This window comes from Vulpes lagopus, chromosome 7 (assembly GCF_018345385.1).
Source record: "Vulpes lagopus strain Blue_001 chromosome 7, ASM1834538v1, whole genome shotgun sequence".
Lineage (NCBI taxonomy): Eukaryota > Metazoa > Chordata > Mammalia > Carnivora > Canidae > Vulpes > Vulpes lagopus.
The window spans coordinates 105644135-105760358 of NC_054830.1; the positions used below are offsets into that span (position 1 = coordinate 105644135).

The window sequence follows — 116224 nt, forward strand, 5'->3', positions numbered from 1 at the left end:
TGGCCGGGCAGCCTGCGGTGCGCCCTCACGGCCTCGCCATCCGGATCTGTCCAGCTGTCGTTCACTCCGGTTGTCGCCGGTCATCCGGTGGCCGCTTTTGTATAGCGTGTTCCCTCCAGAGCATCGGCGCCGTCCACGAGGGAAGGGATTTGGTGGCGGTGCCCAGGGCTGAGTTCCAGGAGGCCCGCAGCCCGAGCGAGAGCGTCCGGCTGCCCCTGTGGCATCAGCGCGATCCGCTGGCCGGAGATTGGACCTCCAGCTGTGCGGGGGAGCAGCGCCCACGCTGCCCCCCCCTCGCCCCGGGAGGACCGTGAGGGGGCCGCCTGCATCAGTCAGCCAGCACCCGTCGGGGCTCCCTCCTCTGCCCACGCGGACCCACTTGGGTCGCTGAGGTGGACTTAGATGGGCTGGGTCCTCGGTCCAGGAGCCTGGACGCAGTTCGGCCAGCCCTCGGGCGGGCCTTCCGTGTCATCGGTCCCCACCCCACCCCGTGCCCCGCCTGGGTGATGGGGACCGGTCTTAGCCCAGAGGGGAATCTCGCGCACGGCGGGCCGGGCCCCATCGCAGGCACGCCTGGGGTCCCATGTGTTGGACCGAATTTTGTCACCAGGTTTTCCAAGGCCCGCGCGACGGTGGGCCCGACCCGGCGCCACACTGGCCCCGGCTGTGATTCTCTGTGAGGTCCCGCCATCGGGGGTGCCTCTGCCCGTGGGGCCCCCTGCCACCCGCGGCCCAAACCGGGGTTGGGGACCGGCATGGGGCGGTCCTGGGGGCCACGGAAGGAAGGTGCCTCCTCAGAACTTTTTCTGAGTCTCAGTTCCCAGCACACCCGGGGTTAAGGCAGACGCCTCCGGGCCAGTTGCACCTCCCGCAAATCTCCCTTGCCTTGCCCCCACACTTGCGGGCCGACCAGATGGCCCTAGGGGCTCCGGAGGTCACAGGGCTTGAGGCCAGTGCTGGGCTGCGGTCCCTGCCAGCCCGCACGGCTATTTTCTTGCCTGAAGCAAAGACTTTTGTTGTCGTTGCCACAGAGGTGCTGACGTCGTTTCCTCGACAGTTGCCTTAGAGTTGTGGGCCTCTGGGCACGTGCGGGGTTCCAGGCTTGACCCTGCTGCCAAGCCTGGCTCTGTCCTCTCTCGCTGGAGCCTGAGCCGCCCGCCTGGGCCTGTGTGCCGGCTCTTGCGCCTCCAGGTGGCCCAGGTCGTGGTGTCACCTCTGGTCGCTGGCACCCCAGGGCGGTGTGGGCAGGCGGCGTGGGTCTTTTACACCGCGCGCTCCGTGCCATGAGCACCTGGCTGTTAGCCGGGACAACCCGTGTCCCGCAAGGCTCTGCACCACGTGTCAGGCATACTCCTTGTGTCTTGGGTTGTCTGGCCGCTCTCGCCCCTGGGGTCGAGGGGTGTCGGCGAGGCTGAAGCAGGTCCCCCTGGTCGCTGTCCTCCCCGGGCTTTTTCTCCTAGGGAGCCCCTCGGGCCGCGTACGCCCTTACTCCTCCACGCGCGCTCGCTGTGGCGGTGCGTGGGGGACGCGGGGGGTGGGTGCAAACTCCGGCCAGACCCCGCCCTCCCGCCTCCTTTGCCTCAGGTCGCCGGCGGGACCAGGGTCCTCTGACTCAGCCAACGCTCTCGCTGGCCTTTCCAAAGGCCTTTGTGGCGAGCGGCCCTTCGGACGGCGGGGAGGGCCGGCCGCACGCCGCGCTGCTCACCGCCTGGGCGTGCTAAGCGTGGTGCCCCTGGAGCGCTCCAGGTCGTCACAGGTGCCTGAGGCCGAGCGGTGGCTCCTTTCCCTTTCCCAGCGACTCCCCTTGGGCCGCCGCCGTAGGTGGCGTGTCCGAGGAGCGGGTGGTGGAAGTCGGCAAGGGAGGCACACCCGCTCCCCTGGCAGGGGTGCAGGCGCCTCGTGGTCCCCTCGCCACGCAGGCGGGGGGTGGTGGGACTTGGACTTGGCGGGGCGCCTGAGCGCCCGCGGCGGGATGAGCCAGCGCCCTGGTGCGTAGGTCGTGGCAGTCTCCGTCTCTCTCCTCTGCCTCGCGGGCTCGAAGGCTCGAAGGTCCCCTCTGGGCAGTTACGCAAGCCCGCCGGGTGCGAGGGAGCTGGAGGCGGTCTCCTGGAGAGGGCCCCGGCTGCAAGCGCTCAGAATTGCCCTAGGACTGTCCCTTGCACGAGACCTATCCACGCCCCCCCCCAGCCCAGTCGTCCTGGAAACGCCGTTTCGCGGGGCCCCATTTGCGGAGACGAATGGGTAGGGGGCGATGCGCCCTCCGCGAGAAAGTCTTCTCTAGCGATCCGAAGGGGTGCCTTGGGGTACCGGGACCCCAGCCGCTGCCCCTCCTTTGCGCGTAGTGTGGCCACGAATGCGGGGTGACTACCGTTGCGTGCTGGGCAGAGCTCTCTCCCTCCGGGAGGGGTCTGCCGCCCGCGGCGGGGCCGAGCGCCGCTCTTTGCCTACCCCGACCTGTGCCTTGCCCCTTCGCCTCCCCGCTTGGAGCTGGGGGGAGGATCCGCCCGGGCTTGGCCGGCGTCGGGTGCGGGGTGTTGCCCGGACGCGTGCGAGTGCGCGCGAGGCCGCCCCTCTCTTGTGTATCGGAGGGGCTGGGCCCCCCCCACGCGCCGCGCCCTCCCGCGTGGCCCTCAGGCGGCTGCCTCCCCGCCCGCTCCTGACCGGAGTTGCCGGCAGCTGGCGGCGTGGCGGGCACAGGTTTGGCCGCTCTCGCCTGGAGGCGTTTCCCGGGTCCTGACTCCCGGATGGACCAGACGGACGCGCGGCGTTCGTTTATCAGATCGAATCCAACCCAGTCAGCCGTCCCCCCAGCTGGGGCGGGGGGGTTCGGGGGCGGTTGGCTTTGGTGACTACATAACCTCTGGCCCATCGCACTCCTCCACCACCCCCGTGGCGGCGACGACACATTCAAACGTCCTCCCTATCAACTTATGGTAGTTGCCGTGCCTACCTTGGTGACAAGGGGTGATGGGGAATCAGGGTTGGATGCTGGAGAGGGAGCCTGAAAAACGGCTACCACATCCAAGGAAGGCAGCAGGCGCGCAATTACCCACTCCTGATCTGGGGAGGTAGTGACGAAAATACCAGGATTCTTTGAGGCCGTCATTGCAATGAGTCCACTTTAAATCCTTAAAGGTGAATCAATCAATCAACCAATCAGTCCTTAAAGGTGGATCTATTGGAGGGCAAGTGTGGTGTCTGCAGCAGCTGCGGTAATTCCAGCTCCAACAGTTTATTAAAGTTGCTCCAGTTAAAAAGCTCCTTGTTGGATCTCGGGAGCGGGCAGGCGGTCCTCCGCTGGGGGAGCCACCGCCTGTCCCAGCCTTGCCTCTCGGGGGCCCTCGATGCTCTTAGCTGAGTGTCCCCCAGGGCCTGAAGCATTTACTTTGAAAAAAATAAATGTTCAAAGCAGGCCCAAGCCGACTGAATACCGCAGCTGGGAATAATGGAATAGGACCGCGCTTCTATTTTGTTAGTTTTCGGAGCTGAGGCCATGACTGAGAGGGATGACCAGGGGCATTTGTATTGTGCCGCTAGAGGTGAAATTCTTGGACTGGGCAAGACGGACCAGAGCGAAAGCATTTGCCAAGAATGTTTTCATCAATCGAGAACAAAAGTCGGAGGTTCCAAGATAATCAGATACCATCGTAGCTCCGACCATGAACGATGCCCACTGGCGATGTGGCAGCGTTATTCCCACGACCCACGGGGCAGCTTCCAGGAAACCAGAGTGTTTGGGTTCCAGGGCGAGTATGGTTGCCAAGCTGGAACTTAAAGGATTTGGCGGAAGGGCACCACCAAGAGTGGAGCCTGCGGCTTAGTTGGACTCAACACAGGAAATGTCACCCAACCCGGACACAGATTGATAGCTCTTTCTCAATTCCGTGGGTGGTGGTGCTTGGCCATTCTTAGCTGGTGGAGCAATTTGGTTAATTCCGATAACAAACGAGACTGTCATTCTAAGTAGTTACACGACTCCCAGGCGATTGGCGTCCCCCAACTTCTTAGAGGGACAAGTGGCATTCAGCCAACCGAGATTGAGCAATAAATAACAGGTCTGTGTCGCCCTTACATGTCCGGGGCTGCATGTGGCTCAGCACGTGCCTACCTTATGCCACCCGGCATTCATGATGGGTATCGGGGATGGCAAGGATTCCCTATGAACAAGGAATTCCCAGTAAGTGGGGGGTCATAAGCTTGCGTTAAGTCCGTGACCTTTGTACACACTGCCCGTCTCTATTACCGATTGGATGGTTTAGCGACGCCTTCCGGATCGCTCCCCGCACCCACCCCCACCCACCCCCACCCCCCCGCTTGGCCAACGTCCTGGCAGAGTGCTGAGAAGATGGTCCAACTTAACTAGAGGAAGTAAAAGTCCTAACAAGGTTTCCATTTGTGAACCTGCAGAAGGATCGTTAACGAGAATGCAGCAGCGGCGTGGCCTGCGGGTGCGGGCTTCAGCTTGCGGAGTTTTCACCGCTGCGGTGCGGGCGGGCCAGCGTGGGGCCACCTGCGAGCCTCAGGGACCAGAGAAGCGCGTATGCACGGGGTTGTGTGAGGCAGGTGGAAGAAGGGTCGGGTCCGCCCGACCCCGGGGGGCCTCGGAGCCTCCGCTCACGCGGGGGGCGCCCGCCCAGGAACGCTCTCCCGGCCAGCGGACTACTGCCCCGCCCCCGCCCCCCGCTTAGCGCGTCTCCGTCCTCCGCCCGCCGCCCCAGCCCTGGGTCATCCTGCCGCCTTCTCCGTCCCCACCTCCGCCGGCCCTACTCGCGCGCCCTGCCCGCTCGCGCCTCGCTTCCCGCTGCAGCAGCCCCGCACTCTGGCGAGAGAGCCCGGGTCGCGGATGTGGGGGGCGCCGGGGCGGGGGGCGGTATTCTAGGGTGCTGGGGCTGGGGCTGCTTCGGCAGCAAGGTCAAGCCAGGCCCGCCCCCGTGGCTTTAGGGGCGGGGAGGGACCCGGGAGAGAGGATAGCACCGGGCGGTGGCGGGGCCTGCGTCCCGGGCGGGCGGCGTCAGCGGCTCGTGCCGCTTGCTGAGTGTTGGCCGCGCCCGGTCCCCGCGCCGTCGTGGCGGCCGCCTGTGCCCCGGTTCCCCCATGAGGCCTCGCCGTCCCGCACCCCCGTCCAGGTACAGCGCGCGTCCCGGTCCCGGGGTTTGAGGACCCCGCGGGGTCGGTGGCCGGTCGCCCCGCCGTCCCACCCTTCAGAAATTCTTGGAGTGTGGTGTCCTGGGGTTTTTCCGGGCCTGCGGGAGGCTCCCTCGGGAGGTGCCGAACCAGGGGCGGGGCTTGCCCTCCGCTCCACCCTCGTGGGACCCAGCGGAGGGTCGCTCGGCTCCGGCGGTGGTGAAGCGCGCAGCCAGCTGCGGGAACGACCGTGCACGCAGGACACACTGATGGGGAAACCTCAGACCGCTTACGGCCCCGGTTCCTCTGGGGCTACGGCCTGGCTGAGCGTCGCCGGGCGAGCACCGCCCGGGGGGGGCGGGGGGGTTCCCTCGCAAGGTCCGTTGTGCGGACGCTCCGGGCCCCGAAGGGCAGACTCGGAGGCCGCCCCGCCCCGCCCCGCCCCGCCCCGCCCCGCCGGGGGCGTGCGGGGACGGTGGGCGGTGCCTGGGGTCGAGAACCGGGCGGGCGTCGGGGCGGGGCCGCCTCCGAGAAAGGGGCAGAGGCGAGAGCTCGCGACCGGGGCGGTGGCTGCTGTGGTTCCACCCGCGGCCTTGGCGGTCACCCGGGGTGTGCTGGGGGGGCTGTGGTCCCGCGCCGCCGGCGGGTCGTGGCCAGCCGAGGTGGGCGGCGGCCGCGGTCATCCCCGCCGTGTTCCCGTCCCCCCACCCTGGCCCGCGCCCCGCTCGCCTCCCAGCTGGCGATCCCGGCCTGCCCCCGGTCGGCGTGTCTCGCGCCGAGGCCGAGTCGCGCGCGGGGCGGAGGCTCCGGGACACGAGAGCCCGGGTGGCGGCCTACGGGACGGCTTGCGGCCGCGGGTGCTCGGGGTCGACGGGGAAATAGGGGTGTCGGGGGGAAGGCGCCGCCAGTCCGGCGCCCGGCGAGGAGCCTGCGACAGAGTGAGCCGGGGGCACGTCGCGGGCGAGGAAGGAGGAAAGGGTGTCCTGCGGGTGGCGCGGCGGCGGCGGTCCAGGGTGACCGCGGTGCCTCGACGCCCCCTGCCCCCTGGTGCCCTGGTGCCCGCGCCTCCCCTCGCGGCGCCCACACCCTCGCTCCCCTCCTTTCCCCCTCATTCGTCCTCTCCCGGTCCTCCAAGCCCGGCAGGGCCCGCGGCCTGCACCGCCGCCCGTGCCTGCATGCCCCCCGCCTGCACCGCCGCCCGTGCCTGCATGCCCCCCGCCTGCACCGCCGCCCGTGCCTGCATGGCCCCCGCCTGCACCGCCGCCCGTGCCTGCATGCCCCCCGCCTGCACCGCCGCCCGTGCCTGCATGGCCCCCGCCTGCACCGCCGCCCGTGCCTGCATGCCCCCCGCCTGCACCGCCGCCCGTGCCTGCATGGCCCCCGCCTGCACCGCCGCCCGTGCCTGCATGCCCCCCGCCTGCACCGCCGCCCGTGCCTGCATGGCCCCCGCCTGCACCGCCGCCCGTGCCTGCATGCCCCCCGCCTGCACCGCCGCCCGTGCCTGCATGGCCCCCGCCTGCACCGCCGCCCGTGCCTGCATGCCCCCCGCCTGCACCGCCGCCCGTGCCTGCATGGCCCCCGCCTGCACCGCCGCCCGTGCCTGCATGCCCCCCGCCTGCACCGCCGCCCGTGCCTGCATGCCCCCCGCCTGCACCGCCGCCCGTGCCTGCATGGCCCCCGCCTGCACCGCCGCCCGTGCCTGCATGCCCCCCGCCTGCACCGCCGCCCGTGCCTGCATGGCCCCCGCCTGCACCGCCGCCCGTGCCTGCATGCCCCCCGCCTGCACCGCCGCCCGTGCCTGCATGCCCCCCGCCTGCACCGCCGCCCGTGCCTGCATGCCCCCCGCCTGCACCGCCGCCCGTGCCTGCATGCCCCCCGCCTGCACCGCCGCCCGTGCCTGCATGCCCCCCGCCTGCACCGCCGCCCGTGCCTGCATGCCCCCCGCCTGCACCGCCGCCCGTGCCTGCATGCCCCCCGCCTGCACCGCCGCCCGTGCCTGCATGGCCCCCGCCTGCACCGCCGCCCGTGCCTGCATGGCCCCCGCCTGCACCGCCGCCCGTGCCTGCATGCCCCCCGCCTGCACCGCCGCCCGTGCCTGCATGCCCCCCGCCTGCACCGCCGCCCGTGCCTGCATGCCCCCCGCCTGCACCGCCGCCCGTGCCTGCATGCCCCCCGCCTGCACCGCCGCCCGTGCCTGCATGGCCCCCGCCTGCACCGCCGCCCGTGCCTGCATGCCCCCCGCCTGCACCGCCGCCCCGTGCCTGCATGCCCCCCGCCTGCACCGCCGCCCGTGCCTGCATGCCCCCCGCCTGCACCGCCGCCCGTGCCTGCATGCCCCCCGCCTGCACCGCCGCCCGTGCCTGCATGGCCCCCGCCTGCACCGCCGCCCGTGCCTGCATGGCCCCCGCCGGCACCGCCGCCCGTGCCTGCATGGCCCCCGCCTGCACCGCCGCCCGTGCCTGCATGGCCCCCGCCGGCACCGCCGCCCGTGCCTGCATGGCCCCCGCCGGCACCGCCGCCCGTGCCTGCATGGCCCCCGCCGGCACCGCCGCCCGTGCCTGCATGGCCCCCGCCGGCACCGCCGCCCGTGCCTGCATGGCCCCCGCCGGCACCGCCGCCCGTGCCTGCATGGCCCCCGCCGGCACCGCCGCCCGTGCCTGCATGCCCCCCGCCGGCACCGCCGCCCGTGCCTGCATGGCCCCCGCCGGCACCGCCGCCCGTGCCTGCATGCCCCCCGCCTGCACCGCCGCCCGTGCCTGCATGCCCCCCGCCGGCACCGCCGCCCGTGCCTGCATGCCCCCCGCCTGCACCGCCGCCCCGTGCCTGCATGCCCCCCGCCGGCACCGCCGCCCGTGCCTGCATGCCCTCCGCCTGCACCGCCGCCCGTGCCTGCATGGCCCCCGCCTGCACCGCCGCCCGTGCCTGCATGCCCCCCGCCTGCACCGCCGCCCGTGCCTGCATGGCCCCCGCCTGCACCGCCGCCCGTGCCTGCATGCCCCCCGCCTGCACCGCCGCCACGTGCTTGCATGCCGGGGTCCTCCATGGGGCCGGTTGCATCTCCCTCCCCTCTTCTCCCGGCCTCACGGCCCCTCGCGTCCTGCCCTGGGCGTGCCCTCTGAGATGGAGGCTCAGATCAGACGTTGGCGACCCACTGAATTTAAGCATATTAGCAGAGAAAAAGAAACCAGGATTCCTTCAGTAAGGACGAGTGAACAAGGAAGAGCCCAGCGCCGAATCCCCGCCACTCGGTGGGGCTCAGGAAATGCGGGTATGGAAGACCCACTCCCCGGCGCCACTGGTGGGGGGCCCAGGTCTTCTGATCCAGGCCCAGCCCGTGCAGGTGTGAGGCGTTTAGAGGACCCGGCGCACTGGGCCCTGGTCTCCCCGGAGTGGGGTTGCTTGGGAATGCAGCCCAAAGCGGTGTAAACTCCATCTAGTGCTATAAGTACCGGCACAAGACCAATCAATAGTCAACAGGTACTGTAAGGGAAGATTGAGAAGAGCTTTGAAGTGAATTCAAGAGGGCGATTAAGAGGTAAATGGGTGGGGTCCACGCAGTCAGCCCGGAAGATGCAAAGCCCACGTGGGTGGCCCTGCTAGTGCTAGTGCCCTGGTGGATCTTTCCCGCCCCCAGTTCCTCCCCACCGCTCCCCTGTGGTCCCTCCTCCCCTGAGGGGGGCTCCAGCGGGTGCAGGGTGGGGGGCGGAGCTGAGAGTGGGGTCAGCTGTGGACCGCCCGTCCCCCCTCCCCCCGCCGGAGACTGCTACGAGGTGGCACATTTCCACCTTGGCGGTGCCCCCGGATCCGCCCCGGGAGGGCTGGGAAGGCCATTGGGTATGGTGGCTTGGGGCCCACCCACCTGGTGTTACAGCCCCCTGGCAGCAGTGCTCGAGGAATCCCCAGCGGGCCCAGCTTACCGTGGAGGCGCTCTCCCCCCTCCCGGCACCCACCTCCGCGGTGGGGGCGGGGGTGCTGGAGGAGAGGATTGGAGGAATGGGGTACCTGGGTGATGGGCATTTAGGAGGGCATGTGATGTAATTAGCACTTGTTGTATGGAACTAATGAATCACTGAACTCTGCCTCTGAAACTAATAATATACTATATGTTAATTGAATTTAAATAAAATATCTTAAATTTTTAAGATTATTAAAGGGCTTTAAGGTATTGTAGTGGTAGCGTGTAAGGACTAGTAGGCGGCCTTGTAGTCCAGATTGTTTTTTTAAAAGATAGGATATGGGACTCCTGGGTGGTTCAGCGGTGAGCATCTACCTTCGGCTCAGGGTGCCATCCCAGAGGCCGGGATCGAGTCCCCCCAGCAGGCTCCTTGCAAGGGAGCCTGCTTCTCCCTCTGCCTGTCTCTGCCTTTCTTTGTGTGTCTCTCATGAATAAAATAATAAATAAAATCTTAAAAAAATAAAAAGGATAGTTTATAATTGATCCAAGATACTTAAAACATTTTACCACTCATTTATTTTTTTTTAAGAGCAGCTTTTCTTTCTTTTTTTTTTTAATTTTTATTTATTTATGATAGTCACACAGAGAGAGAGAGGCAGAGACATAGGCAGAGGGAGAAGCAGGCTCCATGCACCGGGAGCCCGACGTGGGATTCGATCCCGGGTCTCCAGGATCACGCCCTGGGACAAAGGCAGGTGCTCAACCGCTGCACCACCCAGGGATCCCTTTACCACTCATTTAAAAGTTATTAAACTTGGGGCACTCGACTGGCTCAGTCAGTGGGGCATGCAACTCTGAATCTTGGGGTTGTGGGTCCGAGCCCCAGGTTGGGTGTAGAGATTACTTAAAAATAAGTAAATAAAAATTGTTAAACTTGAAGAATTTTCCTATTTGAGACACATAAGCTTGATCAGATAATTGAGTAGATTTTAAGACATTTTTCTTCGAACAGTTGTCACAGATAAGCATATAAGGTGAATACAAATATAAAAATACATAGAGCATAAAGAATAGTAAAACAAAACAGCATGGTGTGCTGATTATCTACATTAAGGATTAGAGCACTAAAATGCCCTTTGAAGCCCCTTATGTTAAATGGGTCTTATACAATGCTAACTGAAATAAGTCAGAGAAAGACAAATACCATAGGATTGCATTCATTAATTTTATGAAACAAAACAAACTAGCAAAGGGGGGGGAGTAATGAGAGAAGCAAACCAAGAAACACACTCTTAATCATAGAGAATAAACTAATGAATACCAGAGGAAGGGGAGGGGAGGATGGGGATGACGGAGGGCACCTGTGATAAGTACCAAGCATTGTATCCAAGTGATGTTGTACACCTGGAACTATATTATACTATGTTAACAAACAGGAATTCAAGTAAAACTTTAAAATAACAACTGTTAGTATTGATGAAACAGATGCACACAAGAATAAAAACAGAAAGTAAATTGAATATCTGTATAAAAGGTATTTAGAGCCACAAATCCTTTCCTTATCTCAGCTCAAGAGACAGAAACTCTAACTCTACAGAGACAATAATGCTAACCCTAACCTAACCCTAAACTTAATCCTAACTTTAACCTACCAATAACACTAAACCTATTACTAACAGAAAACCAAACACCCACCACAAGCCCCTAACACATACAACTGAACACTAATGACCACCGTAATCCAAACCCTAATCCCTAAACCCAAACCCTAACCCTAACTGTAAACCCGAACCTGAACCCAAACCTATACCCACACCCGGATCCTAACCCTAACTGTAACCTGAACCTGAACCCTAACCTTAACTCTAACCCTAACCCCTTATCTGAACCCTAACACCTTACCCTAAACCCTAACCCTAACTATATTGCTGTCCCTATGCCTACCCCTGAGCATCACCCTACCCTACCCCTACCCTAACCCTATTCTTACCCTTTACCCTACACCTACTCCTAACCCTACTTGAACCCCAAATCTAGCCCTGACTCTACACCCACCTCTAAACTTATGCGTACCCTTACCCCAATTCTCACCAAATCCTATCCTTACCCTAACCTAAACCACGTCCCCTCCCCCTAAATCTAACCTTACCCCAAACACTACTCCTACCCCTAACCCTAGTGCTATGCCTAATTCAGCTCCTACTCCTATCCCTACCTCTACCACTACACCTAATCTACCCTCACCCCAAACCTTACCTACACTTTAATCCTACTGTTGAGAGAGGTTGTAACTCATTCCAGTGGTAGGCTACTTGAAAGTTGCAGGCCAGGACAGGAAAGATGCTTTCTCAGTGAAAACTACCTGGCCTCTGCCCTTGCCTATCCACTACCGAGGGTGGAGCTAGCTGGCTAACCTCCCTCAGATGTGAGAGCTGGCACATTAAAAGGTTCCTTCCAGAAGGGTCTGGTTCTCACACTGAAGCCCACAGGCTTGCCAAACTGCCCAGGCTCCTCTGTCTGCTGGGCTGAGAGGTTTGACTTTCCTCATGGAAGGGGCCAGTGGAGAGCTGCACTCAGGAACTGTGGTGTCCCAGAGGCCTTCCAGTGCTTGGGACATCCTCTCCACACCTTGTGGGGAGACAGGTTTTAACTCCCTTCATAGAAAAGCTAGCCTTGGAACGCCTGAGTGGCTCAGAGGTTGGGCGCCTGCCTTTGGCTCAGGTCATGATCCCCGGATTGGGGATCGAGTCCTGAATCGGGCTCCCAGTGAGGAGCCTGCTTCTCCCTCTGCCTGTGTCTCAGCCTCTCCTCTCAATCTGTGTCTCTCATGAATAAATAAAATTTTTAAAAAAGATTTTATTTACTCAGAGACAGAGAGAGGCAGAGAGAGAAGCAGGCTCCATGCAGGAAGCCCGACGTGGGACTCGATCCCGAGACTCCAGGACCACGCCCTGGGCTGAAAGCAGGAACCAAACCGCTGAGCCATCCAGGGATCCCAATAAATAAATCTTTAAAAAAAAGAAAAGAAAAGCTAGCCTTCTAGGAAGGCCTGAGCCTCAGAACTCAGGCCAGCTCATTTCCCCTACGCCCCATACAACTGCTGGGGAGGCGGAGTCTCCCAGGCCTCTGGGAGAGGGAGGCCTGCCTAGTGGTGAGAAAAGTCAAGGGGAGCTTTATCCTCAGAGGAAAGTAGCCTACTTTCCCTTGGCGCCGCCACCACTGCTGAGACACCTGCTTCCACTCCCTGAGGTGAGAAGTGAGCTGCCAGAGGACACTCCAGGGAGGCCTGTGTCCCCTAAAGCTGGACAGCACATTCTAGGGCCCCTGGGAACCTCCTGAGCAGCTGGCTTCTCAAGCCCTTCCCGGAGATGGCAGTGGAAAGCTGCCCTCACGGGACCCTTGGGCCCAGGGTTCAGGATAATGAGTTCCATTAGGTCTCCAGCCTCAGGTGGAGCCAGGGCCACTTCCACCTGGGAGGGACTAGTGGAAAGTTTCCTTCAAGGGAAAGGAAGGCTAGTTCCTCAGCATTCAGGAGGTTGCATGGTATCTCTAGGTTTCAAAGCTTAGAATAAACAATAGTTCAGATTTTATTTTATTAATTTTTATTTATTTATTTATGATAGTCACAGAGAGAGAGAGAGAGGCAGAGACACAGGCAGAGGGAGAAGCAGGCTCCATGCCCCGGGAGCCCGACATGGGACTCGATCCCGGGTCTCCAGGATCGCGCCCTGGGCCAAAGGCAGGTGCCAAACCGCTGCACCACCCAGGGATCCCCAATAGTTCAGATTTTAAAGGATTTCCTGTCTTCTGTATAGTTTTTATGGTCTGAATTGTCAATTCCATTTATCTCAGGAAAAAAACCCACACTTGGAATAAAACTCACCTTATGTTCCTATAGCAGTTTAAGATTTTATTCATGAGAGACAGAGAGATGACAAAGATACAAGCAGAGTTCAAAGAAGCAGGCTCCATGCAGGAAGTCCGATGTGGGTCTCGATCCCTGGACTCCAGGATCATGCTCTGGGCTGAACACAGGTGCCAAACCACTGAGTGACCCAGGGATCCCCCCTTTAGCAGTTTAGTAATGGCCTTGTCCCTATGCTCTCTTGTATCATAGGGAAGCTGGGAATAGCATGTATCCCAGCATTACTGAATCTTTAGTAAGGGCCTAGCACTGTGGGGGTAAGCTACGGTTCCTGATCTTAATATTTGCAATCCAGGTGAGGATACAAAAGCAATATGCAATAAATTTTGAATGCCTACTACGTGCTAGCACAGTCCTAGACACACAAGGCAGTAAGTGGCATGATCTTTTCCTAGAAAAGTTGATACCACCTCATCACATCCGTTAAGATAGCTACTATCAAGTAAAAAATAGTAAGTGTTGGCAAGAATGTAGAGACTGGAACCCTTATGCATTTGGAAATGTAATATGGTACAGCTGCTGTGGAAAACAGTATGGAAGCTCCTCAAAAATTTAAAAATAACATTACCACATGATGATCCAGCAATACTGCTTCAAGGCATATACCCAAAAGAACTGAAAACAGGGTCTCAGACATATTCATACACCCACATTCGTAACAGCATTGACAAAAGGTAAAATGTGGAGGCAGCCCAAGTCTATCAACAGATGAATGAATGAGCAAAACATGGAATATATATACAATGAGGTATTACTCAGCCTCTGAGGAGGAAATTCTGCAATATACTACATCATGGATGAAACTTATGTATCCTAAGTGAAAAAAGATGAAAAGACAGATACTGTAGGATTCCACTTCTATGAGACAGTCAAAATCACAAAAACAAATTGTAATGATGGTTGTGAGGCACCAGGAGTGGATGGAGAGCTATTGCTTAATAGTTTCAGTTTTACAAGATGAAGTTATGGGGATGGATGATGGTTGAAGAACAAAGTGAATGTAATACCACTATACTATGTGCTGAAGAATGGTTAAGATGAGGGCAGCCCAGGTGGCTCATCGGTTTAGCGCTGCCTTTGGGCAGGGGCCTGATCCTGGAGACCTGGGATCGAGTCCCACATCAGGCTCCCTGCATGGAGCCTGCTTCTCCCTGTGTCTCTGCCTCTGTCTCTCATGAATAAAATCTTTTTAAAAAATGGTTAAGATGATAAATTGTATTTTACAAAAAAATTCCAAAAAGAAACCAAAAAACATTGAGTTAAAAAGAGGATCAAGGGGATCCCTGGGTGGCTCAGGGGTTTGCGCCTGCCTTCGGCCTAGGGTGAGATCCTGGGGTACTGGGATTGAGTTCCACGTCGGGCTCCTTGCATGGGGCCTGCTTCTCCCTCCCCATGAATAAATAAAAATCTTTTAAAAAAAATAATAAAGAGGATCAAATTTGTATAGGTTAATTAAGCCGGATGAACAGGGCTTACAAACTAAAGTGTAGCTGTGGCGCAGGTAAAGGCTTTTAAAGAAGGGTGGTATGTGCCTACATACTGCAGGATACTGAGGGGCAGAGACAGTTCCTCTAGGTTGGGCCAAGCCCTTCCCAGCTGATAAGAGGGGCCTGTGGGCACCTGGGTGGCTCAGGTCATGATTTCAGGGTCCTGTGATGGAGCCCCTCGTGGGACTCGGAGCTCAGTGGGGAGTGTGCTTCTCTCGCTCCTCGCTCTCTGCCCCTCCCACTTGTGTGCTCTAAAATCTTAAAAAAAAGTCAGACACACACCTAGCACTTGTGAGAAGTAGCCACAATCAGGAAAATGAATTAGAGGGACCACTTCAGCTTTACCATCCACCACACTAATAACACCTCCCCACAGGCTCTCATGACACCATAAAATAGACTACAGAACTCATACACAAGAGAGCATAAACTTGGGATTACCTATACAAGTGGAGTAATAAGAAAAAGGAAGTCCATATAGACTTGCGGTTGCCAAGAAAGTAGCTGGAATCCAATTACTAATGCCTTTTGATGTTCAAAGCCAACTTCTTTTAAGATTTTCAAATAATCTCTACGCCCAACATAAGGCTTGAATTTATAGCCCCAAGATAAAGAGATGCATGCTCTACCACCCAAACAAGCCGGGAACCCCTAGAGCCAACTCTAAAAGTGAAGGAAAAGGGATGCCTGGGTGATTTAGAAGTTGAGCGTCTGCCTTTGGCTCAGGTTGTGATCCCAGGGTCCTGGGATCAAGTCCTACAGCAGGGTCCCCTAAAAGAGCCTGCTTCTTCCTCTGCCTGTGTCTCTGGCTCTCATGAATAAATAAAATCTTAAGAAAAAAAAAAAAAGGTGAAGGAAAAAAGGTCATTTAAATCTGGAGTCAAATAGCAGACAAGAAACCACTACTTCTGACATAACCACCCTGGCAAAGTTAGGCACATAAATGGTCCTGCCTTACAAAAATAGACAAGCGCAATAATTGAAACTTGAGTACTGTCCTAATCAAAGGTAAGACACATTCCTGCTGCTCTTCACTTATTCCATTTGCACCAGGCCTTTAGAACCAGTATTTCAGGGGATCCTTGGGTGGCTCAGCGGTTTAGCACCTGCCTTTGGCCCAGCGCATGATCCTGGAGTCCCGGCATGGAGCCTGCTTCTCCCTCCTCCTGTGTCTCTGTCTCTCTCTCTGTGTCTATCATGAATAAATAAATAAAAAGAACCAGTATTTCATCGTTACCATGCATGAAGCACAGGGACATCACCGATCAGGTCATTAAAGCTGTACTTAATGCCACTCTCACTCCAAGTTTACACATGCTATTGGGGTACACATTAATGTCCATTTTCTGTCTACTAGATCCAATAAATAATAAGACCTCACGTACCTTTCCTTTTCCTTTTCACTTAGTTTTCATTTTCCCTACTGTACATCTAGCTTTAGAGTTTTTTTTTTTTTAAGGTTTTATTTATTCATGAAAAACAGACACACACAGAGAGGCAGGCTCCATGCAGGGAGCCCGACGCAGGACTCAATCCCAGGACGCCAGTATCATGCCCTGCCTGGGCTGTAGGCAGGCGCAAAACCACTGAGCCACCCAGGGATTCCCTTTAGAGAGTTCTTAAATAATGTGTAGAAATTATAAAACTTTCTAAGGCTAGAACTTTTAAATTCACAGAAAAGCCAGGCCTAAAAATTTTAACAAATTTAACATACTTTAAAGTATGTTAACATAGTTTTAAAAGCTAATCATATATTATCTTTCAACAATTCTCACTGTATTTTTTCAATCTAATCTCTGTAATTTAATTTTTATCTTCAGACTTCTACCTAGTAATTAGTACTGTAGTTGAGCTCCGCCCTGTATCAACTCGTTAATCAGCAAGTTAGATGTACTTGAGTGATGAGGTAGTCGTTTCCATTTTGCCACTCACTTGAAACTTCAACAAACTAGTTATCACCAAGTTTTCATGAGTTACTATGTTAAGCAACACAGTGGAAAAATAAAAAAAGGAAAAACATTTAGCCAGGCAAAATAGTTATTCCCAAGACTTCAGTAATTTTATTACTGCTCCAGTAATTTTCCTTGAAATGTCGATTGTACCAAGTCCCCCAGAAAATTACAAGACTTTAAGGTTCTGAGCAAGATAAGACACAAATAGGAAAGCAGTATGTAAGGTTCCAAAATAGGGTCTCTTCCACTGGTGGTTTTATTTTAAAAAAAATTTTAGAGGAGTAAGTGGGGGGAGGGGCAGAGATAGGGAGACTCCTTCAGGGCCCGAAGATCATGACCTGAGCTGAAACCAGAAGTTGGTCACTCAACTATCTTAACCACCCAGGCCCCCTGCGTTGGTGATTATTTTCTAGCATTTCCCCAGTTCTAGGTTTGGAAAGGGAACAAAAACAGTACTTCAAGCAAGAGTACCTGAAGCACGTGTGATTACAACTGCCTAGCCCATACGTCTTTAGCTACAGGTAAAACTATCAAAGTGTGGCCTTTTCGCTTGACATGACCATCACCTGTTAACTTGTTAAAATACAAATATGAAGATCACCCCAAACAAGGAGGAACACAAATTGAAATTTCTAGTGGAGCACACCCGTATTTTAACAAAGCCTCCATGTAATTCTGCTGCATAACATCAGAATCACTAAAGGAAAATCATTTTGTTTGTATTCTAGTGCTTACTTTAACCATCTTGGCCTCACCCGTACCCATCACAGGACTTGCATAGAAGTGAAAGGGTTTATTTTATTTCACTTTTTTAGATTTTTGAGGCACCTGGGTGGCTCAAGTGAGGTTAAGCATCCACTCTTGATTTGGGCTCAGGTCATTATCACAGGGTTGTGAGATGAAGCCCTGTTCTGGGCTCTCTATCTACCCTTCCTCTACCAGGTAATGCTCTTAAAAAATTATCTATACACCCAACATGGAGCTAGAGCTTATAACCTTGAGATCGAGTCACATGCTCTACCCACTGAGTCAACCAGGTACCCTGGAAGGGCATTTAAAACCCCAGCTCAACAAATAGATTAGTTACCAGGGAATACCCAATCCTAAACGCCTGACTGCTCAATATTTGAACTTTCAGTTACACTAAGCCATATTCTATAATGGAAACAATAGAAGAGCACACAGCCGCTGCTAGCCCTAGTACAAATGATCTTAAATAACCCACATAGACCGGACCACTTTACTATTCTGATTCGGTTTCGAAGATTTTTTTGGGGGGGCGGGGGGGGAATCTGTAGATTCCACCACCCAATGTGGGGCTCAAACTCACAATCCCAAGATCAAGTCTGCATGCCCCACTAAGCCAGGCAAGAACCCCATTGTTCTATTTAAAAAATGTTCTGTAGCATTCCTGCAGACTTGTACTACACGCCACCAGCCTCATTAACTTTAAAATTTGAGGGATCCTTGGATGGCTCAGTGGTCTAGTGCCTGCCTTCGGCCCAGGGCATGATCCTGGGGAACCCTGGTTCCATGTCAGGCTTCGAGTCCCACGTCAGGCTTCTGGCAGGGAGCCTGCTTCTCCCTCTGCCTGTGTCTGTGGCTCTCTGTCTCGTGAATAAATAAATAAAATCTTAAAAAAAAAAAAAAAAAAAAAAAAGACCGTGTACTCTGGTGAGAAATTCACCTTCTTCATTAATAAAATTTTAAATCAAATTTTTAGGAGACCTAAATCAATATAGCTGGCCAACTCCAGTCTTTAGTAAATTCACAATCAAATCCAAATTTACCAAAGTAGGCTTAAAAAAAAAAAAATCAATACAAACTCAAGGAATTTCCTTCACAGAGGATTAACATTAAGATTAAACTAAAGGCTAAAATTAAAATGATGGTGGAAAAAATGTTCTTAAATTTTCTACCAGGTTTAAGTGAAAACATTCCTATGAAAAAAGGTTTGCCATAATCTGGGAATTACTAATAGCATATTTCTGAGAATTTTTGCTTTCCAAATATTAGCAAATGAAGATACTGAACTTTCTCTTCTATAGCTTGATACAGCCAACAAAGTATGAACTATGAAAAAAAAGGCTATCACTGACAGGAAACAAGTAGGGATTCTGAAACACACATAATGCTTTGTTTTGCTTGCTGTTAGTTAACAGTTACAATCAAACAGAAGTGTTGGTAATTAGTAAAGGCCAAAATTAAACTGCAGAAATAAACTGGCAAGGATTTTTTGTGCATGTCACATTAAAAAAACTTTAACTGCCTTTCAGAGATACACCATGAAATCTTGATTATGTCCTTTAAATACATTAAAACCTAGTCTCAAAGAGAATTCCTAATAAGTTCTTGTATTTTTTAAATTAAAAATTTGCTTTTTGACAATAGGTAAATCCCTTACACAGCAAGAACCCCAAAAGATTTTGAAAAGCTGGTAGAACTAATTCTTGATATTCCACGTTAATTCCAACTTTGATACTTAGGTCTAAACATGAGCTTTTGCCATTTCTTCACCCTCAGTATTTTAACCTCCAGAGGTTTTTAAAGATAATGAATAGCCTCATTTTTATGTAACAGGAACAAGAAATCCACCAGCACCAAAAACTTTAAAACTCAGATCTTTAGTAGCAGTCTTTAGAACACTCTAGATTAAAAATGTAATAATTTGTTAAAGCATGCAAAAAAGTGTAACAGTGAATAAAAACCACAACTGACAAAAATATTGGTTAACATTCCAAACATGTATAACCAATGAACATGGCCTAGGTTTTTTTTTTTTATTGGTATTCACTTCAGAAACTTGAATCCACAGATATAAGCAGTATATTACCAGAAAGTTACAAGTAAACACAGATTATACATGCAAATTTCTGTTCACAAAGGTCACATGTGCAGGTATATGAATTAGAAGCGTGCGTCTAGATTATGGCCAAACTGTTTTTAAAATGCAGAAATGTAAAATTACATCTTGAAATATGAAGAGATGGTCTACACACTTCAAAAATCAAATGTTGCTTATACCAGATGTATGACAGCTACAGGATTCAAGTGACAAGCAATAAGATCTCAAGAAATTAATACTGCTCAAAGAGAACGGGAATATTTTTACATTTCACTGAAAATACATTGACTACTAGAATACGAAATCTAGCAGGAACTTATGGGAAAAAATTACAAAAATCTAAAGCCAATTACTTAGTATTTCTTATTACCTAACAACAGCATGACATTAAAAGAAAACTGCACCTGCTTTTTAATTGCCAATCTCATATTAGTGAAGATCTCCAAATAAAAAGCAACCAAAAAAGCTTCAAACTCCAAATGAAAAGTCTGCAAGGCTCAGATTAAAATGTGGAATGTTTCAGATGAAAGTAATAAAAATACAATTGGTTTTGTTCTTTATTGAATGGAATCAAAAGTTTTGACATTTCTTTGAAGCTTGGAACTAAATTTCATTTCTCTGAATGATTCTACATCTTTTTTCTTGGTGCAAGTTGTCTTAAGTAGCTTACGAGTCAGTCTCTACAAAGTACTTCGGTCTGTTACCATTCTGATAAAACAAAAAATTCTTCATTAACTTAACCGTATATGTATTTTTGCTATAACACGTAACACATGAACAGACATCTATTATTTTTCCACTAAAACAAAAGAGTACAATAGTTTTCTTCTAACTATCAGTATTGTATTTAAAAAAGGTTAACATTAAAAACAAAGAACCATTATTTTCTTTGAAATCATTAAGCTTCTTGCACATCTTAGGCTTCCTTCTTCTGCCTGCGTTCTTCTGCCAATTTATTCAGAAATTTCTGAAAAGAAAAAGTAATTAGAGTGATTAAGTCACCTAAGAAAACCTAAATGGATAACTTCCAAAATATTCTATCCAGATTTATGAATTTGAGCATAATTTAACATAACTATCACTATTTTAAAGATTCAGTTATTCTTGTTAAGTAAGTGTACAATACTAAACTAGATCAGAGTATATACCACAGTAGGACATGTGAAAAAAAACAGTAAAATGTAAAGATTATTTAAGTTTACAATTAACATTAAATTGCAGAGATAAGAAAACAAAGACCACACTCGCATAGGTGAACTGACACTGCTCCAAGAACACAGTAGTTAAAATAACATGGGTTTATTCAACTAGTGAGCTTTCATTAAAGTGGGGAAACATTTTCTTAGAAAGGCAGTAAATATGTCTGTGGGCTGTTCTTTGGTTCAACTACTCAATTCTGCTGTTGTGGGAATAAAATCAGCCATAAATAATAATAAAATGAATGACTGTGGCTATGTTCCAAAAAACCCCTCATTTACAAAAGCAGTGACCCCTGTACTGCACCTGTAATTTCTAGAGTTCTTGGACATATTAAGACATGAATAAGTAATGTTCTTCCCCCCAAAATCTAAATCACTCAATTTCTTTAATTCTGGGTAGAATTTCTCAAGTCTATAGTTACTACCAATTGATGAGAGGGTTAAAAGCCATTATAATATCCTCAAAAAAAAAAAAAAAAAAAAAAAAAAACCACTCAAGAAGTTATCAACTCATTTCGCATTAGCAAAATACTATACTGCATAATAAATTTTAATGAAGTTGACAAAGTTTCCTTAAAATAGAAATAATAAAGAGCCACAATAGAACAAATGAAAATCAGAATATCTAGAAAATATTAGAAAGCATATCATCTATAAAGTATCAAACACCAATACAATTTTTGTACTTGAATACTCTTCTATGTAATACATAATTTCTACTACTAATGGAATTAAGCCACCACTCTTTTTTCATATGCTAAATGTTAAGACACATCTAGGTAGCAAAGAACACTTACATTTCAAATTAGTGACACAGCCAAGGACTGGCATGATTTCCTAAATTAAAGGCTATCATTCCCCCACCCCCACCAAATTTATGGTTATCTTCATCCATCTACATCAACATACAGAATACGTTTGATGACGGAATACTTTAGTAGCTCTCTACTATAATTAAAAAGTGTAAAAAAAAACAGGATTTTTGTAATTAATGAGTTACCTCCTTTCATGTTTTTCCCCATTATCTGTTTTAACACTTCGTCTTTCAAGAAGTCAACTAAAATACCAAATTTCAAAAGATCCAAATAGAAATGTGTTATGCTTCATTACATTTTATTATTTATTTATCCTTATATCTCATCATAAAAGTCACAGAATATCATTATTAATAAATAATTTAATGTCAACTGTAAAAATCATTAAGTATGAAGTGACATGGCACCTCATAAAATTGAAACAGCTTTTTATTGATTCCACTCCAGATTCTTCCAAATTAGAGAAATTAGTCAAACATTCACTTGAAAATACTGAGATAACTCTGATTATATCAGAATTTATAACACGGCTAGAATATCATTCAATTTTTAATTAGAATGTACTATAAAAAAAGGCTCAATAAATGTTTCTAGAAATGCATTAAACTGCTTAAGGCCCATCAACAAAGAAGTAAGTGTCACTTCCAGGAGAAGGCACTGCAATGGGTCTACAGAAAGCACCATACACACTTTACTTTGCATAAATTTACATGACTTAATAAAAAAACTCTCTTGTATATTCAGCCTTACCTTTAATTTCTGATAATGAGGAAGGCTGCTGCAATGAGTATTCTTTGCAACTTCTTCATTTGTATAAAAGAGTGAACACAGCTTACAGTAAAACCCTGTTTTAGGTATCACATAGTCTATACCTAGAACACAAACATACATTCTTAAAAATTTAGTAAATCGAAATTTTTCATTAGCGTTCCCAAATCTTTTTTTCCATCAATATTATTTGAATGAGAGAATATTTGTGAGAAGTCCAATATAGCCTAAGTTAAAACAAAACAAAAACCATGACATCATTAGTTAATTTTACTTAACTGATGTTTAAGGTCCCATACCTAACTTGTATTCTTGAAAAGACAGTAATATAAAAGATAAAAAGCAATACGAAATACTCAGAAACCTTTACGTGGGGAATTACGCGGGGAAAGAACATATTGTGAAATGATAACAAAAGATAATACAAAATGAGAGTTGGTTAACTGGAAAACAATATATTAATTAAAATTTACAAATTATTCTGCAGAGAAGTAAATTTTAAATGGTATCAGAGTTTACTTAAGACCAATTTAAAAATCTTATTTACTAATAACTTGGGAAGGGTGAGAGGGGAAGAAGAAAGCCTTAAATCTCACCAACAGGAACATTGGGCTGATATGGTCCAATTCTATACTCATCTGGAATTGTATAGTCCTCCTTGTTTTCATCACTTTGGCCATCTGCATTTTCACTTGTATCTTTGCTGGGATCATCAGCACTCTCAGCAGATTCAGCGCCTGGTTCTGTATTTTCCTCATTTTTAATTCCATTTTCCAACGCTGCTTCGTTTTCTTGATCAAGTTCCTCGATCTTGTCCACCTTAATTTCAACCAAACCATCATCATTTTTGTCACCAGATTTAAATGCCATGCCCGATTTACGAAGTTTCTGAAGTTCCGAATCTTCCTCATCACCAACCTCATCTAGAGTGACAAAACCTTCCATACTCCCTGGGAAACGACGCTGTTAAGAAAGACAAATTTACTCTGCAACAATTATCCTGCAGCATCCCTTCCATTTGTTTTACTTGAAGGGAAAGGGATAGCGTCTTTGTCTTTATTCTCTCAAAATGCTGACTTTTTCCTTTCTCCCCCAAAATCACGGATTTGTTTTAACAAATTTGTTGGTTTTAAAACTAAATAATTAAAGGCTTGCCTCAACATGAAGAGCAGAAAATAAATCGGAGAGGACATTATAGTCTACACTTCTTAAAACTATTATGCTGCAGGGGACTATATCAAAGATGTGATTTGATAAAAAATAGTTCCATGGTATCCTTTGGAAGACAGTATCTTATGATACAACTGTTATTTAGAGAACACTCAGAATAAAATAGTGGTTTAAAAAGGGGGAAAAAAGGGATCCCTGGGTGGCGCAGTGGTTTGGCGCCTGCCTTTGGCTCAGGGCGCGATCCTGGAGACCCGGGATCGAATCCCACGTCAGGCTCCCGGTGCATGGAGCCTGCTTCTCCCTCTGCCTATGTCTCTGCCTCTCTCTCTCTGTATGACTACATAAATTAAAAAAAAAAAAAAAAGGGGGGGGGGGGGGAAATCAAGCTCTGGAGAGCATGACTGCCTATGTTTAAATTTTGACTCTGCCACTTACAAGCAATATGACCAAGGACAATTTACGGAATTTCTCTATGCCTGAATTTTCTCATTTATAAAATTGGGTTAACAAAGGTAGCTAGTGCTTACTGTTACAAGGAGGATTAAGTTCATTAGCATAAATAAAGCTTAGAAAAATTTATATCATGTAATAAATATCTGCTCTTAAGGGTGCAAGTGTATTACACAACAATCATTCACTTCAGCCAAAAAATAACTTTAAGGCTAAGTTATGTGACCAAGCCATCAAAATCTGGAGGTAAAAATTAGTCTTCCAATAGCTGAACATTGCTTATAAGGAACCAATGGATCTCACTGTATGAGACCCATTTAACATAAGGGGCTTCAAAGGGCATTTTAGTGCTCTAATCCTTAATGTAGATAATCAGCACACCATGCTGTTTTGTTTTACTATTCTTTATGCTCTATGTATTTTTATATTTGTATTCACCTTATATGCTTATCTGTGACAACTGTTCGAAGAAAAATGTCTTAAAAGCTACTCAATTATCTGATCAAGCTTATGTGTCTCAAATAGGAAAATTCTTCAAGTTTAACAATTTTTATTTACTTATTTTTAAGTAATCTCTACACCCAACCTGGGGCTCGGACCCACAACCCCAAGATTCAGAGTTGCATGCCCCACTGACTGAGCCAGTCGAGTGCCCCAAGTTTAATAACTTTTAAATGAGTGGTAAAATGTTTTAAGTATCTTGGATCAATTATAAGCTCCTATTCTTTTTATTTTTTTAAGATTTTATTTATTATTTTATTCATGAGAGACATGCAGAGAAAGGTAGAGACACAGGCAGAGGGAGAAGCAGGCTCCCTGCAAGGAGCCTGCTGGGGGGACTCGATCCCGGCCTCTGGGATGGCGCCCTGAGCTGAAGGCAGATGCTCACCGCTGAACCACCCAGGAGTCCCATATCCTATCTTTAAAAAAAAAAGCTGACTACAAGGCCGCCTACTAGTCCTTACATGCTACCACTACAATACCCAAATATATATAGATGTAAGTCTTCCTCCTTCCTTACTAAAAATTTCCTTCTGTGAAGTTGGCACTTTTTAACAACTATTATAAAAAGTCTCATTTAACCTATTTATTGCAGAGTTTACTTTTAAATATTTATTATTATGGTTCATAACTGATTTTTCTAATATAAATGAATAATTCTCTAATCTGACTCTGCCAGTATAAATAATATGAAATATTTATCTAACCTAGTTCTCTATCAAAACAGGTCCATATATACAATCTTCCTTTACCTTTTTTAGCTTTTTCTTTGCAGCTGCCGAAGCACTGGCATTTCCATCTTTTTTGACAGCTTTGTCTGAAGGTTCCTTTTTCCCATCAGAAGCCACGTCACCTAAATTAGCAAGATCTGTCTCATCTCCCACTGAACTGCCACTTTCTAGCAGTGCTGCTGCTTCTTCTTCATCTACGAGTAGCTCATCTTCAGATTCAAGCAGCATATTAGGTTCTTGCTCAGCTTGGTCATCCTTTACATCTTTTTCACCATCTTCACCTGACTTCTCTTCTTGTTCTTTACCTTCAGTCGTACTTTCAGTCTTCTGGGAACCATCAATCTTGGATTTCTTATCGCTTGGAGATTCTTTGCCATCTGGAGAATAAGATCTCTTCCTAGAATCAAAAGGATATCCCCTCAATTAATTCTCCTGAGTTGGAAAACAGAAGTTGAATATACCAGTGTATACACACACACAAAATGAAATTACCGAGATTTATCTTTTTTCAGTAAGTCAATGCCTCTGTTGGGAATCTACAAGACAAAATTTTGTATCAGTTAAATAAATGCATTAGAGTATGTTCATGTACAGGTTATATAATTATCCAATTAACAAATGGTTGAGGAACAACCTTTATATCATCAACTAAGCTTATTCAATCCCATTAACCATACCTAAGAATGTAAGCTGACCACAGTAAGCAGTTCATTACAATCAACATTTCAACAGAGCAGTAGAGCAATGGATAATAAACATTTTGGTAGAACTCTGTTCAAATAAAATCTTAAATAAGATAGATAAAAGTAGGAGTTTTTGTACGTAACACCATTAACAAACAAGCCAAAAACTTGTACTGAAGAATACTGGGGGAAAAAAGGTTGCTATCTTTAAATAACCAAATCCTATATTCTTAGCAAATAAAAATGTTTATAAAAATGTGGTGGCTTGAAATATGTGAAATAAGCTTTATAAGGATGATAAATCCACTACTACATACCCTCAGTACCAACTTTTTATATTTTTCAGACAAGTCAACTTTCACACATCTCCCCTGAAACCAAAGGGCCTTTTTCAAACAGTGGTCGACCATTGCCATTGCATCCTCTCTGGTCTCCATCTCAATAAAGGCCTTAAAAAAAAAAAAAAGAAAAAGAAACAGGGACATTAGTTTTCAAAGACCTGCATATAACTCTGGTGCTTATTATTTTTTCCAGTCTGTTACGAAAATTTAGTCTTTTTTTTTTTATTTTTTTTTCTTTTATTTATTTATGATAGTCACACACACACACACACAGAGAGAGAGGGGGGCAGAGACACAGGCAGAGGGAGAAGCAGGCTCCATGCACCGGGAGCCCGATGTGGGATTCGATCCTGGATCTCCAGGATCGCGCCCTGGGCCAAAGGCAGGCGCCAAACCGCTGCGCCACCCAGGGATCCCGAAAATTTAGTCTTTAACACAGAGATCCCCTAAAAGTTAAAAGTCACCCAATTAAAAAAAAAATATTTTATCAGAGATTTACACAAAGTAGCAACAAACATTAAAACATCTATATGGAGGCCTAAAACACACACACACATAAAATAATTAAAGCAATCAGCTTAGAAGGTATTACTCAAAATAAGGCAAGAAAGAAATTAGCTTAAAAAGCCTAGAAAGAGGGATCCCTGGGTGGCGCAGCGGTTTGGCGCCTGCCTTTGGCCCAGGGCGCGATCCTGGAGACCCGGGATCGAGTCCCACGTCGGGCTCCTGGTGCATGGAGCCTGCTTCTCCCTCTGCCTGTGTCTCTGCCTCTCTCTCTCTCTGTGTGACTATCATAAATAAATAAAAATTTAAAAAAAAAAAAATTTAAAAAAAAAAAAAAAAAGCCTAGAAAGATACAAACTCAGAATGGCGTTACAAAAGCATTAACGACAACAAAATAAAGATGCTCTTTACTCTGAAATTTTAAGACGAAAACCACAAGTGAATGACGTAATCCAACCCATTCAATTCACTTAAACTTGTAAAGGCTAAAATACCCAGTGTTAGCAAAGCACTCTTGGACAATGCTGGTGTGATTATAAACTGGTATTTTTTGCAGACCAATTTGGCAATATCAAAGTAAAGAAAGTATCAGAATACAACATTCCAATTCTGAAATTCTATCCTTCAATTATGATACAAATATATAAACATTTACAAGCTGCCAAGTCCATAGCACCAAAGGTACAGTCCAAAAAACTCTAAATATCCATCCACTCAGGAAATTAGTTTTACTCAATGGAATCACATATAAAGTAGAAAGCAACAGTATAATATCACTTGAGCCAAGAAAGAAACAATATACCTACATACATACAGAAAAGATTTTTTTGGATGCAAACCTTGGAAACAAACAGTGATACCATCTTTACTTTCCACTTTACAGTTTTTCAGTGTTTTACACACTGAGAATCTACTGTAGTTTTTTTTTTTTAATGACCATTTAGCAGTTTGGCAAAGAAAGTTTATGAGAAGGTAAATTTAATTATTCTCCCTTTCGGGAACCCTGGGTGGCGCAGCAGTTTAGCGCCTGCCTTTGGCCCAGGGTGCAATCCTGGAGACCCGGGATTGAATCCCACGTTGGGCTCCTGGTGCATGGAGCCTGCTTCTCCCTCTGCCTATGTCTCTGCCTCTCTCTCTCTCTCTATCATAAATAAATAAAAATTAAAAGAAAATTATTCTCCCTTTATTAAAAATGAAGATACAAAAAAACCTTAAAGCCCTCTAATAACCTTAAAAATTTAAGATATTTTATTTAAATTAACATATAGTATATTATTAGTTTCAGAGGCAGAATTCAGTGATTCATTAGTTCCATACAACAACCAGTACTAATTACAACACATGCCCTCCTAAATGCCCATCACCCAGGTACTCCATTCCTCCAATCATCTCCCCTCCAGCAATACTCATTTTGTTTCCTGTAGTTAACTGTTTCATTGTTTGTCTCCCTCTCTGATTTTTCCCTCTCTTCCCTTATCATCTTCCTTAAAGACGTCTGTATGTGGTATTACCTGACTTTTCATCCTCATCAGTATATAATTTTTAATTTTTCCATAAGGCTCAGCAAGCTTGAGAACTGCACTGTCCGAATAGCCAGAATGAGGTAAATTGCTAAGATGTATCACACGTCCAAGCTCTTGCTTTTGATCAAACTTCTGGTCTGGCTTCCCTTCAGGTTTCTAAAAAACAAGCAAACAAACAAACAAAAAATTAAGTCAAATGGTGGTAGGTATGCTATAATTAGTTGTAAAAATTTAAGTAGTTCTAGTTATTAGCAACAACTTAAAGTAGCGAAAGTGGTACAAATCTGGAGAAAACTGTAATTACCTTTATTCTTTTATACTTCTGGGATAAATGAACTCTCACTGGCTTGCCAAATACTAATGCTGGTGTGGTTGTATAATAATCCACTGCAGCTTGAGCATCCTCTGTAGTTGCCATTTCAATAAACGCCTAAAATTGGACAAAATTATTTCCAAAACAAAAGAACAACAACAAAAAAAACAGGTCCAAGTCTTTCTAGACATATTTAATCATTAATATGATATACAAATGTATAAATATTAATACATTTTTAAAAGTCTAAAAGCAGAACATTGCTATTTTTTAAAAAAAATTTTTTTAAATATTTTATTTATTCATGAGAGAGAGAGAGAGAGAGAGAGGGAGAGGGAGAGAGAGAGAGAGGGAGGGAGAGATGCAGAGACACAGGCAGAGGGAGAAGCAGGCTCCATGCCGGGAGCCTGATGTAGGCCACGATCCAGGGTCTCCAGGATCCCGCCCTGGGCCGAAGGCAGCGCTAAACTGCTGAGCCACCCGGGCTGCCCAGCTAATTTATTTTATTAAAGGTCATTTCAGATTTTACTACCTTCATGCTACTCAATTGTCATTTATTATATCTACTTTAATTTGGCATCCATTTTGGTAAAAGTTTGGAATGGCTTCCCAAAGAATCATCATCCTTTTATAGTCGTTATAGTAATCAGTGACAATTTTACTGCTTAAGGATAACAATTAATAGGGGATCCCTGGGTGGTTCAGTGGTTTGGCGCCTGCCTTTGGCCCAGGACGCGATCCTGGAGTCCCAGGATCGTGTCCCACATCAGGCTCCCGGCATGGAGCCTGCTTCTCCCTCTGACATGGAGCCTGCTTCTCCCTCTACCTGTGACACTCTGCCCCTCTCTCTCTCTCTATCATGAATAAATAAATAAATCTTTAAAAAAAAAGGGGGGGGGATAACAATTAATAGATTTACTAAATAATCCATTAGGCCTAGAAATTAACATAATTTTTAAAAGATTACTTATTTATTCATGAGACACCACTGGAGTGGGGTGGCAGGCAGCGGTGGGCACAGAGACACAGGCAGAGGGAGAAGCAGGCTCCTTGCAGGGAGCCCAATGTGGGACTCAATCCTGGACATGGGATCATGACCTGAGCCAAAGGCAGGTGCTCAACTGCTCAGCCACCCCAGGTGTTCCCTAGAAATTAACATTATTGACAATAGTTCAATGATTTTTTTTCTCTATTACATTCCATGTTAATGACTTAGTATTACACTGAGTTCTTCTTCTAATATAAAATCATATAATTCCTTTAGGAAATATATTAGTAATGAATAAATACTACATGTATTTCTATTCATACCTCATTAATTTTGTTTAGAATCAGATGATTTGAAATGACTCCAAATGGTTCCACCAGCTGTAATAGTTGATATCTCAAGTTTTTCCCTCGCTGAAAATCCATGATGTGAACAACTCGGCTTGTCTCCTATCCATTAAGAAAAAAATCAAGTCAAGAGGTCTCTTTAGAATCAGGATGAAACAAGTTATATATTAGAATTTTCAAAGTTTAATGCTAACAGATTAAGTATTTAAAACAACTCTTAATATTCTAGAGAATTTTAAGACTACATAGGAAATAAGATGCACTGGGGTTCAGAAAGCCTCTGCAGTTATTTTTAAATGGAATACTATGCACATAGACAGCAAAATTTGTTACACTCAAGGTAATATCTCTATACTCTGGGGTATATGAAAATTAAACTTACAACTATTATTAAAGTCATGTAAAAGCCTTATTTTTAAAAAATAATAGCAGTCTTCCTATCGTACAGGACTACAATGCAAATTCAATTTACAGGGATTTCGAAATTAAATCACATTTCCCAAAATAACAAGTAAAAGAAAGAGCTGTATTACTGACCACTCTGCCTTTTTGCATGTGTCTTGGTCCTTGCAGGTTCCCATTTCCAGCACCTTTATGAGAAAAAATTATTTTTTCAGTCTTATACTTATTGTAAGTGAAAAATGGGATATCTTCCTTCTTTTTTCTCCCCTTAAGATTTTAGAGAGAGATCGAACATAAGACCAGGGTTGGAGGGGGGGGAGGAGTGAGAGAGCAGCAGACTCTCTGCTGAGTGCAGAGCCTTACAAGGGGCTCTATCTCATGACTTTGAGGCTCATGAAATGAGCAGAAAGCAAGAGTTGGGATGTTTAACCTACTCCAGCCCACCCAAGCATTCCTTATTTTGTGTTTTTTTTTTTTTTTTAAAGTAGGCTCCACATGCAGCGTGGAGTCCAATGCAGGGTTGGAACTCATGACCCTGAGATCAAGACCTGAGCTGAGATCAAGAGTCAAGATCCTTGGGATCCCTGGGTGGCGCAGTGGTTTGGCGCTTGCCTTTGGCCCAGGGCGCGATCCTGGAGACCCGGGATCGAATCCCACATCAGGCTCCCGGTGCACGGAGCCTGCTTCTCCCTCTGCCTATGTCTCTGCCTCTCTCTCTCTCTCTCTGTGACTATCATAAATAAATAAAAATTAAAAAAAAAAAAAAAAAAAGTCAAGATCCTTAACCAGTGAGCCACCCAGGGTGCCTCAAAAAACAGGACATCTTTGAAACACAAATTAGAGGTTACCATTAGTATTTTAAGAACCAGGTCTTTTCATATGATACTATTTTTGAGTAATTTTTCGACAAGCTCATATTTTACTTTTTACTTCTAATCACCGTATTTAATTTTTATGATAAAAGCACTTAGGGAAAGTTAACAAGTTTCATAATCACCCAGATTTCCTCTTGGTCCAACTGCTGGTCCCCCAAGATGAAATGAGGGAGGTGGAGGTCCCAGAATTCCTGGTGCTGGGTTTGTAGACTGCTGCAACATGAATGGATCACCCCTAGTAACATGAGACATAAAATATAATGAACGACAAAGAGATCCATCAGAAATAATTAAGATCTATTGTTAAAACACCCCTTTAATGATTATAATTCCAATCTTGGCAAGTATTTGCATCAAGTTAACTACAGAAAAGCTATAACAGCAATAAAATAAAAATTACTACAATCAGAATTCTAAAGATTTTTTTTTTACCCACTGACTTAAACCAAACCCTCATATTCAATACTCAAAAAATGTTTTGTTTATAAATTTTGAAAGTTTAACCTGAATTCCTTACAATGATCTCCTTTATAAACAAGAGCTTAAAAATTTTAACTTACATTGTATGTCCTGTATCATTGTCAGGATTCCATTCTGGGTAGCTTTAAAGAGACCAGAAAATTAACTTTAAAATAAAACTGTCCTTTTCACAAAAATAGCCTTGTTTGGCCTTTAAAACAGAGTTTATTAGTAAAGTTATAAGAGAATTTAAGTGTTAGAAATATTACAGTTTAAAACAAAGACTTCCAAAAAAACCTCCAGAAGTTTAAATTAATCCAAATGAACAAGATAAGCTTGTTCTGTACTGAAAATGTAGGTAATATATGTTGAAGTTTAATTTTTAAATTTATTTGTTAAGTCATAAGAAGGAAAAGGTACTGCATGGGGAATTGGAAATGCGGGTATATAGGGAAATAAGGACCAACCACAGATTTTCCTTCTACAATATTAAATACCAATACCAAAAACAGAGTTGAATTGTGACACAAGAAAAGAAAGCCCCAAGAGAGCTAGGTATATGTGAAAACTGGCACTCCAGTGAACAAAGGGTATGTGTGTTTAGGCAGAGAAATTCCTTAGGAATTCTATTCCAGCAGCTAAATCAGAACCACAGGTGTCTCAAAAACAAAAAATACATCTTGATGGATTTTGTTTGACAACTTGTAATTTCTAATGACTTTTTCCCTTTTCTCTATCTTCTATATTTTTAGAGCATTACTGTTATTGAAAACGCTTGAATCTACTGTACATATCAAAAGCCATCTTTAAGTATTCTTGCAATTTACAGAAAAAGAGCCAATGTTTATTTGCCCTACAAATAATATTAAACAACAAAATAGCACTACCACTGAATATCTAATATTCTGAAATCAGTTTCCATCTAAACATTTGTTTGTAACTGGTAATGCCCGGTCACTATTAACTATATGCAGTGATAACAATGTGGATATTACAAGTAAATGATGAACTCCCCAAAACCAATCAATGGCTGTTTCTGATTCACGTTACAGATGCTTTAAAGGTATTTCAAACTCCTACATTTCAAGAAGAAGCTGGCATCGACGACTGTGACTTGCTCCATTGATATGTTGACTCCACTCCTGTAGCAAAGTAAATTAGTAGAATTAACAAAAATAAAGCTAAAATATTTGAACCATTCAAACTCTAGGAAGTTAATCTATATGCAGTATCACAGACTGTAGAAACACTTGACCATTCACTAGTCACAATGATTTAATTTAAAACATTTCTCTGAATCCTTGTAGCTTGATCCTGCCCTCAAATACGCCATGCACATTCTTGGAAAAACTGGGTAACTTGATTAACATACTAAAAGACCTGACAGGGAAAAGACAGAGTTAATAAAGATCAAGAATAACTGACCTTGAGATCAGCTAGACATACTAATCTCTGCTGTGGACCAAACTGGATTATATATATTGTATCATTAAAACTGCTTTTATAAAACTCTATGATAAAATATCCACGCTTCTAAACTACTTTTCTAGAAATGTTATAAATGTGAACAATTAGTTTAAAATAGAATTATTTCATTTTATCCAGCTTTGAGGCATGTTCCAAGTGTACTACAGCCATGAAAAACTAAGATTCAACAGGAATGGCTTTTCTAGAGAATGCTCCCCATTTATCAAAAAACTAAGCTCACATTATTTCCCAAAAGTAAAGAATCAAATTTCAGGAATATGTTTCCAAATTTTAGGGAGGGAAACATTCTATTCATCAATATTTGTGCTCCTTTGTGGTTATTTTAAATGTAAGGGATTAACTTCTTTCTTTTTATGCAAATAAGCTTTCCTTTCACTAGTTAAAAATCCGCATACAAACAATCAATGTTTTAAACAACATCAGAAAGAGAAGTTAGGAAAAGTAGGCTCTGCTGTCAGACTGCCTAGGTTCTACTCCAAGGTGCCACTTAGTCGACATGAATCCTTGGTACACAAATTGAAATTTAGTATGACTCCATATTCTAGGATATTGTGAAAAGTGAATGACTAAGGTAATCTGCTTATCAGAACATTGCCAGGCACAGAAGTAGTGCTCAAAAAAGAAAAAAGTGAACTGTCATTACATTGCTTATAAAGCTATCATTTTACAATTCCTGCTTTACAAGTATCATGGCTTCACAAATTCCCACAAAATAAGGCAACTTTTGTCACATCCACACTACCTAATACATTATATTTGGAATATAAAACACGGTCAGGCAATGTTTTTAAAAGGGGGTCTCACTTAGAGCTGAACTAAAATAAACCCAATTACAAGATACCTTCTTAAAAAGCTTCAGAATGGTATTTTATAAACCTAATCTTTAAAAATAGATTTATACTACAATAATTTACATACTTCCCCTCTGCTCTAAAAGAACTAACTAAAATCCCATGAAAGTACTATGGAAGCTAGATCTCAAAGCTAGGTTGTCTTTTAAAAATAATGGCTAATCACTAAGGAACTTGAAGAATCTCTCCACAGCTGGCTCCACAACCAGTTATTTGGGATATAAAAAGTTTGTACTTGCAAAGCAACAGACCACTGACTTACTGGAGGATACTTTTAAAATGGCTGTAAGAAGAAGCGCCATAGGTAAAGTTCACAAAATTAGTCAGAGGGATTAAACAAATACTTTTAACTTAGGATTTTCTGGACTAAAAATATTTAGATTTTATTTAAAATGTCCTTGAGAAGCCGTGTGTTGGGAGAGGAGTAAAAGTTACCCTATTAGGCACATTTCTAATTCACAGGAGATGGAAAGGGTATCTAGTTGAGCAGAAAACTATTTATATCCAATCCTCTATGCTCTTTAAAGGTTCAAACTTATGGTAAAAGTGTAGCTAGTCTTTCAAAGTACTAGAAGGAAGGCCAAGATCAAAGAATCATTATGTACCTCCCAAGACCACCCATTCCTAACCTGCACTACCACACCAGATCTTTGGTTTTAAAATGAGGATTAAGAGTCAAAAGGGTTTTTTAAAAAACCTCTATCCTTGATTCTACATTGAGTTAACTTTCACATCAGATTAATAAAGGAAAAAGGATTCACTTTTTGAATGCAGAAGTTCTGTAGAAAAATTTCCTTCACCTTGATGTCTTTGAGATATCTAAGTTATATAAAGAAAGAATAATTTGGAGAAGCACTTCTGGAATGGCAGAATAAAGATAATTTAAGGGCTTCTAGAATAATACTAAAAGGAAAACTATGAACTCAAGTGACAAGACAGTGAAAAGGCTGTAGTGGGCACTTTTCTTTAAGTGAAAAGAATTTGAGGGAAGTTTAAGGTTGTGGAGAAAAGCAATTTGACATTCTAAAATGACCTAGAAAGAAATAAAAGCAACACCATCACTGAAAGTCACTTAAAATATCAAATAATGATGACAAATTAGATCACTTTTTCAACTTAAAGTTCCTTCTTTCATAGTAAGATGAAGTTTTGATCATGTAAGCTTTTTAACACACTACCACTAAGTGACTAGAACAGATTTTCCAAGTTATGCAGCAATACCGGAGAGCAGGATTAAATGTTTAAAAATTTTCATTATCTACTTTCACCACAGGAATTTTCTCAAGTCATTGTTTCTATATCAGCTATAAAATGAGAAAGGACCAAAACTAAAGGTAAATAATTACTTTTTCAATAACGCAGATACCCAGAAAACATGAGCTATGTTAAGGAAACTGGAATACATTAAGAGAACCCAAGTGCTTAAACTTCTTAAAAATGGTCCAATTTACAAATATAACTTTTGTAAATCAATCAATCAATCAATCAATGGGCCTCAAGCAATTCTTAAATGTTCCCAATACTGTGATATAATACCAAAACTAGCTAGGGCCTAAGCATTGTTACAGGTTTAAAATACCTCCTGCAATAGGCAGGGTATCTTACTCTTGAATCCAAAGTTTCATCAGATAATTAAAAACTGTTCTTTTGTTAATTTAGATCCATTTAACTATAATTACTTATTAATATTATTGTTAAGGAACTAATAGGCAGCAAAATTTGGAGAGAAAGATTAATCACATATAATAACAAACTTTTCTCTGATTAAAGCCCTCTTGTGGTTTCCTTTTGTGTTCCTTTACTGTTTTTCTATGTGCAAGCAACAAGGGTAAATTACTGCCCAAAGTCAGAATAAGATTTCTAGCACCAGCTCTTGATGTATGAGGACTCCATTAGCAAAGATTTTAAGTCCCTTAGAATCACTTTCATTTGAGTCACTGTAACTAGCTATTTCCCTTGGAATTTAGAGATCCTGAGGACACTGATCATATTGCCAGTTCTGCAAAAGGCAAGAAGTAACAGAAAAACTGAGTCACCAAAGTTTTGTGGATCTTTTCTTTAAATCAACTCCTATCACAGCTAAAACTTTATGCAACATATTTGAAAAAAGACAACACTAAAGACACCTAGCAAATAAAATTCTCTAACTTTTGAGTTTGGGGTTATGTCTTCAATAAAAATTAATCTAAAAATTTAAATTTAGCATTCAATGTTAGTTCATTTTATTTGGATTAAAGATTAAAATATTCTTTGTGCTGTACTTAAACAATACATTAACTCAAAAGATTAATTCAAAAGATATATTCAAAGTATTCCGTGAATTCAAATACAAAAGAAGTCTCCTAATTATCTGAGGCAAAAATACTGAGAAACAAATAGAAAAAGAGTGTGACTGGTAATACTTTAAAAACATCATTCAGATCTAGGATTTAATTTACTCAAAAAAAAATCAACAGTCACTAAAAAATGCATTTTAAAGGGATAGATATGAAAATGATCCTTCCAAATGTTACTGTAAAGAAAAAACCCTGTAATAGTAATCATCATCAATTTCATGGCAGCAACATGTTAAGTAGAGTAACTGTACAGCACATCAGGAAATATGGACGGTCAGAGATCATAGATCAAGTAGTGGAGTGCTATTATGTTGACTCTTAAGCCAACTGCACTGCGTATTGGAAAAAAAAATCAGTGAGAATGAGTAACACTGAAAACGTTGGAAGAGAAAGGACAAAGTATTTAAAAGGGCATTTTGAAAAAGCTCCCATTTTGCTAGATGTGATAATTAAAGCAAAGGAGAATTAGATATATACATATATATTTTGCTCAAATGACTATACCAGAAGTCTAAACCTAAGTCAGAAAAAGAATATGCTTATGAGGAACATAGAGCAGGATACTGCAATAGTTGATTTTTCCAAGTTTCTAAAGGGACAGATGCAATATGGGATAATAAAAAGTGAGTTTTGAAGTATGTTTAAGAAAGTTGTGGAAAAGGAGAAAAAAAATGATGAAAAATTTCAGTCATAGTATGAGAGTTTGTGTTAAAGGGAAATTAAAAAAGAAGAATGAACTAATCTAAAATATGAAACATACTGAAACAAACACCAGGGCTCTACATTAACTCTTTCCCTGTAGCCACAGATAAGGAAAAAAAGAGAATTGTTCAAGAATACATCTTTACTACATACAAATCAGCAATCAAGACAGATGGAGAGCTAAAATCTAGCATCCTGAATGGCAGAGCACATTGACTGCAAAAAAAATAAAAATAAAAAAATAAAAAAATACTTAAAACAATTCAACAAAGCAGACAAAAAAACCTGCTTAAATATATGATTAAGAAGAACATATTGATGCCAAAAACCAACAAGATAATCTCAGTGGATGACAGCTTTGTGGCCAGAAGTAATCTAGGTAGATTGTATTAATGTAAAGCCCTGGTTTAACGCTCAAAAACAATTACCTTCCAAATAAAGTGTTCTCAAAAGCATAAAAATTCTCGATCAACTCAGTGTCACCAGACTACAGAATTAGAGTAAAAGATATAGGTAAATACAGAATAGGCACTACAATGTAAAAGAAATTAGAAGTATCTGTTGCATTAACTCACCTTATTAGAATGAACTGGCAAATCACATATAGAGCACAGATGGGGATAACCCTTCGGTAAGAGTCCATGGAAGTCTTCAATATTGCTACTTGGAGGAGCGCCCCTCTTTTTCTCAAAGAGAGATCTCTCTTGTAAGGGGCCAGGACCACGTCCCATTCTCTCATACTCACTGTCAAATTTATGATAGTTATGCGAGGTCTCACCAAAAAAAGAATCATCCCTACACCTTTCTCCATCTCTTAATCTGTCATCTTCATAATCCATTCTGTCATAATAACCAGATTCTTGAGAACGACTTCCATGGTCATAATCAAGCACTGGGTTGAGACTAGGACCACGATCATCAAAACTATCTCTTCTAAAGTGCCTTTTTTCTTCCCAATCATCCCTAGGTACTCTGTATGGTGGTTCCCGTGTAGCAGATCTGCCATCTCTACCATAACTCAATGTAGGGCCTTCTTCAGTTCTCCTCCTTTTAAGCTGTAGAAGGATTTGGGGCAAATTCTCAGGAGTAATCTTGTCCTCTGGATAACGACTCAGTTCATCTAAGTCTCTAGCAGACAGACCAAAGCTGGCCAAAATGTTACTGGCCTGGTCTGCATCTCCACGGTGTTGAGAAGACAAAGGGAGTGGACCTCTACTTCCAATGTTAAATATAGACTGCAAATTATGGGAAGAAGTACTAGCAGAAGACAGTGCACTATGAGCTCCTTGTTGATTCAATGAAGAACTCATTCCAAGATTCATTAAACTAGCAAGGCGTGCAGTACCCTGGTTCATCCTTCCAAGAGATGCTGGCATACTTAAAGACTGGGTAGCAGCAGCAAGAAGGCCTATTCCTGCTGCAGACAGGTCACGCCCATGACCCTGCGAGTCCCTACCGAGAGATGACTGCTGGAATGACTTGGACATTGTAGAACTATCTCTTGTCTAGTTTATAGACTTAAAAAAAATTTTTTTTAAAAGAAGGCCAAAAAGAAAGCTCGAACTAGCAAACTAGGTTAACTTTGCTTCAAAAAATGGTAACGCCAAGAAAAAAGGATCAATAAGGACTGTAGAATCTTCTTCAAGCTGAGAACCAGCAGACAACTCTGTAGAAAAATAAGCAATTTTAGTCATAAATCCCTTTAAGTAGATGCTGTTTTTTTTAGAAAAAAAACTTATGCATCATGTTGATTAAAAAAAAAAAACATTTAAGATCTCAAACTTACAAGGAATTTATTACATATCTTAAACAGATTCCAGAAGTATGCAGAGCCTGCATATAGATATTTAAAAAGTCTTTCATGCTAAAGTTTATTAAAGGGAATTTCATACTGAATTTAAAAACATTTTCAATTGAAGGATTAGATGTCTGAGTACATCAAAATTTCAGTAAAAATATAGATGGGTCTCTTCTTTTGAAAGAATAAAAATACACCCTATAATATGATGTTTAAGTTCCAGGAGAAGACTAAAAACAAACAAAAAAAATCAAGGTCAGCAAGTCAAAGATGAATCAGTTGTATTCTGCTTTAGAAAATGAGATCTATTTATTACTATCAGAAAGAACCAAGCAAAATCACAAGTAAATGAAGCTTAGGAGTCAAGTACCTAGTCTAAGATCTAAGACCAAACACAATAGTTGAGACCTTTATGCAGCAAAATCAATTTAAGGTAAAGATAGATGTGAAGAAAAAAATAAGTGACTTCCTAGTTTAAGGATTTCTGCACAAATTTAAGCCATATAACTAACTGCCTTCTTATTGTCCATCCTCAATCAGGCAGTGCTTATTTCATTTCTAATTTTAAAAAGTAAGGAGAACTAAGTATGGTCAATATAGAAATAGGAGAACTTCCAAGAAAAAACCCAGGTATAGGAAGTACAGGTGATTTAAAGAAGTGAAACTCCCCTCTAAGTTAACATTCATCAAAGCTCATTTGATACTCAGAGCGACAGAACCTCTAGAGCTCAATACAGGTAAAAATGAAAATGATATTGTGCTTACATAGATTTCCATAAACTTTTCACGAGAATAACCCAATCACCTGGAAATTTTAAATTCTGAACACAATCAATCCCCCAAGAAATGTTTCTGGATGAACTTACTTTCATTACCTTCCTTAAACCGTATTTCATCTCAACTTGTTACAGAGGAATATGCAAGGCATTTTCATATGACTCTCATAAAATATCAAATGACATACATAACAAATGCTCTTGATGAAATAATTTTTTATTATCACAACTATATATTGAGGTCTAAAGTTGTTTGCTATGTAATTCAATTAAGAAGCATTGCTGTCTTAAGTATCATACATATGATCATTCATATACCTAAACACTGGTAGTTTAATACTATTAAACTTTATTACATTAAAAATTGGGCAATATTCAATAGTTACAAGTCTATTATGGGACCAATTCCACCAATGATCGAATAAAGCAAGGAGGAAACACTGGACATAACAGTGGTAGAGGAAATATAAAAAAAAGTTGCAGGCAAGACTTAGTTAGATTTTACAAAAAGATGTAACAAAGTTAAAAAGACACGAAATGCTATCAGAGGTGGTTGGAATTACAGAAGATGTTTTTGCACACCAAGAGAGATGAAATTGAGAAAAGATACTAAAGAAACTAGTTCTAGATGAGATCTACTATATAAACTATTTACACCAGACCACTTAAAGAATAATTAAGACAAGAGTAAGTGAACATTTTCAGATGACAGTTTCCTTGGTCTATCTTACAAAAAATGCCATAGAGAATGGCATTTGAAATACTGTGCAAACATTAGTAGGACCCTCTAAATTTTCATTTATTTATTTTAAAAGATAAAAATCTTTATAGAGGGCTTTTCAAAACCAGCATTTTGAAGTAGCAATATTACTATTAATGGCAGTTTTGCCCTTCATGTTACAAAGCTGTTTCGTACAGAAAAACCAGTTTTCTTTTTTTTTTTTTAAGGACTATTCCTTTCCCTCAGGAAAATTATACAATAGTATCGTGACTATGTAAAAAATTTTAATTGATCATACTTTAAAGAAATGATTGCTGGATTAGAGATCTCAATTATTTTTTGTAGCACATATAAAAAGGGTGGATCTGTAAAAAGGAAAGGTTAAGAGAAGTAAAGATAAAAGATAACCTTAAGACAAAACAGAAAATGGATGTCAGAAAAACTCAGAAAAAGAGCAAGACAAACAATGTAAATCCCATGACAACTTGTAATCTCTTAAGACTAACCTTAATATTTTTGAGACTCAGAGTTTCAACTTAAATGCAGCCCCACACAAGGACATGAGAACATTATTTTTGAAAAGTGACTTAAGTCAGACTTTTGACTGAAACACAAATAACTGAAGTCTTAAATTTTTTTCATTAAAACAAAGAAATTGAGAGAAATCAGACATGAAAGCACTGTTTAAAGAGCACTTATGAAAATAGTTCCTTTAGTATCTTTGGTCAGTGATAATAAAATGACAAGCCATTTTAAAAGGCTCATATAAGCAAGACCTACTGCCTATTAAGGTTAGCACAACACTGAGATGTTTAAGATTATACTGTTCTTCCCCGTATCATAAAATTGCCTTCCCATAGTATGCTATACTAGAGGTTAAGAAAGTTCAAAAGTAGTTCCTTTGTGATTCCTAATCTAGAATATAATGTCAAAATCTAATTTATCCATTTAAAATCTTAATCCCCATCAATGCAAAAAAAAAACCCTCTCACTCCCAAAAAAAGCAACACACCCTAAAAGCAGGAAACATTAGACAATTCTAAATAATTAACCGTAAATTAAGCTAGTTCATGACAAGTGTAAATGCCACTAAAAATGTTAACTTCACATTCAACATCCGAATAACTATATGTACGGTTAAGAAATGTTTCATTTATTTTTTTTTAAGATTTTATTCATGAGAGACACAGAGAGAGAGAGAGGCAGAGACACAGGCAGGAGAAGCAGGCTCCATGCAGGGGCCTGACGTGGGACTCGATCCCGGGTCTCCAGGATCACACATTGGGCTGTGGGTGGCTCTAAACCGGTAAGCCAACAGGGTTCCCCCCAAAAGTTTCATTTATAGTTAACATTCAATTTTCCCCATTCCATCAATAGTTTGGTTGGATTAACTTTCTTCAATTAAAAGTGGAATACTAAAATATTACAGAAAACGATTATAGCTTAACACACCCTCAAAGTTCATGGTGAAGAGAAGCAAATGGTTGTTCCACATCTACATTTCTTATGTAAAATAACAATTTCTTAAAACTATGTTCTCAAATATGTGAAATAAATGTGCCCTAAAAAAATCATATTTAATTCATGTATAATCATAAAAGCTAGTAAAGATACTTATAAAAAAAATATACTGACATTATTTTAACCCTTTAATCTTACAAAAACTCAAAAAGCAACAGCTAGAACACTGTAGCTTATTTTTCCCCTTCTGAATTAAAAACACACAAGTGTGTTAAGAAATTTTCAGGTTTTCCCAAAAGTTCTAGGAAAGCCAAACACTCTTGTGATATGTTAAATTCTTCATGTGAAAATATGCCAAATATGTTTAAGGTATCAACCAACAATACAAATACAGCAAAAAAAATTCTAATCTTGTCACCAACAGACGGCAGGGAAAGTTCACTACCAGTAATTTCAAAGAAGCATCATTTCTGAAGGTAGCTGCTTGACTTTTCTCATCAATCGCACAAAAGCATGGATTCTTGTGGTCAGAATTTTTAAACCAAGCTCCTAACTCATTTCCCATTATACTATAGAGTTAATTATTCCTTATATTTTAAAGCTTCTCACTCATTAATTTTATAATGATCTTAAAATTCACCAATATAGTTTCTATCTTACAGTCAGTAAATTTTCATTTTAATGTTAGTTCACATCTCTATCTTTCCTTAGAGATTTTCTAACTTGTATCTCGTTTTAAGGGTTTGGTTTTTATGGATGCCTGGGTGGCTCAGTGGTTGAGCATCTGCTTTTGGCTCAGGTCATGGTCCTGTGGTCTTGGGATCGAGTCCCGCACCACGCTCCGTGTGGGGACCCTGCTTCTCCCTCTGCCTGTGTCTCTGCCTCTCTCTCTCATGAAAAAATAAAATAAATAAAATAAAATAAAATAAAATAAAATAAAATAAAATAAATAAAATAAAATAATAAAATAAATAAAATAAAATAAAATAAAATAAAATAAAATAAAATATAAAAAGGTTTGGTCTTTAAAAATGGATCTTAGTATCTTGAGGAATTATTCAATCTTTTATATAGAGCTTAAACCACTTTAGGGGCAGCCCGGATAGCACAGTGGTTTAGCACCGCCTGCAGCCCAGGGCCTGATCCTGGAGACCGGGATCCAGTCCCACTTCAGGCTCCCTGCATGGAGCCTGCTTCTGTCTCTGCCTCTCTCTCTCTGAATAAATAAATTAAAAATCTAAAAAAAACAAAAAAACAAAAAAAAACACAAACAAAAAAAACACTTTAAAACCTTATACTTTAATCTGCAGTTCTTCGGTGCTATAATCTCATTTTAGTATGGTATACCTTTGAGTGAATTAAAAGGTTCCCCCCCACCCAGAATAAAATGAACTACTAATAGTAAGCCTCTTAGGAAATATAGTTCCAGCTCAATTCATTTAAGTTTTGTGTAAGGCCATATGTGCCTCATTACACAATAGGAGAAACAAAAACACTGTAAAATGTAGCACTGAGAAGGCTAAATAAAATTCCAGTATTTTTTAAAAGTCCTTTACAATTATCATTTTTAATCCATTTTACAGACCTGGATTCAACTTCTAGCCCACTTCTTGGTCCTTAGGCATCTAATGATAAAAGAGTGTTTGTTGCAAAGTGCCTTCAGCTGCTAAAACAGAAAACATGTTAATCAGAAGGGACTTCTATTGAGGCTTGCAGTATTTTTCTTTTTCCTACACTTAAAACATTTTTCTTAGCGATTTTTCAATTAGACATTAAGTATTTTTAGATTAAAGCAATACAGGATATAAAGTTACTCCATTTACCTGACATTTGTGACTCAATTTGATTTTGATACTAGCTTGGCTTACTTTTTTCTCTACTTATATTTAGTGGTTTTCCTCAAGGTGCCATTCTGCACCCTCAAGACTTTTCCTTCCACTTTATGTTCAACTCCTGATTTCCACAAATATTTGTACAACTCTTTAATTTGGTATATATGGAGATTTTTACCAAATACCTTCACGTGAATGCTACTTCTACTACAAAATTGCTTGACTTTGCGCTAATCAACGTTTGTTTTTTCATTTGTAAAATGGGAATGAAAATAATACCTATTTCATAAGGCTATAAACATTTAATAAATTAGCTCACACAAAACACTTAGAATGGTTTCTGGTACATGGTCAATATCATAATAATCATCTACTTCTATGAATTCTATATAGATGATCCAAACAACAACCAACGAGAAAAACTTTAGATGCAAAAGGAATGAGCCAGGGATGCCTGGGTGGCTCGGCGGTTGAGCTTTCGGCTCAGGGCGTGATCCTGGGATGGACTCCCACATCAGGCTCCCTGCTTGGAGCCTGCTTCTCCCTCTGCCTGTCTCTGCCTCTCCCTCTCTTGCTCTGTCTCATAATAAATAAATAAAATCTTTAAAAAAAGGAAAAAAAAAAGGAATGACCCAGAAATATACCAATAAAGAGCTTATAAACCTTCCCCTTGCACTGTATTCCCTATTTCCTATGTCAACTTTAGCATCTCATTCATTTATATTCAAAGTCAGAATTCATATTTGAATTTTGCTACTGAACTGCAAGTAAGCTTTATTTATTTTTTTTTTATTTTTTATTTTTTTGCAAGTAAGCTTTAAAAAGCACTGGTAGTGGGCAGCCCCGGTGGCTCAGCGGTTTAGCGCCACCTTCAGCCCAGGGCATGATCCTGGAGACCTGGGATCAAGTCCCACACCGGACGCCCTGCCTGGAGCCTGCTTCTCCCTCTGCCTGTGTCTCTGCCTCTCTCTGTGTCTCTCATGAATAAATAAATAAAATCTTTTAAAAAATTAAAAAAATAAACACTGGTAGTGAGGCACCTAGGTAGCTCAGTGGTTAAGCATCTGCCTTCGGCTCTGGTCATAATCCCTGGTCCTGTGATCGAGTCCTGCATCACGGTCCCCACAGGGAGCCTGTTTCTCCCTCTACGTCTCTGCCTCTTCTCTCTCTCTCTCTCTCACTCTCTCTCTCTCTCTCTCGTGAATAAATAAATAATATCTTTAAATGAATGAATGAGGGCAGCCCTGGTGGCGCAGCGGTTTGGCGCTGCCTGCAGCCTGGGGTGTGATCCTGGGGACCCGGGATCGAGTCCCATATCAGGCTCCCTGCTTGGAGCCTGCTTCTCCCTCTGCCTGTGTCTCTGCCTCTCTCTCTGTATGTCTATGAATAAATAAATAAAAATCTTTAAAAAAAAAAAAAAAGAATGAATGAATGACACTGGTATTAACCTAGATCATGCTAAAGAAAAAGCAGGATAGGCTTAGGGGAATTGGACAGATTAAATCTCTTCCTTTATTTTCTATTACCAATCTACCTTTAAATTATCTTCTCATCCGGGACACCTGGGTGGCTCAGCAGTTGAGTGTCTGCCTTTGGCTCAGAGCCTGATCCTGGAGTTCCAGGACAGAGTCCCGCATTGGGCTCTTTGCAGGGAGCCTGCTTCTCCCTCTGCCCTCTCTCTCTGCCTCTCAAGAATAATAAAATCTTTAAAAACAAACAAGAAAACAAAGGCCTTATCTCTCTGCCATAACCTTACTGGAGATCACTAGTCCTCTTGCCTTTCATTGATCCCTCTTTGCATCAATGTTTACAGATTTCAATAAAAAACCCCTAAAACTATTTTATATACTCCCCTGCTAAAACAAAACAAAACAAAAAGCAAACAAAACACCCCACACTGCCCCCTACTACTTACCACATCAAATATACACCATGATTTTCAGTACCTTTCAGCTATTAGTTGCATTCATTCTACTTCTCTCAATCTATTTTCCACCATAGCCAACACCTTGCGCCAAAAATTTTATAAACAGTTACAGGGACTGCTCACTACTTGTGTAAATGTATTTGCTGGACTCTCCTTCTCTTCACTTAGTACTAGTAATTCTCTTAAGACTCAGCACTGCCCCCCTTTATATCATGCATTGTACAAACCAGGGTATAAAAATACTCAAGTTTAGAAAAGGAATGTTAACAACATCTTAGATACCTTCTACCTATCAATTTCCAGTGCATTGCTCTTCCCTTTCTGCAATCCCTTGTTTTTAAGTTTTATTTAATATATACATCATTTTTTTAAAAAGTGTTAACTTTGCATTTCTGCATTTCATACAAACTGACTTTATATGTACTTTTCTTACCTACTTCTAAAAAACTCATTTATACATGAAATAAACCTACATTTCACAGCAATATACACACCACATGGCACATATGCTCACTTATTCCGCAGATGATGAACATTTAGGCTGTTTCCAGTTTCCTGCCATTACCAAGAATGTTGGTATAAATATTTATTGGTGTCTCCTGAAGCTTCAAGTTTTAAACTCCCTCCCTCTGTGGTACTCTTCCAGAATACTACAGCCCACACAAGGATACTCAGGCATTAAAAGCCCACTGTCACATTTTCTTACTTTAAGAATTTTTAAGTACAAATGTTTGTACTTCTTTGATACTATTTTTCTTTTTCCAATAGAGGCTGAAACACTTTAAATTTTTACATATGGATTAGGTTCTTCTATAAATTACCATACCAGAGGAAGATATTTAATATCCTAGTAATTACCACAAAGGAGAAAAAAAAAACAACCATACAAATCACCTTGAAAGATCCGAAGGCTATTTATCCTCATTAGCAATCAGTATACTACAAATCAAAGATCCAATTCAGACCTAGTATCAACTGATTATTTTCCATACTCACTGCGTTTATTGCTGCCCAGTATGACATCCACCATAGGTATCACCCTTTGCTTTTATCCAGCAGCAATAGCTGGGATGAATTACCCCACCCTCCCCCTCTTCATTCATCTTTTTTTGTTTTCCTACTAAATTGGTTTGTATTTGAAGATAAGCATCAACCACCACAAACTACTGGAACTCTAAGTCAAAGAGAAATGTCAGAGATCTGCCATTTAAAACACTTTCCAGAAAAAAGCAGGTTCTTTATATCAATTAGCCTTTAAACTCTGGAAAAACTTACAGTGAAAACAAAATTTTTAACTAAATTTTTAAAAATTTGGGACATCTGGGTGGCACAGCGATTGAGTGTCTGCCTTTTGCCCAGGGCATGATCCTGGGATCAGGGATAGAGTCCCACATCCGGCTCCTTGCAGGAAGCCTGCTTCTCCCTCTGCTTGTGTCTGCCTCTCTCCCTCTCATGTCTCTCATGAATAAGTTTTTTTTTAATCTTTAAATAAAAAAATAAATTAAAAAAATTTAGTATTTTTCTTCTTGGGATCCCTGGGTGGCGCAGCGGTTTGGCGCCTGCCTTTGGCCCAGGGCACGATCCTGGAGACCCGGGATCGAATCCCACATCAGGCTCCCGGTGCATGGAGCCTGCTTCTCCCTCCGCATGTGTCTCTGCATCTCTCTCTCTCTCTCTCTCTCTCTGTGACTATCATAAATAAATAAAAACTTAAAAGAAAAAAAAATTTAAACCTAAGATTTCATTGCTCTTTCCTGTAAATTGTTTAATTTCAAAGTTTTGAGCCTTATATACGCAGAGAACATTAAAGTTTGATAAACAGTTGGAAATCATATGGAAGCTGCATCATATCAAAGGCACTCCATCTACTCAGACCTGTCACAGTAATTTTGTCAGGCAAGATAACACAGCACTTTATCATGTAACTCCTATTGTATTACAAGTTTATATTTAAGCTTAAGATAAACAGGCAGCAATAAATAAAAAGCTAAAGTAGCAAACTTTAAAAACCATTTACAAGTATCTTTTGAAGGCTACATACATACAATTCTCTCAAACCACTGGCTTTTCTCTCTGCTCTAGTTTTATCTGATAAAATTTTCTACATGTGAACTTTTTCTCTAAATCAAGATTTTCAGAGCTCTCAATCTTAATGATCCAACAAGAAGGCCCGATACATAGCCAAGAATTATAAATTACAGAGCTTTATTTCCTTGGATAGTGTTACCCCATATACATGGAATAACCATTATATAAAAAATATTGTGAAACTACACTGTCAACAACCCTTCCATCCCACCCTCAAAGAACACAGTATTGTTCACCCCAAAGTCAAGTCCACTCAGAACCTGTTGGCACAAATGTGGGACAGCTTTAGTGAAACTCTAAGTAAAAGAAGACTATATTTAAAAAACAAAGTAGGGCAGCCCCGGTGGCACAGCAGTTTGGCGCCGCCTGCAGCCTGGGGTGTGATCCTGGAGACCCGGGATCGAGTCCCACATCAGGCTCCCTGCACAGAGCCTGCTTCTCCCTCTCCCTCTGCCTGTGTCTCTGCCTCTCTCTGTGTCTATGAATAAATAAATGGAATCTTAAAAAAAAAAAAAAAAAAAAAAACAGAATTAAAAATAAATAAATAAAAAAGTATGTTTTTTTTTTTTTTTAAGAAGTACCTTTAACCAGGGTATCCCTGGGTGGCTCAGCGGTTTAACGTCTGCCTACAGCCCAGGGCAGGATCCTAGAGTCCCGGGATCAAGTCCCACATCGGGCTCCATGCATGGAGCCTGCTCCTCCCTCTGCCTGTGTCTCTCTCTCTCTCTGTATCTCTCATGAATAAATAAATAAGATCTCTTTAAAAAAATAAATAAAAGTACCTTTAACTAAAAGATGTGCTTCGAAGAACAATTTAACAAACTATTATTCCCCATTATTATTCCCCATTGATTTGATCATTCTCAAAATAGTTTATAATGACTTCATTTCACACTGTAACCTCATCACCATCAGTCCCCATACTGGTTAATTAAATATTCTTACATAAGGATGCCTTCGGATTCCTCCATTGTCTACAGGTAATAACCAAAGTATCATATAATAATACTTTTTGTCATTTTTGAATACTCTGCATTTCAGACTTCAACAAATTGGTTCACTTTTATCTCAATTCCCCTTAAAAATAATTGAGGTCCTAAAGAAACAAAACAACATGAGATACTGGTCTTTTAAGCAGTATAGCATGTAGGGCAGCCCCGGTGGCGCAGCGGTTTAGCGCCGCCTGCAGCCTGGGGTGTGATCCTGGAGACCCAGAATCGAGTCCCACGTCGGGCTCCCGGTAGGGAGCCTGTTTCTCTCTCTGCCTGTGTCTCTGCCTCTCTTTCGCTCTCTCTGAATAAATAAATAAATCTTAAAAAAAAAAAAAAAAAAGCAGTATAGCATGTATAAAAATGTTTCACCACTCCCCCCCCATAAATAACTAATTTGTTGTGGAAATGTCAGAAAAACACAAGGAAAGAAATATAAATCACCCATAATGCCAACACCAAATCCAGAGCTAACATGTTTTGGCACATCTCTATTTTTATGCTTATTCACAAGTTCCTTTAAAAAGAACAACAACAAAAAGGCATCAAATTTGGGATCAACAGTTTTACTATGTTCTTTTCAAATACTATATTCTATTATTTTCTTATCATCACCCTCCTCTTAAAAAATGGTTTAAAAAAACTATATAGGGACGCCTGGGTGGCTCTGCGGTTGAGCACCTGCCTTCAGCTGAAGGCGTGATCCTGGAGTCCTGGAATGAGTCCCTTATCAAGCTCCCTGCACGGAGCCTGCTTCTCTGCCTGTGTCTCTGTCCCTCTCTCCCCCTGTCTCTCATGAATGAATAAATAAAATCTTAAAAAAAAAGAAAAAGCTATATAGATTTACATCCAATGACCACACTGTAAAATTAGCACATCTCTAAGTGTTAAATCTTTTATATTTGTAGTAAACTTGGTAACTTATATCAACATTATGTACACAAATCTTTTGTATACTCTTCCTCTAGGATAAATTCCTTTAAGTATAGTCCTTCCATTTTTAAGGCTATGCATTATAACAGGAGTCTGAATCAAGTACCCCCCAAAATTTCAAGTGTTCTAGAACACACCCGCAGCACTGCCCCTGTTTATATTGCCATCACCTTCTTGAGTTTAATCTTTTCTATAAAATTAGGAATCTAAATCACATTTCTGAAGTCACCTAAGACAATTTTCTTGCTTTCCTCATGTTACCCTTTGTTTACATATCATTAACTCACTTGTACTATTATTTAGCGATTGCATATCCTAAAAGCATTAACGAATTTTGTATGTTTAAAAACTTCTTTAACGTAATCATCAGATCAAAAGTGGCTAAGTCCTCTCAAATTACTTCAAAATGCTTTGTAAAGGCAACTTCACTTACACACAGCTGAGAAGGGAGTTGAGTGAAATGCCAAAGTGAAAACGTCCTCTCTGAGTAAAATACACGTTAATGATTTAGCCATATAAATATAAACGTTAACTGCAAGGGAAGAATTTTAAATTTAAAGCACTTCACCACAAACATATTCCAGCTAAAGATCTCTTCTCCCAATCTTACATAACAAACCAGAACAATTCTTTCGTACTTTTGTGTTCAATTTTGAGTTTGCAAAAACATTCTGTTTAAGTGCAAAAGGCAAACAGCGTATTTGCAACAAAAATCTTTCTCCACCTTCCATTTCTAAAACATTACTGTTGAAAAATTATGACGACAGACTGCGCAGATGACTGAGCTATTGACTTTTCAAAAGGAAATTTTATTTTCAACCTTTATGAAAACAGCCTAAAATAGAATTTTTGCCAGCGGAGTACAACTGTTTAAATTTATCCACTACTTAAAAATCTTAAACCAAAGTCTATTCCACAGAACGCAGCATCAAGACAAAAATCTTATGACTAAGACCTGGGAAATCAACGACTCTCACATATTCCAGTGCGCTTGAAAAACTAGAAATTTCGGAATCGCCATAAGCGTTCTAGAAATATCTGTCTGGAAAACGGTAACTGATCCAATAGGAATATTCCACAGTATAGGGCACACAGGAAGAAAAACATCTAGGAGAATTCTTCCACGGCAAACGGGAAAAGTCCCTGTAAAACCCCGAACACGGCACAAGGCTAGCAATGAAAAGAACAACGATGCGCCGAATACACCACGGTACTCCAAACCCTTTGTCTGGAAACCGGAAGGTCCCACAACACACGATCTTCTTTAGGGGAACGCAGACTGATAATACCTTAATAAAAAGAAAAGGAATAGGAGGGGATTCTTTAAACAAGTCTATTGGCTCGCAGCTACAGCAGAAGGCTTTCTCCACGACGCAATACGAAAAACAAGCGTTAACGTTTCATTTTTCGGCCATTTTTACGCGATGGGGGTGGGGAGGAATTGTTTCTGAGGTCCGACTAAAATCCCGCGCGCATGTGCGTGGGCGGGGGACAGGGGAGTCTTAGGGGGCGCTATGAAGCTATGGGCCAAAAGCAGAGCGAAGGCCGTGACACCAAGAGAAGAAAGAAACGCTACTCAAATGGCAGCTTTTGAATCTGCGAAATCCTCCATTTTGCGGCACATTTTAAAGGGGCAAAGAGAAAAAAAAAAAAACAACAAACACACACCTATCTGGGGCTGGCGCTATCCCAAGACTTCGCTGCTTTAACTATTCTCCCCAAACGGCAGGCCCCCTATGGACAGTCAGTCCCTCAGGCCTCGAGCGCGCTCCTCCCTTCGCCTCAGAGCACCAGCCCGCGTGTAACGGGCTCTTCGTCCCGCCCCCGCCCACAGCAAGCCCAGGACGCGGTAAGCTCGGCCGATCGGCTGCCCTCGGCGCCCCCTGACTCTTCCTCCGCACCCCGGGCCCTTGGCTGGCCGCAGGTCTCCCTCCGGGACCGCTCACCTCCGCCGCCCGAGGAGGCTGGTTGCGCCGCCACTGCGCTCCTAACATGGCGGCCGCCGATCAGGCGGCTCACATACGCAGCGAGGAGGGAGGCAGAGCGGGCGAGCGGGAGCGAGCAAGAAAGGCGCGCCGCCGGCTCCCCGCGGCCCCTGTCGCCGTCGCTGCCTCCTCCCGGCGGACGCGGAGAGCCCCCGGCCACCCCACCCCGATTCTTACCCGCTTCACGCCTACCTTAAGGAAAGGGAGAGGGAAAAGGAGAGGTACCTCTCTCCCAGCGAGCGGGACGCGGAGGCTCCCACAATCCCCCGCAGCAACGGCGCTGGTAAGAGGTGGCAGCGGCGGCTGCAGCCCAAGAACAAACCCGCTCTCGCGAGAGAGTCCACCCCCCCGCCCCCCGCTCCCAGGTCCTGTCTCGGCGCGCGCCGGCCCCTCCCCCCTACTCTCGGCGCGCACACCACCGTGCCTTCCACCGCGGTCGTTGTTCCCTAATCCTGCAGCCCGCCTGTGGCGGGAAATGGATAGAGAGCCGCAATTTACGGGTTCGAGTCCCAGTCCTCAAAGCTTTTTCCCAACCCTTAAACTTCATGGTGCGAAATTTAAATAAGGGTATGTGTTAGAAGCGAGTCGCAGGTCACTAGCTTAGACCCGATTTCTATTCTGATTATTCTCTCAGTATTTGCCGAGGAATAGTAGCGAGCGCCAGACGGAAAGATAGCCCAGTCCACCCAAAACACCGCCGCCACTTTGAATTTGATTGAATGTAGAACACTCTTGAGTCTAATGGAGGTTCCCGAATTGCACATGTGAAAATCCTGAGGTAGACTTTGAGAAACTACAGTAAGGCTGGTGGAAAGGGCCATTTCCCGGGGATTTCAAATTTAAAAGCAGAGGGGGGCAGCCCCGGTGGGGCAGCGGTTTAGCGCCGCCTGCAGCCCAGGGTGTGATCCTGGAGACCTGGGATCTACTCCCGTCGGGCTCCCTGCATGGAGCCTGTTTCTCCCTCTGCCTCTCTTTCTCTGTGTCTCTCATGAATAAATAAAATGCCCCCCAAAAAATAAATTAAAAAAAAAATAGGGATCCCTGGGTGGCGCAGCGGTTTGGCGCCTGCCTTTGGCCCAGGGCGCGATCCTGGAGACCCGGGATCGAATCCCACATGGGGCTCCCGGTACATGGAGCCTGCTTCTCCCTCTGCCTGTCTCTGCCTCTCTCTCTCTGTGTGTGTGACTATCATAAATAAATTTAAAAAATAAAAAATAAAAGCAGAGGGCCCCGCAGTCCCCTGGAACCGAGGTAAATTAGTGAATACAAATACTAATAGCACTCAAATTTTTAAGATCTTGACTGTGCTGAATCAAATTCACATCTTTGAAAAATCAGAGTCCTCTGAGAAGATAGTGGAGACCAGGAGAAAATTGAAGAGCTCCTCTAGGACTAGATATGGAAGATGAGGAAGATAAGTGTTCTGGATGAATGACAGCTCAATGGTTAGCAGTGCTGTTAACTGGCACTTGCAGAGTACCAGGAGGAGAGACCATAAGGTAAGATGTTTGGCTTTTATTTATTTGGCATCAATTTTAAAGGAGTGGATTTATGGGTCCTGAGCGCAGGGGGAAAAGATGTGGGTTAGTGGCACATCTGAGTTAAGGACATAAGTGAAGCAATGGGATTTGAAAGAAGCTGGAGACAATACAGTGAAAATAGAGGACTTAGTACCTTGAGAAGCTTATCAGGCAGAGTTGAATGGCAAAGGAGACCAAATTGAGCACACAGAGGGTGGGAACAAAAAGTTTTGGGAAGAGCAGGGAGGCACAGAAATTGTACCGCCTTGACAGCTAAAATAGAGGTCGAGTCCTCTAAGCGAAGGGGAGTGAAATTTGAGAGCTATTAGTATTTGTATTCACTAATTTACTTCAGGTTCCAGGTAACTGCAGGGCCCTCTGCTTTTAAATTTGAAAACCCAGGGAGATGGCCCTTTCCACCAGCCTTACTGTAGTTTCTCAAAGTCTACCTCAGGATTTTCACATGTGCAATTCAGGAACCTCCATCAGACTCAAGAATGTTTTACATTCAATCAAATTCAAAGTGGTGGTGTTTTGGATGGACTGGGCTTTCAATCTTCGCTTTCTACTTGGTGAGCCTTTGATTCCAAGTAATCGTGGCTAAGACTTCCCTTTATGTTGTTTCCAGCTCTTCAATGAAACAAGAACAGGGAAAACTAGGACTAAAAACATCTACAAAAGATTTAGCCAGTGTGGACATCATCTTTAATGTTACGGACTTGTTTCCAGTAAAGTGGGAGAGGAAGTCAGACTGGAGGTGCAAAGTGTATTGAAATGGAAGCTGCAAACTACCCACTGCAGGAAAGGTTTGGCTATGAAGGGACTAGAGAAAGCAAGGTTGAGTTTTTCATTTTACTATGCCAATTTTATGTGTGTGTGTTTAAAAGATTTTGACATATTAAGAGAGCACAAGCACGGGATGCAGCAAGCAGAGAGCAGGAGAAGCAGGCTTCCCACTGAGCAGGGAACCTGACATGAGGCTCAATCCCAGGACCCTGGGATCATGACCTGAGCCTAAGGCAGATGCCTGACTGAGCCACCCAGGCACCCCAGTTTTGTGGCTTTTTTAGAAAAAGATTTACTTTAGAGAAAGCACAAGTGGAAGAGGGGAGAATCTCAAGGGGGCATTGGAGCCTATGATCATGACCTGAGCTGAAACTAAGTCAGATGTTCAACCGACTGTGCCATCCAGGCACCACTTACTATGGGAATTTTGAGCACAATTAAAATGTTGGCAGGAAAGGCTTGGCTGAAAAAACAAGTTAGGGCAGCCTGGGTGGCTCAGGGGTTTAGCACTGCCTTCAGCCCAGGGCCTGATCCTGGAGACCCTGGATAGTCCCACGTTGGGCTCCCTGCATGGAGCCTGCTCCTCCCTCTGCCTGTGTCTCTGCCTTTCTCTGTGTGTCACTCATAAAAAAAAAAAAATAAAAAAAAAAAAAGTTAAAGAAGGGACAATTTGTAATGGACACTCAAAGAAAAGGATCCAGAGAAAGCAGACATGTACTTGGAGGCATGGAGAGGATGGTGTGGAGTTAATAGATTTGGTTGAAGACTTGGGAATTATAGTTAGGTGCCTTCAATTTTGTGACTAAGTTTTCTGTGAGGGACAATTTTTAAATAGCCATGGTGAAGAGTAGAATTGCAATCCCGTATTTTCCATGTATGTTGTATAACCATGAAGAACTGATGCTCCTCTGAACAAGTGATGTTTAAGTCTACTAGTTAGTTATGGAATCAAATTTTGGGAGATCCTAATTCTTCAGTGAATCTTGCATCTTCCATTGAAAATCTTACCTGCTTCCTACTTGGTGAGCCTTTGATTCCAAGTAATCTTGGCTAAGACTTCCCTTTATGTTGTTTCCAGCTCTTAGATGAAACAAGCAGCTCTGTTCCTCATGAAGAAACAGGAATGCATCTTAGAACTAAGATAATGTACTTACCCATGTTTTTGTAGAAGGCTGTAATGCCATCTGGTGATCATACAAAGAAAGTCGAACTATCATGAGTATTTACTGAGGATCTGTTTAGTGGCTCATCAGCAAAAAGACACATTGGAAACCAAACTTGATACAAGATTTCACTCATCAAATGCCTATTTCACGAAGGACACAGTACAAAGGGTGGGGATTCAATGACCAGTTACCTGGTCTTGAGGATCATGTATAGTCTGATGGTGAATGAACAAGAAATCTGGTTTCAAGGTGGGCCTGGCTCTGAGTAGAGATGAATTAAGAGCTCTATACTGGTTTGGGTTACTTGGGAGTAGAAGTGTGTACCATGATGGTAAAGAATGAGGCTACAAAGCAAGAATTTCTGCTGAGACTCTGAAAGGTCAAGCGACAAGCTTGGTACACCTATGTTATATAAGACTTTAAACACCAGGAGAGTCTGGATTTGAGCTGATAATGAAGACCTTTTACAGTTTTGCACAGGAGACATATTGAGGACATGTATTTTGATACCACAATCACTAAGCAGCTGATGCTTTCTAATTGTTACCATAATTTTAAGGGTAAAGTATCATTATTCCTGTTTTATGTAAGAGATTAAGAAGCTTGCAGGTGATGCAGCTGACAAGTCAGAATTTGAACCCAGTTCTATATAAATCCAAACCCAGAGCTTTTCAGCATTACATGATACTGCTTTCACCAGAGCTGTAGCCTCAGAATCTCTTGACAACCCACCATCTACTTATTTTGACAGATTTAATGCCCTGAAACCAGGTCATTCTTGTACTTTAAGCTTTTTAAAAATAGACAACTGTTAACCAATGGCTCTTTTAGCAGTGGCATGGGGTAGGTGCAGACAAGAGGGAGTTTTGTTTTTTAAGATTTTTATTTACTTATTCATGAGAAACACACAGAGGCAGAGACACAGGCAGAGGGAGAAGCAGGCTCCCTCTGGGGAGGCTGATATGGGACTCAATCCTGAGACTCTGGGATCATGCCCTGAGCTGAAGGGAGATGCTCAACCTCAAGCCCCACAAGGTATCCCAAGAGGGAATTTAAGAAGGAATTTTTGAATAGGTAATAAATATAAGATTCAAAGAACACAATAGTTTTCCCCAACTTGTGTTCCCCTACATAAACCCATTTATCACTTTGTGTACATACATGTACATTCTAAACATGCCCAAATTCTTTGCCACTCCTCATAGTCGAATCAATCTCCATTCTACCTGCATCTGGAAGGGCCCTATAAATGGCTGACCATCAGAATGCAGAAGTGACTTTTTTAGACCTTTAAAATCTTCTCATCCAGTTGGAACCCAGTTGCCATGTGAGAATCCCAAACACTATGAAGAAGCCACATCAAAAGAACCAAAGCACTTCAGTCTATAGCTCCAGCCAAGTGAAGCCTCCAAATGGCTAGAGTTCCATGGGAGAACATTACCACCCAGCTGAGCCCTATCAACCTAAAGAATTTTTAATACTTGTTTGAACCACTAAGTTTTAAGGTGGTTTGTTATATAGTGGTATACTTAAAGATTTGGTTTTTAAATACTTTAAATCTAGAGTTGCATGCTCTACTAATAGAGCCAGCCAGGTGCCCCTTCATACAGAATTTTTAAAAAATCTAGTCACATCATTCATTACTTTTAAGTACTGGTTTTGTTTTGTTTTTTAACTTAGAATGCAAAGGTACTAACTACATGATTATATAAAGGAAAATCATGCTTTCTTACTGTACTTTTAAATTTTAATTTGGAGTCTATTTCTGGACTTCATTTTATCTGTTCTTTTCATGGAGTGAGCTATTCAGGTGCCAGTATCAACATTTTACTCCTTTTCTAACATTTTAACACCTGTCAGGTGTAGTTATCCTTTATGATTCTAATTTTTCACAACATTAAGGTTATTCTTATTTTTCTATATGAATGTTACAATCAACTTGTGGAGCAACAAAAATAATCCTGTTATTTGTTTTTAAGATTTTATTTATTAATGAGAGACACAAGGAGAGAGAGAGAGCAGAGACACAGGCAGAGGGAGAAGCAGACTCCATGCAGGGAGCCAGATGTGGGACTGGATCCCAGGTCTACAGGATCACATCCTGGGCCGAAGGTGGCACTAAACCAGTGAGCCACCCGAGCTGCCCAATAATCCTGTTATTTTATTGGAATTTTTATTAACTTCATTTTCTTTAGGAGATTTATTTTTATGTTCATATTCCTTGGACATGGTATGATTTGCTATTTAAGGTCTCATTTGTGTCTGTCAGTACTTTAATGTTTTCTTCATTGTACATAACTTCTGTATGTGTGATTATTCCTATCTTTATTTTCCTTCCAACTTATCTTCAAACCTATCACTTGTTACTTCAATGAACCCCTTTCAGCTGACACCCATAGACATATTTCCAAGTAAACTTACCATGTATGAGTGATTTTTACTTCTCCCCCCCTTTTTAATTTTTTGCTAATTATCTTTGATAGCAACTTTGAACAAAGCTCTTTTTTTAGTAGGATCACTTCTAGGGTTTCCTCATTAAGCATCACACAGCCTTTTGGAGTAAGACACTTTTAATAGGTTAGGAATGTTGACCCTTAGCAATTTTAGGAAATGCTGTTTTAGCATATAGGGAGAGGATTCTTGATATATTGTTGAAATAATCTCAGAATGACTTTTCTTGTGTTGTACCATTATGTAAGTTTGTTTATAATATGTATCTATAAAGTCTTTATGCCCCTACTTTAGCAGGTGTAGTACTAAAAAATAAAAAGGGAACTCTATCCTTTAAAAAAGAATCTTAGTCAGTTGAGTGTCCGACTGTTGATTTTCAGCTCAGGTCATGATCTCATGGTCGTGAGACTGAGCCCAGTATTGGGCTTCACACTGGGCTTGGAGCCTGCTTAAGATACTTTCTCCCTCTCCTCCTGCATTCTTTTTCTAAAAGAAACAAAACAAGGGCAGCCCAGGTGGCTCAACGGTTTAGTGCCACCTTCAGCCCAGGGCGTGATCCTGGAGACCCGAGCCCCACGTTGGGCTCCCGCATGGAGCCTGCTTCCCCCTCTACCTGTGTCTCTGCCTCTCTCTGTGTGTCTCTCATGAATAAATAAAATCTTAAAAAAAAAAAAAAAAAAAAAAACAAGACAAAAAAGTATATCTGATCAATTTTTTAATGTCTTGAAATTCTTATTCTGAACCTCACTGAACTCATAGTTTAGTAGGGCTAGCACTAAATAATTTTAATAAAATATGACACACATTATTTATCATAGGGCAAGCCTGAGTGTGGAAATGTGTGACCCACTGAGACCTTCCTTAAAAAATCTAAGAAATTCATAGGTGATATGATAGGAAGAATGAAGTGGATGGGTGCTAAAGGCAAGGCTCACAGGTTTGTCTGTATATATTCTTTGTATGTTAAGAGCAAAAAGAAGCCTCCTCAAGCTTCAGCAACAGTGGCCAAGATGCTGATAGCCTGAAAGAAGGTATTTGGCATTTGGAATAGTTTTAAGAAACTACAAAAAAACATAATTTCAGTAATCCCTGAAAGATGTTAATCCTTAGTCTAAATGAGTTTGATGATTGAAGAAAGCAAGCAATTATTTATTAGAATTAGTTGGAAAGACTTGGGGGCACCATACTTAAAAGTTCCAAGTCAAACTCTAGATTTGGAGCCAGATTAACTGAACACAACAGTAGTTCCTGGGCCCACTGTGTGACCTTGGACAAATAACAGCAGTATCTCTTAGGCCTGTTGAGAAGATTAAGATATGTAGAATGAGTTTACCAATTCTGGCACATGATCAACATGCAGTGAATGTTGTCAATGTTGTAGAACGCCACATGTCCTGCAGTATACTTACAGGAATATCCTAAAATGACAAAACCATAGATTCAAAGGTTATTTATTTTTATAAAGCCCCAGAGTAAACATACTAAAATTATCCTTTTAAGTCTGCTTATAACCTAAGTTTTAATCTGGCACCTATTTGTCAGCACAATGACCACTAGTTAAGAGGTTTTTCCAGTTATAATTTACACACAAAGCTGTTTCACAAACTTTAACTATAAAGACATAGGTTACCAAAAAAAGTAACAAAAGGCCACATGTATATTTTAGTTAACCCATGTCTTAAATTGATACAACAAATCTTCTACAAATCCATTATTTTCATTCAATACATACTGAAGCTAAACTTAATTTAAAAAAAATTTTTTTTTAAGATTTTATTTATTTATTCATAGAGACAGAAAGAGAGAGAGAGAAGGAGGGAGAGAGGGAAAGAGAGGCAGAGAGAGGCAGAGACACCAGCAGAGGGAGAAGCAGGCTCCATGAAGGGAGCCTGATGTGGGACTCGATCCTGGGTCTCCAGATCACGCCCTGGACTGAAGGCAGCGCTAAACTGCTGAGCCACCCAGACTGCCCTTAAACTTAATTTTAAATAGCTGTGCACTAGGTTACATCTTTAGAGTCCAACAGCAAATGGAAATCAGACACCTTTGTTTTCATGATTGTGTTTCAAACTGTTAAAGAACAAGACCAGCACTGTTGATACCCTCAATTACTGAGGTAATCTTGAAAAGCCATATGCCAATGGCATTACTCTATTTTGGATACATTTTGACACAAAGATTAATATTTATCAGCTGAAGGTCTTTAGTCAGCTGTCCTTAGAAGTCAGACAGCTTGGCTGTATGGGAAATAAGTAAACCTTGAGAAGGGAAGGTGGCTTCTGTGCAGAAGGGCTGCCTGAGCTAAGATCTCAAAGTAAAGTAGACAAAGTAGAGAAGGAAGATGAAACCAGAAAGGGAAATAGCATGTGCCTAATAGCAAAAGGCTTACTTAAGACTGAAAGAGGGGCACCTGGGTAGCTCAGTGGTTGAGTATCTGCCTTTGGCTCAGGTCATGACCCCAAGGTCCTGCTTGGATTCCCACATCAGGTTCCCCATAAGGAGTGTGCTCCTCCCTCTGCCTGTGTCTCTGCCTCTCTGTCTCTCATGAATAAAATAAAATAAAATTTAAAAAAAATCCCTGAAAGAAACCAGTGTGGCCAGAAGGAAATCTGAGGGTGTTAAAGATGAGAGGGGTAAGAGACTGTGTAAGGCCTGACAGGATATATTATGGCAAGCAAGGACTATGTCTTATCCACCACTCATCCCCAATGTCTAGCAGAGTTCAGCTAATAAAGGCTGTAAACCCATAAAAAGGAGGAGTCAAATGACAATCTTCTGATAAGATGTGTAATTAGCCCAGATCATTGTCTTCCTGTAACTCAGCCCTGGAGATTATACATACAAGAAGTAAAATTAGAGATCTGAGAAACTGGGGATCCCTGGGTGGCTCAGCAGTTTAGCGCCTGCCTTCGACCCAGGGTGTGATCCTGGAGACCTGAGATCGAGTCCCATGTCAGGCTCCATGCATGGAGCCTGCTTCTCTCACTGCCTGTGTCTCTGCCTCTCTTTCTGTTTCTCATGAATAAATAAAATCTTTAAAAGAAAGAGAGATCTGAGAAATTAAATATGAAGAGTCCTTTGGAAGAACGGATCATGATTGAGTCCTAGCCTATATAGAGGGGCAAGAAATTGAAGCCTAGTGTAGAAAAAGGCAGAGTGCCATGAGAGTAGGGGTAGTAGAGGCCGGGACAGAGCTTTTCTGTTCTGCCTTCCCCCCCTACTCATCGCTTCATATACAAACTTTCACTGGCAGCATGGCCAGCATATTGCAACCTTAGCTCCTGGAGTTCTCCTCTAGAATATTATAATTGAGGAGAGGGAGTTCTACTAGCTGCCACTCCGGTAAAGCCCAGATTCTAGGTAAAGCCCAGATTCTAACTCGAAGGCTTTATGCCTTGAGGGCACCTCCTCCCTCCAACCCATTCTGAGGACAGAGCCTGAGCGTGGCTCCTCCCCTTCAGCAGCAGTTAAAAAGTCCCATCCTATACTGTGAGCTCATAGGGTAAAAATAATCAGTCATCTAGAAACTAAACCATCCACTGTAAAAGAAAAGAAGGTCAACCATTATTCTAAATGAGAATATACGTCTATAGAATAAAAGACGTTCGGGATCCCTGGGTGGCGCAGCGGTTTGGCGCCTGCCTTTGGCCCAGGGCGCGATCTTGGAGACCCAGGATCGAATCCCACATCGGGCTCCCGGTGCATGGAGCCTGCTTCTCCCTCCGCCTGTGTTTCTGCCTCTCTCTCTCTCTGTGACTATCATAAATAAATAAAAAAAAAAAAAAAAAAAAAAAAAAAAGTTAAAAAAAAAAAAAATTAAAAATGGAATGTCTATAAAATATAGGGGACTATAAACTAAGGATCCTGGTTATATAGTTCATTGTTCTACCAGTGGACAGGGCCTAGAAGCAACACCAGTTGATTATCAAGAGTCTATCTAGTGCCCAGGTCTTTGTTCCTTAATGCCATTCACCAGTAATGGGCTTGCTAGAAAAATGTTTGACAACTGGGACAGAAAAGATACAAGATGAGCATGGATCATCTTAATAGAGCCTTAAATTGAGAAGTGCTTAAAAACAAAAACCCCACAATGATGGGGGCATATTGAAGAGATACAGTAGGGGATGCCTGGGTGGCTCAAGGCCTGAGCGTCTGCCTTTGGCTCAGGTCATGATCCTGGGGTCCCAGGATCAAGTTCCACAGTGGGATCCCCTTGAGCCTGCTTCTCCCTCTGCCTATGTCTCTGCCTCTCTGCCTCTCATGAATAAATAAATAAAAATTTTTAAAAAGGAGAGATAGGGCAGCCCGGGTGGCTCAGCGGTTTGGTGTTGCCTTGGGCCCAGGGCCTGATCCTGGAGACCGGGATCGAGTCTTTCATTCTTACTACAGAAGATGGGGACCTTCTCCTAAAAGCTAACCGTTGCTTAAAAATAGATAATATGCTCTACCGTTTGTTATAAACAAGATCTTAGAGAGGCTTATATAGACAGAGCCCTTAGGAAAATCTTTAAGGAAACCAAAGAAATTTTAGTACTTCGCAGGAGGCCTATTAGTCACTAATTTTATCCTCAAAATATTAAAGGAAGTTGCTGTGACACTGTTCAAATGTTGCATAAAGGTTAATTCTAGAACAAATAAAAAAAAATAGAACAACCGGCTCCAGCCATTTCTTTCTACCTCTGCTGAAGAGCTTGGCGGGTAAGCTCCTTCAGCCTCTCTTTGTCTGTCCTTTCTTCAATGTCCTCAATGCTTTTCAGCAACTCCTCCTTCTGGTCTTGGAATGCTTTCTTCAGTACTGCTAGGGCATCTGCTTCGCTCTGCTTTATTCCCAGAAGGTTCTGGATTCTCTCTAATTCAGAACAGAGGTGATCAGCTGTCCGACACGTCGGACTCCTTGCATGGAGCCTGCTTCTCCCTCTGCCTGTGTCTCTGCCTCTCTCTCTCTCTCCTCTCTGTGTATTCTCACGAATAAATAAAAATCTTAAAAAAAAAAAAAAAAAAGAAGAGATACTCTCTGGTCCCGGCAGTAAGATGGCGGCTGCCGCGGAGTGCGATGTGGTAATGGCGGCGACCGAGCCAGAGCTGCTCGAGGACGAGGAAGCAAAGAGTGAAGCAGGGTCTTTCAAGGAACAAGGAAATGCATACTATGCCAAGAAAGATTACAATGAAGCTTATAACTATTATACAAAAGCTATAGATATGTGTCCTAAAAATGCTAGCTGCTATGGGAATCGAGCAGCCACTTTGATGATGCTTGGAAAATTCCGGGCAGCTCTTGGAGATGCACAGCAGTCAGGTCGGATGACAGTTTTGTCCGGGGACATCTACGACAGGGCAAATGCCACCTATCTCTAGGGAATGCCATGGCAGCATGTCGGAGTTTCCAGAGAGCCCTAGAACTGGATCACAAAAATGCTCAGGCACAACAGGAGTTCAAGAATGCTAATGCAGTCATAGAATATGAGAAAATAGCAGAAACGGATTTCGAGGAGTGAGATTTTCGGAAGGTGGTTTTCTGCACGGACCGTGCCCTAGAATTTGCCCCTGCCTGCCATCGCTTCAAAATCCTCAAAGCAGGTTTAGCAATGCTAGGTCGTTAACTGGAAGCACAGTCTGTGGCCAGTGACATTTTACGAATGGATTCTACCAATGCGGATGCTCTGTATGTACGAGGTCTTTGCCTTTATTATGAAGATTGTATTGAGAAGGCGGTTCGGTTTTTTGTACAGGCTCTCAGAATGGCTCCTGACCATGAGATGTATGTACGAGGTCTTTGCCTTTATTATGAAGATTGTATTGAGAAGGCGGTTCGGTTTTTTGTACAGGCTCTCAGAATGGCTCCTGACCATGAGAAGGCCTGCACTGCTTGCAGAAATGCTAAAGCACTTAAAGCGAAGAAAGATGGGAATAAAGCATTTAAAGAAGGAAATCACAAGCTAGCCTATGAACTGTACACAGAAGCCCTGAGGATAGACCCTAACAATATAAAAACAAATGCTAACTCTACTATAATCGGGGCAAGGTTAACTCCAAGCTTAGGAAACTAGATGATGCAATAGAAGACTGCACGAGTGCAGTGAAGCTCGATGCCACTTATATAAAAGCCTACTTGAGAAGAGCTCAGTGTTACATGGACACAGAACACTATGAAGAAGCAGTGCGGGACTATGAAAAAGTATATCAGACGGAGAAAACAAAAGAACACAAACAGCTCCTAAAAAATGCACAGCTGGAACTGAAGAAGAGTAAGAGGAAAGATTACTACAAAATTCTGGGAGTGGACAAGAATGCCTCTGAGGATGAAATCAAGAAAGCTTACCGAAAACGGGCCTTGATGCACCATCCAGATTGGCACAATGGAGCCAGTGCCGAAGTTCAGAAGGAAGAGGAGAAATAGTTCAAGGAAGTTGGAGAAGCTTTTACCATCCTCTGATCCCAAGAAAAAGACTCGCTATGACAGTGGACAGGACCTAGATGAGGAAGGCATGAATATGGGCAATTTTGACGCAAACAATATCTTCAAGGCATTCCTTGGCGGTCCTGGGGGCTTCAGCTTTAAGCATCTGGTCCAGGGAATTTCTTTTTTCAATTTGGCTAATGAAAGGAAACCATCCGGAACCCAGAAGGTACAGACTTGCTCAATGTAACCTTGAACGTGGGCACAGCTCACTTCCTCCCTTCATCTCATCTCCCCGTCCTTAGAGCAGTTGCGTTTTCTTAGTTGGATACCCCTATGTCTGTGTTGAGTGGGGGGTGGACAGGGAGGCAGATTGTGAATTTTTGTTTTACTGTTTAACTTTATTAAAAAAGAAAAAAAATTAAGAGAATAAAAATAAAAAAATAAAAAAGGAGAGATATAGTAGCCAACCAATGAGCTCCTAAAGGCCAAAGCTGGAACACTGAATAAAGTATTATTGGACTGTTATCCCCAAAATAGAACAAATATCCATGGATTCATAATGGTATAAATACATTGAATGAGAAGAGATCAATTTATTTCTTAAGGGCAGCCCCGGTAACTCAGTGGTTTAGCGCTGCCTTCAGCCCAGAACATGATCCTGGAAACCTGGGATTGAGTCTCAGGTCAGGCTCCCTGCATGGAGCCTGATTCTTCCTCTCCCTCTGCCTGTGTCTGTGCCACCCTCTCTCTGTGTGTCTCTCATGAATAAGTATGTAACATTTAATATTCCACCCTCAAAGAAAGCACAATTCTCATCTTTTTAAGTATGTGTTGCACATAGTAACTTCATTCCAAAGCACACAGAATTGGGCCAGGGGGAGTAACTTTACAGTGGAGAAATTTGGCAAGACAAACCTCAGCCAGGTGATCAAGGTTAACAGCAACACTAAGTCAGGCTGATAGGATGAGAATGGTCTATGGTCTTCCTCTCAAAATCACTTAAACTCAGCTTAATCATGAGAAAAACTCAATCCTAACTGAGGGACTTTCTACAAAATACCTGTCTCAAATTCTAGGCCATCAATAAATAACAAGGAAGTCTAAGAAGCTGTCATAGCTAAAAGGAACCTAAGAAGGGGCTCTTGGCCAGCTTAGCTGGTAAAGAATGCAACACTTGATCTCAGGGTTGTAAGTTGGAGCCCCATGCTAGGTGCAGGTCACTAAGAATAAAATCTCAAAAGAATAAAAAATTTTAAAATTTTTTTTAAAGAATAAAATCTTAAATAAATAAATAAAATTTTAAAAAGGAGCCTAAGGAGATATAATAACTGAATGTAATATCTTCAATGAGATCCTGGAACAGACAAAGGACATTAAGTAAAAACGAAGGAAATCTGAATAAAGTCCAGCCTTTTTTTAAATTGTGTTTATTTGGGCAGCTCTGGTGGCGCAGCGGTTTAGCGCTGCCTGCAGCCCAGGGCGTGATCCTGGAGACCTGGGATCAAGTCCCAGGTCGGGCTCCCTGCATGGAGCCTGCTTCTCCCTCTGCCTGTGTCTCTGCCTCTCTCTCTCTCTCTCTCTCTGTGGGTCTCTATAAATAAATAAATAAATAATCTTAAAAAAATAAAAAATAAATTGTGTTTATTTGAGAAAGCGAAAGAGAGCCCAAAAGAGGGTCAGGGTGGGGGTGCAGAAGCAGATTCTGCTGAGGAGGGAACAGGACACAGGGCTGAATCCCAGGACCCAAGGATCATGAGGGATCAAGAACAGACACTTACTTAACTGACTGAGCCATACAGGTGTCGCCAGAATTTAGAAAAGTCTTGAATGCCAACCTAAGAGTCTGATCAGTTCAGCAAGGAGATAGCAGTAATTTTCTCACATGAACAGGAGTACTGGGCAGCCCGGGTGGCTCAGCAGTTTAGCGCCGCCTTTGGCCCAGGGCGTGATTCTGGAGACTCTGGATCAAGTCCTACATCAGGCTCCCCTGTATGGAGCCTGCTTCTCCCTCTGCCTGTGTCTCTGCCTCTTTCTCTTTCTCCTCTCTGTGTATTCTCATGAATAAATAAATAAAATCTTAAAAAAAAAAAAAAAAAAGAACATGAGTACTGCTTAGGTGTTAAAGACTGAAAGGTAGAGGCGAAGATAGGAAAACGTTCAACTAACTCTGGCAAACACTAGTTGAGCAACCATAATGTTCCCAAATCTCAGATTAAAAAACTGCAGGTGGAAAAAAAAAAACAAAACTGCAGGTGGTGAGGGTAAAGGACAAAAAGGGTGGATGTTTAAACGACTAATCCGGGATCCCTGGGTGGCGCAGCGGTTTGGCGCCTGCCTTTGGCCCAGGGTGCGATCCTGGAGACCCGGGATCGAATCCCACGTCGGGCTCCCGGTGCATGGAGCCTGCTTCTCCCTCTGCCTGTGTCTCTGCCTCTCTCTCTCTCTGTGACTATCAAAAAAATAAAAAAATAAAAAAAATAAACGACTAATCCACCCAGCACCCTATACAGACTTTAGTTAATAACGTATCCATATTAGCCCATTGTGACAAATGTACTACCCTAATGTAAAATGGTATTAGAGGAAACGGTGTAGGGTACATGGGCCTTCTTTGTACTGTCTTTGCAACTTTTCTGTAATTATACAACTATTCTAAAATAAAATAAATTTCAAGGTCTATTTTATCAGCCTTTTCTGAGACCCAGCAAGCTGGCTTATTATTTCTAAATAGCAGTAAAGAAAAAGAATTGCTAGGCAGACATTCTAAGCATTAGAGTTGATTTGTTAATTTAGTGAAATTGTTTTCCAAGAGAATATTGACAGGTCCATTAACTGGAGCTGTTCATAAAAAGCCCTAATTAAGCAACAAGATTCAAGGAGCCATTGTCACTCTTTTAAGTACTTAATTAGTTGCTCTTACAAGATTGTATTCTTTTGTGTGAATTCCCAGGCAGGGATCCACCTTTTTGTGTCCCTTTGGGGCCTGCACAATTTTTTTCCTGGGGCTTTATTTTCCTGATTACAATTTGAGACCTGATCCACAATTTTAATGCAAAAGTCCACTGACAGGTTTCAACAATGAAGGAAGTAAAATTACTGATAGGCACCAGGGATGGTCTCCTTAATACTTGCATCTCCCTTACCCACCCTGCTTTAGTTTTTCCGCTTAGTATGGTATAGGACTGAGGCTTGAAACTTGAGCAGAGAAATGAAAAGGGTCACTGCCTCTACCAATTGCTACCTGAGACAGGAGGTGGCAGCTTGGGGTTAAATAGTTACTTTGAAATGTTTTACTTCATCTTCTTTGGTTCCTCACCAGGTAATTAATTAAAAAAAAAAAAAAATCAAGTCAACTGGGAGTAGTAGGTGACTAATTAACTTCACTTATCAACTAGGAAATCCCATTAGATTATTTTAATGGGCATGATTAAGCCACTGGGGTTAATCTCCGGGGGTTATCAAATACATGCACAGAAGTCAACAAAGTATCATTCTTTAAATAGCGACAAAGAGGCCCCTCCCTGCACCTGGGTAGCCTTAAAGGTCAGGAATGCCTCTGTATGCTCACAGGAGCTTACCGTCCCAGATTTTTATTTTATTTTTTTTAAGATTTTATTTATTTATCTCACACAGAGAGAGAGGCACAGACACAGGCAGAGGGAGAAACAGACTCCATCCAGGGAGCCTGACAAGGGACTTGATCCCGGGTCTCCAGGATCACACCCTGGGCCGAAAGCGGTGCTAAACCGCTGAGCCACCGGGCAGCCCTCATCCCAGATTTTAAACCCCCGACTTCATGACAAAGTTTTTCTCCTTCCTTAGGGACCATTTTTATTGCACTACCTAGGACTGAAAGTTATGATCAGGCTCTACTGGAAATGAAGATTGCTCTTCTTTCTTAGGACCTCTCCTTCCAGTAAACATCAAAAATAAAGAGAACCATTATGACAGAAGTAAGCTGTGCAAAAAGTGTACACAACGAACTCCAAACACAAGAAATGAGGACTATTCTAGTACTGGATAATTTACTAAAGTCATCTTAGTCCTCTAAAAGAGGTAGAGTTTAAGGCTATATGGTAAAGGCTTGCTATAAGGCAAAAGTACTGATAACATGGAACTTTTCTGAGACATGTTGGTACTGCCCCTGAACATGTCACTAATGAGCTGTCAATTCTCAAGGCCTGAATTTCATTTTCTACAACAGTGGCTTGCAAAAACTTTAGCTAACAGGCCAATTTTGGCATGCCAATTGGTTTTTGAAAATCCGTCAAGCTTAGAATGATTCAGGGAATTTTTTTTAGTTATAATATTGAAAACTTTACAAAATTCTAATTTTGGTGTCTATTAATAAAGTTTTATCTGAACATCTGTTGACACACTGTCTATGTCTATGGCTGCTCTCATACTGCAAGTGCAGAACTGAGTAGTTACAAGAGACACTATGGTACACAAGCCTAAAATATTATCTGGCCTTTTACAGCAAGTTTGCCTACCCTTGCTCTAGAACAGCAGTGTATAATAAAACTTTCCACATTGGTGGAAATGTTTTCTGAGCTGTCCAATATGGTAGTCACTAAATACTGAGATCTGGAAAACCAGATTTAATTTTTGTCAGATGAAATATCTTCATGAATTGTATAGCACAGCTCTAGAACATGAGATCCTAGTTTAAGCCTTGGACTTTAGATCAAGTATCCTCTAATATTCTCATACTCTCCATAATATTTTAGAACTCTGAACTTTTTCCACGTGTAAAGAAACTTCACTTTTTAAAAAAACTTTCTTTTAAAGTAAGCTTTGTACCCAACGTGGGGCTTGAACTCAGGACCCTGAGATCAAGAGTTGCATGCTCTACCTACTGAATAGCCAGCTAGTCGCCCCAAGAAAACCTCACTTTCTATTTCTTTTAAAGATTTTATTTATTTATTCATGAGAGACAGAGACGGAGAGAGAGAGAGAAAGAGAGAGGCAGAGACACAGCCAGAGGGAGAAGCAGGCTCCATGCAGGGAGCCCAACATGGGACTCGATCCTGGATCTCCAGGATCATGCCCTGGGCTGAAGGTGGTGCTAAACCGCTGAGCCCTGGGTTGCTCCTCTATTTTTCTTTACTCTCACACTATGGCCACTCTCAATATTTATGACACCAGATGTGGGTTTTCCCCCGACACCAAGCAAATCTGTGCCACCAGCTGGGTGTCCACAGTTCTGACACTCTGTATACCTAAAGTATCATCAGAGCCACAGGTTAAGGGCACAGTCCAACAAGACTGCTTCTCCCTCACTTCAGATGCCAATCACAAGTCCAGGTTGTTACCTGTGCTTCTGACCAGTATCAGATACAAATCACAGGTTCCCACAAACCCCTACTCGTTGCTATAGTAATCTCAGAACTCAGAAAAATTTTCCTTACTGTTTACCAGTTTATTTAAAGGACATGATAAAGGATATAGAGAAACATCCAGAGGGGAAATGCACAGGGCAAGTCTAGGTAAAAAGTGGCATCGAGCTTCCATGCCCTCTCTGGGTGCATTATTCTCCCACACAGCGCCTGTGTTCACCAACCTAAAAGTTCTCTAAACCCCACACTATTGGGATTTTTAAGGAGGCTTTATCATGTGGGAATGATCAATTATTAACTCCATTTCCAGCCCCTTTCCCCTTTTGAAGAATCGTGATAGGGCTGAAAATTCCAAGCTTCTAATCACTGCTTGGCCTTTCTGGTGATCAACCTCATTAGAACAAGACATGCTTATCACCCAGGAATCAGAGTTAAAGACCAAATAGCAGAACAAAAGATGCTCCTAATGTACTTCTTGCTTAGGGAATCTTAAGAGTTTTAGGAACTTTGTGCCAAGAATGGGAGCAGAGGCCAATATATAATTTTCTATTACTTCACACCACCCATCTGAGCTGAAACAAGTTAATTAGAACCTACATGACAAAAGGATTATATACATTACCTATCCCGGTGTCACATAGGGCTGTCAGAGACATCTGAGGTCTGAATGGAGGCAGATTTCTCCCTCAGGTAAAGGCATCTAGGATTCAAAGAGGAAAGGAATGACAAAGAAGGATCCTAAGGGTCCTCAGACAGGGTCCTTTTCTCAAAGGAAAAAAGAAAAAAAACTGTTTGCACCCAGACTAGGACCAACTCCACCGGAGGAGTTCTTCCACTCTCAGAGGTGCAAAACGCTGCCCAAGAGTACTTAGCCACAACACCAAAACAGTGCTCGGAGCCAGACCTCAAAAAAGGCAGTGTTTGCTCTTCCAACAGTGTAACACCATCCAAGGCAACATACTAGCCTGGATAGCTGACAACCGCTGGGTGATTCCTGGAACAGCTTTGTTTCAGATACGCAGGCACCCCAAGTAGAAGATATGGATACACATATCCCCATGAATTCACATGGGATGCCAACCAGAAGCCTGGAAGCACTGATGGCAGACTTTGGTGCCAAACTATTTGAACAAATAGGCAACAGGAACTTCTTTCCCATCCCTTTGGTCCAATATTCAGGGAATTCCTATTATATGTGCCAGGCACTAGGATTGAGATTTAGCAGTGACCACACAAGATACACCATCCTTTCTATCCTGGACTTTTATAATCTTGTTCTGAATTCCTCAGATGGGGGCAGCCTGGGTGGCTCAGGGGTTTAGCACCGCCTTCAGCCCAGGGCGTGATCCTGGGGTCCCAGGATTGAGTCCTGCATCAGGCTCCCTGTGTGGAGCCTGCTTGTCCCTCCGCCTGTGTCTCTGCCTCCCTCTGCCTCTCATGAATAAATAAAATCTTAAAAAAAAAAAAAAAGTCCTCAGATGGAATGATACAGATAATCTCAAAGATCCTACGGGCCTTAGACCATAGCTACCAAAATCACACTTAGCTTTTCACTGCTCAGAGGCCAAATTTGTTGGGGGGCAGATTGTGCCACCCAATGGTTTCCTGATGGATACCAACAAGCAAACAGGCCTGCCACACAGGAAGTAGTCCCTGTTGGATGAAAAGAGACATTACCTGAGAATGCCATACAGACTATTCACCAACCACTAATTTTCTCTCTTCAGGAGGGCCAAACATGCCCTACTTTCAAGTCATCCTAAAAAAGAAAAAGATTTCACTGCTCAACACCCTAGACTAAAACAGTTCCTAAAGCTGCTTTTCTGTAGAAATGCAAACAATACTGTCGGCCATTTATGATTTACCCCATTTTCAATGTCCTCCAAATTTTATTTCCCATTGTCTTTTTCTTGCCTATAATTACCACTAAAGCTAACCATGCCCCCAAACCGTCTAGTTATCACTAGTTTTAAGACCCCATCTGTAAAAGGTTATTCACAATGAACATCTGAGGTATTTACACCAAGCACTCAACATTTAGCTAAGTGAATCCTTTTTAGGGAAAGTCAATTGATAGCTTTTATAAATAACTATTTATATTTTATAAATAACTCCCTTGCCTCCCAACATCCTCACCGGTTCCTCCTATGGAAACCAGGATGTCACTTATCACAGAAGCACCAACTAAGTCAGCCTTATGGGACACGTGTTTGCCTAGAACTGAAAAGCATCTCTTCTCAGAAAATTAGCAATCCAAAGCAAAATCACTACAAAGAGACCCAGTATATACTGCTCCAAAGGGGCAACAACTCTGTTCACTCCTGAAAATCAGTAAGAAACCAAGACAAATATACTGTCAGCCTAAAACAGAAATTAGTATGGTTGTAGGTAGTCTGTCAACTGGGATTTTCATATTTTGTTAAAGAGCTAAAGAATGCCTATAATTTTAAAGCAAATTCATACCATTTCCCTAATAAGGCATTCCTGTAGGTAACTGCAGCTATGAAACCCCATAGGAGGGAGCAGCATGACAAGCTTTCTGTGGTGCAGAAGTAAGGCCCAGGTATTTGGATTTCAGTGAAAACTGCAAAAAATCGCATGGTCTTTTTTCACTGTACAAACCCCCTTTGGAGCACTTGGTAGTCACTCTAAAAACAAAAAGGTGACTTTCTTCCTCTACTTCTGCATTCCTCCAAGGATTCATTACCTTTCTTTTGTTTCCAAGGTAGGATTAAAGTAACTTCATACTAGCCAAACCTGTTGAGCCAGAAACACTTAAAAAGCTTTGGATTTTTAGGTTTCTCCCCATAACATCATGCCCTTACCGATTTAACCTTAATAGATAAACAATTATGCTGGCATCCTGGTATAGTTAACAACAGAGGTGGCATGAACCAGGCCCAGAATGCCAACCAGCTATCCGCTGCTGTTCTCCCAGCAGTGTAACACGTGCCTAGGTACACAGCAACCTAGGCAGCTGCCTACAGCTGGGGCCAAAGGCAGGCTAATGAAATTGCACTCACCTGGGGCTGCATCTCTCCAAAGCCCTCGGCTGTTCCCTCTGTAATCAAAGCACTTCTGGTTAGAGTCAGCCAACAGTAGTGAACACTTATGTGAAGTTCAAGACCTCTACCCACAAAACTCCAGAACTTATTTCTGAGTCACAGAAATAGACAATAAAACAAAGCTTTTCCTTGGTTAGATTTATTTTCTCATGTTATTTGTTACCTATGTACCACAGCAACTCAACAGGAGCAATCCTTTAAAAAACATTTTACTGGGCAGCCCGGGTGGCTCAGCGGTTTAGGGCCGCCTTCAGTCCAGGGCGTGATCCCAGAGTCCCGGGATCGAGTCCCACATTGGGCTCCCTGCGTGGAGCCTGCTTCTCCCTCTGCCTGTGTCTCTGCCTCTCTCTCTGTCATGAATAAATAAATAAATAATCTTTTTTAAAAAATAAATAAAAAACAGGGATCCCTGGGTGGCGCAGCGGTTTGGCGCCTGCCTTTGGCCCAGGGCACGATCCTGGAGACCCGGGATCGAATCCCATGTCGGGCTCCCGGTGCATGGAGCCTGCTTCTCCTCCCTCTGCCTGTGTCTCTGCCTCTCTCTCTCTCTCTGTGACTATCATAAATAAAATAAAATTAAAAATAAATAAATAAATAAATAAAAAACATTTTACTTTTAAGTAATTTACACCCGACATGGGGCTCGCACTTATGAACCATGAGAGCAAGAGTTGCATGCTCTTGTGACTGAGCCAGCCAGGCACCCCTCAACGACAGTAAACTAATGGTCTAGTTAACAGGTAGAAGGAAGTGTGGCTCTATCCCTCAACAGCTAAGTTACAATGAACACGTGACTTAACCTCTCTGTACCTCTCAGTATAATTTGTAAAGTAGGAATGTGGGACACCTGGGTGGTTCAGCTGTTTGGTGCCTGCCTTTGGCCCAGGGCTTGATCCTGGAGTCCTGGGATAGAGTCCCACAACGGGCTCCCTGCATGGAGCTTGCTTCTCCCTCTGCCTGTGTCTCTGCCTCTCTCTTTCCATCTCTCATGAATAAATAAAAAATCTTAAAATAAAATAGGAATGTTATCAATAGCACTCTGTACACAAGGTGGCTGTTAGATCTAAAAAGAATACAAATTAAGCCCAAGAATATCTGGTATAAAGTATGTGGTCAGTAAACACTTGTTATTAAGAGCTACATTCCAGCCAAGGAGACGAATAGGGGAGAGTAGGGAGGAAAAAGTTACCAGTGGGCAGTGAATATAGAAAGTATAGTTAAGGGCAGCCCCGGTGGCACAGCGGTTTAGCGCCGCCTGCAGGCCAGGGTGTGATCCTGGAGACCAGGGATTGAGTTCCACCTCGGACTTCCTGCGTGGAGCCTGCTTCTCCCTCTGCCTGTCTCTGCCTCTCTCTGTCGCTCATGAATAAATAAATAAAAATCTTAAAAAAGAAAAAAAGATAGTTAAAAAACTAGATTGGAGAGGACGTCAATTATGAGACTTTTTGAGGTACAATAAAAGCAGTACTTGGGGATCCCTGGGTGGCACAGCGGTTTAGCGCCTGCCTTCAGCCCAGGGTGTGATCCTGGAGACCCAGGATCGAGTCCCGCGTCGGACTCCCGGCATGGAGCCTGCTTCTCCCTCCTCCTGTGTCTCTGCCTCTCTCTATCATAAATGAATAAATAAATCTTAAAAAAAAAAAAAAAGGCAATACTTTAGAAAAAAACAACAGAATGTGATAATGGGTATGAAAGGAACTGGAGACAGGCTGCCATTCCTGCCAATGACCTTAACTATTGGTTGAAAGCAGTAACCAAAATGTTGGCAAGAATGTTAACAAATATCCCTATCCATTTACCATTATAATTTACCTTATTTATTTATCTAGGGTGTCCAAAACTGTATCTTTCTCCAGCCATCCTCTAATTTCACTTTTTTTAAAAAAAGATTTTATTTATTTACTTATTCATGAGACACAGAGAGGCAGAGACACAGGCAGAGGGAGAAGCAGGCTCCATGCAGGGAGCCCGATGCGGACTCCATCCCAAGACCCCAGGATCACGACCTGGGCCGAAGGGAGACGCTCAACCGCTGAGCCACCCAGGTGTCCCTCTAATTTCACTCTGAACCAACTCCAAACAATGGAGAGAAAAAGTAAAATAGAGGGGACTCATTGTTCAGATCCAAAAACGAACCTTAAAAGTGCCTGCCCCTTTCAGGAGCTCGGGTTTAAGGACCTGACGGAGCTCTGCCCCGACACGTGTTCGTCACAAATCTTCCCCAGCCCCCGGGCCCTGGCGCCAGACGCCTGGGAAGTGAGGCTCGCGGAGACCAGACCTAGGTGAGTCTCAGGGACAAGAGGGAAAGGAGCAAAACAGGGGGCGACCCCTCAAGATGCCCTCCAGACCCGGGGTCATGATGGAACGAACCCATTTTGTCCCGTGCCTCGGAAGAAGCCTCCCCACAAGCTGCGGCTCGCCCCGAGCCAGCAGACCTCCGAGGCTCCCCCCGACCTGGCCCCTACTCACCCGCACGTGTCTGGAGCGCGGCCGCGGCACTCCAGCCCGGGCACAGGCCGCAGCGGAAAGGCCGGCGGGCCGCCGAGCGAAGCCCCGCCCCGGGGCGGGGACCGAGGGGCCGGGGGGCGGGCCCGGAAGCCCCGCCCAGGAAGGTCCGGGTCGGAGAGGGGCGGGAGCCGCGGCGGCCCGGAAGCTGGAGCCTCCGGAAACGGGGGGTGGGAGTCTGGACGAGGGCTACGTTTCTTTGTTACTCACAGATGGAAGGGGGCGTTGGTGTGGAGGTGCTGAGGACGAAGCCCGGTGTGTCCCCGCGCGGGGGGCGCGCTTCCCGCCTGCCCCAGCAGCCGCTGCGCCTGTGGGCCTCTGGGTTCCAGCAGGCGCAGCCCGCCCGCCCTTCCACCTCCCACTGACGTCTCTCAGGCTTTCTCCCGTAGTTGTTCCTCGGCTGATGACTTGCCTACCCACACAGATCACCTTAGTTTTCAGGGTCTCGCCCGAAGATCGGGGGGAGGGGTTATGCCTGGCACTCTACAGCCTAACCCTGCGGGCAGCATCGCTGGTGCCCTGCAGTGGGATCCTTAGCCGAGTTGCAGTCGCTAAAGAATACCGGTTTTCTCTGCCAGAATTGCCTTGTACCGTGGCACAATCAGCCAAAGAGGCTACATCTTTAGACAGATTGCCCACCAGGTTATCAGCATTTTTTTTTTTTTAAGATTTTACTTATTTATTCATGAGAGACACACAGAGAGAGACAGAGACACACGGAGGGAGAAGCAGTCTCTCCACGGGGAGCCTGATGCAGGACTCCATCCCAGGACCCCGGATCACAACACCAGCAGGAGGCAGAGGCTCAACCAGTGAGCCACCCAGGCGTCCCTATCAGCATGTCTTTTGAACACTAAAATTTCCTTCTTGCATTACCCGGAGCCAGGTCGATTCTGTCCTGGTGAACAGTTGGTAAAGCTGAAGCCCCTCTCTTTCCTAGCCCCCACAGCAGCCTATCGGGTCTGCTCATCTGTTGTACCTGGCACCTTTGCCAGGCAAGCCCCTAGGAATCAGCCACTGCCCTTGGCACCTGCCAAGATGTTTTATTATCTTCCCTCAGCTATCATTATGAAAAAAAAAAAAATGTGCTTCCTTTGCACCCCAGTCCTCAAAAGACCTCTGTTGAGAAAGGCCAGAGTGCTATATTGATTCCAGGTATAGAAAAACACTAGGCTCTAAGGCCAGAGAGAGAGCTAGAAGTGGTAAGCACAAATCCTCCAGTTCTGATGGACTTGGACACAAGCTCTAGTTGGAAAAAGGCTTACATAAATACAGTAATTAAAAAACTCACTGAGCAGTGCTGAGCTGGTAGGCAGGAGCTCCACTTTGCAGTTAAATAGGAATGTGGCTGAAGACTGCTGCCATAATCAATGCCTGCATCCGGCTGTCACAGTATGTTCATAAAGGAAGGTTATGAGAGCTATAAAATCCTGCAGATTGGGTGGTAATTGTCCTGTGGAGCTCTGCTAAAGGAGAAATTGCATTGGCATCTAATATATTTTGCTTTCTTTTCTTCCAAATACACAAAATGGAGGAGAGCTACCCTGAGGATTCATGAAAAGTAAAGATGAGGTTTGTGTGAATATGTACATGTGTGCTTCCAGAGAAGAGACAGGAAGTAATTGAAGCTAGAGAGATATAGGGCCTTTGGGGAGAGAAGGGCCAATGACCCGGTGACTACTGGATTTACAGATTAGTCAGGAGGGAGGCAGGATTTCTGTGGAAGGAAGGCCAGCCATTACGAGTAAGGCTGAATGCTGGGACATCTTGTCATGTCATTGAAACTGTAGTCATATTTTTTAGGTTATAGGGCATTCAGTGTCCTAAGGAGGAAAACCTAGATAGATTATGATTTCTGGGGATGCCTGGATGGCTCAGCGGTTGAGCATCTGCCTTCGGCTCAGGGTGTGATCCTGGAGTCCCGGGATGGAGTCCCACATTGGGTTCCCTGCATGGAGCCTGCTTCTCCCTCTGCCTATGTCTCTGTCTCTCTCTTTCTGTGTCTCTCATGAATAAATAAATAAAATCTTAAAAAAAAAAAAAAAAAGATTATGGGCAGCCCGGGTGGCCCAGCAGTTTAGCACTGCCTTCAGCCCAGGGTATGATCCTGGAGACCTGGGATAGAGTCCCACGTCGGGCTTCCTGCATGGAGCCTGCTTCTCCCTCTGCCTGTGTCTCTGCCTCTCTCTGTGTGTATCTCATGAATAAATAAAATCTTAAAAAAAAAAAAAAGATTATGATTTCTGCATGTCCTAGTTAAAAAATTCTTCTTAGTCAACCTTCTTAACCTCTAACCTTTAAATTCTGAATTCATTTTGGTGAGTTGATTGATGTGGTCTTTATTTTTTTATTTTATTTTTTTAAAGATTTTATTCATTTATTCATGAGAGACACAGAGAGAAAGAGAGAGAGAGAGAGAGAGAGAGAGAGGCAGGGACACAGGCAGAGGGAGAAGCAGGCCCCATGCAAGGAGCCCAATGTGGGACTCTATCCCAGGACCTCAGGATCACGCCCTGGGCCAAAGGCAGGCGCCAAACCGCTAAGCCACCCAGGGATCCCCTGATGTGGTCTTTAACCTGTAAAAGCAACTACTTTTCTACTGTGTTTCTTAATCTTTTTTTTCTTCCACACTTTATTTTTTTAAAAAGATTTTATTTATTTTTTCATGTGAGAGAGAGAGAGAGAGAGAGAGAGAGAGAGGCAAAGACACAGGCAGAGGGAGAAGCAGGCTCCATCCCGGGTCTCCAGGATCACGTCCTGGGCTGAAGTCAGCGCTAAACTGCTGAGCCAACCGGGCTGCCCTTTTGTTATTATTCCTAACATTTTTTTTCTTTGCAAGAATAAGAAACATTAAATTAAAATGTGGAAGAATGGGCAGCCCGTGTGGCTCTGTGGTTTAGCATCGACTTCAGCCCAGGACGTGATCCTGGAGACCCGGGATGGAGTCCCACCCACATCGGGCTCCCTACATGGAGCCTGCTTCTTCCTCTGCCTGTGTCTCTGCCTCTCTCTCTCTCTCTCTCTCTCTCAAATAAATAAATAAAATCCTTAAAAAAAAAAAAAGGAATAATAACAAAAAAGAAAAGGGAAAAATTCTAGAAAAAAAAAATGCAGCCAGATAAAAGGCAAAGGATTAGGGTAGGTCCATTAGCTCTGAGTCTGACCTCATAATCAGAAGCCTGGGCCTAAGGGATGCTAGGTCCCCAAACTTCTTGCGTGCCTTTCCCTTTCTCCTCCATCTTTACTCTCTTTGCTTCCCTTCTTGAAGACTTTTGCCCCTGAGATTGATCCTTTTCCTTTCCTCCCTGGACAGGAACCATCAGTAGATAAATGTTCAATCATTTATTCAGTCATTCAGTCAACCAGCATTTACTGAGCATCTACCATTTGCCAGACCCTACAGATAAAGTCAGAGCTGTAGATAAGTCAGAGCCATAGAGAGCTCTGCTTACCTAAAGCTTACAATCTACTGGGGGGAAAAAGACAAATAGTATAGGTATCCTTGAGCAGATGTCAGAGGACAGTTAACCTAGCTGGGGTAGTCAGGGAGAGTACAGAGAGGGCAGCATTCCCTCTGGATGATCCTAAGAGCTTAGAGCTGAAAAGGGATCCCTCCTTCATCCCTGTACTCTACTCCTCCCGCTTCTTCTTTGTAATAGCTATCCAGATTTGAGTGAGTGCCTGCAATTGTCCTTGTTATTTCTCAAAAGCATAGTTGAGGGACGCCTGGGTGGCTCAGCAGTTGAGCATCTGCCTTTGGCTCAGGGCATGATCCTGGAGTTCCGGGATCGAGTGCCGCATTGGGCTCCTTGCATGGAGCCTGCTTCTCCTCTGCCTATGTGTCTGCCTTTCTTTCTCTGTGTCTCTCATAAATAAATAAATAAAATCTGGGTAGCCCCAGTGGCTCAGCGGTTTAGCACTGCCTTCAGCCCAGGGCATGATACTGGGGACCCGGGATCGAGTCCCACATCAGGCTCCCTGCATGGAGCCTGCTTGTGTCTCTGCCTCTGTGTGTGTGTGTGTGTGTCTCATGAATAAATAAATAAAATCTTTAAAAATAAATAAATAAAATATTTTTTAAAAAGCATAATTGGATTGTCAAGGATATAGAGAAATTGGAATCCTCATACACTTCCCGTGGAAACGTAAAGTGGTGCAACTGCTTTGAAAAACAGTCTTTAAATGATTAAACATACGGGCAGCCCGGGTGGCTCAGCAGTTTAACCCTGCCTTCGGCCCAGGGCGTGATCCTGGAGACCTGGGATCAAGTCCCACGACGGGCTCCCTTCATGGAGCCTGCTTCTCCCTCTTCCTGTGTCTCTGCCTCTCTCTCTCTCTCTGTCTCTCAAGAATAAATAAATAAAATCTTTTAAAAAAATGATTACACATAGAGTTACTTTATGATTCAGCAATTCCACTCCTAGGTATATACCCAAGAAAATGAACATATATGTCCATACAAAAACTTGTACACAGATTTTCATAGCAGCATTATTCAAAATAGCTAAAAGGTTGAAATAACCCAAATGTCCATTAGCTTACAAACAGATAAACAAAATGTAGGATATCCATACAGTGGAATATTATTTGGTCATAAAAAGGAATGAAGTACTAATTCATGTTACAACATGAATGAACCTTGAAAATGTTACATTTAGTTAAAGAAGCTGACCATATATTGTTTGATTCCATTCATAGGAAAGTCAAGAATAGGAAAATCTATGGAGACAGAAATTAGATTAAGGGCTGCTTAGATCTGGAGGGAAGGGAGGTGACAGCTCAAGGTTATAGGGTTGTTTGTTTTTTAGATGATAATGAATATTCTAAAATTGTGATGGTTGTACATATCTGTGAATATTATAAAAACCACTGAATTCTATATTTTATTTTATTTTATTTTATTTTATTTTATTTTTAATTTTTATTTACTTATGATAGTCACAGAGAGAGAGAGAGAGAGAGAGAGAGGCAGAGACATAGGCAGAGGGAGAAGAAGGCTCCATGCACGGGGAGCCCGATGTGGGATTCGATCCCGGGTCTCCAGGATCGCGCCCTGGGCCAAAGGCAGGCGCCAAACTGCTGCGCCACCCAGGGATACCTTAAATTTTTTTTTTTAATTTTTATTTATGAATTCTATATTTTAAATGGGTGAATTGTATGGTATGTCACTTCTATACCAAAGAAGCTATTAAAATAGCAATGAAAAATGTAGTTGGGGACCTGGAAGATATGCAATTCCTATTAAAAATGACTGCATGGTCATTGCCAATTTTAAGCTTTAGAAAGGACTTCTGGGTCCAATGGCCCCTCAGATCTCCTCCCTCAATATACAGAGAAGTTAATGCATCTGAGTGGCAACACAAATGGATGCAAAGGAGTAGATTGTGCATTCCCATCCTTGCACCCCCTAAATTCCCTCCCTCATAACGATTTGGTTCAACATTTATAACATACCTACTGTGTATAAGACCTATGGGGGATCCTTGGGTGGCTCAGCGCCTACCTTTCGCCCAGGGCGTGATCCTGGAGTCCTGGGATGGAGTCCCGCATCAGGCTCCTGGCCTGGAGCCTGCTTCTCTCTCTGCCTCTCTCTCTCTCTCTCTCTCTCTCTCTTCTTTCTATCATGAGTAAATAAATTAAAAATCTTAAAAAAAAAAAAAAAAAAGACCTATGGACCTGAAAGAGACAGTATTTCTTTACTTATTCCAATGGCAAAAATTAGATCATTAATATAATGCTGTCTATATAAACAAATAAAGCTCTTTAGGAGATAGTGTGACACAAAGAATCATTGCAAGGCATCTTGTGATTCTGGACGCCTTCTGTAGCATATAGGGAAACATCATAATGACATCAGTTAGAGCAAGACCAACTCCCAGTCCTTCCTGATGTTGAGCAAGTTCCAAGAGTTGGCTCCATCCTCACATGCCTCCAATCACCTCTCCGTTTGGTTTCTAGACTCAATTAGTCTATTTCCATACCCTTCATTTTCTCACCAACTCCACCCCCACAGTGTCCAAATTGGCCCTCCAATGCTGAAACCATTTGCCAGAAATTCATTAAGCTGAACACATGGGAAATTACAGAGGAGATTTCACTTGTCACTTAGGCTCAAATATAGAAAGTAATTTTAAAAGGACAGTGGCAAGAGGCTATTTTTATCTTGCTTGTTTGTGCTGAGTTTTCTTATCTTGCTGTCACTCAGTCTCTTCCTAGTTACCTCTCTTCTCCTTCTTTAAATTAAATGTTGGCCTTTTAAATCTGTTTCTCAGGTTCTCTTATCTTATTTTACAGAGTCTTCCCTTTCTGTCCTCGTCATTCATTCAGTCAACACATAATGAGTATCTACCACGTAGCAGGCCCTGTGGTAGGCACTAGGAGAAATGGAGTGACAAAAAAGACAAACATGGTCCTTACCATTATGGAGATTATAGTCTGATGAGGAAGGTGGACATCAGGTGGAATGAGTCCAGATTTGGCCACAGGAACGACTTGAGAGACTTACATGCACTTTTCTGATATTAAGTGTACCCTGTGGTAAATGGGCATGTGAAAATAGCCAGAATCCCAGCATGTTTGTGGGGTTAGGGAATGAACCTAATATAGTAAAAGGATTGGAAAGAAACCAGATATGGATTTCTATGTGATAGGGCCAAGCCCTCTGGGTAGAGAGAACCTGATTTAGGAGTCAGATTTAGTGAGATTCTAACTCCACCACCCTACATGTCAGCTGTTCGACTCTAAGTGAACTCTGGACATCAAAACCTTCACCTATAAAATGGGGATTATAATTTCTACATTCTAGGCAGTTGTGAAGATGGGATGAGATGCCTTATATAAGGGACCGGGCAGGTGCTCAACCTATGTTACTTCCTTTCTCATGACCTCCCTATCCCCACTTTGAATCACACAATTGTAAAAAGACAGAGAGAGCCCAGTCTCTCAGTTGGTGGGAAACAGAGTTCCTCCAATAGTATTCACCAATCATATGCCCAGAGAGGTGAGTTATAACTATCCTGGTTAGTATAAGTTGCTCTATGTATGCAACTTAGGACAGTCAAATCACTCCCTCCTTCTAGTGTAAAGGAAAGGCAGTAAAACACGAAGTTATAGGAAAAAGACTGAAATGAAATGCAACAAAGGGCTTCTTAGCCATGAAGCCTGCAAATGTGAGTGGATGCCAGAGAGAGCTGCATCCTTTTCCGTTAGCATGTTGACTGGGCTGGAGCAGGCCTACCTGGAGGTTGAGAATAAACGGACCTCTTCCCCTCCCGCTTAGCTTAGGGAGTCTGCAGGAGGAAATGCAGCTTCTGTCCCTTCTCCATGCTAGGCATGCTTGTGGGAGATGAACGCTGCCAGGAAGGCTATTGCTCACTGCAGCTGCCATTTCAGGCACTTAGTAAGTAAATTGAGAAGCCACTAATTTGGTTTACCTGATTCCTCCTCCCTGATAAAGAAGAAATCTTTTCAATCGGAGATTCCTTGAAGCTGAAAAGGAAGCCTGAGCTCCAGCTGCGGAAATTGGCAGAGGCAACGCTCAAAGGAATGAGCTGGGCTCCGTGGGCAGCGCAGGATTCCTGGATTCCTCCACCCCCCTGGGAAGTTTCAGGTTGCCTTTGTTCTGCAAAGTTCTTTTAAAAGGGGATGAATTTAGTTGTCCATTTTTCTCTTCACCACCATTTTGCTTTCTTCCTTCTCCTTGTCCACTCTTTCCCTCCCCCTCCTCCTTTTCCTTGTCCTCCTTCTCTCTCCTCCCAATCTCCATTTCAGCTGTTTGAGCTCATTGTCCACTCCACCGGGATTTCTGTTTCAAGAATTTCAGAATTCCTTCTCGATTTATTTGTTTTTTAAAGAATTTATTTCTTCATGAGACGGGGTGGTGGTGGGGGGGTGGGAGACAGGGACATTGAGAGGGAAGCAGGCTCCATGCAGGAAGCCTGATGCAGGACTTGATCCCGGGTCTACCAGGATCACGCCTTGGGCTGAAGGCGGCGCTAAACCGCTGGGCCACTGGGGCTGCCCTTCCTTCTGATTTAAAGTAGCAACACCATCTTGACAACACAGGCGCAGCTCTATGTGTATTTGTAGAGATCAAGACCAAGTTTAGTCAGGTGCTTTAGGGAAAGACCTTTCCTGTGGGATTTTTAGAACCTTTCATATGTTAATGGTTGTGAATGTCCAAGAGGAGTTAGTGAAATACTGGGAACCCAAATTTCCCAGACCTCTTTGACCTTTTTATCTAACCCCCACCCCGCAACCCCAAAGAGTATATCCTGAGACACATGGCCTTTGAAAAATTTCAGAAACATACGTTAGATTTTTAAAAAAATACTGTGACATTCATTATTTGATTTCTACACCTACGGCATAGGTAGGACGGGAAGGTTATAATAATCTCATTTTACAGATAAGTAAAACTGAGGCTCAGAGAGTAACAAATGCCTCACTCATAGTAACGTAGCAAGCCAGGAAGCAACAAAGCTAGGTCTTGCTATTTATGGTCCTCGGCTCTAGCACTACCTTACACTGCATTTAAATACAATATGTATGTGACATCCTAACTTGGCATGTGATATATGATATGGCTTCTAGGAGATACACATGACATTTTTCCTCATTCAACTGAGTATGTATGGAACATTTTTTATGTGCATCACTAATCCTAGTGCTGGGGGGCTAGAGCAGTGACAAAAATAGACAAAAACAAATTATTGCCTTCATGGAGAGCTTACATTCAAGGGGGGAGATAGAAATTATAAGATATGTAAAATATATTTTATTATATATGTTATATAATCCTAAGGGCTAAGGATAAAAATAAATTAGGGAAAAGAATAGGTACGAGTGGGAGCTGTAGTTCAGGTGCCCAGAGAGTCAAGGAAAGCTACATTAAAAAGCCTGCATGTGAATATAGACCTCAAGGAGATAAGAGAGTGACCAACCATGCAGAGATTTAGGAGTAGCTAGGAAGGGGCTCCAGCAGAGAGAAAAGCAATTTCAGTGGGCTGGAGTGAAGCAGGAGTGAGCCTTGGGTGAGGCTGAGCTGAGAAGATGGTGGGGTAGTAGGAGATGTGGTTACAGAGGGGGTGGGGTCCACATACTACATCTTATAAGGGAGTGAAGTGATATAATGCATATGAGATGCTATTATATAATAATATCATATGATAGATGTATTATGTTGTTGCATAACAAATTACCCCAAACTTTAAACATTTATATCACAGTTTCTGTGGGTAAAGGATATGGGAGAATTCAGCTGAACTGGCTCAGGGTCAGTCATGAATTTGCAGTCAGGCGGCCTGCCAGGGCTGCAGTCATTTGAAGGCTTCCTGAGAGGATCTGCTTCCAATCCCATTCATGTGGCTGTTGACAGAGGCTTTAGTTCCTTACCACAGGAGCCTCTCCATAGGGCTACTCGCAACATGGCAACTGGCTTCCTTCAGAACAAGTGATGAAGAAGAAAGGCAGAGAGACAGAGGGAGAGAGGGACATGAAGAAGGGAGCCATAGAGTCTTTCAGATTCTAGGTTATTACACACAATTCCTTGTGTCATATTCCATTGGCCACACAAATTAACCCTTGTACAGGAGGGGGGCTATAATTGGGTAACTTTTAGGAGATGGGGCTCATTGGGGGGCTCCCTCAACTGGCTTGCAGGAAATTTCTTCAAGCTAATTATTAGTTGAACGAATATCAAAAATATGTGCCTGGCATTAGTGTGGCCCCTATAATCATGGAGCTCACAACCTTACCTGGGTTGAGGCCTGAAAAGAGACAACACAGCAGGAACATCAGAAACCCGCTGAGAGTCTGAAGGTCTATTTCAGTTCTGCAGAAGCATGCTTATTTCTTCAAAGCCCCACTTTCTCTAGGCTTGGCCTCATTATTTCATTCACCCAATTAATACAACCTGGAATAATCTTGCTTAAACCTGCAAAGAAAAAAAATGTTTTGAGGAGAGCTGTAGAACTTCAAAGGCAGGCTGGGACCCCTCTGGGCAATTTAACCTGGAGACAACACTGGATGTTGATGAAGGGCAGAGCCAACCTATGCATCCCTCCAGAACCCTGAGGTATCTTTCTGTGAAAGAGAGGCATCCAGCCTTGTCTAAGAATGGCGACAGAGAACAGAGCATTTGTTCTATCCCTGACGCCCAGTCCTGGGTCCATCCACAAAGATTGGCTCTTCTGAGACCCAGTGGGCCCCCTTCCCAACTCCTGCCTTGATTGGCCATGGTTGTGCAGCCAGAGTCGGCCAGCTTCCTAAATTGAGCAGCAGATGGCATCACAGCCTCAGAAGCAAGCAGCTGAAGCTGCTGGCAAGAGGAGGGCACTATTAGCAACTCAGGCTCATGCTTGGCATCTGGGGGTTCCTGGGGGTGGGAGCTGCTTCCACAGCTTCCAGCTCAGTAGAGTGTCTGTGCTGTGCCTGCAGATTGGGATATTGTTAGGCCCGTATCTCAGAGAGCAGAGCCTGGAGCCCCCAGTTAGAAAACAGATGGTGAACACAGGGTCTTTTCTATGATCTTTTCTGAAAAAGATGAAAATCAGGGACTGCTGTTCCCAGAGCAACTGTGTTTTTTCCATCACTGCTTGTCCCTACTCATGAGGGTCATAAGGAGTATATCGAGCTTGGGGGCTGGGAGGTCCCTGGGCAGAAGGCTCCTGGGCCAAGATGGGGCCAGAGATAATTTGAGGGATCATCTAGGGAATCCCAAGAGCTCAAAACTGAATCTTTTTCACCCCCCTCAGTGACCCAGATGAGATTGGCAGGGCTTAATCCTGTAGGCCTTCTTTTTTTTAATTTTTTTCCTATAGGCCTTCTGTTTTTGCCTTAGTCTCCTTCCCTGTCTGTGTGTTTCTGACTCCTCTTCCTTCACTCTATTTCACTTTTTTCCCTCCTTCTTTCTCCCCTGTCATTTCGTACCCCCCCCCCTTTTTTAAAGATTTATTTATTTGTTCATGAGAGACCCAGAGAGAGAGGCAGAGACACAGGCAGAGGGAGAAACAGGCTCCTTGCGGGGAGCCGGATGAGGGACTTGATCCTGGATCCTGGACCCTGTGAGCGGAAGGCAGACGCTCAACTGCTGGGCCTCCCAGGTGTTCCTCCTCTGTCATTTCTATCCATTTATGTCGTTCCCTCTGTGGATCACCTTCTCTGTTCCAGGGTGGAAAAATAAGTCAGTTGCCAAACTTCCTGGATGAAGTGTTTGGAGGCACTGGCATGCAACACCATTGTCTGCTCTCCTCCGTCCCTCCCACTTGCTGCTGCAGCTGGATGGCTAGTCCCATGGAGACCTAGACAAACGGAATTGCAGAGGTGACCAAGAGAATTTATTCTCTTTCCCCAGAGGCTGTGCCCTTTGCTTTGTAGTTGCAGACAGGAAAGCCCTCAGGAGTTTCCCAGTAGGATTAACACTGAACCTTCTGCTGACTAGGCACCCATATATGCCAATAGAATGTGAGCTTGAGGGCAGGGTGTCAGCTACCTTGTTCACTGCTACATCCAAAGTATCTAGTAAATAGTAGTTATTCAATAAAAATTTGTTAAAAATAGGGACACCTGGGTGGCTCAGTGGTTTGGCACCTGCCTTCCACCTGGGGCATGATCCTGGGGTCCCGGGATCAAGTCCTGCTTCGGGCTCCTTGTGTGGAGCCTGCTTCTCCCTCTGCCTGTGTCTCTCTCTCTCTTTTTGTGTCTCTTGTGGATAAATAAATAAAATCTTTTTTTAAATGTTAAAAATAAAAGTAGATGGATGGAAGGTGAATGTTGACCTTTGCATTAGGCACTGGAGTACATTCAAGGTAACATCTCCATCCATAAAGAGAGCAATCACCCATAATCCAGAATAGTAACTACTAAGGTGGGTGCTTGAGTCCACACTGTGAACATAGGGAAGGTTTTGTTCACTCACTAATTCAACAATTAGGCTCTCAATGGAGAGCCTACCAGTATTAGACTCTACTCTTGGGTTATAGCTGGGAAGAAGGTAGGCTCCCAGTTGGGTGTGGGAAACATATGAGCAAAGAAATAGGTAGTAACAGACCAGATAAATGCTGTCCTCGGGGAAATAATGGGCAGTGGGGGCAGAAAGCAGAGGCATCTCACTTCATGAGGGGGGCTCTGGAAAGCTCTGTGGTAAAGTGAGTCCAGGCTGAGACTTGCCTGAAAAGTTAGTAGAAGTCAGCTTGGGGAAAAGGAGGGAAAGAGAATTACAGCCACGGGAACATTGTGTAGTCAAAAGAGGACAGGCAGGTTTCAAGAACAGAGTAAAGTGTCAGGAAATCTGGCTGGAGTACCAGTAGGGTGGTAAGCAGGACCAGAAGACATGAAGCAAGAGAATTGGGTGGGAGTGGGGTGGAAGAAGCAACCCAAACCAGGATGAGTTATGACTTTACTTTCAGGGGGTGGCAAACCATTTGAATGTTTTTAAGAAGGGAAGCAATGAGATCAAATTTGGATTTTAAAAAGTTTACTCTGGGGGATCCCTGGGTGGCTTAGCGGTTTAGCGCCTGCCTTTGGCCAAGGGCGCGATCCTGGCGACCCGGGATCGAGCCCCACGTCGGGCTCCTGGCATGGAGCCTGCTTCTCCCTCTGCCTGTGTCTCAGCCTCTTTCTCTCTCTCTCTCTCTATGTCTGTCATAAATAAATAAATCTTTAAAAAAAATAAAAAGTTTACTCTGGTGCAGTGTGGGCATTGAATGGTGTAGGGCTAGAGAGGTTTCCTAGAGACCAGTGAAAGCAATCCAGGCAAGAAATGATAGCTTGAGTGATAATGACATCCTTGGGGCTGGAGATGATGTTTGAGCCAAGCCTGAGGATAATTGGGAATGTTCCTGAAGAAAAACTTGGGGTAGAAGGGATGCTGGCATCCCAGAGAGAAAAAATGCACATGTAAATATTTTAAGAATTTGGCGTGTTTGGGGAAGCACATGTGGTTATTTATATATTTGTAGCCTGTGAGAGGGCACAGGGCTAGGTCGTAGGAGATTAAGTAGAGAGGAGCTAGCCATTCCTGAAGAGCTTTTAAGGCCCAGGGTCAGGCCAGATTCTTCTTTAGAGTTGGGGAGGACAAGATGGGTCTGTAGAGCCTTTCTCTCCAGACACTCAAAATATCTGCAGGTGTTCCAGAGGGTCCTGATCCATCCAGGCATTTTCAAAACAAATGTATCACCTAGATCCTGAAAGACAAGGGCAAACAATATATAAGGAGGTAAAGGGGGTTGTGGGAACTGGAATAAGCAAGTTGATCAAGACAGGGAGTGGGCAGAATGGGAAACACTTCCTGCCAAGCAGAGAGAGGAGCAAGGCTGAGTGAGATGGGTCTCATCAGAACTTGAAAATCCCAATTCTAGAATATATTCTTCACTCACTCTTCCCACTTCTACCTCCTGACCTCGAAGACTTCCTTACAGACATCTGCCCCAAAGAAGACATTTCCCCCAAAGAAGAGAGTTGCAAAAAGGTAGAGAGCAGGGACCAATTAGTGTAACGGTTAAGAAATCGGGCTCTGTTTCTTCCTTGGTTTCCAAGAGGGCAAATCACTTCCTTACCTGACATGAGGACAGTAACACCTACCTCATCAGTGCTGAAAGGTGGAAATGAAGTAATCTGAACAGTAAACTTACACAGTGAAGCTTCTCAATAAATCCTTGGTGTTTTTAAAATTCTTGGGGCGGTGGTGGGGGTAGAGAGAGATAGGAAGGGATATAGGTAGGGAGGGCTGAGTGGAAGACAAGTGAGTTCCAATCTGTGCAGAATTTTTTAGGGGTTTACATGGCCCATGGGACAAAATCCTCCACCAAAGTTGATTCCTGCCTACCTGTCCTGTTACATTTCCTGATGCTCCCAACCTCCCTTTACAGACTAAATGTGATCCTACCACCTGTGATTCCCAAAACAGAGCAAGTTCTTCAAGCCTTCCCATGAGCTGTTGTGGAGAAAAAAATGTCCCTCAAACCTATCTTCATACCACATATCAGGAACCTGTCAGCTACCTGGAACAAAGGTTGGTAAGGGAATATATATTGTGGGTATATATATTGTGGGAAAGGAGTGGAGGACCAAGGGAGGGAGGAGCAGGGGAAAGCTCATAAGGCACAAATAAATAGCGTTTGACTTAGTATCTAGGTGAGGCAGAGGGCCACGCAGGCTGATGTGCATGCTTCTCTTGGTGGTGAGGCCAAGACTGGGGGAGAGGAGAGAAAGGGCAGAGGTTTAAGGGTGTCCCAGCATATGCCTGATCTTCCACCGCCTCCTCTGTTTTCTCTTTCTTTTCTTCCTTTAGGGCCTAAATTCCCTCGGAGGGAATTGCAAGCCTGAGAATGTTGACCTGAGACTAACTCCTTTTAGGAACTAAGACCCCAGAATACAAAGGTCCAGTTTTTTTTTTTTTTAAGATTTTATTTATTTATTCGTGAGACACAGAGAGAGAGAGATTGAGGCAGAGACACAGGCAGAGGCAGAAGCAGGCTCCGCGCAGGGAGCCCAATGTGGGACTCGATCCCGGGACTCCGGGATTACGCCCTGGGCTGAAGGTGGCCCTAAACCGCTGAGCCCCCGAGGCGTCCCCAAAGGTCCAGTTATAATTCAGTGTGGGAAATGCATTATGAAGACTTGTGCAGAGGGTTATGGGAGCCTGTGGGCTTCGCAGAGGCAGGGAGCTGGGTCTTGGCAAAGGAATAGATTATCAGGTGGACAAGGGTTTCTAGGAGGTGAGCACAGCACGAAGGTGGGCAGATTCTGCCTGGTTCGCATGAGGATAGAGTATATTCTTCGCTCATCCTCCTTGCCTCCATCTCCCAGTTGAGCTCCTGCACCTCCTCCCAGGCCCCCGTTAGAGTCACTGACTATTAGAGCTGGATCTATATATATGATCTATATATGATAAATATATCATATATATATATATATATCCCTTCCTATCTCTCTCTGCCCCCACCACCGCCCCAAGAATTTTAAAAACACCATATATATATATATGATCTTGGTGATCTTGCAGGTCATCCCAGTCTTGCATTTTATATTTTAGGAAACAGAGACCCATAGCGGGGAAGAAACTTGTGTGAGGTCTCCCAGTGAATGAAGAACTCCATCAGATCTCAGAGTTTCCGACTCATCTCTGCTTATATTTCCCAGTTCTATGTTGCCTCAACCTCAACTACTTTGGCCTCCATCCTCCAGGGGCTGAGTTTTGTTTTGTTTTGTATTTTTCTGGGTGAGGATAGAGAAGGGATTTTTTTTTTTTTTTTACCTAACTCTCTGTTACCAAAAAATAATAATTACAACTATCCCTTATCAAACATTTCCTATGGGTCTGGCACAGTTCGAGGTGCGAGGGACATAAACTGAATAGTTTCCCCTTGCATGCAGCTCACATTCTATGGTGGAGACAGAAGTTAAATAAACAAACGTGTCATGTGGTGTTACCTAATAGGTGCTATGAAGAAAATTGAGGTTGAAAAAGGGGGGGGCGGTGAGTGTGCCTAGAAGGAGGCTGTTTTAGAGAGTTACCTATTGAAATGTATGCTCTCTAGATGTATCAGTTCCCTGTTGCTGCATAACAAATTACTCTAAAACTCAGAGGCCTATAACAGCAATAAATTATCATCTCAGATTTTCTGAGGGTCAAGAATTCAGAAGTGGCTTAACTGGGCCATTCTGGCTCGGGATCTTTCATTTAAAAAAATTTTTTTTTTAGATTTTATTTATTCATGAGAGACACAGAGAGATGCAGAGACATTGGCAGAGAGAGAAACAGGCTCCCTATGGGGAGCCCGATGCGGAACTTGATCCCAGGACCCCAGGGTAATACCCTGAGCCGAAAGCAGATACTTAACCAATGAGCCACCCAGGTGTCCCACTCATGGTCTTTTTTTTTTTTTTTTTTTTAAGATTTTATTTATTTATTCATGAGAGACAGAGAGAGAGAGACAGAGAGAGAGGCAGAGACACAGGCAGAGGGAGAAGCAGGCCCCATGCAGGGAGCCCGACATGGGACTCGATTCCGGGTTTTCAGGATCACACCCTGGGCGGAAGGCAGTGCTAAACCGCTGAGCCACCCGGGCTGCTCACTCATGGTCTTTCTTGATGCTGTGGTCAAAATGTCAGACAGGACTGCAGTTGCCTGAAACCTTGACTGGGCCTGGAGGATTCTCTTCTTGGATGGTTCACTTACATGGCTGTTGGGTGGACATCTCAGTCGTTCACATATGGGTGGCCCTCCCCATAGGGCTGTTTGAGTATCTTCATGACATGGCAGCATGAGCATGATCTAAGAAAGAAAGCAAGGAGGAAGACACAATGCCTTTTTTAAAAAAAACTTTTTATTTAGGAATAATTTTAGATTTATAGACAAGTTACAAAGATAGTACAGAGAGTTCTTTTACATACTGCACTCAGCTTCCTCTGACATTAATATCTTATATAATCCTGGTACATTTCTCAAAGTCAAGAGATTTAAGGTTGGTACATTACTATTAAATAAACTACAGACTTTATTCAGATTTCACTATTCGGATTTCACCAGTTTTTCCATTAATGACTTTTCTGTTCCAGGATACAGTCCAGGAGATCACATTATGGTTTAGTCATCATGTTTCTTTTAGTCTCCTGTGATCAACAATAATTTTCTACTCTTTCATAATCTTTTTTTTTAAAGTTTTTATTTTAATTCCAGTTAGTTAACATACAATGTATGCTTAGTCTCAGGTATACAATACAGTGATTCAGCAATTCCATACTACATCCCCCAGTGCTCATCACAGGTATGCTCCTTAATCCCCCATGGCCTATTTCACTCATCCCCCCACCCATCCTCCCACTCACCTCTCCTCTGGTAACCATCAATTGGTTCTCTAGAATTGAGAGTCTGTTTTTTTTTTTGTTTGTGTGTCTCTTTTTTTCCCCCATTGCTTGTTTGTTTTGATCCTTAAATTCCACATATGAATGAAATCATATGATATTTCTTTTTGATGGACTTATTTCACTTAGCATTGTACTCTTTAGCTCCATCCTTGTTGCAAATGGCAAGATTTCATTCTTTATTATGGCTGAGTAATATTCCATCATGTATATAATGTGATACATATATTTTTAAAAGATTTTATTTATTTATTCATGAAAGACACACAGAGAGAGGCAGAGACATAGGCAGAGGGAGAAGCAGGCTCTCCCCACTGGGAGCTTGATTTGGGACTCGATCCCAGGACCTTGGGATCATGACCTGAGCCAAAGGCAGACACTCAATCCCTGGGCCACCCAGGTGTCCCTACACCACATCTTGTTTATCTCTTTATCAATTGATGGACACTTGGGCTGCTTCCATAATTTAGCTATTATAAATAATGTTGCTATAGGGGTGTATACATCCCTTTGAACTGGTGTTTTTGTTTTCTTTGGGTAAATACTCAGTCATTAGATTGCTGGATCCTAGGATAATTCTGTTTTTAACTTTTTGAGGAACCTCCATCTTGTTTTCTAGAGTAGCTGCACCAATTTGCATTCCCACCAACAGTGAAAGGGAGTTCCCCTTTCTCCATATCCTTGCCAACACCTGTTGTTTCTTGTGTTGTTGATTTTAGCCATTTTGATAGGTGTAAGGTGTATTTTATTGTAGGTTTTTTTTTATTTTTAAAGACTTTATTTATTTATGAGAGGCACAGAGAGAGAGAGAGAGGCAGAGACACAGGTGGAGGGAGAAGCAGGCTCCAAGCAGGGAGCCTGACATGGGACTCGATCTCGGGTCTCCAGGATCACGCCCTGTGCTGAAGGCAGCGCTAAACCACTGAGCCATCAGGGATGCCCTATTTTATTGTAGTTTTGATTTGCATTTCGCTGATGGTGAAAACATGGAACCCTTCATGAATGTGCATGTCCTTCTTGCACAAAGGCCATGCTAATCTTCTCTGTATCATTCCAACTTTAGTATATGTGCTGCCAAAGCAAGCACTGTTTTTATAGTCTTGACAATTTTGAAGAATACTGATCAGGTATTATGTAGAATGTCCCTTAATTTGCGTTTGCCTGATGTTTTCTCATTGCCAGATTAAGGCAACCATAAAGCCTTTTATGACCTTGTCTTTGAAGTCACACACTGTTACTTTGACTGTATTCTTTTATTTAGGAAGTAGACACTAAGTCAACCCAACGTTCAAGAGGGTGGGGGGATTGGGTTCTACCTCTTGAAAGGAGGAGTATCAGAGATTTTGTGGGCATATTTCAAAATCACCACAGGGGAGTCAAGGAAGGCCTCCTTGATACAGTGACATTTGAACAAAACATATTAAGCAAGGGAACGAGCCACAGAGAGATTAAGAGAAAGCTTTCTAGACACAAGGGACAGCCAGAAAGGGCCTGAGGCAGCAATGTGCACAGCAGTGTTTAAGGAGTATGTCAAGAAGCCCATGTGGCTTACTAGAGACAGCAAGGGGAAGAGTGGTGGGGCATGAGGTCATTAAGTTTGAGGGCTGGGGGTTAGGTAGGTAATGTAGGGCTTTGCGGGTCATAGTAAGGATTTGGATTTTATGCTGAGTGAAATGGGAAGCCATTGAAGGGTTCTGAGCAGAACAGTGACATGATTCTAAAAGGATCATTCTGGTTGCTGTGTGCATACACTGTAGATAGGAAGAGCAGAAGTTGGGTATCAGATGAGAAAGAACTGTGTTCTTCCAGAAAGAGGCTCTTCCCATAAAACAGGAGAGAGATATGTTTATTGCCTCAATCCCTAATTCAAGGCCCATTACAAGGATTAGAGAAGATAACATAGCTGGGGGGCCTGGCATACAGTAGGTGCTAAGCATATCAAAGTCTCAAGGAGGGATCCCTGGGTGGCGCAGCGGTTTGGCGCCTGCCTTTGGCCCAGGGCGCGATCCTGGAGACCCAGGATCGAATCCCACGTCGGGCTCCCGGTGCATGGAGCCTGCTTCTCCCTCTGCCTATGTCTCTGCCTCTCTCTCTCTCTCTCTCTCTCTCTGTGACTATCATAAAAATAAAAAAAATAAAAAAAAATTCAAAGTCTCAAGGAATAGCAGTCCCTTGAGGAAGAAAATGAGTACCTTCCACTGTCTGGAAGTAACTGAATTACCCACTGGAGCTTAGGTTCTTTTATGTCCAACATGTGGCTTGGCCCTAGGGATATAAAGGAAAAACTGAGTTCTTGACTTTGAGGAGCTCAGAGTCTGGTGGGGTGGACATTGCTGCAAGAAATAATCCCAACTCAACTGGCCAAGTGCTACAACTGATTTGGGACAGGAAACTCTGGTGGGCCTAGGAGGAATGCCTGATTCGGGGAAAGTACCAAAGGACTCATTTGACACTCAACTTCCACCCTTGCCACCAATACTCTATTCATACAGAAGCCAGACTCCAAACTCAAAGCTGTCTGAATCTCAAGGCCCACATTCCCAGCCACTCTGATACACTGCCAGCCCTTGGGAAGCATAGTCTTCCTACACTTACCCCCACAGTCTTGCCACTTACACCTTCAGAAGATGCTGCTATTCAATGGATTGAGGAGTTTTCAAAATCCTGAGAGAGGCAAAGCAAGGCTTATTATCCTCTGATTTATATTTACTGCAAGTTACATTAAATAGCACATACCGTGGGAGAGGAAATAGCTCTCTGTTGGGTATTGGATTCCTGTGGTCTCAAGGCTTTGGCAAGGCTTCTCTAGATAAGGATGTGGGAAGGTCAGTGCTATGGTTCTGAGACCTCCTCCCTCATAGGCCCACCAGCGCTGGTTCAAAAAACCCATAAAAAACCCTCTATTTTATAGGGGGAGAAAAATGCCCTCTGCAGGGGGAAGGTTTTGGTACAAGACTGGACTTTCAGCAATGGAAGTTGGCCTCTGAAATCACCAATTGCAATTTCGTTGGATGAGCTCTCTCTCAAGAGAGGCATGGTAAAGAGCAGCAAGCAAGGAAGCAAAAAAGAACAAGAATGAGAGTGAAGCAGAACTTGAGGATAGGATTAGTAGATGCTGAACTGATCTGTGGGACAGGAAGGGTGCAAAATCTGATGAAAGTGAAAAATAGGGGATCCCAGGGTGGCTCAGCGGTTTGGCGCTCAGGGCGCGATCCTGGAGCCCTGGGATCGAGTCCCAGGTCGGACTCCCGGCATGGAGCCTGCTTCTCCCTCTGGCTGTGTCTCTGCCCCTCTCTCTCTATTATGAATAAATAAAAAATTTAAAAAATAAGTGAAAAATAAAAAAAAGAAAACAGCTGTAAAGGATGGAGGAGATAATGGGTTTCTTCCTCACTAGACACACACCAGCTGGTAACATTTCCCTCTGTTGGTGGAGAGCCAGTGAGCACCTCCAGCACCTGCCCCCCCACCTCCGTCCACCCTCCCCATCACATCACTCTGCGTGGGAGGCGGGCTGGGGCTCATTCCCCAGGAGCTTCTCACCCCATCGTGCCTTCTACAAGTATTCTTACTAAGAACCTGCTTCAGGTCAGAAACTGCTCAAAGTGCTGGGGCGATAGCTGTGAACAAGGCAATAAGCATCCAAGTGAGTTAATAAGCCCGTTGTAGATAATGGCAAACGCTATGAAGAAAGTAAAATGGGTGTAACAGAATGGGGTGTTGTCTGTGCAATGGCAACACTAACAGGACTGTCCTCACTGGGTTGCTATGAAGATTAGCAGAATTAATCCATGGAAGCGTTTAGCACAGTGCCTGGCATAGAGTGAGTTCTCCTTGCTGTTATCCATCCATTCTCCCTCCCTCTCATCCTTTCTTCTGTCCTTCCTTCTTCCACTCTGCCTAAAACTCTCCCTTTCTCCCTATGTCTTCCTCTCTCATTCATCCGTCCCTTTCCAGATCGCTCATGTTCCTCCCTCCCTTTCTCCTTTCTCTCCTTTCCACCCTCCCTTCATAAGGCAATAGCCTTGCTCTTTCCTCCCTAAATTGAAGGGCAGTAGTGTAGTAAAACAAATTGCTGTCAACAAAGTACATTTCCACTGTATTCATCCCCATGCAGAGAAGATTTATCAGGGTCTCTCACCCTGCACTGTTATGTAAATGTGGTAATCCAGTGGAAATATGATATCTGAGGAGTCTGAGGATAAAGACACCATAAAAACTATCAATTACCCACTGGAGCTTAGGTTTGGTTAACTCCCTCACTGCCTTGCCTGTTTTCTGCCTTTCCCCTCTAGGGGAAAGCTTGACAGGTGATTACAGCTTGTAAAAGATGCTTTCTTCCTCCTTGGGACCTAGGAGGTCATCTGGAGGATCAAATGTTTGTAAAGTGCCTGAGAAATTTTAAAGTGCTACATAATTCAAGGGTATTATTATTTCCATTGTCATGTGGGCCATCTCTGTGCCTCTTCTGTGTGACAGATGGCTGCTGTGTCTGCAAGCCTAGGCTGACCCCACGCTTGGGTGTCTGTAATCTCCTTCTGCCTCCTGAACCTATAAGCAATGCTCCTTCTTTTCCCTCTTTCTAGGTACCCCCTGGGCACCCCAGGATCACATTGATGTTTGTCCTAGGAGTTTAATAGGAAGTTAAGCTCTCAAGAGGGATGAGAATCCTGAATGGCCCACCACATTCTCACCACTCAGGAGTAAAGAGTGGGGTGGGTTGAAGAACCATGGGTAGAGCTAGGAGGGAAGCTAGGGTCAAAGCCTTCAGCCCCAGCAGACCTCAGGGCAGCTGTACGGAGAGCCTCAGGGATGCATGTGCTGCCCTAGATGCCCTGATGGCTGTGTCCAGAAAGACCTACACTGTCTTCTATCCCAAAACAGGCAGGCAGAAGAGCCTAATGGTTCAGATCCCAATATATGAGTCTTGGGTTAAACTCCCATTCTGCTGCTTTCCAAATTATTTCTCTCTTACTTTTCTCATTTGCCAAATAGCAGTGATAATAGCATCTTTTCATCTAGTCATTGTGAGGAATAAATGAAACAAAGCTTGTGAAGCACTTAGCATGTAGTGAAATAATTTCGTTGTTGTTTCAAGTGTTGCTGAGAATGCTTTCTACATCATTGGCCCTGTTCCTCGAAGGCCTGGCCATGGGGATACAAACCTTGCCTGGCTACCTACCCCAGGAAAAGGTCCCTAAGTCTGGGTTGTGCCTGTTTATCTTGAGAACCCAGCAGCCCCAAGGGGGCTGGAGTTGAGGGACCCTAAGAGACCATAGAAAGGCAAGAAGAATTTTGGGGGAGGTGGGTGTTTCTTATGCAGAAATGTCAAGAGTCAAAGCTGGAAGTGGGGGAGGTGGCGGGGGTAGGGGGAGGAGGGAAAAAGATAGGATGTTTCTAAGCTGCCAGAATCTGGATGGGGCTGCAACTCTGGGGCTCTGACACTTCCTGCCACCCCCAGTCTTGGGAATGAATCACCAGAGGGAGGCCTGATGGAGGTGTCACGCTCTGCCCACAGATCATCGGTCTGTTCCCCAAAAGAGGGCTGATGGGAGGGAAAAGGATAAGATCTCCGAGGCTTAGGGGTAGAGAGGAGCTAGGTACAAGGGGAGAGAGGAGGAGCCCATACCTATTGGAAGGTTGAGGAGGCAGGCCCTAGCCTCCATCTCCTGTGCCAGCTTCACTGTGCCCATCCTGGCTGCCAATAATCGATCCATAACTGCTCTTTTGACATCTGCTTCTGTCTGTGCTGGGTTGGCTCTCTTCAGTTTCCCCACAGTGGGGTACTTCATATCCTTTTGCTAACCTACAGTGGTGAAGGGGACACGGGTCTACTCATCCCTTTCCCACCTGGCCAACTCTTAAAGTCTCCTCCCCTTAAAAGCCTTTGCCTCTGACCCGGAGCAATCTGTCTCTAATTGCATCATAGCAACTGGGTCATTTCATTGGGATTATTTTTCTTCAGGAATGCCTGATCCCTTAGGCTTCTGGCTCCTCAGAGTCTTCTTTATGTCCATAGAGCCCAGCTAAAGGTTAGACATAAATGTATGGATGTGGCCTTGGCCTACAAATACTATTTTTTCTCCTCTCGCTCTCTAGTTATTGTTATTCCTGACTCTTCATGTTTCCCATTTAATGAGCACTTACTACGTGGCAGGTATTTTTACATGTTAATTTATTTGTCACATTGATCTGCAGTAGATGAGAAAACTTTTATAGATGAGAAAATTGAGTAACTAGTCCAAGATCACAGAGTCAACAGGTACCAGAACTGAAATTTGCCAGCAAAGCTCTCAGATTTGTTTGAGAATTTTTATTATTTTTTATTATTTTTTTAAAAGGTTGTCTTTACTTATTCATGAGAGACACACAGAGAGACGCAGAGAAACGGGCAGAGAGAGAAGCAGGCTCTCTGTGGGAAGCCTGATGCAGGGCTCGATCCCAGGACCCCTGGGATCAGGACCTGAGCTGAAAGCAAATGTTCAACCCCTGAGTCACCCAAGCACCCTTATTTTTTTTTTTAAATACAAAAATGAAGGGATGCCTGGGTGTCTCAATCATTTAAGTGTCTGACTTTGGCTCAGGTCAGGATCTCAAGGTCCTGGATCAAACCCCTGGTCAGGCTCCACACTCAGTAGGGAGTCTTCTTTTCTCTCTCCCTCTGCCTGTCCCCCTGCTCATGCTCTCTTTCTCTCAAATAAATAGATACAATCTTTAAAAGAAAATAAATTACAAAAATGAGACCTCTTAGTTGTAACAATTTCATACAGAATTTTTTTTTTAAAGATTTTATTTATTTATTCATGAGAAACACACACACACAGAGAGAGTCAGAGACACAGGCAGAGGGAGAAGCAGGCTCCATGCAGGGAGCCTGACATGGGACTCGATCCCCGGTCCCCAGGATCATGCCCTGGGCTGAAGGCGGCGCTAAAACCGCTGAACCACTGGGGCTGCCCTCATTCAGAATTTTTAATTTGTATTTAATTTTTGAGTTTCCTGTTGCTTCTCTTCATATATACTGATATATGTGTGTATATATCTTCATTAAGATGTAATTTACATACATACATACATACAATTCACCCATTTAAAGTACACAATTCATTGGTTTTGGTCTATTTACAGAGTCGTGCAACCATTAACCACAATCAATCCTAGAACATTTTCATCACTGCAAAAAGAAACTCCATACCCATTTGGAGTCACTATCCATTTCTTCAACATCTTCAGGCTTAGGCAACCATTGGTCTACTTTCTGTCTTTCTAGATTTGCTTACTTTAGAAATTTCCTGTAAGTGGAATCATACAATATGTGGCCTTTGTGACTGACTTCTTTCACTTAGGATAATGTTAAGTTTCATCCATGTTGTAGTATTTATCAGTCTCTCATTTTTTCACTGCCAAATAATATTCCATTAACATAATGGAATGGAATAACAGTTCCATTGTGTGGATATTGTATGGAAATACCATGCAGTACCACGTATTATCCATTTATCAGCTGATGGAAATTTGGATTGCTTCCCCTTTATGGCTGTTATGAATAATGTTGCTATGAACACTCATGTACAAATTTTTGTATGAACACCTGTTTTCAGTTCCCTTGGGTATATCTAGGAGTGTAATTGCTAGACCATATGGTAACTCTATGTTCAACCTTTTGAGGACATGCCAGACTCTTTTCCAAAGCAGCTGTAGCATATTATGATCCCACCAGAGGTGCATCAGGGTTCCAATTTCTCCACATCCATCCAACATTTGTTGTTATATTTTTTTATTATAGCCATACTAGTGGTGTAAAGTAGTATCTCATTGTGGTTCTGTTTTTCATTTCTCTGATAACTAATGATTTTGAACATCTTTTTATCTGCTTTTTTTTTTTTTTTTTTTTATGATAGTCACACACAGAGAGAAAGAGAGGCAGAGACACAGGCAGAGGGATAAGCAGGCTCCATGCACTGGGAGCCCGACGTGGGATTTGATCGCGGGTCTCCAGGATCGCGCCCTGGGCCAAAGGCAGGCGCCAAACCGCTGCGCCACCCCAGGGATCCCTTTTTATCTGCTTTTTGCCTATCTTCTTCAGTGAATATCTACTCAGATCCTTTGCCCATTTGAAAATTGGATTATTATTTTTTTTTAAGATTTTATTTATTTATTCAGAGAGACACAGAGAGAATGAGAGGCAGAGACACAGGCAGAGGGAGAAGCAGGCTCCATGCAGAGAGCCTGACATGGGACTCGATCCACGGTCTCCAGGATCACGCCCTGGGCTGCAGGTGGCGCTAAACCACTGCGCCACCGGGGCTGCCCGGATTATTTGTCTTTTTGTTACTGAACTGTGGAGTTCTTTATATATTCTAGATCCAAGTTCCTTATCAGATATATAATTCTCAGATATATATTCTCTCCCATTCTGTGTTTCCCCCCCTACTTTCTTGATGGAATCCTTTGAAACACAAAATTTTTAATTTTGATGAAGTCCAGCTTAGCTTTTTTTTTTTTTTCTTGTCACTTAGGCTTTTGTTGTCATACCTAAGAAGGCTTTCCCTAACCCAGAGTCAGAAAGATTTACTCCTCATTTCTTCTGGGAGTTTTATAGTTTTAGCTGTGTAAGTCTATGATGCATTTTATGTATGGTGTGAGGAAAGGGATCCAAGTTCATTCTTTTGCATGTAAATATCTAGTTGTCCCAGCATCATTTGTGAAAAGACTACCCTTTCACCATAAAATTGCCTTGACATAAAATGAAAGGACTATAAAGTGAGGCTTTACTTTTTAAGATTCAAGTCTATTCCATTGGTCCATGTGTCTTTCCTTACACCAGTACCACACTATCTTGATTATTTATTATAGATTTGTGTAAGTTTTCACTTCAGAAAGTGTGGTCTTCCAGCTTTGTTCTCTTTTTTCAGGATTGCTATTGGTGTTCTGGGTCCCTTGCATTTCTATGTGATTTTTAGGATTGGCTTATAAATTTCTACAAGGAACCCAGCTGGGATTTTGATAGGGATTATGTTGAATCAAGATCAATTTGGAGAGAAAGCCCTCACTCCTAGTTGGGATACCATACCACCTATCATTTACAATGCAAAAGGAGACAGGAAAATCATACGGAAGACAAAGAGAGAAAGAAAGAGGCGGGGGAGAGAAGGAGAAAGGAGGAAGAGAATTAAGGAAGAGGAGTGATTATCCATATGGAATAAGCAGAAATGAATCCACATGTGGGGAGGCCCCGGGGCCAATCAAGAGTCAGAATCCTGGAACACTGAATTCTTCACCAGACACATCTTCCATTAACACAATTTCGGTTCATATGTTGGTAAATAGTACAGCTTCTTCCTTCCCCAAATATTTTTTTTCTTTTCCCTAAGATCTCTTCCAAATAACTGGAAGTTATGAGGATGCCTTATATGCCTTGATTTGTGGGATTTAATTGAAATTCCCGTTGAAAAATCCCACATCTCAATAATGGAAAGAAACTAATCGGGATCCCTGGGTGGCGCAGCGGTTTGGCGCCTGCCTTTGGCCCAGGGCGCGATCCTGGAGACCCGGGATCGAATCCCACGTCGGGCCCCCGGTGCATGGAGCCTGCTTCTCCCTCTGCCTGTGTCTCTGCCTCTCTCTCTCTCTCTCTGTATGACTATCAGAAATAAATAATTAAAAAAAAAAAAAAAAGACTTAAACATCAGTTTTAAAAAAAAAAAAGAAAAAAAAAAAGAAACTAATCTCATTCCTACCCCCTTTTCTGCAGTAAGAAGTGCTACAGCCCATTCTTGGTGAGTATTAGGGAAATTTAGCTTGCCCTGGGACCTCAGTTCTCAGGGGACTGGGCCATGGAGGCTGTGCCTGGGTCTCCATAGGTGCTTTGGAGCATGTGGGGTGGGGAGTGGGGCTGTAAGTTTCTTATAGCCTCATCATCTGTGAACTTAGCTGAGCCCAAAGTGTCTTGCTACAATCTGTACCTTCTGTATCTCAACCAGACCATACTTCTTTTTAAGAGCTGATGAGGGAATGAGGATATGGGAGGTGGGGAGACAGGCTGGAGAAGTAAGCTTAATTCCCTCCTAGTGGAAGGAAAAGGGATGATTGAAAATGCTCATTTAGCAAACGATTTAGCCTGCGTAGAAAATCCTATTAAATCACAATTCTTATCTCAGTCCCTGGCTCCTGGGAAGAGCAGCTCTGGGCTTTGTGAAGACCAAGGCACAGTTTTTTCTGAATCCGGCCAAACAATCATCCCTACTAAGAAGCTAAAATCCAGAGAGGCATGGAAACTTCACCAGGTTTCCCTGTCTCTTCCCACCCCTTCATCCTAGTTCCTCAATATCATCTGTCAATTATCTGGTTAGTTGAGCCTTTTCTCTGCCCTTTGTAATATAAATAGCAAGCATTTTATGGGTCCCCATTAAGCAATGTGATCAGCATCAATTACCTAATGAGACTCTGGAAAGTCGTGATTTAAAATCCTGATTTCAATTGTGACTCGGCTTTGTCTGCAGCCAACGTGATAATTGCAGTGACATCCAAACTAATGGCACTCCAGATGTGGAGCCTCTGCTTTCAGCCTGGCTTTGGCTCTGGGGAAAATTCACCCTCTCCCAAGGGTGCTGATCTCTTGACTCTATTCTGAAAGGGAGACTTTTATTTGTCCTACGAGGGCTCATGGAGTGAAGCACAGATCAGGGTGCAGCTCTGCCCTATAGCCTCTGGGCACAGAAGATTAGAGCAAAGTGTGAGGACACAGATCCCAAGGGTAGGCAGTTTGGTCTGTTTTGTTCTCTGCTGTTTCCATAGAGCCTGGACTACCTGGCACATAGTAGGGCATCCATTAATACTTGATGAAAAAAGAAGTAAAATCCTAGGATAGTCCCTTATCCAGCAAGCCCTTAACTTGCAAGTTTAGGTGTAGTCCCCTGGAAGACACAGAGAGATTTTTGTGTTTAGTGCTGATCTTTCCAGTGTGAAGATTTAGTAATTGTCCCATTTGGGCTGAGATACAAGTATTCAATGTTGACAGTCTGAAGGTTTTCATCTTTCTTTTGAAGCACTCCCATCTCCATTCCCAGACAGCCTGGTTAAGGATTGTATTCTGGCTTTTTTTTTTTTTTTTAATCTTTTTATCCCCCAGAGCAACACGGTAGTTCTTTTCTTCCTCACTTTTCTTTCTTCTAATTTTTAAGTACTCTACACCCAATGTGGGGCTCGAACTTAAAACCCTGACATCAAGAGTTGCATGCTCTACCAACTGAGCCAGCCAGGCGCCCCTTTTTCCTCACTTTTCTTGGCTCCTCCCTTGGATAAGAAACAACCTGAAGTCATTTGCCAAATCCATGTGTCAGTTTTCAGTACTCATTTATTCTGTGTCTCAGCAGCTGTTGACCTAGTTGATCCCACCCTTCCTTTTGAAATACTTTCTCCACTTGGCTTCCTCGACACTCACACTTTTAGTGTCAGTTTTTATTTTGGGATACTTTTAGATTTATAGAAAAGTTGCAAAGCCACTACAGAACTCCCATATGCTGCACACCCTATTTCCCTGCCGCCCCATCGTTATCAGTATCTTCCTTTAGTATGGTGCATTTGTCACACCTGTTAAGCCAAATTCTAACGTACCATCATTAACTAAAGTCCATATTTGACTCACATTTTTGCCTACTGTCCTTTTTTGTTGTTGTTTAGGATGCCACATTTCATTTACTTGTCATGTCTCCTTAGGCTCCGCTTGAGTATGACACAATTTCTCAGACTTTCCTTGCTTTTGATGACCTTGACACTTTTGAAGATTACTGGCCAGGCATTTTTTAGAATGTCCCTCAATTGGGATTTGTCTGAGTTTTTCCTATAATTAGATTAGGGTTACATGTTTTTGGGAGGAAGACTATAGAAGTGCTATTCTCACCATATCATATCAATTGACAGGATTGATTACTACTGATGTTAACCCTGATACCTGATTGAGTTTAAGTTTGCCAGGTTTCTCCACTATAAAGTTACCTTTCCACCATCCCTGCCCTCCTTTCATACTGTACTCTTTGGAATGATGTCACTATATATAGCCCACATTTAAGGAATCCTTGAAGGTGGATTATGTATTATTTGGAATCCTATAAAGGGGATTTGTCTCTTCTCTATTTATTTATTTAGTCTATTAATTTATATCAATATGAGCTCATAATTATTTATTTTACACTTCAGGTTATAATTCAATCAACCTTATTTTGTTACTCAAAAATTTTCACGTTTGGTTACTGGGAGCTCTTTCACTTAGCTACTTCCCTTTGATAAACTTCCATCCCTGGGTTTTTGTTTGAGCCCTTTCTTTCTGATGCTTTAAGATGCTCCAGGCTTATATTATATATTTCCTGCCCCAGCCCTAGAATCAGCCATTTCTCCAAGGAGCTCTGTTTTTTGATTTTTTTTTTTTTTATTACAAAGGAGTTTCACTCCCTGAAATGATATTATTTCTTTGCATTCTATCTGTATCTCCCACTAGGACATTAGGTCCTTAAACAGGATCTTTTCTGTTTATTCACTGCTGAATCTCCATTACCTAGAACAGTATCTGGCACACAGGAAAATATCAATAAAAGTGTACTGAATGAATGAGCAAATGAATAAGGCCAAGTATATACCTTTTATATACATGCATTCTTTTTAAAAAATTCTTGTATAATTGACATACAGTGTTACATTAGTTTCAGGTGTCCAACGTAATGATTTAACAATTCTGTATGCTGCTAAGTGTTTATCATGACAAGTGTACTCTTAATCCCATTTATGGTTTTCACCTATCCCCCCCAGCCACCTCTCCTCTGGCATCCATGTTGTTACAAATGGCAAGATCTCATTCTTTTTTTTTTTTTTCATTCTTTTTTTTATGGTCGAGTAATATTCTATTGTATACATATACCACATCTTCTTTTTCTATTCATCTATAGATGAATACTTGGGCTGCTTCTGTATGTTGGCTATTGTAAATAATGCTGCAGTAAACAGGGGTGCATATATCTTTACAAATTAGTGTTTTCATTTTCTTTGTCTAAACAACCAGAGTGGGGCAGCCCCGGTGGCGCAGTGGTTTAGCACCGCCTGCAGCCCAGAGTGTGATCCTGGAGTTCTGGGATCGAGTCCCACGTTGCCTCCCTGCATGGAGCCTGCTTCTCCCTCTGCCTGTGTCTCTGCCTCTCTGTGTGTGTGTGTCTCTTATGAATAAATAAATAAAACCTAAAAAAAAAAAAAACAGAGTGGAATTACCAGATCATATATATACATGCATTCCTCAAGGTGCTTTGACACTTATAAGAATTTGATCAAAAGGGATCCCTGGATGGCTCAGTGGTTTAGCGCCTGCCTTTGGTCCAGGGCGCGATCCTGGAGTCCCGGGATCCAGTCACACATCGGGCTCCCGGCATGGAGCCTGCTTCTCCCTCCTCCTGTGTCTCTGCCTCCCTCTCTCTCTCTCTATGTCCATCATAAATAAATAAATAAATCTTTAAAAAAAAAGAATTTGATCAAAGGATCGATACGTTAATGGACATAAGGATATATAAATTTAAAAATGGATGAATAAATTGAATAGATGGATAGATTATTAGATGTATGAATGAATTGAGAAATGGATGGAAGATGGTGTTACCACTTTGCATTCCAGTTATTCATGATAGAAAGTGGGTGATGAGGGGGCCTCATTCCTGATTCCTTCCACTTTCTTCTTCCACATTCAATCAACCACTAAATCCTGCCAATTTTACATCTCAAATACTTCTTAAATCCATTTCCTGTTCTTCATTTCAACTGCTCATTGCTCTAGTGCATGCTTTCTTCATCTCTTGCCTGGATACTGTTATAGCCTCCTAACTCATTCCTCTGTCTTCAGCCTTGTTCCCACCCTCACCTCATCCACGTTCCTGCAAGAGGGATCATTCTGAAATGCAGCTATGCCTGTGTCACTCCGCTACTTAAACCCTTAGGGTAAAGTCTAAACTCCTTAGCATGATATAAAACAACTTTGATGACCTGGATCTTGGTCATCTCTTGAGACTCTCTTCTGCCATTTTCTTCCTTGCACTGATTTGTATGTTTTAAAATACCAAACTGCTTGTAATTCCCACCAGGGATCATGCTATCTCCCTGCTCTGTCCTTTGCCCATAGTTGTCCCCTACCTGGAATGCCCTTTCCTCACAACCATGGTTTAGAATTCTTACAGTTTCAAGTTGAGAAACAGTTACAAAGCATGTAATTTTGCAATAGTTATTATGCTTATTAACAGGGCCAGGACTAGGGTGCCAAGTTTAAGGGAGTTGTACAGGTGACAGTGAACACACCCTTCACTTTTGTGCCCTTTCTACCTCACTTAACTCACCCTAATCCTGGTCCTAGACTTTTCTAGACTGCAAGCTTGCCAAGGACAAGAACTTTGTCTTTTCTTCTTGTAATCCCCAATTCAAGGACTGGTGCCAGGCAGGTGCTCAGGGAGGAAGGATGAATTGGAGTTCCACTGCCTAGGCCTAGAGTACAGACTCTACATCTTACTAGTTATGGGAATCTGAATTTGTTTCTCTCTTTTCTTCAGTTTCTTCTGTGGAAGAAGTAATAATAATAATAATAAATGGAAAAGTAGTAATAATAATGAATATCTGTGGAAAAAGTAATAATAATAATGGGTATCTCTATTAGAGGATTATCTTTCCTTTTTAAGGGAAATTATCCACTTTGCCAAAAATTTAAGATTTATTGACCTAAAATAAAGTTGTTGTTTTTTTTTTTTTTTACAATATTCTCTCATGACTAAATTTTCTGCCATATCTTCAGGTGTGTATCCTTTAAATATTTGTTGATATTGTTTATATCTATTCTTTTTTAAATATTTTATTTATTTATTCATGAGAGAGGCAGAAACATAGGCAGAGGGAGAAGCAGGCTCCATGCAAGGAGCCCGACATGGGACTCGATCCCAGGACTCCAGGATTGCGCCCTGGGCCAAAGGTAGGCACTAAACCGCTGAGCCACCCAGGGATCCCCCTCTTCTCTTTTTCTTGATTGAGCTTATCAAAAGTTTTCTGGATCCTCTATAGTATCTCTATTTTCTAATTCGTTAATTTTTGTTTTTGTCTTATGATCTCTTCCTCCTACTGTCTTTTGGATTTTTGGCTTCTTGAGTTGAATACTTTGTTTCAGCTTTTGATTTCCTTACATAAACTTTTAAATCCATATATTTAACTTAAAAAAAAGATTTTTAAAATTTATTCATGAGAGACACAAAGGGAGAGGCAGAGACACAGGCAGAGGGAGAAGCAGGCTCCTTAGAGGAAGCCTGATATGGGACTCAGTCCCTGGATCCTGGGATCACGCCCTGAGCCGAAGGCAGACACTCAACCACTGAGCCACCAGGCATCCCCATATATTTCCTTTTAAGTGCCACTGTGTCTGCCTTCTACAGCTAACTATCATTTCTAAATAGCTCCATTTTGATTTATTTTTTTGTCCCATGAGTTTAGAAGTGTTTCCAAATGCATGGGGGCCTTGTTTTCTTTGTGATGTTAAGTTCTATTTTGATTAGAGAAAGTAGTCTATATATATATAAATATATATATATAAATCAATAAGCTCTCCATTCTAGTATGTGATCAGTGTTTTAGATGTTCCATGGGTGCTTGAAAGGATAATCATTGGCTGCCTCATGGGATTATTGTGAAGATAAATATTAGATAACACCTATGTAGCACTTAAAACAGTGCTTAGCAGTTAGTAACACCTCATGAAGTGGTGGCTCTCGTTGTTTTGTTATTATTGTTGGTGGATGACAATCTTAGTTGTTCCTCTGTGTGTCACTGGGAGCTCTGGGAATTAGAGAAATTGAGCCCTTTCCTGCAAGGCAGTGCTCTACAGTTTAATGTCTACACTGGTTGCAGGGTCAATTAATCTTTGACACAGAAAGTACTACTCAGCTCATTATGGGGAAAAGAGCCCAGAGTTTAAATCAGACTGATCCATGCTAGAGCCATAGTGTGGCCCCTTCCTAGTAGTGTGACACTCCCCTTTCCCCCAAATTGTATTTTCCTTATTCAAGTTTGATCTTGGACTTGCATGGTCGTTGAGAAGATTAAAGTGAAAGCCTTCAACGTAGGAATGGATGCAAAGGAGACCTTTGATAGTATTGGTTTGTTTTCCTTTTCTTCCACTGAGCCTGCGGGAACAGAGGGGAAGAAAGTTAGAGCTATGATATTATAGTTTCTCTCCTCTCCCATCCTGGACTTCTCTCCTTAGAAAGCTTCCTTCTCATCCCAGGAAGGCTACATTTTTCTGATACTCCTCTTTAGGGAACAGCTTGGAACTAGTCATGACTGAAGAAGGGGAGAAGGAGGTGGAGGGAAGGGGGATGTTGACATGTGCAAATCACTACCCTGCCTCCTGCCAAATTAGTGTGACACCTGCTTGGGCTGAATTTCCTTTTTATCTCCTTCCTATGTGAAGCAGGCTAATTAATTTTTCAGGCCATGAGTCACCATATCTCATAGATGATAGCTCCTCAGACCTTCAGTGAGACCAGTGTCATCCTCGTTGGAGGCTACTCAAAGTTGGGATTTGTCTCTGCTCATTCTGGGGTCCCCAGGTGGACTGCACATCTTGAGCACCTCTGCCTTGCCCTGGGGCTGATGCTGAGCTTCCTGCCACACTGACTCCAACCTCTCCTAATTTCTGTCCTTAGTCCCAGTGTGCAAAATGGGTTGGTTGGTTTTCCTACCTTTGCATAAAAGGTATGAAACAAAAACAAAAACAAAAACAAAAAAAACCCACAACAACAACAACAACAGAAGGTATGAAACACATAGAGGGCAGAGCTAAAGGGGATGGAATCAGGGAAGCTCTGGACAGGGGTGTTTCAAAAGCACTTTCAGACAAAATAGACTTTGACTTCATTCTTACTGCTCCTTCTTCTAGTTCCTTTGCCTCTTGTCATTTTGTCCCTCCCACTGTAATTCCCACACAACTTTCATTTTTCTCTGCAACTGTCTCCAGGATGCTAGAGAAAACCACAGAACCATGCTTACTGGTTCCAATGTCCAATTTCCAGGTGTGGTGAGGCATTGGTGAGGCATTAGTGAGGCATTGAAGGCCTCAATGCCCATTGGTAATCTTTTTAACTATCCCCAGACTATGATTTTTTCATTCTCCTGTTATGGGCATTTGGGCTCTTTTCCAGTTTCAGCCATCACAAGTAAGGTTGCTATGAATATTCTTATACACATCTTTTTGTGGACACATGTTTTTCTTTTTCTTGGGTCAATATCAAGGAGTGGTATTGTAGGGGTGTCTGGACACTTCTGTCAGTTAAATGTCTGACTCTTGTTTTTGACTCAGGTCATGATCTGGCTCAGGTCACGATCTAGCTGTTGTAGGGTTGAGCCCTACATCAGGCTCTGTGCTCATTGTGGAGTCTGCTTCAGATTCTCCCTCTCCATCTCTGCCCCTCCCCTACTTGCACTCACTCGCATTCTCTCTCTCTCTTAAATAAATAAATAAATAAATAAATAAATAAATAAATAAATAAAAAAAATCTTTAAAAAAAAGAGGTGGAATTGGAGATTATAGGTTAGGTGACTTAAATTTATTTATTTTTTTAAAAAGTTTTTATTTTTTTTATTTTTAAGATTTTTTATTTATTTATTCATAGAGATGCAGAGAGAGAGAGAGAGAGAGAGAGAAGCAGAGACACAGGCAGAGGGAGAAGCAGGCTCCATGCAGAGAGCCTGACATGGGACTCGATCCAGGGTCTCCAGGATCACACCCTGGGCTGCAGGTGGCGCTAAACCGCTGCACCACCAGGGCTGCCCGGTGACTTAAATTTATAAGAAAATACCAACAATTTTCCAAAATGGTGGCCTATTACAAAGAAAGATCCCTGGGTTCTATGCTAGACTTACTGAATCAGAATATTCCAGGAATAAAGTCCAAGGAATAAAGATCAGAAAGCTGTTTATTTATTTAGTAAGCTGTAAATCAATGTGGGACTGGAACTTATAACCCTGAGATCAAGAGTGACACCCTCTACTGACTGAGCCAGCCAGGTACCCCCAGGGAGCTGTGTTTGTTTGTTTGTTTGTTTGTTTGTTTGTTTGTTTGTTTCAGGAAGCTGTGTTTTTAAAGAAATCTCCCCATGTAATTTTAATGCAGCTAATTCATTACTTGGCATGTGGAAACCACTGGAGAGCACTCAAAATATTTGCTTTCAGGTTTTACATTCCCTCCTGAATAGATATGATTCTGGCTTCCACGTCCACCATGTATCATGATTGCAAATAATGAAATAGTTGACTAACAGTGATTTAAGGAGTAAGGATATTTACTTATCTCATGTAATGAGAAAACTAGAGGTTAGTAGCTTTACATTTAGTTAATTTAGCCATTTGATAATGTCATCAGGATCCAGATTTTCTCATTTGCCATCTTCATGGTATTGTTACATTCTGTGGCTTGTCCCCTTATAGTCCTAAAATGGCTGCTACCCCTCTGAACAGCATGAGCTCACATGATGGCTTCCAAGGTGGGGGGGAAAAAAGGGATGAAGAAGATATCTATTGAATTGAATAGGAAAATCTTTTCCAGAGGCTTCCAGACTTCTAGGTTTCATTGTCCAGAACTAGATCACTTGTCTATCCTTAGGTTTGAAAGGGTGGGGCAAGGGATATTGAGAAAGTATCTGGCATTTTTGAGCCCCTGTAGTGGAAGGTAAGGAAAAAGGGTAGAAAAATGACTTTTGGGTAAGTAATCACCAGTGTATCCCACAAAACCTCTCTAGACTACTCTTAGAAGGTCACCTTAATTGCTAGGTTCAATGACTTCTCTCCAGCTGTCCTTGCACTTGACTTCTCTGTGATGTTTTGTGTTGCTGGCTCTCACTTTCTTGAAACTCTTTTCTTGTTTGTCGCTATACATTCTCTCTACCTCTCTGATTACTTCTGCTTAAGCTCCCCCTACTACTCTTCTTTTCTTTTTTTTTTTTTTTAAGATTTTTTAAAACTTATTTATGAGAGAGAGGCAAAGACACAGGCAGAGGGAGAAGCAAGCTCCATGCAGGGAGCCTGACGTGGGACTCGATTCCGGGTCTCCAGGATCACACCCTGAGCTGAAGGCATCGCTAAACCGCTGAGCCACCGGGCTCTCCCCTACCCTGGTGTTACCATGTTTTTTGTTTTGTTTTGTTTTGTTTTTTTACCAGATCCTGTCTTAACATCTCTGAGCATCTAAACTAAGCAATCCATCCTACCCATGTGACTAACATCTAACAGAGCTGTTTGTGGTCTACCCCTTGAGACTTTTTATTTGGCCATGGGCTTCCCTTCTCCACTATAGTCCTGACACTCCCACTGCCATGACTCTTTCTCTTCTCTGCATTACAGAGGTATTGCTCTTGATAAGATCCTTACCAGCTTTCTCTTAAGAACAGACCTTAAAAAAATGTTACTTATAACCTCTCACAGGGATAGATGCTGGGACTGAAGGACCCTTTGTTTTTCCACACTCCCTGGAATTTCAGAATAGAAGCTGAATTGCTCCACAAGATAAAGAGGTGATGAGTTTAGAGTCCCAGAGTTTAAAGGATCAAGAAGTGAAAAACTAGAGTCAGTTGAGAGCTGGGTGATAGAAGAATTGAGAAGCACGTACCACTTATGGCTACATGAGAGAATATGAATAGATATGTCTAGAGTTGAGTTTTCAAGTGAAACATGTGTTATGACCCCTCTCTGTGACTGTACAAATTTTTATTGAATACTTCCGAAGCTACCATATATGTGATATGACTCGATTTCAGACAGACAATAGTGAGGGAGCCATAGGTTTAGAAAGCTGGCAGCATGGGCAACCCCACATATGAGTCACACCCAGGCTATCAAAGCATTTCTTTGATCTCTGACCCCAAGCAGCTTCCAGCCCACCCTCTATGTAGCTGCCAGAATGATCTTTCCAAAACTCCCCAATTGGTTCTTCTCAAACCTGGGGTTCTTCATGGATCATCATTGTCAGGGGTCTTCAGTACCCATTAGAACATTCATTATTTAATTTTTTAAAAATGTAAGCATAGTCTATAATACCCAGATGGCCCCCTTATAACCAAGTACTTTGAGGAGATTTTAGTATGTTTCCACTCATATTTATTCATCAGGTTGTTGCCAAGTAATCTGAAATGACAGCATTTAATTTTTAATGTTGTAATTATTTTCATTTTCTCTGTTCACAGATATAGCCTCAGCACCTAGAACAGTGCCTGGCACATCATAGGTATTCAATAAAGAATTGTGAATAAATCAATCAATGAATGAAATATCTCAAACTGAGTTCTTGGGGATTCTCTGTAGTTAGATCTCTTCAGCATGGCATGTGAGGCTCTTCACAATCAAGCTAGGAATACTCAACTAGTAATTTTACCAGTCTGGGCAGGATGTGGAGGCGTAGTCCTTTTTAGAAAAAAAAAAAAAAGAAAGAAAAAAAGAAAGTAGAAAGGATTTATGTACATTTTGACAGGGAGGACGTGATATGCAAATGGATTGCAAATATAATGCAAATGACATGCAACTTCTAATGCAAATGAGCATCCTGTCTTTGGAATCAACTGCCTGAGTATTCACTAATTTGTCTGTGGTACTGGCAGTAAATCTTTCAAGGGCTTAGGATGCAAGTTTCCTTGGTGGGAATGTGTGTATATTGGGAGGGGGAGGTGGTGGAAAGGGGTCTCTCAAGGAAGAGTCAGTGTAATACTATAAGCCTGCTTCTTAGGATGAAGCTTGGTACAGTATGCGGATTAATATGAAGTTATGCTGCCGCGATATTCCAAAGGCTGGCATTTTGGAATTGGTAGAAAATGTGGGGCAACAAAATGTAATTCCTTGTACCCCTTCAACTCTGGCAACCCCCACATTTTCTTTCTCTCTAAAATAAATAGATAAATATTTTTTTAATATTGGGAAAATAAAATAAAAGAGCCTCTAGGAGATATATTTTAACATAGGTCAGAATCACTGGGGCACCTGGGCAGCTCAGTCACTTAAGTGTCTTGGCTCAGGTCTGTTCTCAGGGTCATGAGTTCAAGCCTCATATGCTGGGTATGCAGCCTATTAAAAAAAAAAAAAAAAGTCAACATGGCTTAGAATCGGTTTTTTTTTTTTTTTTAATTTTTTTTTTTTTTTTTTTTTTATGATAGTCACAGAGAGAGAGAGAGAGGCAGAGACACAGGCGGAGGGAGAAGCAGGCTCCATGCCCCGGGAGCCTGATGTGGGATTCGATCCCGGGTCTCCAGGATCGCGCCCTGGGCCAAAGGCAGGCGCCAAACCGCTGCGCCACCCAGGGATCCCTAGAATCGGTTTTTTTTCTAACACTGTGCTTTGCAATCAGACTTTAGTTCAAATTTCCACCTTTCAGCTATACAGACTCAGGCAACTTACTCAATTTTTCTGAAACTTAGTTTCCTCATCTGTAAAATAGGAGTAGCAGAATCTTTAGGAGATTGCTGTGAAGATTAAATGAGATAATGTACATATTTTGTGATGTGGAAATGTTGGGGTTTAGAGCAAATGATCAAGAAAGAATTCTTGAGACATCTTTGGTGCAAAAAGGTTGTTTTTTTTAAAGCACAAGACCCATGGGCAAAAAGAGTGGCACTTGGGTTGTGACAGGTGACTGATTATGTACTTTCCATTTGGGAGGGGATTAGGGATAGCCTAAGTCTCTATGTAATTTTGGAAGCAAGGTTTCCAGGACCTTTAGGGGGTTGACTATTGTTAGGAAAATGCCGTTTATTACTGTTTAATAAAACCTTAGTCATGAGATGCTTCAGATGTGTCTCAGTGGGCCGTATGGTTGGAGGATGATTACTAACATATATCTTGGGGGAGAGAGGTAAAGGAAGTTTCCAAAGGAATTTTTATATGTTAAAGTAGGCTTACAGGATCCTGGGGGGGTCAAGATAATATTAAGCTACAATAGCCTTTTGCATTTAGGGAAGTGTCAACATTGAGTTCCTAGGGAAAGGTTGCTCTGCCTGTTTCAAAGACTTGTCAGTGAGCTGTAAGTAGCAAGGAAATTTAATTTTTTCATTTGCCTTTGTTTCCTACATCACTTAGCACAGTATCTGGCTCACAGTGAATATTTAATAAGTATAGTTATTTGCAGTGATCATCTGTGGATTTGCTGCTTAGAGTCCATTCACCTTCCGTCTGGTAACTGTACCTCATTTTCTTCTGGTGAGCCATCATTCTCTCCTCAGTCCATGAAACTGACTCCACTCTGAGCACCAGGAATAGAGCATGTGACTTAGGTTTAAACCAATTAGACCATCCTCTCCTCTAATCCACAGTTATTGATTAAAAAATGGGGGCATACATAGAGTTACCATATGCTCTCAAAACTTCATGCCTCAATACATACCCACAGGAATTGAAAACAGGTGTGCAAACAAGGGCTTGTATGTGAATGTTCATAGCACCATTATTTATAAGTAAAAAAATGGAAACAACCTAAATGTCCATTGTCTGATGAATAGATAACGAAAATGTTGTATCCATACAATAGGAATGATATTCAGTTCAGTCATAAAAAGGAACAAAGTACTGATGCATGCTACCACATGGATGAACCTTGAAAACATTATGCTAAGTGAAAAAAACATGCACAAAAAAACATATGTTACATGATTTCATTTATATGAAATATCCAGAAGAGGCTAATCTATGGAGACAGAAAAAGTAGCTTAGTGGTTGTCAGGGACTGGAAAGAGATGGGGAGTGACTGCTAATGGGCATGGGATTTCTCTTTCAGGTGATGAAAATATTTTGGAATTAGCTAGTAGTAATAATTGTGCAACATTGTGAATAGACTAAAAGACACTGAACTGCATGCTTTAAAAGGATGAATTTTATAGTATGTGAATTATATCTCAATTAAAAAAACAAAACTATAAATAAAATGTATGGCCACATGGCTCAAGCAGGCTAATGAAAGCCAGTCCAATTCAGTACAATTCTTTGGTCTATATTCTGCTGATCCGTTGAGCCTGAGATTGAACCATCAACCTAGCTGAAAGTGGAGTCAAGAAATGAAGAGACGTCACGACCTGGCTAGATATTGTTTGGAGCAAGACTAATCATCCCAGTTTTCCTGGAACTTTCCTGATTTTAGTACTGAAAACCCTGTGTCCATGTTGGTCACCTGGTTGGATCTCTAAATCTACTTCTGCTTGAAACTCAGGATTCTACTTGTGGACTTTTCAATTACAAAGGTAAATTCCCTTTTTGTTTTAGCAAGTGTAAAAGGTTGGGTTCTCCAGGCGCAGGCACCAAGACAGAGTTCAGGGTTCAAGACGTTTACTAGGGAACCTATGAAAGGAAGAAAGCAGAAGAAGGATTAGGCAGAGGAAGAAGTCAGAATGTGATGCAGGCTCTTGACCAATCCAGCAAAAGCTCTGGAAGTAGTATTGCCATTCAGAAGGTCCCACACTGAAGGAAAACAGCTGGGCCATTATACTCTTTCTGCTCCTTTTCACCTCCAGACTTCTAGTTAACCTTTAAGTCTCAGCCTAAATGTTGACTTTCAGGGGAGGCTTTTCCTAAAGCCTCAGTGATATTAAATCCCATTGTGCTTGGCCCATCTCATGTAGTTACTTGATTAATTATTATTCTTTTTTTCACATCTGTCTTGCAATTTTTTAGCCTCATGCAGGAAAGGACTGTTCTGGTTAGCTGTTTCTAGGTAACAAACTACCTCAAATCTTAGTGGCTTACAACAGAGTTTGGCAAAGTAGGGCCTATGTGCCGGATCTAGGTCACAGCATATTTTTATATAACTAGAAAACTGTGTGAGTGTGTGTGTGTTTACATTTTTAAGGAGTTATTTTAAAAACCCAGAATAAGAACAGTATGTAAAGAGACAGTACATGGTCTGCAAAGCCTAAAATATTTACTATCTGGCCCTTTATAGGAAAACATTGCCTATTTGTGGGTTAAAACAACAGCCAGTTTGTTAATGGCTCATGATATTGTATGCTAGGGATTCAGGAAGAGTTTGGTTGCATGATTCTTCTGCTCTATATGATGTTGACTGGGACCTCTCAGGGGGTACTCTGCTGGAGGTTGGTCTTGTATAAAAGGTCCAAGAAGGCTTCACTCAACCTCTGGTACCTTGGCAGTGTGGCTGGAAGGCTGGCTCAGTTGAGCCCCTCTCCCTGTCCATGCTGTCTCACTATTAGGGTGGATGCACTTATTGCAGAATGGCTCAGGGCTCTAAAGAGACCAACTGTGGGGGCTTGCAGAGTAGACTTAAGATGGGATAGCATCACTTCTTCTGTACTCTGTAGTTTAAAGCAATCTAGATTCACAGGGATGACATATATGCTGCACCCCTCGATGACAGGAATGCAAAGAATTTGAGACTACCTTTAATTTACTTCAAGAGTCTGCTTGCTCACTATTAAATCCCCAGCTCTTAGCACACCACCTGGCACTTGAACTCAATAAATTTGTTAACTAATGGGACACACTGTAATAGGTGGAATCTGACCTATTTGTAATATTAGGTTTGGAACTAGAACAAAGGGTCTACTTAGACCCTTAGGAATATTCCATGTTATTCCATTTTGGAGCTACCACCATCCTGGCACTGTGATGCATCTCTCTCAGAGTATTTGAACTTCAGTTTCCTTTTTGGTTAATGAGGAGCAGTAACACCTGCATCTCACAGGCTGCTCATGAAAATTAAATGCCGTACATGAGAGAGCTTTATAAATTGTGAGGTTTTTTTTTTTTTAAGATTTTATTTATTTATTCATGAGACACACAGAGAGAAAGAGAGGCAGAGAGAGAAGCAGGCTCCATGCAGGGAACCCGACGTGGACTCGATCCTGGGTCTCCAGGATCATGCCCTGGGCTGAAAGTAGGCACTAAACTGCT

General features: G+C 43.1%; 2 protein-coding genes, 2 non-coding genes and 1 pseudogene across 8 annotated transcripts; 1 reads left to right on the forward strand and 4 right to left on the reverse strand.

The window, feature by feature from the left end:
- Positions 1–1750: 1750 nt before the first annotated feature.
- Positions 1751–2869, reverse strand: LOC121495233 (basic salivary proline-rich protein 2-like). Its single transcript, XM_041762477.1, has 2 exons — positions 2189–2869; positions 1751–2122 (listed from the first exon to the last, which is right to left on the reverse strand). Exons 1-2 carry the CDS (start codon positions 2867–2869, stop codon positions 1751–1753), a joined length of 1053 nt encoding a protein of 350 aa, XP_041618411.1.
- Positions 2870–19108: 16239 nt separating this feature from the next.
- Positions 19109–74493, reverse strand: MATR3 (matrin 3). Of its 5 annotated transcripts, XM_041763597.1 has the most exons (18): positions 74381–74493; positions 71870–71907; positions 70524–70605; positions 69469–69546; positions 37250–38340; positions 32378–32439; positions 31399–31440; positions 30961–31073; positions 30099–30151; positions 29538–29663; positions 28218–28343; positions 27902–28069; positions 25863–25994; positions 25355–25398; positions 24884–25259; positions 22607–22973; positions 21993–22114; positions 19109–20195 (listed from the first exon to the last, which is right to left on the reverse strand). In XM_041763597.1, exons 5-18 carry the CDS (start codon positions 38159–38161, stop codon positions 20145–20147), a joined length of 2694 nt encoding a protein of 897 aa, XP_041619531.1. In that variant the 5' UTR covers positions 38162–38340; positions 69469–69546; positions 70524–70605; positions 71870–71907; positions 74381–74493; the 3' UTR covers positions 19109–20144. The 5 variants fall into 5 exon arrangements, with proteins under 5 accessions (XP_041619531.1, XP_041619532.1, XP_041619534.1 ...); XM_041763598.1 differs by lacking the exons at positions 69469–69546; positions 70524–70605; positions 71870–71907; positions 74381–74493 and adding exons at positions 43016–43096; positions 51377–51461; XM_041763600.1 differs by lacking the exons at positions 69469–69546; positions 70524–70605; positions 71870–71907; positions 74381–74493 and adding an exon at positions 51377–51527 and having other exon boundaries at positions 22607–22829.
- On the forward strand, positions 61395–64982 carry LOC121495726 (annotated as a pseudogene).
- On the reverse strand, positions 69634–69834 carry LOC121496364. Its single transcript, XR_005989188.1, has one exon. It is a non-coding gene; the product is annotated as a small nucleolar RNA SNORA74 (small nucleolar RNA).
- Positions 74494–92262: 17769 nt separating the features above from the next.
- On the reverse strand, positions 92263–92369 carry LOC121496318. Its single transcript, XR_005989151.1, has one exon. It is a non-coding gene; the product is annotated as a U6 spliceosomal RNA (small nuclear RNA).
- Positions 92370–116224: the final 23855 nt, after the last annotated feature.

Excerpts from the sequence above, each read along its gene's own strand:
- LOC121495233 (XM_041762477.1), bottom strand. The coding sequence starts at position 2,869 with ATGGGCCAGAGGTTATGTAGTCACCAAAGCCAACCGCCCCCGAACCCC. Across the intron at positions 2,123-2,188 it reads GGCGTTTCCAGGACGACTGG|CCGGGGCCCTCTCCAGGAGA; the intron begins GCTGGGGGGGGG and ends GAGCGCTTGCAG.
- MATR3 (XM_041763597.1), bottom strand. The coding sequence starts at position 38,161 with ATGTCCAAGTCATTCCAGCAGTCATCTCTCGGTAGGGACTCGCAGGGT. Across the intron at positions 25,260-25,354 it reads CTGAAAAAAGATAAATCTCG|GAAGAGATCTTATTCTCCAG; the intron begins GTAATTTCATTT and ends TTTTGATTCTAG. Across the intron at positions 22,974-24,883 it reads CAAAGAAAAAGCTAAAAAAG|CGTCGTTTCCCAGGGAGTAT; the intron begins GTAAAGGAAGAT and ends CTTTCTTAACAG.